Source organism: Somniosus microcephalus, chromosome 7 (assembly GCF_052327205.1).
Source record: "Somniosus microcephalus isolate GS21.2 chromosome 7, FLI_Smic_1.0, whole genome shotgun sequence".
NCBI classification, from domain to species: domain Eukaryota; kingdom Metazoa; phylum Chordata; class Chondrichthyes; order Squaliformes; family Somniosidae; genus Somniosus; species Somniosus microcephalus.
This window is the reverse complement of record NC_140993.1, coordinates 100,219,232-100,363,410: the sequence shown is the minus strand read 5'-3', so window position 1 is coordinate 100,363,410 and position 144,179 is coordinate 100,219,232. Positions and strand designations below refer to the sequence as shown.

The 144,179-nt window shown below is 45.0% G+C and overlaps 2 protein-coding genes across 2 annotated transcripts in view; both read left to right on the top strand.

Moving 5' to 3' along the window:
• smchd1 (structural maintenance of chromosomes flexible hinge domain containing 1) overlaps positions 1-20,839 on the top strand; it is a 256,400-nt gene extending 235,561 nt beyond the window's left edge. The window contains exons 46-48 of the mRNA XM_085992795.1: positions 3,444-3,602; positions 20,059-20,176; positions 20,315-20,839. Coding sequence (XP_085848921.1) covers positions 3,444-3,602; positions 20,059-20,176; positions 20,315-20,420 — 383 coding nt within the window. The 3' untranslated portion in view covers positions 20,421-20,839. The remainder of the gene's footprint in view (positions 1-3,443; positions 3,603-20,058; positions 20,177-20,314) is intronic.
• Positions 20,840-67,792: 46,953 nt separating this feature from the next.
• LOC147114821 (EMILIN-2-like) lies at positions 67,793-141,416 on the top strand. Its single transcript, XM_085992794.1, has 8 exons — positions 67,793-68,319; positions 68,769-68,894; positions 85,531-85,697; positions 94,181-96,124; positions 106,004-106,204; positions 133,803-133,838; positions 134,912-135,043; positions 138,044-141,416. Exons 1-8 carry the CDS (start codon positions 68,150-68,152, stop codon positions 138,373-138,375), a joined length of 3,108 nt encoding a protein of 1,035 aa, XP_085848920.1. The 5' UTR covers positions 67,793-68,149; the 3' UTR covers positions 138,376-141,416.
• Positions 141,417-144,179: the final 2,763 nt, after the last annotated feature.

The following is a 144,179-nucleotide window of genomic DNA, read 5'->3' as shown; positions in this document are numbered from 1 at the left end:
CAAGGGGAACCCTATCGTGGTTCCGGGAGGGAGGGGCAGGGGTGAGGGCAGAGGTGCGGGAGATAGAACTGACACGGTCGAGGGCAGTGTCAACCACGGTAGAGGGGAATCCTCGGTTGCGGAAAAAGGAAGACATGTCTGAAGCACTGGTGTGGAAGGTGGCATCGTCGGAGCAGATACGGCGGAGGCGGAGAAACTGGGAGAATGGAATAGAGTCCTTACAGGAAGCGGGGTGGGAGGAAGTGTAGTCCAGGTAGCTGTGGGAGTCAGTGGGCTTGTAGTAAATATTGGTCGATAACCTATCCCCAGAGATGGAGACGGAGAAGTCGAGGAAGGGAAGGGAAGAGTCAGAGATGGACCATGTGAAGGTGAGGGAAGGGTGGAAATTGGAGGCAAAGTGAATGAAATTGTCAAGTTCGGGGCGAGAGCAGGAAACGGCACCGATACAGTCATCAATGTATCGGAAAAAGAGGTGAGGGAGGGGACCTGAGTAGGACTGGAACAAAGAGTGTTCCACATAGCCCACGAAAAGGCAGGCATAGCTAGGACCCATGCGGGTACCCATGGCAACACCTTTGATTTGGAGGAAATGAGTGGAGTTAAAGGAGAAGTTGTTCAATGTGAGAACAAGTTCAGCCAGGTGGAGGAGGGTCGTGGTGGATGGGGACTGGTCGGGCCTCTGTTCGAGGAAGAAGCGGAGTGCCCTCAGGCCATCCGGGTGGGGGATGGAGGTGTAGAGGGATTGTACGTCCATGGTGAAAAGGAAGCGGTTGGGGCCAGGAAACTGGAAACTGTTAAAGTGGCGGAGGCCGTCCGAAGAGTCGCGGATGTAGGTGGGAAGAGACTGGACAAGGGGAGAAAAGATAGAGTCAAGATAGGAAGAGATAAGTTCCGTAGGGCAAGAACAGGCTGAAACGATGGGTCTACCAGGGCAGTCCTGTTTGTGGATCTTGGGAAGGAGGTAGAAGCGGGCTGTGCGGGGTTGGGGAACTATGAGGTTGGTGGCAGCGGGGGGAAGATCTCCAGAGGAGATGAGGTCAGTGACAGTCTTGGAAACGGTGGTTTGATGTTCGGTAGTGGGGTCATGGTCCAGGTGGAGGTAGGAGCAGGTGTCGGAGAGTTGGCGTTCAGCTTCCGCTAGGTAGAGGTCAGTACGCCAAACAACAACAGCACCACCCTTGTCAGCGGGTTTAATGACAATGTCAGGGTTGGATCTAAGAGAATGGAGTGCTGCAAGTTCAGAGGGAGGTAGGTTGGAGTGAGTGAGGGGAGCAGAGAAATGGAGACGGCCGATGTCACGGCGGCAGTTAGCGATGAAAAGATCTAGAGAGGGTAAGAGGCCAGGGGGAGGGGTCCAGGTAGAATGGGAATTCTGCAAGCGGGAGAAAGGGTCAGTTGTGCGGGGGGAGGACTCCTGGCCAAAGAAGTGGGCACGGAGGCGAAGGCGGCGGAAAAAGAGCTCAGCATCATGCCGAGCTCGAAATTCATTGAGGTGGGGGCGTAAGGGGATGAAGCTCAGGCCTTTGCTGAGGACTGATCGTTCAGGGTCAGAGAGTGGAAGGTCAGAGGGGATAGTGAACACACGGCAAGGGGTGAGATTGGGAGAAGGGGGGTCAGAGGAAAGTGAAGGGGAAGAAGGTTCCGGAGGGGCGTTGGTGTCCAAGAGTTGATGAAGCTTGCGATCCTTGACATCGGAAAGGAAGAAGAAAAGTTTTTTGTTGAAGCGTCGGATGAGTCGAAGGATGAAGTGGAACTGAGGACCCGGACAGCTTTGAGATAGAGTGCGCCGGTGTTGCTGAAGAGAGAAGTCGAGTGTGTTCATGTGGCGCCGCATGGCGTTGAGCGTGGATCTCAGGATGCGGCGAGAGCAGTAGTTGGAGGAACGATGAATATCTTGGAGATATTTGTAATCCTGGGTGGATCCGAAGCACGAAGGGTGGAAGTTTAGTTGGAATCCACGTGGAGTAAGTCGGAACCGGAGACAGTTGCTGAGGAAAATGATGTGGCTGTGAAACCGAGTCTTGGCAGATACCTGATCAAACACGAGAAGGGAAACTGAAAGTAATGAAGATGAACAAGGTTGAAGAGCCAAACGGAGATCCCGTCGCAGAGAAGAGCAGAACTTCTTCAAGGTAGGCATTCCTAGAAGAGGTGTGGCAGTGAACCAAACACTAGTACGATAGCAAAATACTGCAGATGTTGGAAATCCGAAATAACAACAGAAAATGCTGGAAAAACTCAGCAAGTCAGGCAACATCCGTGGAGAGAAATTTGAGTTGACGTTTCGGGTTTGACCCTTCTTCAAAACTGGAGAGAAAAGGAACTAGATCGAAGGCAGGGCTGCGATCGGACAAAAGAATAAAAGAACCAAAAGAAGTAAAAGAGATTAGAAGCTAGACGAGATGGTAATAGGCTGTGATGAGGTGTAAAGTGTACTGGCAGGGCAAAAGATAGCTGCCAGGTGTGAGAGAGAAACAAAAGGAAAGCGGGGGGGGGGGAAAGGAAAGGAATGGAAAAATATAAGTGAAAATGAAATAGGGGCCGAGGTTATGATCTGAAATTGTTGAACTCGATATTGAGACCGGAAGGCTGCAGAGTGCCTAATCGGAAGATGAGGTGCTGTTCCTCGAGTTTACGTTGAGCTTCCGTGGAACAGTACAAGAGGCCAAGGACGGTGAGGTCCGAGTGGGAATGGAGCGGTGAATTGAAATGACAGGCGACCGGAAGCTCGGGGTCACCCTTACGGACTGAACGGAGGTGTTCCGCAAAGCGGTCACCCAATCTGCGTTTGGTCTCCCCAATGTAGAGGAGACCGCATCGTGAGCAGCGAATACAGTATACTAGATTGCGAGAAGTACAAGAAAAACAATAATTGCTTTATAAGCTGCAGTCACTAATATTTAAAATTTATTTCAGTTAACACATTTGAATGAAGTGATTTTTTTTCATGACTTGCAAATTTAAAAAAAACAGAATTTCTTCTTTTCAATAATAGGTGATTTTCACCCCTCGTAAGTCACCCTAAAGGAGATTCACTCCCTGGTTCATTTGTATGCTAATTAACAAAAATTTCTCAGTAGAGAATCGGCAAGCGGCTCGTTTCCAGAGGTTTGCCAGTGGCACACTCTCTGCCTACTAAAAGGTGTGAGAGACTGGCCTGTGTCAACTGGCCCTCTGTTTCGATAATTTCTGTAAGGAAATGCTTTGGTGGTGCCTGATCAGAAACTTGCTGCATGGGAAATTGTGAGTACAAGGCACAAGTGCACTTTGCTGAAATGTATTCTAAAGCTTCAAACTTGAAGCTTAACATCCTTTCACAGTAGTTTGCAGATTGACTTGCTGACCGATTTAACAGAAGAAATGTAACAGTTCTTATTCATATGTTTCTTTGTACAATGTATGTTTCCAGCACGTGTTTTTCAGCTGTTTTGTTTCTCTTGTAGATCTTATCCAGCAATATCGCTCTGCTCTGATCAAGCTTAACAATGTCGATCAGGAACTGGATCTGCAGCTGAAGTACCTTGGTTCACCAGAAATGACCCTAAAACATAAAGAGCTCAATGAACAAGAGAACCAGCTCAAGCAAATAGAGAAGCAACTAGGCAAGTTATCAGTGCCCTAATCACATACTGCGCCAAATCTTCATGGAAAAATAACGGCGAGTTTATGATGCACGCCATTATTAATGTCCAAATGGACCAGCAAGTTCAGAGGAAGAAGAGATGTGCAGTGAGTTGTGAATCTCCAGAACTTTGCTGGCCAATTTACCCCACTCCGCAGTTTGCCTCACGCAAACTGCATCTCATAAGAACATAAGAAGTAGGAGCAGGAGTAGGCCATACGGCCCCTCGGGCCTGCTCCGCCATTCAATAGGATCATGGCTGATCCGAATCTAGACTCGCGTCCACTTCCCTGCCCTCTCCCCGTAGCCCCTTATTCCCTTATCAGCTAGGAAACTGTCTATCTCTGTTTTAAATGTATTTAATGTTGCAGCTTCCACAGCTCTCTCGGGTAGCAAATTCCATAGATTTACTACCCTCTGAGTGAAGAAGTTTCTTCTCATCTCAGTTTTGAAAGGGCAGCCCCTTATTCTAAGATTATGCCCCCTAGTTCTAGTCTCACCCATCAGTGGAAACATCCTCACCGCATCCACCTGATCAAGCCCCCTCACAATAGAGTCATAGAGTTTTACAGCACAGAAAGAGGCCCTTCGGCCCATCGTGTCTGCGCCGCCCATCCATCCCTGTCCAGTCTAATCCCATTTTCCAGCATTTGGTCCATAGCCTTGTATGCAATGGCATTTCAAGTGCTCATCCAAATGCTTCTTGAATGTTGTGAGGGTTCCTGCCTCTACCACCCTTTTAGGCATTGAGTTTCACATTCCAACCACCCTCTGGGTGAAAAAGTTCCTCCTCAAATCCCCTCTAAATCTCCTGCCCCTTACCCTGAATCTATGCCCCCTCGTTATTGACCCCCCTACTAAGGGGAAAAGTTCCTCTTTGTCTACCCTATCTATGCCCCTCATCATTTTGTACACCTCAATCAGGTCCCCCCTCAGCCTTCTTTGCTCCAAGGAAAACAACCCCAGCCTGTTTAGTCTTTCTTCATAGCTGAGGCGCTCCATCCCAGGTAACATCCTGGTGAATCTTCTCTGCACCCTCTCCAAAGCAATCACATCCTTCCTATAGTGAGGCGACCAGAACTGCACACAGTACTCCAGCTGTGGCCTCACCAGCGTTTTGTACAGCTCCATCATAACCTCCCTGCTCTTGCCTTCATTAGCCGAGGCATAGAATATAAGTATCCCATATGCCTTTTTAACCACCTTATCTACCTGTTCCGCTGCCTTCAGGGATCTATGTACATGTACACCAAGGTCCCTCTGACCCTCTGTACTTCCTAGGGTCCTACCACTCATTGTGTATTCCCTTGCCTTATTTGTCCGTCCAAAATGCATCACCTCGCACTTTTCAGGGTTAAATTCCTGATGCGCTATCAATTACTCATAAAAGACTGAGAGTTAAGAGAGTAACTAAAGGCTTTTATTAACAAAAGAATGAAGGTCTGCCTCGAGTGGTCGACCGGTCCAGAAATACAAAGGGCTGGGGAGCAGTCACCTTTATACTAGGACTTGTGGGAGGAGTCAGCCGAGGCATGTCCAGGCATGTACACAGTGGAATACAAACAGTGGTTTACCACAATTCCATTTGCCACTTTTCCGCCCATCTGACCAACCCGTTTATATCGTCCTGTAGCCTGAGGCTTTCCTCCTCGCAATTTACCACCCCACCAATTTTCGTGTCATCTGCGAACTTACTGATCATACCTTTCACATTCTCATCCAAATCATTTATGTAGATCACAAACAACAAGGGACCCAGCACCGATCCCTGAGGTACCCCACTGGACACAGGCTTCCAGTCACAAAAGCAACCTTCGACCATCACCCTCTGCCTCCTGCCACTCAGCCAGTTTAGGATCCAACGCGCCAAGGCACCCTGGATCCCATGGGCTCTTACCTTCTTGACCAGTCTCCTATGCGGGACTTTGTCAAAAGCTTTACTGAAGTCCATGTAAACCACATCCACAGCATTTCCCTCATCCACCCCCCTAGTCACCCCCTCTCAAAATTCAATCAGATTTGTCAGACATGATTTACCCTTGACAAAGCCATGCTGACTATCCCCGATTTAATCCTTGCCTCCTTTTTCCAATAATTTCCCTACCACAGATGTTAGGCTCACTGGCCTGTAATTCCCTGGTTTATCCCTGCTACCCTTCTTGTATAATGGTACTACATTAGCTGTTCTCCAGTCCTCTGGTACATCCCCTGTGGCCAGAGAGGTTCTGAAAATTTGTGTCAGAGCCCCTGCAATCTCCTCCTTTGCCTCCCACAGCAGCCTGGGATACATCTCGTCCGGGCCTGGGGATTTATCCACTTTTTGGCCTGCTAAAACCGCTAGCACCTCCTCCCTCTCGATGCTAATATGTTCAAGTATGTCACAGTCCCCTTGCCCGATTTCTATGTCTGCATCGTCTTTCTCCATAGTGAACACAGATGCAAAAAATTCATTTAAAACCCCGCCTACATCATCTGGTTCTACACACAGATTGCCAATTTGGTCCCTAATGGGCCCTACCCTTTCCCTGGTTATCCTCTTGCCCTTAATATACTTATAAAACATCTTAGGATTTTCCTTTATTTTGCTCGCCAGTGTTATTTCATGGCCCCTCCTCGCCCTCCTAATTTCTTTTTTAAGTATGCCCCTGCACTTTTTATACTCTAGGGCTTCTTCCGTCTTTAGTCTTTTGTAACTGCCAAAAGCCCCCCTTTCATTTCTAATGCATTTTTGTATATCCCTTGTCATCCAAGGTTCCCTTTGCTTGTTGGTCCCACCCTTGACCTTTACAGGAACATGTTGGCGTTGTACTCTCTCTAGTTCCCTTCTGAAAGTCTCCCACTGTTTTGATGTGGATTTTCCTATAAGTAGCTGCTCCCAGTCCACTTTGGCCAGATCCTGCCTTATCATATTAAAATCGGCCTTCCCCCAATTTAGAACCCTTATTTCCGGGCCGTCTTTGTCTTTTTCCATGACCACCTTAAATCTCACCGAATTATGGTCACTGTCGCCAAAATGCTCTCCTACTGATACTTCCACCACTTGCCCGGCTACATTCCCCAGAATTAGGTCCAGTACCGCCCCCTCTCTTGTAGGACTTTCTACATGTTGGCTCAAAAAGCTCTCCTGGATGCACTTTAAGAATTCTGCACCCTCTAAGCCTTTCACACTCTGACTATCCCAATTTATATTGGGGAAGTTGAAATCCCCCACTATTATTACCCTATTATTTTCGCACTTCTCTGAGATTTGCCTACATATCTGTTCCTCTATCTCCCCCTGACTGTTTGGGGGCCTATAGTACACTCCCAGCAAAGTGCTTGCCCCCTTTTTGTTTTTAAGTTTTACCTATATGGCCTCATTAGAGGAACCTGCTAATATATCGTCCCTCCTTACAGCAGTAATTGACTCCTTAATTAATATTGCAACACCCCCTCCCCTTTTACACCCCCCTCTGTCTCGCCTGAAGATTCTATACCCCGGAATATTGAGCTGCAAGTCCTGACCCTCCCTCAACCATGTCTCCGTGATAGCAACAATATCGTACTCCCATGTGTTCAACAACAACTTCAGTTCATCCACCTTATTTGCAAGACTCCTTGCATTAAAATATATGCCTTCCAGCCCTGCCATATTCCCTTTTGCCTTCACATATATTTGCTCTGCCTTCCCAGCTGACTTGTTTTTTCCTCTGTATTTGGCTGTAAATCACCCCCTACTATAGCTCCACTCTGTACCCCATCCCCCTGCCAAGTTAGTTTAAACCCCCCACAACAGTGCTAGCAAACCTCCCCGCAAGGATATTGGTTCCCCTCTGGTTCAGGTGTAAACCGTCCGACTTGTACAAGTCCCACCTTTCCCAGAAGCAGACCCAGTGATCCAGGAAACTAAAGCCCTCCCCCCTGCACCATCCCTTTAGCCACGCATTCATCTGTTCTATCTTCCTATTCCTATACCCACTAGCACGTGGCACCGGGAGTAATCCAGAGATTACAACCTTTGAGGTCCTGCTGTTTAATCCTTCACCTAGCTCCCTAAATTCTTGCTGCAGGACCTCATCCCTCTTTTTACCTATGTCGTTGGTACCAATGTGGACCACGACCTCTGGCTGTTCACCCTCCCCCTCCAGAATGCCCTGCAGCCGCTCAGTGATATCCTTGACCCTGGCACCAGGGAGGCAACAAACCATCCTGGATTCACGTCTACGGCCACAGAAACGCCTATCTGTTCCCCTTATTATAGAATCCCCTACCACTATTGCTCTCCCACTCTTTTTCCCCCCTTCCTGGGCAGCAGGAGCACCCCCAGTGGCAGGAAGTTGGCTGCTGCTGCCTTCCCCTGGTGAGTCATCCCCCTCAACAGTATCCAAAGCGGTATACTTGTTTGAGAGGGGAATGGTCACAGGGGTCTCCTGCACTACCTGCCTGCTTCTATTGCTCCGCCTGGTGGTCACCCATTTCCTATCTTCCTGTGCAGCCCTTCCCTGCGGTGTGACCAACTCACTAAACGTGCTATCCACGACCCCCTCAGCATCGTGAATGCTCAACAACCTATCCACCCGCAGCTCCAGCGCCTCAATGCGGTCTGCTAGTAGCTGCAGATGGATGCATTTCCTGCACACGTGGTCATCAGGGGCAGTGTCCCTGAATTCCCACATAGAGCAAGAGGAGCATATCACGGGGCTGGGCTCTCCTGGCATGACCTTCCCTTTAATTAATTTAAATTAAATTCACTAACACCAATTAAAGATATCTCTAAGGCGCTTGTATAGTCTACCTACAGTCCCTGCTACACCAGAAAAGACCCTAGTAACTATAAACTACAGAGTTAAAGTTTAAAAAAGAGAAATACTCACCAACCAATCACTTACCTGCTCCCTGGTGACGTCACACTCTGATTACTTTTTACCTCTCTCCTCGCTGCTGAGTTGGTGGGCCTCTGCCTTCGCGCCGGTTTTTAAGCCGGGCTCCTCCTCCGCTGCTGCTCTCCCCCGAACTGGTCGGGCCTCTGCCTTCGCGCCGGTTTTTAAGCCGGGCTCCTCCTCCGCTGCTGCTCTCCCCCGAACTGGTCGGGCCTCTGCCTTCGCGCCGGTTTTTAAGCCGGGCTCCTCCTCCGCTGCTGCTCTCCCCCGAACTGGTCGGGCCTCTGCCTTCGCGCCGGTTTTTAAGCCGGGCTCCTCCTCCGCTGCTGCTCTCCCCCGAACTGGTCGGGCCTCTGCCTTCGCGCCGGTTTTTAAGCCGGGCTCCTCCTCCGCTGCTGCTCTCCCCCGAACTGGTTGGGCCTCTGCCTTCGCGCCGGTTTTTAAGCCGGGCTCCTCCTCCGCTGCTGCTCTCCCCCGAACTGGTCGGGCCTCTGCCTTCGCGCCGGTTTTTAAGCCGGGCTCCTCCTCCGCTGCTGCTCTCCCCCGAACTGGATCTTATATGTTTCGATAAGATCGCCTCTCATTCTTCTGAACTCCAATGAGTAGAGTCCCAACCTACTCGACCTTTCCTCATACGTCAACCCCCTCATCTCCGGAATCAACCGAGTGAACCTTCTCTGAACCGCCTCGAGAGCAAGTATATCTTTTCTTAAATATGGAAACCAAAACTGCACGCAGTATTCCAGGTGTGGCCTCACCAATACCCTGTATAACTGAAGCAAGACTTCCCTGTTTTTATACTCCCATCCCCCTTGCAATAAAAGCCAAGATTCCATTGGCCTTCCTGATCACCTGCTGCACCTGCATACTAACTTTTTGTGTTTCATGCACCAGAACCCCCAGATCCCTTTGTACTGTAGCACTTTGCAGTTTCTCTCCATTTAGAAGATAACTTGCTCTTTGATTTTTTCTGCCAAAGTGCATAACCTCACACTTTCCAACATTATATTGCATCTGCCAAATCTCTACCCACTCACTTAGCCTGTCTATGTCCTTTTGCAGGTTTTTTATGTCCTCCTCACTCACTGCTTTCCCTCCCATCTTTGTATCGTCGGCAAACTTGGATATGTTGCACTCGGTCCCTTCCTCCAAATCGTTAATATAGATTGTAAAGAGTTGGGGTCCCAGCACTGACCCCTGCGGAACACCACTGGTTACTGATTGCCAACCCGAGAACGAACCATTTATCCCAACTCTTTGTTTTCTGTTAGATAGCCAATCTTCCACCCACGCCAGTATATTACCCCCAATCCTGTGATTTTTTATCTTGATCAGTAATCTTTTGTGTGGAACCTTGTCAAATGCCTTTTGGAAGTCCAAATACACTACATCCACTGGTTCCCCTTTATCCACCCTGTATGTTACGTCCTCAAAGGATTCGAGCAAATTTGTCAAACATGACTTCCCCCTTCATAAAACCATGCTGACTCTGTCCTATTAAATTATGTTTATCCAAATGCTCTGTTACTGTTTCCTTAATAATGGACTCCAACATTTTGCCAACCACAGATGTTAGGCTAACTGGTCTATAGTTTCCAGCTTTTTGTCTACTTCCCTTCTTAAATAAGGGTGTTACATTAGCAGTTTTCCAATCTGCCGGGACCTTTCCTGAGTCCAGGGAGTTTTGGAAAATAATCACCAATGCATCCACAATCCCTACCGCCACTTCTCTCAAGACTCTCGGATGTAGGCCATCAGGTCCGGGGAATTTATCCGCCTTAAGTCCCATTATTTTACCGAGTACCATCTCCTTAGTGGTTTTAATCGTGTTTAGCTCCTTCCCCCCCCCCCATTGCCCCCTGTTTGTTCAGTGTTGGGATATTTTTAGTGTCCTCTACTGTAAAGACTGATACAAAATATTTGTTCAGCATCTTTGCCATCTCCATGTTCCCCACCACTAGTTTCCCAGTCCCATCCTCTAAGGGACCAACGTTCACTTTAGCCACCCTTTTTCTTTTTATATAGCTGTAGAAACTCTTGCTATCTGTTTTTATATTTTTTGCTAGTTTACTTTCATAATCTATCTTCCCTTTCTTAATTAATCTTTTAGTTATTGTTTGCTGGCTTTTAAATGCTTCCCAATCTTCTATCCTCCCACTAGATTTGGCTACTTTATATGCCCTTGTTTTCAGTCGGATACTATCCTTTATTACTTTACTAAGCCACGGATGGCTGGCTTTTCTTTTACTCCCCTTTTTCCTCAGTGGAATATATTTATCTTGAAAGATGTGAAATATCTCCTTGAATGTAGACCACTGCTCTTGTACCGTCTTACACTTTAATCTGTTTTCCTAGTCCACTTTAGTCAATTCTACTCTCATAACTTCATAGTCTCCTTTATTTAAGCTCAGTACGCTGGTTTGAGATCCAACTCTCTCACCCTCAAACTGAATTTGGAATTCAACCATATTATGGTCACTCATTCCAAGGGGATCCTTTACTAGGACATTTTTTATTAATCCTGTCTCATTACACAGGACCAGATCTAAGATTGCCTGCCCCCTGGTTGGTTCAGTTACATACTGCTCAAGGAACCCATCCCTAATACACTCTATGAACTCTTCCTCAAGGCTGCCATGCCCAATTTGATTAGTCCAGTCAATATGAAAGTTAAAATCCCCCATGATTATAGCTGTTCCCTTATTACAAGCCCCAACTATTTCCTGATTTATACTCTGACCAACAGAGTTGCAACTGTTAGGAGGCCTATAGACTACGCCCACTAGTGACTTTTTCCCCTTATTATTCCTTATCTCCACCCAAACTGTTTCACTATCCTGATCCTTTGACCCACTATCATTTCTGACTATTGCAGTGATTCCATCCTTGATTAACATAGCAACCCCACCTCCCTTTCCTTCCTAATTGTCAAATACCCTTGTATGTTTAGTTCCCAGTCATGATCATCTTACAGCCATGTTTCCGTAATGGCCACCAGATCATACCCATGTGTAGTTATTTGTACCGTCAACTCGTCTATTTTGTTACGAATGCTGCGTGCATTCAGATAAAGAGCTTTCAAATATGTTTTCTGACAATTTATTCCTGCTTTTACCCCCTTTACTACTTTACCATTATACATTCTGTCCCTTCCTGACACGCTCTGGTTTTTAATTCCCCCACTGCTACCTTGCTCTATTGCCTTCTCCGCTGTCATTTTTATTTTTCGCTCTCTTAAAACCTCCCCCCCACTAATTAGTTTAAAGCCCTCTCTACAGCCCTAGTTATTCGATTCGCCAGGACTCTAGTCCCAGCACTGGCCAAGTGAAGTCCGTCCCAACAGAACAGCTCTCTCCTGTCCCAGTACTGATGCCAGTGTCCCAAGAAGCAAAACCCATTTCTCCCACACCAGTCTTTGAGCCACGCATTTAACTCTCTAATTTTATTTACCCTAGCCAAATTTGCACGTGGCTCAGGTAGTAATCCAGAGATTATTACCCTTGTGTTTCTGCTTTTTAATTTGGCCCCTAGCTGCTCAAACTCCCTCAGCAGAACCTCTTTCCTTGTCCTATCTATGTCGTTGGTACCAACATGGACCACGACAACTGGATCCTCCCACTCCAAGTTTCTCTCCAGCCCAGAGGAGATGTCCTTAACCCTGGCACCGGGCAGGCAACACAGCCTTCGGGACTCTCGCTCTCGGCTGCAAAGAACCCTATCTATCCCCCTAACGATACTATCCCCTACCACTACAACATTTCTTTTAACTGCCCCCACTTGAATGGCCCCCCGCTCCATGGTGCTGTGGCCAGGTTGCTCATCCTCCCCGCAGTCCCCGTTCCCATCCTCACAGGGAGTAAGAGCCTCAAACCTGTTGGACAAGAGCAAGGGCTGCGGCTCCTCCAACACTACCTCCTGGATCCCCGTACCTGCCTCACTTCTAGTCACACCATCCTGACCCTGGCCACGGACTACATCTGAATTAATTAATCTAATTGGTGTGACTACCTCCTGAAACACAGAGTCCAGGTAACTCTTCCCCCTCCCTGATGTGTCGCAGTGTTTGAAGCTCGGACTCCAGCTCATCAACACGGAGCCGGAATTCCTCAAGCAGCCAACACTTACTGCAAATGTGATCACCGTGATCATCAATGGTGTCCACCAGCTCCCACATATTGCAGCAGCAACACATCTCCTGATCTCCCATTCTATGTAATTAATTAAATTTATTAATATTATTTTTAAATACCCACTGCCCCGATTCTAGATGATGAATATCGCACCTTAGAAACTATAAACCAGAGTTTAAGCTTAAAAAGAGACAAATACTCACCAACCAATCACTTACCTGCTTTCTGGTGACGTCACCCTTAGTCGTCTTGTTATTTTTAAGTACTTGCTGGATTTGTCCTTAATTGCCCATTAAACTCACCGCAGAAAGTTGGGGCTCATAATTAACCTGTTTAACAGTGTGATCATTGTTAATGCATTGCCAATCAATCTCTCAAACCCAGAAAGGGAACAATGTAAACTTGAGTCTCATTACTGCATGTAGTAAATTCTTTTTTTTTTTAAATTTAATTTTTACCTTTGTCCCTTTTTTCTCTCTTAATCCAATCTTTCTTTCCCTCTCCTCTTTCTGTATCTGATTTGACTCTAATTCACCCTCCTGCTCCGTCATTCCTCTGTTTCTTTCTCAACCCTTAAATTTCATTGGTTAAGGAGATATACTGTTGGTCCCGTCATTCACCAGGGCCCCAAGTGCCCCATTGCCCTCGCTGCACCGTTATCAGCTCACACTTTCAGCAGATTATATTCAAGCTGAAGGTGCCGGAAAAAGTCTGTCTAACGGCGCACGCCATGAGATACCCCACTCCAGCAAGATTGGGCCCAATATTATGTTGCTTGAGGATTGAAATGTTGTTGAAATTTTATCTGGATTTGATTATTCTTTGTGCCTAAAAAGCAAATGTGTACTATATTTTAATCATATGCTTTGAATAACCCCAAGTATATTGTTGCCTTTGCCTTTGGAATTTAATGCTAAATCTGGATATAATCCTAAAGTGCATCATTAAGAAAGAGGCAGAGTAAAAAGTATTATTTAACCCTGAACAAAACTTACTTGTAATATCTAGAGGGTATTATGGATAAGGTTAGAGATTATTGACTTTAGTATATTTTGCATCTGCTTTTTGGTAAAATTAGTGGAGACCGGTATTTCAACCCCAAAGTGATTTAAGGAATATTTTAAGCACTGTCCTTAATAATTTGCTGTCAATGCCTTTTTTACATTGAGTTTTTCCCATTGTATGTTAAAGGTGTATTATCCTTTCCAAACATTATTCTAATCAATTTTGGCTCCTTTTCAACCACCATTACATGATGAACTGCTCCTAAAATTGGCAAATATCAAACATGAAAGGCTTATTTCTTTTATTGCTCTTATTACCATGTTGCGGTCATGCAATTTAATCAAAGCAGGTTTATTATAGATGTGACACTTAAGATAGTGCTATCCACCCGAGGTATTTTGTATTGTAAATGCCAGATTTGTGTTTCCATTAATAGCTATTTTTTGTGTAAATAGGAAATTCAAATAATATTTTTAAAAACATACTGTCCAGTTTGTAATAAAGTTGTCTATTCTTGTGCCTGCAACTAGATGACCTCCAGCATACACAAGAGAGCCTGTAAATAAATGAAACATTATATCGCGCCTTTCACAACCTCCGGATGTCCCAAAGTGCTTTACAACAAATGAAGTACTTTTTACGTGTAATCACTGTTGTAATGTGGGAAATGCAGCAGCCAAATTGCACACAGCAAGGTCCCACGAACAGCAATGTTTAACCAGATAATCTGCTATAGTGATGTTGGTTGAGGGATAAATATTGGCCAGGACAGCGGGGAGAGCTCCCTTGCTGTTCTTCGAAAGAGTGGCATAGGATCTTTTGCATTGACCCAAGAGGGAAGACAGGGCATCGGTTTAATCCAAAAGACAGCACCTCTGACAGTGCAGCACTCCCTCAGTACTGCATTGAGTGTCCGCCTAGATTTTGTGTTCGAGTCTCTGGAGTGGGACTTGAACCCAAAACCTTCTGACTCGAGAGGCAAGAGTGCTACCAACTTGAACCATGGTTGACACAATAATAGTGGAAAAGGTGGGCCTGTGTATTAAGTAGTTATTAATCATAGTTTTTTAAAAATCTTTTTATATCTCTGGCTTTATCAAACTGTAAGCGAGTAACCAGTATTTGTAATGCTTGTGCGTCTGACCAGATTATTAGTAACCATTGAAGGAGCTCACTAAAAATTATGATAGTGATTGTAAAGATTGCAATAGATTGGGAGAAGGGGAAGTGCAAAGAGACCTGGGTGTCCTTGTGCACCAGTCGCTGAAGGTAAGCATGCAGGTGCAGCAGGCAGTTAAGAAGGCAAATGGTATGTTGGCCTTCGTAGCAAGAGGGTTCAAGTACAGGAACAAGGATGTCTTGCTACAGTTGTACAGGGCCTTGGTGAGACCACACCTTGAGTATTGTGTGCAGTTTTGGTCGCCTTATCTGAGGAAGGACGTTCTTGCCATGGAAGGAGTGCAGCGAAGATTCACCAGGTTGATACCTGGGATGGCAGGAATGACGTATGAGGAGAGATTGTGTCGATTGGGCTTATACTCACTGGAGTTTAGAAGATTGAGAGGGGATCCCATCGAAACCTATAAAATTCTGTCGGGCCTGGACAGACTAGATGCAGGAAGGATGTTTCTGATGGCCGGGGACTCCAGAACCAGGGGTCACAGTCTAAGGATAAGGGGTAAGCCATTTAGGACTGAAATGAGGAGGAATTTCTTCACCCAGAGAGTGGTGAACCTGTGGCATTCTCTGCCACAGAGGGCGGTGGAGGCCAGTTCATTAAATATATTCAAGAAAGAGTCGGATATATTTCTTAAGGCTAAAGGGATCAAGGGATATGGGGAGAAGGCAGGGACAGGGTACTGAACTTGGATGATCAGCCATGATCTCATTGAATGGCGGAGCAGGCTCGAAGGGCCGAATGGCCTACTCCTGCTCCTATCTTCTATGTTTCTATGAAAGCTTAATTACATCAGTTTTAAATCATTGTTTGGATGCCCCTCCCCCACAGATATAGATGTAGAATCTAGAAATCAAAGAAATGTAGTTCAAATCTGATTCCTGAGAACCAAGTTTTATAAAAAAAGCAAAGATATGTTTGCATGTAAGCTTCTCTGATGGCTTGGTGAGTTTATCCAGAAAGGGACCGATCCCTGCTGTACCCCACTAGTCACTGCCTGCCACTCGGAAAAAGACCCGTTTATTCCAACTCTTTGCTTTCTGTCAGCCAACCAGCTCTCTATCCAAGTCAATACCTTGCCCCCAATCCCATGTGCCTTAACTTTACACGCTAATCTCTTATGCGGGACCTTATCGAAAGCCTTTTGAAAGTCCAAATACACCACATCCACTTTATCTATTTTACCAGTTACATCCTCAAAAAATTCCAGTAGATTAGTCAAGCACGATTTACCTTTTGTAAATCCATGTTGACTTTGTCCAATCCTGTCACTGTTTTCCAAGTGCTCTGCTTTCGTGTGGTTGAATTTAATTGAACTTTGTCCTTTTAACAAAGGGTTCAAAGCACTTCCAGTCCCAAAGTGCCTGCTTTACATGAATGTTCTCTATTTCAAGAAATTATTTCTCTGCCCCATGTGAATGATTAAAGGAGAATGTAGTTTTGCTCTATCCCTATCAATTAAATCGTGCTTGACTAATCTACTGGAATTTTTTGAGGATGTTACTGGTAAAATAGATAAAGTGGATGTGGTGTATTTGGACTTTCAAAAGGCTTTCGATAAGGTCCCGCATAAGAGATTAGCGTGTAAAGTTAAGGCACATGGGATTGGGGGCAAGGCCATCTTAGACTGGGTATTATGTAACGAGAAAGGATTAATTAGCAATCTTGTTGTAAGAGGCCCCTTGGGTCGGAGCGATCATAATATGATCGAATTCTTCATTAAGATGGAGAATGAAGTAGTTGACTCAGAGACTAGGGTCCTCAATTTAAATAAAGGAAACTATGATGGTCTGAGGAGCGAGTTGGGTAGGATTGATTGGGGAATGGCACTCAAAAGGGTTGACGGTGGATAGGCAATGGCAAACATTCAAAGACTGAATGGATGAACTACAGAATTTGTTCATCCCAGTTTGGCATAAAAATAAAACAAAAAAGGTGACCCAACCGTGGCTAACCAGGGAAATTAGGGATAGCATAAGGTCCAAGGAGAGGGCATATAAATTGGCCAGAAAAAGCAATAACCCTGAGGATTGGGAGCAGTTTAGGATTCAACAAAGGAGGACTAAGGGATTAATTAAGAAAGGGAAAATAGAATATGAGAGTAAGCTTGCAGAGAACATTAAAAACTGACTGTAAAAGCTTTTATAGATATGTGAAGAGAAAAAGATTGGTGAAGTCAAGTGTAGGTCCCTTGCAGTCAGAATCGGGGGAATTTATAATGGGGAACAAAGAAATGGCAGACCAACTAAATACATATTTTGGTTCTGTCTTCACAAAGGAGGACACAAATAACCTCCCAGAGATGCCAGGGAACATAGGGTCTGATGAAAGGGTGGAACTGAAAGAAATCAGTATTTGTAGGGAAATGGTGTTAGGAAAATTGATGGGACTGAAGGCCGATAAATCCCCAGGGCCCGATAATCTACATCCCAGGGTACTTAAGCAAGTGGCCCTAGAAATAGTAGATGCATTGCTGGTCATCTTCCAGAACTCGATAGACTCTGGAACGGTACCCATGGATTGGCGGGTAGCTAATGTTACCCCACTATTCAAAAAAGGTGGTAGAGAAAAGGCGGGGAATTATAGACCGGTAAGCTTGACATCGGTAGTGGGGAAAATGCTAGAGTCCATTATAAAAGATGTAATAGCAGAGCACTTGGAAAGCAGTGGCAGGATCGGACAAAGTCAACATGGATTTACAAAAGGTAAATCATGCTTGACTAATCTACTGGAATTTTTTGAGGATGTAACTGGTAAAATAGATAAGGGAGAACCAGTGGATGTGGTGTATTTGGACTTTCAGAAGGCTTTCGATAAGGTCCCGCAGAAGAGATTAGCGTGCAAAATTAAGGCACATGGGATTGGGGGCAAGGTATTGACTTGGATAGAGAACTGGTTGGCGGACAGAAAGCGAAGAGTTGGAATAAACGGGTTGTTTTCCGAGTGGCAGGCAGTGACTAGTGGGGTACCGCAAGGATCGGTCCTAGGACCCCCAGCTGTTCACAATATAAATGATCTGGACGAGGGAATTGGATGTAATATCTCCAAATTTGCAGACGACACAAAGCTGGGGGGGGAGGGTATGCTGTGAGGAGGATGTCGTGAAACTCCAGCACTATTTGGACAGGTTGGGTGATTGGGCAGAAAAATGGCAAATGCACTATAATGTGGATAAATGTGAGGTTATCCACTTTGGTGGCAAAAACAGGAAGGCAGATTATTATTTGAATGGTAATAGTTTGGGAGAAGGGGAAGTGCAAAGAGACCTGGGTGTTCTTGTGCACCAGTCGCTGAAGGTAAGCATGCAGGTGCAGCAGGCGGTTAAGAAGGCAAATGGTATGTTGGCCTTCGTAGCAAGAGGGTTCGAGTACAAGAACAAGGATGTCTTGCTACAGTTGTACAGGGCCTTGGTGAGACCACACCTTGAGTATTGTGTGCAGTTTTGGTCGCCTTACCTGAGGAAGGACGTTCTTGCCATGGAAGGAGTGCAGCGAAGATTCACCAGGCTAATACCTGGGATGGCAGGAATGACGTATGAGGAGAGATTGGGTCGATTGGGCTTATACTCACTGGAGTTTAGAAGATTGAGAGGGGATCTCATCGAAACCTATAAAATTCTGTCAGGCCTGGATAGACTAGATGCAGGAAGGCTGTTTCTGATGGCCGGGGAGTCCAGAACCAGGGGTCATAGTCTAAGGATAAGGGGTAAGCCATTTAGGACTGAAATGAGGAGGAATTTCTTCACCCAGAGAGTGGTGAACCTGTGGAATTCTCTGCCACGGAGGGCGGTGGAGGCCAGTTCATTAAGTATATTCAAGAAAGAGTTGGATATATTTCTTAAGGCTAAAGGGATCAAGGGATATGGGGAGAAGGCAGGGACCGGGTACTGAATTTGGATGATCAGCCATGATCTCATTGAATGGCGGAGCAGGCTCGAAGGGCCGAATGGCCTACTCCTGCTCCTATCTTCTATGTATCTATGAATCTTGATGCAGTTTCTTGGGAAACTAATTACATATGCTTTGACCAAGGTTTTGATTGTACCAGCACTTCTATAAACTACAGATCTAAAAAAAGCCCATTTCCAGAATTTTCTATCTTTCTAAAATAAACCGTTGTCTGAAATTTGGCAATATTTTAAAGTGTAAGCTATTTTAGGTTATGCAGTTCTAAACATTTTGTTTTAACCAAAAAAATCCTGAGTAGAATATCAGAGATTTGAACCTTGGCACCCTTGTTTCAAACTGTAATAATTTAGGACTCCTAAAATTTTATATAAAAGCATTGCAATGTTTTTCATGTAAGCTTCCCTGATGGCTTGGTGAGTTAATTCAGAGTGCCCTGCAAACAGGTCCGTTTGCCAAGTGAGCACTGAACCAGCCTGTACTCTGCTCCCTCTCCAGAGGATGGCAGTAACTATTTTGATTTTTAATTGTGTGCAATTAAGTATAATGCACTTATGGGAGGGTGCAGATAGGGAAGGAATAATTTTGAAGAGGATGTATAAGGAAGAGGCTCAGAACATCAAGAGATAGAGTAAAAGAAACCAGATAACATCAAGAGAATTCTGGCAGACATTAAAGCAGATTAGTGAATATAGGAAGAGGGTTGAGGATTGGTTGTGTAGGAATTAAGAGTACCTTTTTTTACATAAAGGTATATCTTCATCTAAAAAAATGGTCCAGCACACTTCCCAATCCAACCTCAGCATAATAGGCTGACTATAATGTCCATCTATCATCTGTCCTCTGGACAGTCTAAAATCACTGCAGCTGTGATAATTTGCTAAACCGTAAATACCATTGCTTTCTATAACTAGTTACTAATTATGCGGTTAATTTATTCTAAAGCACCATATTAAAAAATCAGCTTCAGAAGAATGCAAAGTTTTACGGGGTTTTTTGGTATAAGTTATTTTTGTCTATTTGACTGACTGGTTAAACCTGCCAAACAATGAATAATTAAGTTTGAAATGTTTTAGAACACCACCAAAATCACAATGTTTCAATATATTTTAGGTTATGTTTAGCTGCTAACCAACCAGAAAATGTTGGTAGAACATTACGCTTCGATTATTTTTGAAAAAATACAACTGGGAAGGAGCTGCAAATCTGTGGCAATTTTCCTGATGTCCAGTCTGTTTGTGTTCTAGTACAGTACAGTGGACCATGTAATTCTGGATTACACATTGCAACAGTTGGTATTACTCTTAAGGTGCCAAACATATTGTCAATTATGCTGATTACCTTATATCTGTCTATACAGGTATGACTCCAACAGGAGGAACCTCTGCCTGCAGTCCTAAAACAGTGGCTTTAGATTTGTCTGATGGGCAGACTCCAAGCAAAAGAATGAGAAGAGAGAGTGCAAAGAAAACATATAGGTATGTTATCAAAGCCATTTAAAAAAAAAAAAAGTCATCCCATTTACACACATTTATTAGGGTGATTGAATCATTGCTAGAAACTTTCACTTTTATGAAATGGCAGTAGGTAATAACTTTTTTTCCCCTTTAAAACAGTGCAGAAGAATGGGTTTCAACACCTTTGAGGAAATCACAACAGCCACCTTCAGGATCTGGATTAGACACAAATGGAAGTACTTTGTCACGGAAAAGAAAGGCTTAGAACAAATGTAGATGTTTTGGGGGTATATTTTCCTCTGAAAAATTCTGTTATTAAACTCATAAGCAAATATGTTTTACTAAAATTTTCTCAAGCTTCACACAGGGAAATATCTTATTAAATAGATGAGAGTTGGAAGAAATAGAATTACTGTTAAGCAGATATGTATATAGTCTGAAAGAAAAATTGAACAATGTATGAATGTTCTACAGAGAGATTTCTATCCCAACAGTCGCAAATATATAAAAAACGTTTGTTGGTAGATAATATGTTCATTTGTAGTTATTTAAATTGAAAAGCTTAATTTTGTACATTCAACTTTGTATTTTTTATTTTTAAAAGCTTTTTTCAAAAGTTTACTGAACTTTGTTTGTCACGGAGCAAGAAATAAAGCCTCTATAATTAGATGTTATTTTCCTTAAGCATAATGAAATCTTTCTTTTTTTAACCAAATGGCGCACACATTTTATGTAACACCAATTTCCTGAAACATCAACTGCTTAGAACAAGTGTCATTGCTTTCCTAATCTTTTAGGCTGCATTTATTTGCAACACTAGTGGATTGGACCATATTTCTTATGGTCCCCTTGGAGGACAAGACACACCCAACAGTTTGTCTAGAATGTGTAATTTGATCCTGCCTGCTGGAGAATAATTTGAAGGTCTCTACAATGTGCAATTTGATCATGTCATTGTCACAGGCAAGCTCGCCGAGTCAAGTTGCTCCAGTGCGGCCACAACAGATGTACTGCAGCAACTCGCCAAGGCTTCTTCGGCAGCACCTCCCAAACCCGCAACTTCTTCCATCTAGAAGGACAAGGGCAGCAGGCACATGGGAACACCTTCCCCTCCAAGTCACACACCATCCTGACTTAGAAGTATATCGCCGTTCCTTCATCGTCACTGGGTCAAAATCCTGGAACTCCCTCCCTAACAGCACTGTGGGAGTACCTTCACCACATGGTCTGCAGTGGTTCAAGAAGGCGGCTCACCACCACCTTAAGGGCAATTAGGGATGCGCAATAAATGCTGGACTTGCCAGCGATGCCCACATCCCATAAACAAATAAAAATCTCCAAGCTGTTTATTGAGGGAAATTAAGTAATTGTTTGATTACTGTTTTTCAAGTGGTGATGCATCATAAAATTCTGGTTTATGGATGGAGCTTATTTTTAGGCTTATTTCATCAGGGTTCAGCATTTTATTATCCTTAGCTTGTACAGTTTGCACCTCGCTAGCAGTGATTGTGGAACCATATGTTTAGAAGTCTGCAAAGATCCAGCTAGAAGGACAAAAGTGACATGTAAATTTCCAAGGACTTTTTGACAAGACATGGCTACATTCTTTCTACAAGGCCTGTCCTTTAATTTACTAATTACTGAAGTATCAGTTTGATATTTTTTTCTTTCTGCATCCTACGTCAAAGAAACATGCAAGTGCATCTATATTGCACCTGGAAGAGTGGCAGTATGTACAAGTGCGGTACAGTGCTGACTACTTAACGTGTACACGTCTTCTCCAGTGTTGCTGCAGCTGACTTAAAGTAAATGGAATTCAGATTTTCCTTCGCTGAGCTCATTTGGGGGTGGGCGTGGGATGAGATGCATGAAACAACTTGTCAGCGCAGTCGATGAACATAACTAATTATGAGCTATATTTAGCAAATTGAATATTTTATATATTTGGAGGCCAAAAGCTGATTAACAGGTGATTAAATCAGGCAGGGTATGGGGAGGGGCTTGCCCATTAATCCTTAAATGGCATTTGTAGCACAGAGATCTTTTATTCTGATACTTCAAGCTGTACGTTTGAATTCAAGAAGAATGCTACAACAGCCCTTATACATTGGTGCCTTGTGGCCTAGAAAAAGAGGAATGTATTCACAGAGATCTCTCGTGGCAGGTAATTGAATTTTTGAGATTTCTGCCTTAATTAGTACCATGTTTTAACTTAGACTTTATGGTGAATTTCTTTTTAGATCACTGAGAGCTCATTAAATGTGTTATTTTGCCCCCTCATTTAGTAGTACTGTGCTCACAGGAATACATACCTACTCTGCATTTTCTGTAAGGGTTGTTGCAACTAAGGAGCCAATTGGAGGGCACTGGCAATAATGCTGCTGAGTCAATCATTTTCTTCCTAATTTTATTTTGTACAGAAATTTTACACACACTTAGGACATACTTTGAAATAGTATACATGCTACAGTACACATTTCACAATACAGGTAGACTATCCTTTATCCGAAAACCTTGGGACCAGCTGTGTTTCGGTTTTCGGAATTTTTCGGATTTCAGAAGGTTTTCATCTCCGTATCTGGCAACAAACACTGTTGCTTAGCAACAGCTTGTAAACACTCGGGCCCTGCCTTGGAAGCGTCTCTGAAGCTGTTGCTAAGCTACAGAGACTCTTTCCACAGCCTGACTGTTTAAAAAAAAAAATGCTAGGGGGAAGGAAAAAAAAATGCTAGGGGGAAGAAAAACCTAACAAAACAGCTGCTGATTTCTGCCGTTAGATCAAGGTTTCCGGCTCCCCCTGCTCCGTATCTGAATTCCTTGACTTAGCGGGGATCTGGGGCTCGACTGCCGCCGCCAGTTGTGGGAAAGCCGGATATCGGCTGACTCCTACACTAAGCTGGCCTGCAAATCAGGTCGGGGGGGGGGGAAGAAAAGACTATCGGACGGGCCGCTGCAGCTATCGAATGGGACGCTGTATTGTTGGGTTCACTCTCCCGGTACCTCCTTCACACTGCCCGGCTCAGCCTGCAATCTCCTACCCAGGAGGGAACTCTGTGACCCTCTGCCCTGCTCACAGGGAAAGGCTGAGCTCCCGGACCACTCCTGTCATGTTTGGCGCCACTCGGGTCATGTCGTGCGCATGACTTACGCTCCACGAAAAAACTTTCGGTTTTTAGAGGTTTTCGGAAGTGCGGATAAAGGATAGTCTACCTGTACTTGCAGGTAGATGCAAGTGTGAGGAATATTGCTGTGGGAGAGTGTGTTAGAGGCATAGAGATCTTAGTGTAAAAAAGCTCCCATGCTATTTTGTACATGATTAGTATGGAAAGGCTACGTTCCCTGGAAAGAGCCTAATCCAATGTGAAGACTTGTTTTGGATGGTGACACTTGTGCTTTTTGAAGAGAATGAGGCCACCCATTTTTGACTTACCCAATCATCTGAGCTTTGCATGTTCAATGTGTGCAAGATGGGTTTCCTGCAGAAAGGCAGTGTCTGCCCATTCTTTAGTAAGGCAAGCCATGATTTTTTTACCTTTTTGATGGGGTGAGTCAGCCTATGATTTTTAGGGATATTATGTTGATTGTCATATTAGGGTTTCTTTCCATTTGTAGTTGACCCATTTTGCCTACTTGATAGCGTGCTTCTGCAAGTGTAAGAAAATTTTTGTTAATTGCAAGGTAGCACATGTGTGGTTGAGTCCCTTGCCCTTATCTGCACCTTTCTGTAGCACTGGGCCACTGACTGGATGGAATCCCATCTGAGAGTTGGGTAGTACTGAGTCACCAAAGATCAATTTAGTGCTCACTCTCCCTCCTGCCTGCTTTGGTGTTGGTTAATGGGCCAATGTGTACGTGAATACTTCACGATAACTAATGGGGAAAGTTGCCCAGCAACAGCTTATTTTCAGCTGCTATACATCAATTTATACAGAGAGAAATGATGGTCTTACCCAGACTTGGAGCACTACCTGTGGGTTGGTTCTGGTTTAAGTTCAGAAATTTAGGTAAAAGCAGGTTGTAGCTGAGCTGAGGTCACAGTTCCTGTGCCACACATGGAGGGTTCTGGGGAAAGTATTTGGAGTTTTAGGCTTGGCCTGAAGCATTATTGTGGTTGTCCAAGGATGGATGTATTCACCACTTGGGTGCTGTTGCCCTGGTGGGGTATTATGGACTGAAACAGTTGAGTCTTGCATTAGTAGTGTTGCAGTGTGTCTGGGTGGTGGATAGTGCTGGGGGTTACTTTGGCCTACACCAAAGTTATCCTGGTTTCACCTCCGGCATTTGTAGTGTTGCCAATTTCAGGATGGGGTGGGGAGGATGACCTCTGGGAATTAAAGTCCTTGTACCCTTGTGGTTCTGGAAGTATCTGTCGGCCTCAGGTGTTAAGGGTATGAACAATCTTCTGTCAGGGTTTTACATTTGGAAAGGTATAGCATCTTGTATCCAATGCCTTGATTTGGAAAGCTTAATTGCCATCACATGCCTTGCATCTCTGCAGTTGTTTAGGGGAGTGGTTGGCAAAAATTGAAGTTCAGTGTCTGTGAAGGTACAGTTGCCATTTGGCTCTTGGCTGGACCGTGATTAATTTTGTTTGTGGACTAGATCCGCAAACCCCCTGGAGGATTTTGAATATGAAAGTATGGGGATAAATGACCTGTCTGCTCAGTCCAGGGTTAGATTCAGTTGGTTTTCATGGTCCAGTAAAGATTGTAGGTGCCCAGGATGAGGGAAATGTCAACAAATGTGGAGTTGTAATAATGACATCATCCCAAGCCCCCCAACCCCGCCCCCGCAATTGTCTATTTTTGCATTCATCTCCTGATCTCTTCTGTACATACGTCACATGGGTTCTGATTTCTGGAAGATAGTTATGTCCCTCAATCAGGCTGGATTCCAGCATGTCCAAGCAGTGCCCTTTTGGGGTGCTCGCAACATGGAGTTTAGAGACTTCTATGTTGAGAGAGTTTTGTGAACTTTTGTTACCCAGTCTTGGTGAGCTGGGATTGCCTAAGGTCAGTCCCAGTTCCTGTGGTTATATTCCTTGGAACTGTGGCAGAATGGGTGGTCAGGTAATTTTAGAAGGAGGAAGTGTTGGCTATTGTCTTGTTGCCCTTTTTCATTAAACAGCAACTTACACTTTGATGCACTATCAACAACACCAAAGACTACGAGTTGAACTTATACGAAGTAGGCTTTTATTGACTAAGAACTGGAGCATGCCTCTGCTAGTGGATCCATCCTAAGAGCTCCCGGGGGAAGGGTGGTGAGTCACCTTTATACCCGGGCTTAGGGGTGGAGCCAGGGGCGGAGACATGCCCGGACCTGTACAGAGTTAGCAGTGGTTTACCACATTCACCCCTCGTTTAAAAAAAGAGTCCGGCGGGGTGAAGTGTTTCAAAAGTTCGTATACGAAAGTCTCTCCGGGGGTCTTGTCTGCCGTAATGATCTTCGTGGTGCCGGTTGCGGCGGTTCTTTGCCCGCAACCGCTTCTCGCGTGGGACGGAGCACTGGCGTGTCGTCCTCTCGGGGTAGGGATGGCACCGGCATGTCGTCAGTTCGTGGTAGACACCCCGGTGGTGCGTCGTGGGTAGTGGTGGTGGGTGGAGGTAGTGGATGGTGATCGATGGTGTTTCGGGTGGTACCTGAGGGTGCGAGGTCTCGAATTGAGACTGTGTCCTCCTGCCCGTCAGGATACGCCACGTAGGCGTACTGTGGGTTGGCGTGGAGGAGGTGAACCTTTTCAACCAGGGGGTCCGTCTTATGGCTCCTCACGTGTTTCCTGAGTAGGACGGGTCCCGGAGACGTCAGCCATGGCAGTAGTGATGTCCCCGAGGTGGATTTCCTGGGGAAGACGAACATCTTCTCGTGAGGGGTGGCGTTTGTGGCAGTACAGAGCAGTGATCGTATGGAGTGGAGCGCATCGGGGAGGACATCTTGCCAGCGGGAGATTGGGAGGCCCTTGGATTTTAGGGCGAGCATGGCGGTCTTCCACACCGTTGCGTTCTCCCTCTCTACCTGTCCGTTACCCTGGGGGTTGTAGCTGGTAGTCCTGCCCGTGGCTATGCCCTTCTCGAGCAGGCACTGGCGCAGCTCGTCGCTCATGAACGACGAGCCCCTGTTGCTGTGGATGTAATTGGGGAAGCCAAATATGGCGAACAGGTCGTTGAGGCACCTGATGACTGTGGCGCTGGTCATGTCCGGGCAGGGGATGGCGAAGGGGAAACGGGAGTACTCGTCAATAATATTGAGGAAGTACGTGTTGCGGTCAGAGGAGGGAAGGGGCCCCTTGAAATCGACGCTAAGACGTTCGAAGGGGCAGGTGGCTTTAATCAGGTGTGCCCTGTCTGGCCTATAAAAATGCGGTTTGCATTCGGCGCAGACCTGGCAGTTCCTGGTCCTGACCTCGATGGAGTAAGGCAGGTTGCGAGCTTTAATAAAATGGAAGAACCTGGTGACCCCCGGGTGGCAGAGATCATTGTGGAGGGTCCATAGCCTATCGACTTGTGCGTTGGCACATGTCCCACGGGATAGGGCGTCTGGGGGCTCATTAAGTTTCCCGGGCCGGTATAAGATATCGTAGTTGTAGGTGGATAACTCGATCCTCCACCGCAATATCTTATTTTTGATTTTCCCCCTTTGTTGTTAAACATAAATGCTACTGACCGTTGGTCAGTGAGCAGGGTGAAACGTTTACCGGCCAGGTAATGCCTCCAATGCCGTACAGCCTCCACTATCGCCTGGGCCTCCTTCTCGACTGAGGTGTGTCGAATTTCGGGGCCCTGGAGGGTCCGTGAAAAGAAGGCCACGGGTCTCCCCGCCTGGTTAAGGGTTGCGGCTAGGGCGAAGTCGGATGCATCGCTCTCCACTTGGAAAGGGATGGACTCATCCACTGCGTGCATTGTGGCCTTCGCAATGTCCTCTTTTATGAGGGTGAAGGCCGCACGGGCCTCTGCCGTCAGGGGGAAGGAGGTTGACTTGATGAGGGGCCGGGCTTTGTCCGCATAGTTGGGCACCCACTGGGCGTAGTAAGAGAAGAACCCTAGGCATCTCTTCAGGGCTTTTAGGCAGTGGGGGAGGGGTAGTTCCAGGAGGGGGCGCATTCGGTTGGGGTCGGGGCCGATGACTCCGTTTTCCACCACGCAGCCAAGAATAGCGAGGCGCGTGGTGCGGAACATACATTTTTCTCTGTTGTATGTCAGATTCAGCCGTTGGGCCGTACGGAGGAATTTTTCTAGGTTGGCGTCGTGGTCATGCCGGTCATGGCCGCAGATGGTGACGTTGTCTAGATAGGGGAAGGTGGCCTGCAGCGCGTTCTGGTCAACCATCCGGTCCATCTCCCTTTGGAAGACCGAGACCCCGTTGGTGACGCCGAAGGGGACTCGGAGGAAGCGGTAGAGGCGACCGTCGGCCTCGAAGGCCGTGTACTGGCGGTCCTCAGGCCTGATGGGGAGCTGGTGGTATGCCGACTTCAGATCAATCGTCGAGAATACCCGGTATTATGCTATCTGGTTGACCATGTCAGATATGCGGGGAAGTGGGTATGCGTCTAATTGCATGTATCGATTGATCGACTGGCTGTAATCAATAACCAGGCGCTGTTTTTCCCTGGCACTGTACCGCCTGCTTTTAGTAGCGATTGGCTTGCAGTCTTTGGCGAGGTTAGCGAACAACGGGGGGGGGTTTGACCTTCAGGGTGGAAAGGCTGCATACTTTGCGCGGCGCCGTGTTTAAATTCTGCCGGCTGCAGACTGTAAGTGGGGGCAGGGGCCCGCCATATGCCATCGTGACGCTCTCCAGATGGCACTGGAAGTCTAATCCTAGCAGTACGGGAGCGCAGAGCTGTGGCAGGACGAGGAATTTAAAATCTCTGTACTCCACGCCGTTCACTGTCAGAGTCGCTACACAGTAGCCGCCGACGTCCGCCGTATGGGACTTTGAGGCCATAAAGACCTGGTGGCGTGTGGGCATAACCGATAGGGAGTAGCGTCGCACCGTGTCGGGGTGGATGAAGCTCTCCGTGCTTCCGCAGTTGGAAAGGCAATTTGTGGCATGGCCATTTACCTTTACGTTCATCATGGACCTGGCTAGTTGATGGGGCCTAGATTGGCCCAGGGTGATGGAGGCCATCGTCGAGGTCGGTGGGTCGCTGTAGTATTCGCCCGCGACGGGGGCCTGGTCCCGAAATGGTGTCCAAGATGGCGGCTCCCCCGCGGCTGGTGGTGCCCAAAATGGCGGCCCGCACGGCTCACACGTGGTTGGTGGGGTCCAAAATGGCGGCCTGCACGGTTCACACGCGGCGCTGTTGGAATTGGGGGTCGATTTCGCCCTGCGCACTCTCGCGTAGTGGCCTTTCTTGCCGCATTTGGAGCAGGTCGCGTCCTTTGCTGGGCATTGCTGTCTGGGGTGCTTGGCCTGGCCGCAGAAGTAGCATTTCTGGCCTCTGGTCATTGCAGCTGTAGTTGGGCTGCTGGCGGCTTGTGGCCTTACCGGGTCCCAAGATGGCTGCTCCCGTGACATCCACGTGGCCATCCGGTCAGGGGGGTAGGCGTCCATGTTCTGGAGGGCCACGTCTAACGAGTTAGTGAGGGCCACCGTCTTCTGCAGGTCGAGCCCCCTCTGTTCCAGCAGCCTCTGCCGAGTATAGTTGGACCTGATGCCGGCTACGTAGGCGTCTCGGATCAGGTCTTCTGTGCATTCCTTGGCCGTCACCGCTTTGCAATTACAGGCCCGGCCGAGGACTCTCAGTGCCAGTAAATATTCGGCGCCCGATTCCCCGGGGCGCTGTTTTCAGGTAGCCAGGAGGTGTCTGGCGTAGACCTCGTTAACAAGCCTCACGTATTCCTTTAGCGTCGCGATGGCGGCCGCGTAAGTTGTGGCGTCTCGGATGATCGAGTAGACTCGGTGGCTCACCCGTGAGTTCAAGACAAGCCGTTTCGCGTCATCTGTAGTGACGGTAGTGCTGGAGGCCTCCAGGAAGGCTTCAAAACAGCTCAGCCAGTGTTCAAAGTTATTGGCTGCATCTGCTGCTTGAGGATCCAGGTCTAAACGTTCCGGCTTCAAGATTTGCTCCATGTCGAAAATTTAGTCAATAAAATTGATGCACTATCAACAACACCAAAGACTACGAGTTGAACTTATACGAAGTAGGCTTTTATTGACTAAGAACTGGAGCATGCCTCTGCTAGTGGATCCATCCTAAGAGCTCCCGGGGGAAGGGTGGTGAGTCACCTTTATACCCGGGCTTAGGGGTGGAGCCAGGGGCGGAGACATGCCCGGACCTGTACAGAATTAGCAGTGGTTTACCACACATTTATATAGTGCTTTTAACATGGAAAAATGTTCCCATGTTGATCACAGATGCAATCAGAAAAATAGATACCAAACCAAAGGAGATATTGTAAGGGGGTGACCAGAAGCTTAGTCAAAGAGGTACAGTTTAAGGTGAGTCTTAAAGGAGATAAGGGAGGTTTAGGGTGGAAAGCCCAGAGCATGGAGCCAGGTGTCTAAAGGCACAACTGCCTGTGGTGAGACCAAGGAGGTTGGGATGTACAAAAGCCCTGTGCCGGTAGTGGAGAGTTTGGGCTGCAGGAAGTTACTGAGATAGGGTGGGGAAAGGGCATGAAGGGATTTAAATGCAAGGATGAGGATTTAAAATTTAAGGCATTGGGAAACTGGGAACCCATGTAGGACAGTGAGAACTGGGTTCATGGGCAAATCAGACTTGATGTTGGATAAAATACAAGCAGAGAGAGTTTTGGATGAGCTGAAGTTTACAACGAAAGGAGGCCAGGGGACTATTAGAATTGTCGAATCTGGAGGTGATAAAAGTGTGGATAAGGGTTTTAGCGGCAGATGAGCGGAGGTAGCAGGTGGAAGGAGGCGGTCTTTGTAATTGAGAAAATATGGGGTCAAAAGGTCATCTTGGTCAAATAGGAGGCTGAGGTTGCACTCAGTCTAGTTCAGCCTGAAATAGTGATGAGTAAGGAGTGTGTAGTCATTTGCAAGGATATAGAGTTTGTGTGACGGACTGAAGGCGGCAGATTTGATCTTCTGTGTTTAGCTGGAGGAAATTGCAGCCCATCCCAGAAGATAACTGGGTCCTAATCTTGTTGGGCCTATAACACCTATTATCTCCGGGGGGGTGGGGGGTGATGTTTGATGGGCATATTCCATATATTTTACCCTATTATATTCTGCTGCTGGTGCAATTTTTGGTTAAAAGTCTAACAGCCTTAGGAGCTTTCTTAAGCAGCAACACTCATGGTGTGACCAGAAGTCACCCAGTCACTTATTTAAGTGTTAATCATAAATTGATTATTCCAAACCTGCGAAGTTGGCTAATGCTATTTTGTGTGTATGACAGTATCAGCCGTGGTTCACTCTTGCCTCTGAGTCAGAAGGTTGTGGGTTCAAGCCCCACTCCAGTACTTCAGCACCAAATCTCGGCTGATAGTCCAATGAAGTGCTGCATTGTCGGAGATGTCTTTTGGATGAGATGTTAAATCGACGTCTTGTCTACCCTCAGGTGGTTGTAAAAGATCCCATGGCATGATTCAAAGAAGACCAAGAGAGTTCTCCCGGTGCACTGTCCAACATTTATCCTTCAAGTTTACCTCTAACACAGTTTAATTGGTTATTTATCTCATTGCTGTTTATGTGACCTTGCTGTGTACAAATTGGCTGCTGCGTTTCCCTACACTGCACCAGTGGCTGCACTTTGGGGAAAAAAAGTACTTAATTGGATGTAAAGTTGTAAAAGGTGCTGTATAAATGCAAGTTCTTCCTTTAAAATAATTCACAAGATTACCAAATAGTAATGAAGACTGTCATTTGACCGCTCTTAGTTCAGCCAGAAAGACCCTACATTCCTTCAATTACAGTGTCTAATTGTTCCTTAAATGATTCCAGTGTTTTTTCCTCCACTATTCTATCTGGAAGTCCACTGTATATGTTGGATCACTCGAGTGAAGAAGAATCTCCTGTTATCAGTCTTAAATTTACCTAGTTTGAAAGTATGTTCCCTGTACACCCCTAACAATTTAAAGTAATACTCCAGATTTACCTTTTCCATTAACTATCAAGTATACTTCTCTAAGATCACCTTGGGCACCTCAAGTCCAGACTGAAAAGCCCAAATTTGTCCTGCCTTTCCTCATAACTCAGACCTTTTATACTAAGGATCAGCATGGTAGCTCTTGCCTGCGCTGCCTGTAGCTCTTGAATGTCTCCCTTATTTCTTGGTGACCTGGAGGTGCATTCTGACCGGAGTACTGTACAGTTTGATTACGACCTCCTCTGCATTCTGTTCCACTGTTTTAGTCCTGTCGTTCTATTCTCTGTTTTGATTGCTGGAGTGCATTGGCTGAATATGTTGATAGGCTGCAGCATTTTAGCACGCTGAGACAATCATAAATTTATTTTTGAAAGCATGCCTTTCTGTATTTTCCATACAACATGATCACCAACTACAAAATACTTATGTACCAATGCACGGAACATGTCTGTCATTGTTCAAAACTGTCTGGATGAAATCATCTCAAAGAAAGATGTGTTCTCAGAGTGTAAAATGTTGCACCCTCATACACAGGAAATGCACTTAAATACTGATGGATGTCTTGAGCTTAAGTATTAAATCATGATGTTTCTAAAATTATTACTTTTTCATTACTGACAGTGTAAATTAAAGAAGTGCAAGCATTCCAGAACTTGATGCAGCAAAATCCAACTCCTGTGCTTGGTTTAAAGTGAGTCATTTTGACACACCTGTAAATATCCCTGATGCTCAGACACCTTTTTTAGAGCCACAATTTAAATGCCTGTATTGTATCAAAACAATAAATGAAATTAAAACATGCTAATAGGTTGATTGTCATCAGGGCAACCTGGGTTCCTTTACACTACCTTTGCCACTCAAGCATTTGTCTCATGTTCCTGACTACATGCTGGCACAGTCTGGTTCAGGCCACTGTGTATCTTCCCACAGTTTCAATGGCAGCTTTAAAGGCTAAGCTTTAGGATTTTAGGGGGAAATTTTTCAAATTGAACTGAACAAGCAAAAGCACCTCTAACTGGATCAGTGCATAAAAAGTGTTACAGCTGTTTGCTCACAGGAGTAATTTTAGCAGTGTGGGCAAATGTTCATAACTGCTTAAGATTAATACACATTTAACATATGCACTAATTACCACTGGTACCAGTGTAAATTTACTCCCTATTTACATTGGTTTCCCTTCCAGCTAAACTTTGTAAATATGAACTGGCAATTTTATTTTTGCTCAACTGAACATCTTCCACTTGAAGCCATTCAACTGGCACAAATTAATAGGATTATGATCTTAACCATGGATCTAGTTATTCAGGACTAAAGGTTTTTCTAACAGGCTCTCCTTTTAATTAATAGATTCTTATCAGTTCACACTTTTATCCCATAGGTATAATGCTCATTTTATAGCTAGTTAATTTATGGAATTTCTTATTTTAAACTAACAATTTTCCCCAACAAATTCCTATAACATACCAAGAAATCAGGATTTTTTATCAATGTGTAAGAGTGTACACATGTATAGATTCTGTTTTGATACTGAGAATTTAGGTTTCGGGTAAGAGTGGAAACATTTGACACAACCTCTTAAGATTTACAGCTCAAACACCAACTTGCCTTTCAACAGTGCTCATGTGATTGTCCAATTATTTATAACAATAATAACAAGCTGCAAGGCAGAGATTGTGATTTATATTTTACATCCTTGTGTTTCCATTCTTCTAGTTTTGTGAAAAGATTGGCCCAGTAATTTGGGTCCCAACGCGTGAGTACGGACGGGGTACTCGCGCGTGGGCCCGATGGAAGTGCCGGTTTTCAGGATGCACAGCGCATGCGCTGAAAACCGGCATTTCCTGTCCTCTGAAGCAAGGGGTTAAGAGGCGGAACGCGTGCGACGTTTCAGGCAGCGTGCGCGCATTAAATTTCGGCATTTTCATGAATGGTTTGAGTGAGGGTAAGTCCCCACAATTTACACATTAAAAAAAGGATGAGTAAAGCCCCCGAGAAGCTCTGGAGGAAGAACTCTTTCATCAGTGGAACTTCTGAACGGCACATTTTTGGTTGGGAAAGGGAGAAAAGTTATTTTAAGAAAGTCTGAGGTAAGTTTGCAACTTTAATTTTTTTTTTTTTTTTTAAACGGGTTTTGAGTAATGTAGGTATAAGGAGCAATTGTGGCTGTGTGCAAGGCCTAATTGAATTTGATGTGCTTATTAAATGTGAAAATGACTGTTTTAAAATGAATAATGTAACATTTCCAACATTTTTAAGAAAGAAACTTTTCATCAGTAATATATTCTTTTAAGTAATTATGTATGTATGTATTCCTTTATGTATATGTATGTATGTATATATTCCTTTACTTATGTGTATGAATGTATGCATTTAATTATGACTTTCAGAGAAAGTAACTTATTGGAAAATCATCTCGGGCTGTGAAATTGATCAGACGGGTATGATGTATTACCAAGCCGATAACGCATTTCTCCTGCCATAGGCCAGGGTGATTTTCTAGCCAGTCACTTCATTAAAATTACTTTAACAACTCTTTCCATTTCTTCCTTGCAAGGACGTCTGTGAGCGAGAAAAATGCCCTCTAGAAATGCTGCCCTGATGCTGTGTGTGATTTTGCTTCAAAGAATTCGAAACAGCAGGGAACAACATAGAAGACTGAGGAACCATAACCGTCCCCTGATCAGAAGGAACTACTACCCACCCCAGAGACTGTACAGGGAGAGGCGATCATTTCAGATGCTGTCGCAGGATTTGTGTGTGAGGAGGCTGCGCTTCAGTAAAGAGGCAATCGGCCGACTATGTGACATGTTGAAGGAGGACCTTCAACCACACTCGCACAGCCTTGTCAGTGAGGCTCAGGAGAGATACAACCAGGCACACGTGTCCACACGTCAAGTGGTGGAGAGGACAATCGGAGTTCTGAAATCACACTTCCGGTGCCTGGATAGGTCAGGGGGGACCTTGCAGTATTCTCACCAGAAAGTGACAAGGATTGTGATGGACTGTTGTGCTTTGCATAACTTTGCCCTGCACGAAGGACTGACCCTTAACACTGCAGAAGAGCTCCCTGCTGAAATGGAGGACATAAGCGATGCCAATGTGCCTGTGGCCAGGCCTCATGGGGAGGAGCCAAGTGCTGCTGAAAGTAAGGCTGCTTGGGAACTGCTAGTAGCCAACACCTTCACGAGCTAGTGGCGCCTTGTACCTACCCCTCCCCCCGCAAGGCAAAGAAAGGAGCAGACACAATTTAAAGTGAAGCAGTGAACTTTTATTGCATCATAAAACAGTTTTCAGGGTCAGTTTGGATGTAGATAGTTTATAACTTTTAAATGTTAACTAGCTATTTCCTACTTTTCAAACATTTGTAAACATGAATAGTTCAGAAAAAAATGTGTTAACAGTTTAAAGTGACTTTTTCTGCTTTCTTACTGCAATAAAGACATTCAAGGTGGAAACTAGCTATGTTCTCATTTTCAAACAGTTGTAAAAATACTTTGGCTCCAATAAAAGTAGCAAATTTTTTTCAAAGTGACTACAGGCTGCACTGTTTAAAGGAAAAGGTTACATATCCTTTCAGTCACAAATAAACATTTCAATGAAAATAGCAAACACAACATTTTACATGTCAATAAAATGAAAAATTTAACAATTGAACGATTTGCCCCCTCGCATCTGCGGCTGAGGGTCCAAGGAGGTGCATTACGCAAGCGGTCGTCGTCGTATGTGTCCTCACACTGTTCCCTTTGGGGAACTGTATGAAGTGGTGGAAGGATTTCTGGCCACGTTAACGCTCCTTCCGTGACCGTAACCATCTTCATAACAGCCATTAGGGTGGTTAGTCCTATGGCGGGAGGGTTTTACGGGCTCCTACAACCCATACGAGGGGGAGGTGGGGGGTGGCCACCCACACCCACGGACGCAAGTATCCCGCTGGATGTCCACCCAGAATTTATAGTCGGAGCTCCCATTCCACTTGCCGGGACTGTCTGGAGCGGGGTTCGAAACCCTACTCCTTCTGGCCCAGCGGCGGGGATGCTTACTGCTACGCCAAAGGCCCACTCCGCGCAAAAGGTGACACCCATACGTTTCCTGCATCTTTTCCCTCCCCGTGACTGGAGCCCTATGCTGCCACTTGAAAGACCAAGCTATCATTTGTCCTTTTCGCGGTGCCTTGGAGTTCTCATTCCCAATGATGCGCAGGCGCTGCGCCTCCACCTCGTTGAGATTGCTGAGGTCATCGTCAGTTAAATTGTGAGTTCTTTTAATGACATGAATTGTGCTCATTCCAGCCATTTCACGTTGCTAATTAAATAAATTGAATGAAAAAAAATGCTTTCAGGGCTTTTAAAACTCTTTAAATTGCTTTAATTCTGTTTAAAAGTACTTCAGATTCTTCAAAATAATGTAAAAGTATTTAAAAGTTTATAAAAGTTACCAAAAGATTCATAAAAATACAAAGAACCTATTTAAAATGCTGCTCTGCATGTAAAAATGCTTTGCAGCTTGTGAGAAAGATTGGGGGCGTGTCCTATGGTAATTGTAAAGTCTGTGGGTTATATGGTGAATTAATACCCAGACTACAAGAGTAACTTTAACAGGACTTTACTATTCGAAGGTCAGGGCGAATCTGCCCAATAAATCCTTACACAGCACTTATATACCGGTGTGGTCACTCCCGGTATTACAGGATACAGCAGCCAAGATAAAGTAGTGCAACACCTAAAATAGTTCTCTTAAAGGTGGACGGTTACATACACTACAACCCTCTCTTTTTAGCTTACAACATACTTATTCCCCATTAAACATAACCTATATCCAACTTCATGTAAAAACAGTTCACAGATGTAGTCTCTGCGGAAACAGTTCACAGATTCAGTCTCTGCGGGAAACAGTTCACAGATTCAGTCTCTGCGGAAAACAGTTCACAGATTCAGTCTCGGTGTAGTCGGTTCACGTTGCTGGAGTGACTCATCCAATAGTCCTTCACTGGACTTAACAGCTTGAACTTCCGTCACTTCTGAACCAGCATTGTTGACTTTTAAAAGCTTGAGTACCTTGGGAAGTTTTTCTACTTCCAAACTGATTTGGCTCCATACGGAGAGACCACGTGCGTGACCTGGTAGAGGTGATAATGGTTCAGATGGTCATCATCTTCTGCTTCGTCTTTTCCTTTTCTGCTTCTTGGAGACTCTCTGGGCTCCACTGTCAGCTGCCAGCTGCATGCACCGTTCCTCCTTCTCGTCCTCCTTTTTCCGTAGTAGCGCCACCATCTCCCGATGTTCCTTAGACTTTAGGTGATTCTTCATGGTTTCTGCACTTTGGGAGTTTTCATCACAAGCTGGGCAGAGCAGGTCATCGTAATATTCGGTGTCGTCCAACAGGTCATGGTAATATTCGGTGTCGTCCTGAGCTAGGCCAGCGAAAGGGTCTTCTATTTCCTCCATACCCAGCTGGACGTTAGCCAGCTTTTGTTCCAAATCCAGACATCTTTCCTGAAGAGACTTTTTCATGCGTTCAGTTTCATCCAGCTTTTTCTGGGCTTCCTGCAAGTCTTTTACTAATGACCTCATTCGTGATTTCAATACTTCAACTTCATTGGGAGATTGATTGATTGTATTATTCAATCCCTCTACTGGAGCAGCTGTTTCAGCATTCTGTTGTTCAATATTGACGTGAATCAGCGTACTTTTGGCATCCAAGGTTTGCTCTGCTGCCATCTTCTCAGTCTGTGTTGCAACCTCAGCTATTCCAATAACTTTTGGGAGCTCCAAACCCCTCTCCTTTGAAGATTTAGACTCATGTCCAAATTGTTCCCATTTCAGAGTCTTGTCCCTCAGCATATGAAGGAGTTGACTGACTGTTGACTCTTCTGACCTCATCCGTTTCCCAGTAGCTGCAGGGCTGCTTATAACCTTGCCCTGGGGCTCCTTTGCTGTTTCTACTTCGCCATCATCCGCAGCCTCCACCATTCGAATTTCCACAAATGAATCGTCCGGTGATGCTGCACCCAACTTCAGTAGGAGCTCGGAATTCATGGTGACCAACTCAGCCTTTTCTGCCTGCAATCTGCTAACAAGCGCCTTCAGTTGCTGAACATCTTGCTCCACCAGATTAGAGCACGCACCTTCAGAAACCGAATCAGCTTTGATTCGTTTGGCCTCCTTGCGCAGACGGTTTGTGTGCTCCTGCTCCCTTTTCTCCCTCAGCTGTTCCTGTTGTCTTTCCAGATTCTCCCACTCTGTGTCAAAGAACGTTTTCATTGCTTTTTTCTCTTGCTCGAGACAGCAACTCAATTGTTCTAATTGCTGTTGTAATTTGAAATGGAGTTGAGTTCGAGCCCGGTATTCCTCAGACTTGTGCATGTCTGTAAACTGGACAGACTCAGAATTCTCTGCCAAACTATGTTGTTGTTGTTCAGTGGAATTCTGTTCTGAAACTTTGTTCTCCTTTGAAGCATCAGTATTTATGCACTCCTTCGTTTTTCCAACCTTAGTCAGCAAGTCCATTTTAGACTTGTCTTTCGCACCTGGGCTGGTCTTGTCGTCATCTGTTTCAGAGTCGGAGCTGATTGTCTTCACCGAGTTCTCACTCGTTATAGCTTTTAGGTAGTGCCATTCCATGTTTATTTCCCTGATCCACTCCCGTCCCAGAAGTGGTGGACCTCCCTCGGGTAGTACATATAAGTCCATTCCTTGGTGTTCTTTGCCCCCGTCTCTCACCTTGACTTGTATCTTTCCCGTGGGGTATACTTTATGCCCCGTGTATGTCTGCAATACGATCTTGGTATCTCTCAAGGGTATATGTGAGAAAAGCCGGTTGTAATCCCTTCGATTTATGACTGATAGGGCTGATCCTGTGTCCAATTCCATTTTCACTTGGACTCCGGCTACTTTTAGTGTGACCCAGATAGTTTGTAGGTCAGCTTCCTTACTCCCATTGTGAATTCTCAGACTACCCAGTTCCTGGCCGTTCGGGTCTGAATCCGAATTCTGTTCATCTGAACTCTTCTCAGCCACCTTGTGTACCTTGCTGTACTTTTCCTGCGGTGATTTTTTTCTGTTGTTGGTCTTCTTTCCTGACCGGCATACTTTAGCTATGTGACCAAGCTTGCCACATTTTCTACATTCCTGGTTTTTAAACCAGCATTGGTTCTGGTCGTGTGTTGTCTTCCCACAATGATAACATTTTGTTGTACCCGAAGTCATTTGATCCACGCTGAGTACCGCTGCCTTCAGCTGCATTTCCGCAGTGCCTCTCGCGGCTGCTTCGTGTGATGCTGCAATAAGGACAGCCTTGTCAAGTGTAAGATCGTTCTCTTCGAGCAGTCGCTTTTGTGTTCCTTCCTTCGACAACCCGCACACGAACTTGTCTCTCAATGCCTCTGTCAGATTTTCCCCAAACTGGCAGTATTTCGCTAGTCTACGCAGTTCGACCAAGTATTCCGCGTTGCTTTCCTCTTTCCGTTGCGTTCTCGCATAAAATTTGAATCGTTCCGCCAACATCAGCGGTGTGGGGTTCAAATGATCCTTCAGGACAGCAACAATATCAGCGAAAGTCTGATCCGCCGGTTTAGCTGGTGATAGAAGATGCTTCAATAGCCCGTATGTCTTCGCCCCCATTGCGTTTAATAAGTGAGAGCTTTATCATCATCTGCTATTTTATTGGCCTCACAATATATCTCGATGCGTTCTACGTACGTGGCCCAATCTTCCACCTCAGAATCGAAGTTGTTGATGTTACCATGCTTAGGCATCTTCACTATCTTTTTGAGAAACCACAACGAATTTGTTCGTTACTTTTTTTTTTCCAAAAATGGCGGTTTCCCGCGCTTGTCTTCTTCCCCGCCCACTTTCAAAATGGCGGTTTCCCGCTTCTGTCTTCTTCCCCGCCTACTGGCGGCTTCCCGCGTTTCTTCCCCTGGCGGGAGGGGTAAGCTTTCCTTCGGGCGACGACCGCTGGCTTTCGGAGTTCGCAGCCTGCGCGCCGGCTTCAGTGCGTTCCTTGTTCCCTTTTCTCGGCTGGCAACCGGCGCTGGGGACAACCCGTTGGCGGCGAACAGTTCCAGCCGCTGGGCGGAATCTCGCTCGGTCTCCCTCACTCGGTCCCATGCGTTCCTTGTTCCCTTTTCTCGGCCGGCAACCGGCGCTGGGGACAACCCGTTGGTGGCGAACAGTTCCAGCCGCTGGGCGGAATCTCGCTCGGTCTCCCTTGCTCGGTCCCGTTCCCCCTTCACTCGGGCTCTGTCTCTCCCTCAGCGGCTTCCAATCGCGCCTCCCAGCCCTCTCGCAGTCCGGTCCTTTCCTCCCCCGGCTGCGGCTGAGTTCTCCGCGGTTTTATTTATTTTTATATCTTCCCGCGCCTTACGATCCCGGTCGCAGCGCCTCGTGGCCTCGGTAGCTGCCCGGCCTTTTTCGCCGGTCGTGGTCTAGCTGTCTCACGACGCTGTTGCGTCTCCCAGCCCGCTTGTAGCCCGGTCTCTCACACCGGCTGCGTTCCCGCTTGTAGCCCGGTCTCTCACACCGGCTGCGTTCCCGCTTGTACCGCGGCTTCCGTGCCCTACGCTGCCCCAGTCTCAGCGCCTCTGGGCCCAACTTCTGTCCGGCTCCTTTCCCCCGACCGTGGTCGAGTTCACCGCCCTTATCCTCCGTTTCTTTTTATTTTCCCCCTACTCACAGTCAACGTGGCCGACTTGCTTCTCTTGGCTGATCGGCTCACTCACCGCCGTGGCAGAAGGAACAATAACAGCCTGTTGCTGATGGAAGGCTTCGTGTCTGAATCCTTCCTTCTTCCTTGCTCTGCAGACTCGAGTCTTCTCCCAGCAGAACGACGAGGGCGGGTGCCTCTTCTCGACGCTCGTTAACTGCTTCGGGTGTGTCGCTGCCGCAGGGTAAGATCGAACCCGTCGCCACTGTAAAGTCTGTGGGTTATATGGTGAATTAATACCCAGACTACAAGAGTAACTTTAACAGGACTTTACTATTCGAAGGTCAGGGCGAATCTGCCCAATAAATCCTTACACAGCACTTATATACCAGTGTGGTCACTCCCGGTATTACAGTATACAGCAGCCAAGATAAAGTAGTGCAACACCTAAAATAGTTCTCTTAAAGGTGGACGGTTACATACAATAGTTCTCTTAAAGGTAGAACGGTTACATACACTACAGTAATGAGACCTCACGGGGCATGTCTCACTTACACTCCGCGCTGGACGCTTCGCGCTGGCTGCACTCCTGGGCGGCGTGACGTCAGACGCTGCCCAGGAGTCATCATCTGAAAAAAGGAATTCCACGCGTCCCGGGAGCAGAACGGCCGGCGCACCGGGTAAGTGCACATGGGGGGCTTGCACGCGTGGCAAGCCCCCGAACCTAATTTCTGGGCCATTATTTATGTGCTCTCTCTCTCTAAGATATATATATTGTAATACAAAGAATAATCCTACCAGTAAGTGAATGGCCAAACTGTTTCTCTATATATCTATCCTTATCTTGCTGGTAGGATTATCCTTTGACTGTGTAATTGCACTTTTGTGTAATTTTGCCATTGAATGGAAATGTATTTTCCCTGTCCATTACTGCATTCCAATTAGTTCATGCAGAGAATCAGGCAGGTTACAATTTGGGAAGTATCACATATTGGTAAAGTTCACTCTTGCTAATGCTACGTTCAACCTGCTACCTACAAAGTAACTGGATGTAATCTGGGATTACTTGAACACAAATCAGACCAGATTCTAAAGCTAGTCAAGGAGTACTGCCTTGAGTTTGCTTCCATTAATGAACTGTGACTAATAACCACCAGTGGAAAATTGTGTAAGAAAATTGGGTAATAATTCAAAATATGCATAAAACACCCCTTTACTGCTTTATGCAACAAATTCGATTCGCTTCTACTGTGTACGAATATTTCCACTTTACCATGTGAATGCAGCTAACTGAGCTAACTTGAATATAAATTGCCAAAGATATTCTCATTTCTGAAACCCTGGTTTTCTCCACCCATATATCCCAATCCCAACCATGCTTTCTATAAATTCCACTGTATCATTTGTTCGCACAACACACAGGTTACTACTGTAATGGATGCAAGGTATCATCCTGCATCATGTTATATTTGTATATGAAATGCAGCTCAGTCAAGACTCTGAGATCTTTACAATTGAGGCCTTGCCTTCAGTTTCTGATTGGATTTATTTTGCCCTTGAGTGCCTATGGGCGGAGTGTATATATGATCAGAGCAGATGTAAGCTGTTTGCCTACAGCCATTAAAGAAGATAAGAGGCCATGTGTAAAATTACAGTGGTCTTTGTCTTGAGCTTGGTGTAAGAACAACTCATCAAACAAGGGCCCCGAAAATAACTCCAAGGTGCATTGGAAAACCTGGAATTAAGTTCAGCGCGTCTGTCTGCGGCATTTTAATGCAGGCACCTCATCATCATTACTTCTGGGTTTGGCATCGATTGCGTGACAGCGGGTATGGTGCGGACCCACATGATGTGATCTCAACAGTATTTAAAGGGCCAATCCAAAGATGGAATTTGGAGGAGTTGGAAGCAAAAGAGGAAGAACTTTGACAATGGATTCAGGATGGTCAAAGGCTGCGCCCCACTTTAACGAGGCCTCTTTTGATGTACTGCTGGGGGTGGTGAGGAGAGATACTCTTCCCCAGCAATGGGAGGAAGAAACCTGCTGCTGCCACAAAGGTGGTGTGGCTGGAGGTGGCCGAGAAGGTCAGCAGTTGGAGCACTGTGCCATGCTCCTGGATTCAGTGCAGGAAGTGCTTTAATGACCTAAGCAGGTCAGGAAAGGTGATTACAGTTGCACATTCACCTACATCCTGCTCTGCGCATAGCCACCCCCCCACCCCCACCCCAACTCTGCCTTGTCAAGCCTACTTCATCACATCACTCCTCAAACCCACTTATCTTGCAAGCGCACCCATCGTTCTCTTTCTGTGCACTTCCTCACACACTCATCTATTCATCCACCACTGCCACTCACCATCATCCTTATGCAGTTTGTTGCCTCTCCCTGATAGTCACCCTCACCAAATGCACTGCATCTATCGGGTGAACACATGACATTACAGTCACTCATGGGTCTGCTGTTTCCCCCATTGCAGAAGAAGAAAGCGCAAAATACAAAGAAGGAGAGGGCCAGAGGTGGGCCTCCACCGATCTCACAACTGACAACTGCAGAGGAGGAAGCGCTGGAGATCAGTGGCACCTCAGCATCCCCGGCCATCGGAGATGGGGACCTCCCAGCTACCTGTTGACAGAATGAAATATAATGCACACACATGTCATACAACACTCAGTCATGTTGACTTGATTGATTTCAGCAGCGAGTGAAATATGCTCATCTTCATAATACATAAGTTGCAACATTCTTACCTTGCCAGTACTAATTCACATCTTTTCTCTCTGGCAGGCCCTTGACGAGTACAGCAGGAGTCCATGGGCCTCGTGGATGACGAATCCTCAGGAGCTGAATCCTTGAGGGTGCACTGTCACAGGACTCATGCTTACTATGCACCAGCTCAGATACTCGCACTTCGGTGGGACCAGTTAGACAGGTTTTCCCCTGGCAACTCACACTTCACAAGTGAGCAAGAACAGACAGTGGTGGCAGGAACAACTGTCGAGTCCGCTCGGAAGGCACAGCCCTCTCCGAGCACTGCTCAGCTAGACACAAATGTACCCTGGGGGCCGTTGATGAAAAGGATAACCAGTGAGGAGTGCCAGAAAACAAAGTGATATACTGACAGGCCTTCCAAGCACACTATCCACAATTGCAGAGATAATAAGAACATAAGAAATAGGAGCAGGAATAGACCACTTGGCCCCTCGAGCCTGCTCCGCCATTCAATAAGATCATGGCCAATCTTGGGCTCAAAGCCACTTCCCTGCCCGCTCCCCATAACCCTTCACTCCCTTATCTTGCAAAAATCTGTCTATCTCCACCTTAAATGTATTTAATGACCCAGCCTCCACGGCTCTCTGGGGCAGAGAATTCCGACCCTCCGAGAGAAGAAATTCCTCATCTCAGTTCTAAAAGGGCGACCCTTTATTCCAAAACTGTGCCCCAAGTTCTAGATTTCCCCACGAGGGGAAACATTCTCTCTGCATCTGCCTTGTCGAGCTCCCTCAGAATCTTATATATTTCAATAAGATCACCTCTCATTCTTCTAAATTCCAAAGAGCATAGGCCCAGCCTGCTCAACCTTTCCTCATAAGTCAACTCCCTCATCTCTGGAATTAACCTAGTGAATCATCTCTGAACTGCCTCCAATGCAAGTATATCCTTCCTAAATAAGGAGACCAAAACTGTACGCAGTACTCAAGGTGTGGTCTCACCAATACCCTGTACAGTTGTAGCAGGACTTCCCTGCTTTAATACTCCAACCCCCTTGCAATAAAGGCCAACATTCCATTTGTCTTTTTGATTACTTGCTGTACCTGCATGCTAGCTTTTTGTGTTTCATGCACAAGGACCCTCGGGTCCCTCTGAACTGTAGCATTTTGTAATCTCTCTCCATTTAAATAATAATTTGCTTTTTTATTTTTCCTGCCAAAATGTATAACCTCGCACATTCCCACATTATACTCCAACTGCCAAATGTTTGCTCACTCACTTAGCCTGTCTATATCCCTTTGCAGGTTCTTTGAGTCCTCTGCACAACTTGCTTTCCCAGCCATCTTTGTATCATCTGCAAACTTGGCTACATTACACTTGGTCCCTTCATCCAAGTCATTAATGTAGATTGTAAATAGTTGAGGCCCCAGCACCGATCCCTGTGGCACCCCACTAGTTACTGTTTGCCAACCGGAAAATGACCCATTTATCCTGACTCTCTGCTTTCTGTTAGTTAGCCAATTCTCTATCCATGCTAATATATTACCCCCAATTCCATGAGCTCTTATCTTATGCAGGATCTTTTTATGTGGCACCTTATCGAATGCCTTCTGGAAATCCAAATACACCACATCTACTGGTTCGCCTTTGTCCACCCTGCTCGTTACATCCTCAAAGAACTCCAGTAAATTTGTTAAACATGATTTCCCTTTCATAAAACCATGCTGACTCTGCTTGACTGCATTATGATTTTCCAAATGCCCTGCTACTGCTTCCTTAATGAAGAACTCCAGCATTTTCCCAATGACAGATGTTAGGCTAACCGGTCTATAGTTTCCTGCTTTCTGTCTCCCTCCTTTCTTAAATAGGGGTGTTACATTTGCAGTTTTCCAATCTGTTGGGACCTCTCCAGAGTCCAGGGAATTTTGGTATATTGCAAACAACGCATCCACTATCTCTGCAGCCACTTCTTTTAAGACCCTGGGATGCATGCCATCTGGTCCAGGGGACTTGTTGTCTTTTAGTCCCATTATTTTGCCAAGTACTATTTCCCTAGTGATAGTAATTGTCTTTAGTTCACCCCTCCCTGTGGCCCCTTGATTACCCATTTTTGGGATGTTGTTAGTGTCTTCTACCATGAAGACAGATACAAAATATTTGTTCAGAGTCTCTGCCATTTCCCAAAAATGGAGGAGTCTGCCTCAAGAATTAGTGGTTTGATGTCATAAGGCATTGCGACGATGTCTTTTTGCATGGATAGAGTGGCCAACTCCATGGAACATCAAATGTGGCAACTGAGTCTATGCAGCCCTTGAACACGGCCGTGCAGACTCTGGATGCAAACATGTCTGCTGCCTTAATTAGGATGACAGATACCTTAGCCTTGGCCTTACAGCTCATCACTGATCTGCACCAAGCTGCTCTCCAGCAGCGGCGGAGTGGTAGCAGTGAAGTGCGGTTAGCCCATGAGAGGGATGATGGTGAAAGGGGACATGGAAGAGGGAACTCCACTCAAAGCACTTCCACTTCTCACCCATTGCACCCCCGACCCCCCGTGTTAGTACCCGACATGCTGCCTCCTCACACACTCCAAAACACAGAGGTCGTTGGCCAAGAGCATCTCAACAGTCAGAGCAGGGATCTGAGCAGCCTGCCACTACCTCTGCTGAAGCCACAGGGGTTGCACCACGTAGGAGCGGTAGGGAAAGGAAGAGTAAAGCTTTGTATTTCACCAAAGGTATGCACATGGGTGTATGAGAAAATGTTATGTTATAAAGTTTCCTTTCTTTAATAGAATCACATAAAATGTATTACTTTGCACCACTTTCCAGTGTTGCCCATTCTTGGTTGCTGGCTGGCAACTTGCCTTTTAACTTGCTTGATGATGAATGGGAAGACATGAATTGGTGGCGACCAATGGGTGGATGGTTGTTTGCAGGTCTGCTTTGTGTCAGTGAGATTGGGGGGTGGGGGGGAAGAGTGGGCATTGCATGTGGTTCTGACATCGGTCCAATGGTGGTAACTAACTGAACCTTGCATTAATAAAAGCATGACTGGCATCCCAGGCAGCAATGTGAGCAGCTGGTGCTGCATTGGCATTGTCACTTTCCTCCTCCTCCTCCTCAGAATCATCTGCAGACAATGTATGCTCTGCGCCTTATTCCTTGCTCCAAATCTCACTGCTGCGCAATGTTTTGCAGATCGCAGCATACCATTCTGGAGACCCTGGCTGGTGCATACTGGAGGTGCCTCCAGGTCTGTCCAGGCAACTGAAGCACAGCTTGAGCATGCTCAATGACACATTTGGTGGTCATCTGGCTTTCATTGTAGCACTGTTGGGCTTCATTAGTCATGTTTCTCATGGGTGTCATCATCCAAGTTTGAAGGGAGTATCCCTTGTCTCCTCGCAGCCACCCCTTAAGGACATACGAATTAGGAGCAGGAGTAGGCCATACGGCCGTTCGAGCCTGCTTAAGTCTGCTTCCAGGAACAAATACGCCAGGGAGCTTAGACTGCTGCAGGATGAAAGCATCATGGTAGTTCCCCGGGAATCTTGTCTACATAAATATCTTTTTGTGGTTGCACAACAGCTGCGCATTGATGCATTGGAAGCCCTTGAATTGACAAATACTCCTGCTTGAGCTGGGGTTGCATGGATTGCCACGTGTGTGCAGTCGATGACACCCTGCACCCATGGGAAACCAACCAGAGATGCAAACCCAAGCGCCGCTCATTCTGACTAGTATCATCACAGGCGAAGTTCACATAATTGCCAACCCTGGCAAACAAGCCATCAACCTTATACATTTGTGGGCCGCCGACTGGGAGGTGCTGGACATGTCTCCGGCAGAGCCCTGGACAGATCCAGAGGCAAAAAAGTTGAGGGTGGTGGTCACCTTGACAGCCACTGGTAATGCGTGGCCACCAGGTCCAGCAGGGATTAGGTCTTCTAGGAGGCTGCAGATGTCTGTCACCACCTGACATGACGACCTGAGCCTCTGGAAGCACAGCTGTTCAAGGAAGCTCAGCCTCTGTACACCCTGTTTCACGGGTAATACCTTCTCCGATCTGCCCCCCTCTGCTGCTCCTCTCTCTGCTGCTCCCCTCTCTGCTGTCCAGCTACAGGTCTGTTGCTGCTGCTGATGGTCATATTGCTTCTCGTCCAAGGTCAAATCTAAGGCAGCTAAGGAGGCACCCATCCTGCTGTTGTTCAGAAAACCTCCAATGTGTAGAAAGTAAACTCTCAGCAAAAATACTGTGAAAAGAACCTTTTCCACTAGTAGGTCAGAAAGCAGCTGTGAGTACAGTACTGAGTATTTATTGGAGTATTTGCATGATTTTTAATCAGCCCCATCAATTGCCGTTGTTTTCTTGCCTTGGTTTAAATGGCAAATTTCAGGAAGCCTGAGAAACCCATGGAGGCATTGTTGAATTTAAAACTGTGTTGAAATTACTCCAATTGCATGATTAGCATATGTTAATAGGCAACCTGCTTCTCCTGAGGGAACTGCGTGCGTCCAGCCTAAGGCGCCCAAGTTAAACGCGGAAGTTGGGAGGGTTGCTTCCAGATGTGTTCGCATTTTGCTGACTTTAACCACCTCCCCCCACCTGCACCCACGTGCTCCTCCATGTTAAAATTTCCCCCATGTGTTGCCTTCTCCTGACCAACCAACAGGGTGATGGGAATAATTAATATTTATTACTGGCCTATTGAAAACGGACCTGGGACCTCTCTAAAGAAACATGCATAGTAAAGAAAAGACGCTTTTGATCTGCGAAGTGAGAAGCTCTAAATTACTGCAAATTTTTTCTATGCCTTAGGTACAGGTGCTTCAACCAGTTGGGTCCACATCACAGAGGTAGAATGGAATTCCGTAGAACATCTGTCCAAACCTAAGCTAAAACTACCTTCCAACGATTCAATCAACTACATTCAGTCCATGTGCTAAGTTTGAACCATGCTTCATGTGTAGAAAAGTCTCGATGGTGACAAATCTAATAGAAAACAATATAGAGAATAACTACTAACCCCAAATGAATGGTCAGGTCCCCCAAGCATCTGTTTGATGGTATGACTCTTGAAAAGATTTGCTCACAATAAACAGGGTTCCAAAACTAATACAAAAGCAAAATACTGCGGATGCTGGAAATCTGAAATAAAAACAGAAAATGCTGGAAATACTCAGTGGGTCAGGCAGCATCTGTGGAGAGAGAAACAGAGTTAATGTTTCAGTTCGATGACCCTTCGTCAGAACTGGAAAAAGTTGGAGATTTCAAGCAAGTGTAGGGGCAGGGAGAGGAGGGAGGGGAGGAAAGAACAAAAGGAAAGGTCTGTGATAGGATGGAAGGCAGGAGAGATTAAGAGACAAAAAAGGGATGATGGTGCAAGGCAAAAGGAGATGGTAATGGGACAAGTTAAGAAACAAAAGATGAAGTGTAAATGGCAATGGCAGAATAATCGACAGCTGCCATGTGAGAGAGAGAAAAAAAATAGTAAGGAGACCAAAACTGTACACAATACTCCAGGTGTGGTCTCACCAGGGCTCTATCTAATTGCAGTAAGACGTCTTTACTCTTATACTCAAATCCTCTTGTAATAAAGGCCAACATACCATTTGCTTTCCTAATTGCTTGCTGTACCTACTTGAACCTACCAACCTTCATGACACAGAGGTGAGAGTGATACCAACTGAGTCACAGCTGACACTTCAAACTTAGTAAGCATTTAGAAATGTGCTGGTTAATCAAGGACAACTAGCATGAATTTGTTAAAAGCAAGCTGTGCTTGACAAATGTAAGAGATTTTTTTAAACAGTCGACTGGATAAAGGGAATGCAGTAGATACAATGTACATGGATTTTCAGAAGGTGCTTGATAAGGTGTCTTGCAAGAGGCCCGTTAGACAATTTCAGGCGTATGATATAAGAGGAAATGTAACAGATGTAAGGTTGGTTGACAGATGGGAAGCAATAAGTTCAGAAAAATAGCTGTTGCTTAGTTTAGTGAAGACTCAATCTTGGGTCCATTTTTGGTATATATAGATGTTTTGGGCATAGGGAGCACAGTATAGAAATTTGCTGATGACACAAAGTAGATAGTTTGGCAAACAGTGAGGAGGAATGTAAAATACTTCATGAAGACATAGACAGGTTAGTGGATTGGGCAGATAGGTAGCAAATACAATTTATTGTGGATATATGTGAGGTATTATATTTTGGGAGGAAGAACCAGGAATGCAGTCAACGAAAAGATAATGAAGAGGTCTACAGAGCAGCAGTGATACCGGCCCTCCTGTATGCCTCAGAGACATGGACCATGTACAGCAGGCACCTCAAAGCACTGGAGAGGTACCACCAACGCTGCCTCCGCAAGATCCTGCAAATCCATTGGCAGGATAGGCGCACCAATGTCAGTGTTCTTGCTCAGGCCAACAGCCCCAGCATTGAAGCTTTGACCACGCTCAATCAGCTCCGATGTCCGCATGCCCGATACGAGACTCCCAAAACAAGCACTCTACTCGGAGCTCCGGCACAGCAAGAGAGCCCCAGGTGGGCAGAGGAAATGCTTCAAGGACACCCTCAAAGCCTCCTTGAAAAAGTGTAACATCCCCATCCCTGAGAATCCCTGGCCCAAGACCGCACAAAGTGGAGGAGAAGCATCCAGGAAGGCACCGAACACCTCGAGTCTCTTCGCCGGGAGCAAGCGGAAGCCAAGCGCAGGCAGCGCAAGGAGCGCATGTCAACCCAAGCACCCCACCCACCCACCCCTTCAACCACCGTCTGCCCCACCTGTGACAGAGACTATAGGTCCCGCATTGGACTCATCAGTCACCTGCAAACTCATTTTTAATGTGGAAGCAAGTCATCCTCGGTTCCGAGGGACTGCCTAAGAAGAAGAATGAAGAGAGAGAGCTAGGGGTTCAAATACAATGTGGAAATTCAAGTAAATAAAACCATATAAAGGCCAAGAGTATTTTGGATTTCAGAAATGGGGGCATAGAGTACAAGAAGTAATGCTAGATTTATCCAAAACATTGGCTAATCCACATTTAGAGTACATTTGTGTGCAATTTTGGTGCCCTATTATAGAAACAACATCAAAGTCATGTATAGCATGATATAAGGGATGGAAAACTATAGTTATGAGGAGAGACTGGAAATAGTGGTTTATTTCCACTAGAGCATAGAAGGCCAAGAGAAGATTTGATACATGCTTTTTAAAAAAATGAAGGATTTTGAGAGTCATTAGGAAAAGACTATTTTTTCTGGTGGGGGAGCAAGTGATGAGGAGGTTATCAATTTAAAATCCTCGCTTAAAAGATGAGTAATAGAGTTAGGAGAAATTTCTTTACATAGAGTATTTTTGGAGCATGGAATGTGTTGCCACAGGGAATGGTTGAGTCAGAGACCTTTGCATTTTTAAAGAAAAATTGGATAAGTATTTGAAACAGAAAATACAGGATTATGGGAAGGAAGCAAGAATTGGGATTAGTTTTGGATTGCTCTGGCAAAAAGCCAGCTCAGGCACAATGGAATGAATGGCCTCCTTCTGTGCTGTAAACGTCAATGGCTCCAATTCCTCCAGGATGAAGTAATGCTCAAAAACTCAAATGTGAGCCACGCTCCATGGAACTGTACTTCCACTCCCTGACAAATTCCCACAAACCTATCTCCAACCCTCTGTACCATGTTTGCTTTCAAATCAAAACACAACACAGAAAGCCTGGGAGTGAGACCTTGGACATTGTGCTGCTGATGGTAGCTGTGCGTCTATAATTCTCTTCATTCTTCCTTTCCAATGAGAAGGAATGGGGCATAGTGGTTAGCACTGTTGCCTCACAGCGCCAGAGACCCGGGTTCGAATCCGGCCTCGGGTGACTGTCTGTGTGGAGTTTGCACATTCTCCCCGTGTTTGCGTGGGTTTCCTCCGGGTGCTCCGGTTTCCTCCCACAGTCCAAAGATGTGCGGGCTAGGTTGATTGGCTATGATAAATTGACCCTTAGTGTTAGGGGGATTAAATACACGGGGATAGGGTGGGATATGTGTTGATGTAGGGGTTACGGGGATCGGGTGGGATATGTGTCGGTGCAGGCTCGATGGGCCGAAATGGCCTCTATCTGCACTGTGGGGTTTCTGTGATTCTGTGAATTAGGAAAGCACAGTGACCACCCGCAGCAGAACGTACAAGGGCTAGCTCAAGATAACACATTGAACTTACCGTACCCAACATCTGATACACAAAACTGCCACTCCCTGAGGGGCAAATGCTGGAGATGCCATGCCCAGAGCACGACACTGCTGCAGATGCCTGGTTCTGTCCCTTTATTCAGCCAATGGGGCAGCAGTCCAGAAGGCCATGGAGGTGATGGGAGGTCTTGCAATTCCTGCAGATCCGGGCCAATGCTCTTTGGGCCTACCTATAAGAAGCTCATAGTCTTGCAGGCTGACATAACTGTCACTGCTATCTGAAAGACTATGGCCATGATTTTCCCTACCGCAGCGGGTTCGTGGCAGGCAACGTCAGTGGCAGGTCTCGGCCCAGCTGTTGGCTCCATCCCAGCCTCCGACGTGACTTTCCCCTGATTGAGCTTGTTAAGCCCGCCTAGCGAGTTTGCCATCCAATTGAAGGAAGCGGGTCTGGTGACGTCATTTGATGGCGCGTCATCAGTCGGTTTCCTTAAAAGGGACCATGCGCAAATTTAGTTTGACATTTGTGCTGTCAGTGTTCTACAGCATTGAGGTGCTGCAAACACTGACAAGCACTGCACAGAGGTGGACGGCTGCACCCAGGCTCTCCCATGACTCCCTCCATATGCTTATGGAGAGAGTCATAGCACACAGGGAGGTCCTCTTCCCTTCCAACGGGCGGAAGAGACATCCCCAGGAAACCAACGCAGCCTGGTTGCACATTGCACAGGAGAGCACAAGCAGGGATATCGTCAGAAGGACCAGGCTGCAGTGGTGCAAACCTTTCAATGATCTGAGTAGATCACAAAAAGTTACTGCAAAGCCACACTCAACTTCATCCTGCTGTGCCACTCATCACATCTCCATCACTCTGCCTTCCCTACCCTACTCCTGCATATCTTTACTTACACCAACTTACCTTGCACCTCCACCCATCCCTCTCTATCTACATTATCACATCCCCATCTCACTAGCCACCCCTCACACTCACCACCATCCTAGTGCAATCATATCAACCAACAACACACAAGGGTAGGCACTTGTGTGTTTTAGCCAATGTTCATGTGAAGTTTCTGTTAATGTGCTGTCAAACATTGAAATCTTTATTTTCAACTCTGTGTTCTTGGACAGATTTGTGTGCACCTTTGGAAGTGGCTTAGTGAGTTGTGGTTAATGGTGAAACATAATGGTACCCCCCGCAATGCTGATGATTGTGAAAGGAATGGCTTGGGCATTGTAGGGATGTTGGTGTGGGGTGGTGCCAACCTGCTGCATCATGTGGCAGCCAGGGTATGCAGCGTCAAGTGAAGTAAATGTGGCCATGTGAGGTCATCCCGGGCAGCAATGTGGTTGGGTGCTGATGCCATCTGTCCTGTGCAGCATCAGGTGGTTGTGGAGAAAGTTGGTGTGATTGTTGGTGCTGCTGCTGATGTTGGGGCTGATTGTGATCAGATTCTGAGGACCAAGGTGAGAGAGTATAAAGTGCACCCATGCTGATGGAATAGATGGCAGGTGAAGTAGAGATGACAGAAGCGATCTGTCAATGGTGGGAGAGGTAATGAGGTCAGACTGCATGGAGACTCCTACGGGGAGTGTTTGCTAGTGCTCTGGGGGAGGGTTTAAACTAAAATGGCAGGGGGTTAGGAACCTGAGCAGGGAGACAGAGGAAAGGGAAACAAGGATAGAAGCAAAAGACAGGAAGGAGAAAAACAAAGGTGGCAGTCAGAGAAATCAAGGGTTTAAATCAAACATGGCTACAGTAAATAATAATTCTAAAAGGTGTAAGAGTGTTAAAAAAACAAGCCTGAAGGCCTTGTGTCTTAATGCGAGGAGCATTCGTAATAAGGTGGATGAATTAGCTGCGCAAATAAAGGTAAACTGATATGATATGATTGGGATTATGGAAACATGGCTCCAGGGTGACCAAGGCTGGGAACTCAACATCCAGGGGTATTCAATATTCAGGAAAGATAGGCAAAAAGGAAAAGGAGGTAGGGTAGCATTGCTGGTTAAAGAGGGGATTAACACAATTGAAAGGAAGGATATTAGCTCTGATGATGTGGAATCTGTATGGGTAGAACTGAGAAATACCAAGGGGCAGAAAACGTTAGTGGGAGTTGTATACAGACCCCCAAACAGTAATGCGGAGGTTGGGGATGGCATTAAATGGGAAATTAGAGACGCGTGCAATAAGGGCACAGCAGTTATCATGGGTGACTTTAATCTACATATAGATTGGGCTAACCAAATTAGTAACAATACTGTGGAGGAGGAATTCCTGGAGTGTATACGGGATGGTTTCCTGGACCAATATGTCGAGGAACCAACTAGAGATCAGGCCATCTTAGACTGGGTATTATGTAATGAGAAAGGATTAATTAGCAATCTTGTTGTGCGAGGCCCCTTGGGTCGGAGCGGTCATAATATGATCGGATTCTTCATTAAGATGGAGAGTGAAGCAGTTGACTCAGAGACTAGGGTCCTGAATTTAAATAAAGGAGACTATGATGGTATGAGGCGCGAGTTGGGTAGGATTGATTGGGGAATGTTACTCAAAGGGTTGACGGTGGATAGGCAATGGCAAACATTCAAAGATCGCATGGATGAACTACAGAATTTGTTCATCCCTGTTTGGTATAAAAACAAAACAAAAAAGGTGACTCAACCGTGGCTAACAAGGGAAATTAGGGATAGCATAAGATCCAAGGAGAGGACATATAAATTGGCCAGAGAAAGCAGTAAACCTGAAGATTGGGAGCAGTTTATGATTCAGCAAAGGAGGACAAAGGGATTAATTAAGAGGGGGAAAATAGACTATGAGAGTAAGCTTGTAGGGAACATAAAAAACTGACTGTAAAAGCTTTTATAGATATGTGAAGAGAAAAAGATTGGTGAAGTCAAGCGTAGGCCCCTTGCAGTCAGAATCAGGGGAATTTATAATGGGGAACAAAGAAATGGAAGACCAATTAAATACATACTTTGGTTCTGTCTTCACAAAGGAGGATGCAAATAACCTTCCAGAGATGTCGGGGAACATAGGGTCTAATGAGAGAGGAACTGAAAAAAATCAGTATTTGTAGGGAAATGGTGTTAGGGAAATTGACGGGATTGAAGGCCGATAAATCCCCAGGGCCTGATAATCTACATCCTAGGGTACTTAAGCAAGTGGCCCTAGAAATAGTAGATGCATTGCTGGTCATCTTCCAAAATTCGATAGACTCTGGAACAGTTCCCATGGATTGGAGGGTAGCTAATGTTACCCCACTATTCAAAAAAGGTGGTAGAGAGAAAACGGTAAGCCTGACATCGGTAGTGGGGAAAATGCTAGAGTCCATAATAAAAGATGTAATAGCAGAGCACTTGGAAAACAGTGACAGGATCGGACAAAGTCAACATGGATTTACTAAAGGTAAATCGTGCTTGATTAATCTACTGGAATTTTTTGAGGATGTAACTGGTAGAATAGATAAGGGAGAACCAGTGGATGTGGTGTATTTGGACTTTCAGAAGTCTTTCAATAAGGTCCCGCATAAGAGATTAGCGTGTAAAGTTAAGGCACAGTGGATTGGGGGCAAGGTATTGACTTGGATAGAGAACTGGTTGGCAGACAGGAAGCAAAGAGTTGGAATAAAAGGCTCTTTTTCCGAGTGGCAGGCAGTGACGAGTGGGGTACTGCAGGGATTGGTCCTAGGACCCCAGCTATTCACAATATATAAATGATCTAGACGAGGGAACTAGATGTAATATCTCCAAGTTTGCATATGACACAGCTGGGTGGGCGTGTGTGCTGTGAGGAGGATGCCGAGAAACTCCAGTATGATTTGGACAGGTTGGGTGATTGGGCAGAAGCATGGCAGATGCAGTATAATGTGGATAAATGCGAGGTTATCCACTTTGGTGGCAAAAACAGGAAGGCAGATTATTATCTGAACGGCAATAGATTGAGAGAAGGGGAAGTGCAACGAGACCTGGGTGTCCTTGTGCACCAGTCGCTGAAGGTAAGCATGCAGGTGCAGCAGGCGGTTAAGAAGGCAAATGGTATGTTGGCCTTCATAGCGAGAGGGTTTGAGTACAGGAACAAGGATGTCTTGCTGCAGTTGTACAGGGCCTTGGTGAGATCACATCTTCAGTATTGTGTGCAGTTTTGGTCGCCTTATCTGAGGAAGGATGTTCTTGCCACGGAGGGAGTGCAGCGAAGATTCACCGGACTGATACCTGGGATGGCAGGAATGATGTATGAGGAGAGATTGGGTCGATTGGGCTTATACTCACTGGAGTTTAGCAGAATGAGAGGGGATCTCATTGAAACTTATAAAAGTCTAACAGGACTAGACAGACTAGATGCAGGAAGGATGTTCCCGATGGCTGGGGAGTCCAGAACCAGGGGTCACAGTCTAAGGGTAAGGGGTAAGCCATTTAGGACAGAGATGAGGAGGAATTTCTTCACCCAGAGAGTGGTGAACCTGTGGAATTCTCTACCACAGAAGGCAGTGGAGGCCAGTTGACTAAATATATTCAAGAAGGAGTTAGATATATTTCTTAAGGCTAAAGGGATCAAGGGATATGGGGAGAAGGCAGGGGGAGGGTACTGAATTTGGATTATCAGCCATGATCTCATTGAATGGCGGAGCAGGCTCGAGGGGCCAAATGGCCTACTGCTCCTATCTTCAATGTTTCTATGAGACGTGTGTAAAGATTTGCAGCATCCTGAATCTGTAGTGGAAATGCAGTTTAGAAATGCTAGTGTTTAAGGGAAGGTATCTGAATCAGCTGTCAACTCATCAGCTGATTCAATGACCACTGACCTCCCACCTCAGCTTCACTGATGAGGTCTAGGCACAGCGGGAATCCCGTGGGAGATCTTTGAATTGGGTCCCCTGCAGCTGCCTGTCTGCTCTGCTCAGTGCTGTCAGACCCAGCATTGGGAAATGCAGGTCTGAGCATTTTGACAGTGGGTTCCCGACCTGCTGTCAATCATTTTAAATTTCACAGCTGCCTCACCACCAATTGGGTTCGCTGAGCGCCGGCAAAATCGCGGCCCATGCATCCCCCCACAACGAACACATTTGTGGAACATATGCCAGTCAGAAAGGGTGATAAATGCTCACTGCCAGAATGCAGTAAATACCAAGCAATCTGCCTCCAATTTCACTTTGCCTCCAATTTCCACCCTTCCCTCACCTTCACATGGTCCATCTCTGACTCTTCCCTTCCCTTCCTCGACTTCTCCGTCTCCATCTCTGGGGATAGGTTATCGACTAATATTCACTACAAGCCCACTGACTCCCACAGCTACCTGGACTATACTTCCTCCCACCCAGCCTCCTGTAAGGACTCTATTCCATTCTCCCAGTTTCTCCGTCTCCGCCGTATCTGCTCAGACGATGCCACCTTCCACACCAGTGCTTCCAACATGTCTTCCTTTTTCCGCAACCGAGGATTCCCCTCTACCGTGGTTGACACGGCCCTCGACCGTGTCCGTTCTATCTCCCGCACTTCTGCCCTCACCCCTGCCCCTTCCTCCCGGAACCACGATAGGGTTCCCCTTGTCACCTTTCACCCCACCAGCCTCCACATTCAACGGATCATCCTCCGCCATTTCCGTTACCTCCAGCGTGATCCCACCACCAAACGCATCTTCACCTCCCCTCCCCTTTCAGCATTCCGTAGGGACCGCTCCCTCCGAGACATCCTAGTCCACTCCTCTATCACCCCCAACAGCCCTTCCCCTTCGCCTGGCACCTTCCCGTGCAAGCGCAGGAGATGGAACACCTGCCCCTATACCTCCCCCCTTCCCACTGTCCAGGGCCCCAAACACCCCTTCCAGGTGAAACAGCGATTTACTTGTACTTCTTGCAATCTAGTATACTGTATTCGCTGCTCACGATGCGGTCTCCTCTACATTGGGGAGACCAAATGCAGATTGGGTGACCGCTTTGCGGAACACCTCCGTTCAGTCCGTAAGGGTGACCCCGAGCTTCCGGTCACCTGTCATTTTAATTCACCGCTCCATTCCCACTCAGACCTCACCATCCTTGGCCTCTTGCATTGTTCCACGGAAGCTCAATGTAAACTCGAGGAACAGCACCTCATCTTCCGATTAGGCACTCTGCAGCCTTCCGGACTCAATATTGAGTTCAACAATTTCAGATCATAACCTCGGCCCCTATTACTGTTTACTTATATTTTTTTCCACCCCTTTGTTTTGGGTCCTCCTTTCCCCACCCCCCCCCCCCCACCTACCTGGCAGCTGTCTCTAATCCTGCCAGTACACTTCACACCTAATCTCAGCTGTCTTTTGTCTCCACTTGTCCTATTACCATCTCGTCTGGTTTTGAATACCTTTTAATGTCTCTTTTACTTCTTTTGTTCGATCGCAGCCCTGCCTTCGATCTATTTTATTTCCTTTCCAGTTTTGAAAAAGGGTTTCGACCCGAAACGTCAACTCAAATTTCTCTCCACGGATGTTGCCTGACCTGCTGAGTTTTTCCAGCGTTTTCTGTTGTTAATCTGGAATCCATTCCTGGAAACCCACATGATCCACAGAGACCCAGACCACACCCTAAGAAAGTCAGAGGAGGGCTGCAAACAAACATATTCTAGTGCACCAGAAAAGACAATGCCCCAATTCTAAAAAGCCCGTTACTGTATTTGTAAGATTGTTTTTACCACTCAAGCAGTCAAATGCCCAGAACCATCATATTATCCTGACCCTCAAACAACACACTGTGCCCAACGTTTGCACAATGTATTGATTTACCCCAATCTAAGCACTGTGAGGATAATTGTACACTGACTTCATTAAGTATATGTACTTACATTTTTCTTAAGGAATAATAATAAAATAAATTGTTCAGAATTATCCCACGTGCCCTTCGCTGGCCTGAAACAGAAAGATACAGTTTGCCATTATGCGATTGGTTAGCAGTTGGAGTTTCAGTTCTTATTGATTGGAAGCGTTGCTAGCAGCTCACACTGAGATGTCCTGCTCTTGAAGAAGAATTTTGTCACTGGTTGCACTACTGCTGGCTACCAATCAGGAATCCGATCCCAGGGTGCCGACGTCAGTTGTAACCCACCTACTGCTACTCCAAATGAAATCAGTTCACTGAACACAGCCCAAGGACCTTCCTGGTCTGCATGACTGGGTATCACACCACGCAGTGCACTGAAACACCAAGCTACACCCAATGTAATACTGAGCCCATAGATCAGGAAACTAGGCACTGCCCCTTTAAGATGCAAAATCCAACAGATATATCAAACATTCCAGCTTGGATTGAGCTGGCACATTTTATTAAAGTAGAAACATATTCATTTTAACAACATCAGACAAATAGAGAAGCAGCCAAACTGTTTGACAAAATTATAATATTCTATTTGTATTTTTCCCCCACCAGAATTAACTAATCTGGTCTTCAGATGGTTAAGAGGTTCCCTCACCCTAGTAAATTGCTCTGAGCCCGTCCGTTTATATATCCATATATATATATAAAAGGAGTCAGACTGCAGCATCTGGTAGGTGTCCTGATTGGTGCTTTGATTGGTCCAATTTAAAGGGGCCATAATTTAGATGAATGCGCGACTGCACCTAAAAATCAGCCTGCTATAAATTCTGGAAATGCTTAGTAAAAAAAGCGACATCAGATAGATAGAAAGCGGGACTAATGAAGTGAGGGGTTTGCAGTGCTGAATTTGTGTTCATTCCAGCGGATGCTTGTCTCTGAGAATGCAATGTGAAGTCATGGTTTGGTTTCTGACTCATGCTGGCACCGAGATTACAATGTGTGATTCAGAGCTGGAAACATTTATTCACAGGAGTCTGAGGCTGAACACAGCCCAGCTCACAACTTTATTTGGTTTTCATGAAGAAAAAGCAATAAGTTAGTCTTGTACCTTAAGCCAAGTCTGTAAGAACTAATCCCAGGGCATCATTTTTTGTTACATTCATGCAACAGAAAGACTGAGAGTTAAATAATATAATTCAAGTTAATAGTTTTGCCATATATTAAGTCCTGATTTAACCACTGAAGTTTGTAACCAGCTAGTTGGATGACTTTTTTTAACTTTAAACTGATCTTGACCATTTCTGCATTATGGAAGATCAAGTCTTCATATTCTGTACTGCTGTAAAACAATAATAAGTTTATGATGTAATGAAAAGCAATTCACTCATTTCCCGCATTGTGATATCAGAGCTTTAAATGGGAATTAACCAGGGACAACTAAGAAAGGCAATTTTCAATCAGGTTTCTTACATTGAGGTTTCCTGGAGTCTGACAGTTTAGATTTTATACTCGCCATTCCCAGAATCAGTTGGCACAATGCTTGAAACTGATAAGTATTGGTATCAACCTATCACTTTCCAAAATGAAATGTCCCCCAGTTTTGTCTCCTCCTCTCCTGGAGGTTCCAGCTCTTGTTGAAGTAACGTTATACTAGTGGTGACATCCCTTACAGTACCTCGCCAAGTGGCCAATTCTTTGTGTGTGACATTTGACAGTGAGTGCTGGTGGCTTATTCAATCTTGGGGGTCATCACAGTTGAGCCCAAGCCTGTCCTCCCCTGACCTCCACCATAGGTGATGGGGATAACAAGCAGGAGTGAACCTTGGTTGATTTTCTTTCTCTCTTTTCCCCAGCCCAAGGAAGTTGGAACTGATTGTAGTGCGCAATATCACACAAGCTGAGAGCAGCTGACTGGAGCGCAACCTGAGGATCTTTCTAGTTTGCATAGTTCAATACCACACCAGACTATTCACCCACTATGGATTTATTCTCTATTTTGACTAGAAATAGTCTGGTTCTCTCATCTCTTTTAGTTACCCTCAACTTTGTGGAACTGTCATTAAGAATAAGGTTGTTATAATTACATCTCATTAACATAATAACAAGGTACAATCAGATCAATTTTCAAGCATCCTTTGTATATGAAGAAGAGTAAACCACATAATAAAACAGCATACTTGGAATCAAATTTAACCCAAAATATATTTGTGGTTCCAAAAGTTTAGTTCCCATCTTCTGCATTATGTCTCAAAGCCATTTTTTAAACTTGTGCAACCACATGGATTGTGGAAATAAATGATTTCCCCATAGATAAATTTTTCTAAAAAAAACTTGTCTTTAAATAGTGCCATGTTCTTCAGAAATGTCTCAAAGTGTTCCACACACAAGAATTTACTTCAAAGTGCAGTTGCTGTTGTTATGTAGGCAAACATCGCAGTCCTTTGTGCACAGCAAGATCCCACATACAACAACGAATAACCATTAATCTGTTTTTCATAGTGGTGTTTTAAGGGAGGAGTGTTGACCAGGATAGTATGTTTCCATTTACTCTAAAATATACAATACCGTAGTCTTTAAACATAGGAGGATTTTTTTAACAAAGCTAAGAAAATTATTTTATTGGATAATGGCTCTGTCAGCATCTGTAAAGGGAAAAGACAGGGAGTTACTCTCAAAATGTTAATCTGTCTTTTCCCTTTACTGATGCTGTTGCACATGATTGTGTTTTCTACCATTTCTTGTCTTTGGTTCTGATTTTCAGCAGTTCCAGTTTGTTTTCTTTTTATTGTCCCAAGTCACTTCACAGCTAGGCAAACCAGGAAGGGAGAGATTATGAGGAGCTACTGAAAGCTTTATTGAAGAAAAGGGTTTTAAGCAGGTTTTTAAAGGCAGAGAGATTTAAGGAGGCTGTAAACTCTGCCATCACTGCTAGGACAAAGGGAGAGGGATGCACAAAAGGCTGAGGACAAAAGAGTCAGAGGAATGGAGTGTTCAATAGGGGATCTAGGGTTGGAATAAATTGCAGAGAGAGGGTGAAGTGAGTCAATAGAGGGATCTAAAGTTGAGAACAAGCGAGATAATTTTAACTTTTGACAATAGTGTAAATGAGGCAATATCAGATCGGCCACTCAAGAAAGGCAGGAGTTCAAGGCTAGAGTCAGGGAGGCTGAAGGTTAGAGGAAAGTGAAGATACAATGGAGGCAGAAAGTGGAGGCAGCTGCATGATGGTCTCTACCTTGGTGATGAAGAAATACATAATTCCCTCGTACTTGGATGTTTGATGTGACAGTGTAGGGGGCAGAGAGGGATTTAAATATCATTTGACATTGAAAATAAAGAGTCTGAGATTGCCTTGAGATGATCCTGGGTGGTTTTGGCTGAGGCAAGGGAAGCTTGATGATGCTTGGTGTGACCAAACCAGATCTGGCGATAGATAGCTAGGGCCCATGCACTGCCCCAGAAAAGGGGAAGCGAAATTTGTAACAAAATGTTTTTCTAAAAATCTCATTTTGCTTTTTAAGACTTTGTTGATGAACATTCAGGAAAAGATGTGACAGTCTTCCACTTGGGAAATTAGAGTGACCAGATAACTCACCCCCTCAGCTGGAGTTAATTCAATGATGGAATAGTCATGTGCTTTGGCTGAGTATCTGTTTAACTGGATTTTGCTGTAATTGTTTTATTAACATATTCAGTGTTGGTGGGAGAGGGTATTCAAGAGTATGGGATTCACTGGAAATTAAGCAACCCTGTCACCACAAACTACCATCTGGGCTTTTAAATGATTTCCTACACTGCGCTGACTGACACTTGAATCAGCTGACTCTTCAAAAGCCTTAATGATACAAGCAGACGAGATACACAATTTTTAGAACTTGATATTGTGTCTGTCTTATTTCTAATTTCAAACCTCAGAGTTTACATTCACAAATCAGTCTTTCAAAATCTGGAAATGACTACTTCAATGAACTGAATGCATGGATGCACCACTACTTTATTTCCTCACACTTTCCAGAGTGGGATTAATGAGTTGACCATTACATGACTAGTTAAGCCATTTGGGAGGAGTGAAATGAGCATTATTGTAGGCAAATCCTTCTTGACCAGATTTCTGTCAGTGACAACATTGATCAAATAAATGCACACAGCTAAAAACTGAAGTAATTCACTTTTCTAATCTCTTCTGTTCAATTTTTTAAATATAGTGAGATTAACACCCCAGTTTTTAAAAGCAGTAATTATCCACCAAAGTCTTTTAAAATATGATTGCATAACATTGCATTAATAGACAACTCAAATTCTGGTAAGCACAGACATGAAAAAATCAGTAGCAAACTTTTAAAACATTAGACAGACTTCATTGTGGTGGGCGTCACGTTTCATTTAATATTGTAAAGAAGCTTTCATTTCTGATAACATTAGGTTGAACTGCAAAAGCCAGCTAAGGTATCTCTGGAACAGAATATCTAAAAGTGCAGAAGTCATCAGTTTCAGAATCAGTTGCCCCACTATGTTTTCTTTTATTCCCTAGATTGTTGATTTAATTGCTGTACAACATTACAATAATATTAAATTGTGGACCTTTTGTGAAGCTGATAGGTCAGTGATTTCCATCCAAACACTTTGGAAATGGCCTTCCTCATCCATCAGTGCCTTGTGACCATGTGGGTAGATGTTCCTATCTCTAATAAGTGGTGCATAAGGAAAGGAAAAAGCAGGACAACTCTGACTTCACTTTGTGATTGCAAGTGACATTATATAAATCTCTTGTTAGATAGAGGCTCAAAATATTTTGGCATTTCGCCCAAGTCAGTGTGAACAATTTAATCAAAAACAAATGTCACCTTGTGAACGTTCCCTGAGTCAACCCACTGGCATACTTATATAAATTACTGGTTCCTTCTGTCGTCAAAACTAAATGAGAAGTTCCTTGCTTTAATCAAGCAATGATTGTAAAAGATCTACTGAATAAAATCACATTCAAGTCCATTTTGTAATGCATTTATTACCTTGTATCCAAATTTTCTAAAAGACACTAACATTTTATTTTACTGAAGTATGTTAAATGTCATCTGTAATTTATTGTACTTCAGTAACTTGATACTTTGGCTGTCAAACTAGGGGATACTTATCCTCAGTTATGCCACATTTTGAAGGTATCCAGCAAAGGACTACAAATGAAATGTAACTCATAAGCTGGAAGAAAATAAATAAAAGATACTTAGAACTAAGCTTGTATATTGGCGATATAATCATTCTCCCCATAGGTCTTCCAAGTTCAGAATTTAAATATTCCAATAAATAATTTAATTATATTAGTTTCTATAATGGCAGCAAAAGGGGAGGCTCTGCATTAGATAATGTGGCGATCAAGCATTATATCAACTAATGTAGATGTACCGGCTATAGGAAAAGGATTTGAAAATTAATTTTTATATCAACCCAAAGGCAAATAAAGTAATTGTATGATTTATGCAATCCTCTTGTGATGGAAATGGTGCAAGGTCCGTCTGACTCTTTCCTCACCCCACCCCCACCCCTCAAACTAAAGTGTGCCAACTATCTTTCATGAAAACAGTGCCACTTTAAAATAGCAGTCTTCAAAAGAGGATGGTATCCTCTTGGAAATAAATCTAAAGCATCCCTTGCAAACAGTCCCAGCCTATACTAAATATCAAACAATCAGTGGCCTTCTTGCTGATATTAGCCCAGATATGAGCTAAATCATTTTATAAAACATAAAAACAGCTTCTACATTATAAAGTAGATTTATGAATTTGTGCTCCTGGCAGAGATTTGTGTGCTGGGAGAGCATATTGGGAATGTTGGTGTGGAGGTCAGTGTGCTCCCGCAGGATTTTCCATCCATTAAAATTAATTTGATACGCGCTTCAGCTACATGTAGCTCAGTGACAGGACCACAGATTTGCACAATCTATCCTTATACGAATGGCGTAGTTGTACTACATATTTTACATACTTACAAAGCAGTTTCTACTTCACAGAAATGTCAAATGAGCAACTGATTCACTGTCAGTCCACCAGAAGGAAGTGGCCATGCACCAGCTGCAGTATAATTACAAATGGTACAAAAGAATAATTTGGTACTGTTGATCTGCATTTCTGTAGTGGTATCAAATGGTACCTGCACTGTAATTGCAGCATTCCCAAAAGAGTTACTGATAAGCTGATCTTAATTGGAAACACTTTGGATAAAAGTATTCCCGACTATAGAATCTCGTGGCCCTGTTATCATCTTCTTCTTAGGCAGTCCCTCGGAACCGAGGATGACTTGCTTCCACATTAAGAATGAGTTCTCAGGTGACTGATTAGTCCAATGCGGGACCTACACACTCTGTCACAGGTGGGGCAGACGGTGGTTGAAGGGGTGGGTGGGGTGCTTGGGTTGACGTGCGCTCCTTGCGCTGCCTGCGCTTGGCTTCCGGCGAAGAGACTCGATGTGTTCGGCGCCTTCCCGGATGCTTCTCCTCCACTTTGTGCGATCTTGGGCCAGGGATTCCAACGTGTCGGTAGGGATGTTACACTTTTTCAAGGAGGCTTTGAGGGTGTCCTTGAAGCATTTCCTCTGCCCACCTGGGGCTCTCTTGCCGTGCTGGAGCTCCAAGTAAAGCGCTTGTTTTGGGAGTCTCGTATCAGGCATGCAGACAACGTGACCCGTCCATCGGAGCTGATCGAGCATGGTCAAAGCTTCGATGCTGGGGATGTTGGCCTGAGCAAGAACACTGACGTTGGTGCGCCTATCCTGCCAATGGATTTGCAGGATCTTGCGGAGGCAGCATTGGTGGTACCTCTCCAGTGCTTTGAGGTGCCTGCTGTACATGGTCCATGTCTCTGAGGCAATCAGCAGGGTGGGTATCACTGCTGCTCTGTAGACCATGAGCTTAGTGCCGGGTTTGAGGTCCTGGTCTTCAAACACTCTCTTCCTCAGGCGACCGAAGGCTGCACTGGCACACTGAAGGCGGCGTTGGACTTCATCGTCGACGTCTGCCCTTGTTGACAGTAGGCTCCCGAGGTATGGAAAGTGGTCCACGTTGTCCAAGGCCTTGCCATGGATTTTGATAATCGGGGGGCAGTACTGTGTGGCGGGGGCAGGTTGGTAGAGGACCTTTGTCTTACGGATGTTTAGTGTAAGGCCCATGCTCTCGTATGCTTCGGTGAAGGTGTTGACGATGGTTTGGAGTTCGACCTCCGAGTGAGCGCAGATGCAAGCATCGTCTGCATACTGTAATTCGACGACAGAGGATGGGACGACCTTGGATCTGGACTGGAGGCGGCGGAGGTTGAACAGTTTCCCGTTTGTTCTGTAAATTACCTCCACTCCAGTGGGGAGCTTACTGAGGGTGAGATGGAGTATTGCAGCAAGGAAGATCGAGAAGAGCGTTATACTACAAATATTGGTCTCAGACCTTAGTAGTGAAATGTCAGATCAGCAGACTTGAGCTATACAACAACAATTTGCATTTATATAGCATCTTTAACATAGTAAAATGTCCCAAGGTGCTTCACACAGAGCCAAAGGAGGAGACATTAGGACAGGTGGCCAAAGGCTTGGTCAAAGAGGTAGGTTTTAAGGAGCATCTTAAACAACGTGGAGAAGTGGAAACATTTTAGGACAGAATTCCAAAGGTTAGGGGCTAGATGGCTGAAGGCACAGCCAACAATTATGGGGCAAAGAAAGTGGGGTATGCACAAAAGGCCAGAGTTGGAGGAACACAGAGTTCTTGGAGGGTTGTAGGGCTGGAGGTTACGACGATAGGAAGGGTCGAAGTTATGGAGGGATAAATATGAAAATGAGAATTTTAAAATCAGGGCATTTGGGGACCGGGAACCCATGTAGGTTAGTGAGGACTTAGGGGACTTAGTGCGAGTTAGAATACGGGCAGCAGAGTTTTGGATGAGTTTTAGTTTATGGAGGGTGGAAGATGGGAGGCCAACTAGGAGAACGTTGGAATAGTTGAGGCTGGTGTAACAAAAGCATGAATGAGGGTTTCAGCAGCAGTGGCAGAGACGGGCAATATTACAGTGGTGGAGGCAGGCGTTCTTTGTGATGGAGAGGGTATGAGGTCGGAAGCTCAGCTCAGGACGACGAGGTTGCGAACAATCTGGTTCAGCCTGAGACAGTGATGAAATTAGTGGGTAGGGAATGAAGTTTGTGGTTGGGGCTGAAGACAATAGCTTCAGTCTTCCCAATGTTTAATTGGAGAAAATTTTGGCTCATCCAGGAATGGATGTAGGACAAGCAGTCTGACAACCCAGAAGTGGTGGTGATGTAGAGCTGGGGGTCTTCAGTGTACATGTAGAACCTGACACTGTGTTTTCAGATGATGTCGCCGAGGGTTAGCATATAGATGAGAAATAGAAGGGGGGCAAGGGTAGATCTGTAGTGGGGCGAGGGACTCCAGATGTAATGGTGCAGGGGTGGGAAGAGAAGCCATTGCAAAATATGCTCTGGTTATGACTAAATAGGTAAGAATGGAACCAGGCAAGGGAAGTTCAACTCATCTATATGATTGGGTCCTGCACCGCGGTGTCCGGTGATAATATAGTGTTGTAGAAGAGCTCTGCTCACCACCTTTTGAATACCACTTAAAATGTTGAAGTTAGAAGAGGCAATGGGAGTGTCAGCTCTCCACCGTTACTAAAATGATTCAAAATTAATTTTTAAAGTTCCCAGGTGATCTAACTTAAAAAGAAAAATTACTTTGCACTTGGCTCCATTTATACTAAGCTGTTGTGGAGCACAAACCACTTCTGAAAGTTGCCTTAAAAGTTTTTGCACTAATATTTGATTAGTTTAGACAGTGACATCCCATGGGTCCATTGACTCCCCCTCCGGGATAAGGGAGTCAATTTTAGCAATGCAAATGTGAGGAGCCAGCACAAGGATGCCACTCTCCTGTGAACTGAACTAAACAAGCTGCAATTTAAAAGCACCTATAAGTTCAGCTCATAGATTGCCAATGGGACCACTACATCATACATCGCCTTTTGTGTAAACCTGCATCTGAACCTGCTTTACACTGACTGACAGACAAGTGATGGTGGCCCATAATTTCTAATAGGAGGCTTCCTGCGTGCGGATGCCTCCTATCGGAAAAAAAATCTACGCACTTACCTGAGGGCTCCCGAGGTCCGGACACTTCTGCTCCTGGGCCTCTCCACAGTCGAAATGCGGAGGGCCCACATATCCCAGGGGCGCATGCGGTTCGCAAGCATCCCTGGGATCACGTGGGCCAGGCGAGCCAATGAAAGAAGGGAATCCCCCTTCATACTTTTGACAGATCGACCCATCAAAAGTATGAATGGGGATCACCCCAAAAAAACACTAAAACATTAAATAATTTTTTTTTAAACATCACGTTTTTAAAATGAGTTAAAATTACATTAAATTAAATATTTTAAACAAAAATTTTATTTTTGGAAAAAAATAATTAAAGTTTTTTACGGGACTAAAAATAAACTTACCTTTTTTAAAAGTATTTTTACATTATAAATGAGTGAAATTTTTTCTGCGGACGGAGGTTCTGCAGAAAGCGGAACTCTCAACCTGCAGAGGCCCTGCTCCAGGGCAGGCATCCAATCTGTCGAGAGCATTCTTGACAGGTCAGAAATGCCAGTTTTCAGCGAATGCGCTTCGCCTGCCTGAAACTGGCATTTCCGATGTCCCTACGGGTGCGTACACAGTACGTATACACCCGTAGGCTCCGGAAAATACGGGCCAGTATAACTGACAGATCAATGTGTTGAACCACTTCTCATTATATAGATTTCCTGTACTGTTCTTAACACCAGCATGAGCCTGTTTCCTAATTGATTGCTTTTAATGGGAAGCACATTAAATCTCGACAAATGCCTGCTAATGTTAACTTTAGAAGTTACACGTTTGTGTAAAATGTCAAATATTTTGCTTACATTGAATTGAATTTCTGCATAAATGAGCTGTCCTACCAAGATTACAAATTTGCTATTTTTATCTACAGTTTATAGCGAGCTGGATCCAAACTGAATATTTCTTGGCAAACTAGTTCTGGGTTTATGAGAAAGTTACTTTCATGAAAAGGATATGGTTTCGTGGTGTGATCTGAAACAGAGGAGAAGGTGGAATTGGCATCCCAATGACATTCCCTTCACCTGATGTCTTAAGTCGCTCGTGTACTTTCTGTACCTTAGTTCTCTGCTACAGATTTCCAACCCACACAGTCTCTATGTGTATACAGCGAAGTTACCAAACAGCCGCCCATCAAGACATTGGGATGGGGCTTACGCCAAGTTTTTTTTAACGAGAAGCAGAGTTCCTAGTGGTGTGCCTGAAGCCCCAGTGCAGAAAGATTAACGTCATTCCGTAAAAAAAAACTCAGTCCAGAGCAACAGGAAAAGCCCGTGTCCAACGCATTTCTTCTGGGTGGAGGGGTCTCAACATCTCTTCACAAGGCAGGTCCAGCACAAGTTTCAACCCCGGAGCCTGCTTCCTACACTGACCAGAAGCACTTGGACTCTTCTGGAGTTCTGAGGACAAGATTGCGCCCTCGGCTCCGGTTAAAGTGATCGGCAGTACTGTTGAGAAAGTTGGACGCTGAAAAACTATCCCGCTACAATGACCGGAAGAGTGGTTGAGAGCGAGGCGATTTTGCTGAGCTGGTCTATGATTCTGATCAGTATTCTTCTGTCTGATGTGCAAGCAACGCTCTCATCTTCCAGATACAATCTCTATTCCCCCAGATCCACTCCTCAACACGCTGCCAGCAGACTCACAGGACGCAACAAGTAAGTCAACCCTTGTCCAGTCCACTTTTAAAAACTTTACCAGTAAGCGGCGACTACAAAAAGCATTCCTCCACATACCTACACCAACTTCTTCTGCATTGCTAATGTTAGGATGTTTTACCTACGATTAAGTATGGCGAGCAAGATGATTAAAAGTGATAAGTGGGCTATTTTCCTTCTATCTCACCTTGTTCAGCTGATGGCTCCGTTAGTAAGGTTTATCCCATATTCAGTAATATGGAGCCTGATTAAAATCGTGTCTCGATCCTCGTTCTTAACGGCAATCCTGGACTCCCAGCCAGGTAGGTGCCTTGCCCTCGGTGTCAGCAGTTGTTTGGGTGAACTTTTACTGTCGCAGCTGTCGCCTTGCCCGCGGTCTGTGAGTTCTGGCATCTGTGGCCAACTCCCACTCCCTCTGCTGATGTGTGATTTTACCCCCCCCCCTGCAGGAACTGGTGTGCTTATATTGTAAAGAAGAACGTGACTTGCTCGGTGCTGGACGGTGCAGAAAGTTATACCAAGGCAGAATATCAGCAGTGCCCCTGGGGTCAGACGAACTGCCCGCCTGCCGTAGTGTAAGTAAGGATCAACCTCCCCCCGGGGATCTGGCATCTTCAACAGCTCCGGGTGATGGGAATTAAGGGAGTAACAATGGGATTCCGGTCTGCAGTTCGGCACATCACAGGATTCAGGACAAAGTCAGTGTGTCTCTGCTGTGGATCCGAGGTGCCTCCCACCCAGGGACACTCTCGTTTTAGTAAGGTTCTTAATTTACTGAGTTACTAAGAACTACAGAAATCGAACAAGATGATTTAAACACACAGTATCCCCCTACCTGATAAATCATGATATAACTTGATGTGACATGTTTATGGCTAAACATCTGGACTTTTTTTTCTTGGCGACATTGTAGTGTAAACATCGGGTTACAAACTGCAAAACGATTTGTTTCCGAATCTCTTCTATTACAAATCCCCAGGCATCAATATGAAATATCAGGAAAAATGCTACTGTTTAAAATTCAGTATTAATGCGGCTGGTATCATGGAGTGTCCTTGACATTAATACAGTAACACCCAGACCCAGAGCATCTGGTCACGCCATGAATCTGCTTAGAAATTCCGACAAGAGGAGTAATCCATAAATGTTGTCGAATCAAACACATTTCACATGGGCCCAGACGGGGGCGCCTGTCTGCAATCCCATTACCTCAATGCAAACGCCGAGCGGAGTCTGAGACACTCTTTTCTCCTCTAAATCCTCGCATGAGTCGAGATGCCGATTTCAGTTCTCAACTCCCCCTTTCCCTGAGATTCCACTTCCTCCCGATACTGATTTACGATCTCATCTAAAATGAGCACACACTTCTAAAAATACCCACTCTACCCTGCCCCAAAACAGAATGTGCTAAAGCTTATCTTTCTATTCAGCCTTTGGCGCCAGTGTCGAATGGGCCTATAAAGCTACTGATTGGTAGGGAAATGTCACATTACCTTTAAGGTGTGGTCTTCTCTCTTTTCTGCTTTTTAGGTACTTTTACATTAGTTTGGTTCATCAGAGAGCGAGTTCTGCGTGTCATTCTCAGTAATTAGATTGTTATAACTGGCTCCCTTATCCCAGGGGTAGAAGTGTAGACCCACAGAAATGCCACTGGGATAAGGAAGGTTTTAGCAATGTATATTGCTCTCCTGCAATCTGAACTATTGAAGCATTAGGTATAAAACACCTATAAAGACTTAGGTATATTATGGACATCTCAGAGCGTTAAATAGTGACACCTTCCACACGTGGGCAGATTTATGCCTTGCTCCAGTGGTAATACTGTGGTCTTCAGTGCACACTGCATGGAAGTGCACCAAATTACAGGATAAACCAGAATATCCACTGTGGGTGGTTCACTTCACCCAACCACATTCACCAAAGTCTGATTCATGGCATGAGTCTATTCACCCAAGATCAGACTCCCGTCAATAATTAGATGGACCACTTTCTTTGTACACCATGTTATGAGGCCAAAACACAGATTAGTTGCTGTGGAATTCTGTCAACTCTTCATGTTGTCACATGAACCACTGTCAGATGTTTTGGGACTGGCCAGATGGAACTCAATTGTTTCTTTGGGCCAGTATATGCCTATGTTCCAGATCATCAAGAGTGTTTCCAGCATTTTCTGTTGTTATTTAAGACTTTCCATGGTCTGCTCATCACCAGATCTTTCTTGATCAGTATGTTTCTGGCCTGATGAACGAGGAGACATTGCTGGATCTGGTTCTGGGGAATGAGGTAGGTCAAGTGGAGCAAGCGTCAGTAGGTGAACATTTAGGGAACAGTGATCATAGTATGATAAGGTTTAGATTAGCTAGGGAAAAGGACAGGGAGCAATCGAGAGTAAAAATGTTTAACGGGGGAAGGCTAATTTCAGTGGGATGAGAACGGATCTGGACTGGGTAAATTGGAATCAAAGATTGGCAGGCAAAAGTGTAATGGAACAATGGGCTGCCTTTAAAGAGGAAATAGTTCAGGTATAGTTGAGGTACATTCCCACTAAAGGGAAAGGCAGGGCAACTAAAGTCAGGGCTTCCTGGATAACAAAAGAGATAGAGAATATGATGAAGCAGAAAAAAAATGCAAGGTTGCAAATACATCTGAGAATCAGGCTATATATAGAAAGGTCAGAAGAGAAGTGAAAAAGAAAATAAGAGGGGAAAAGAGAGGATATGAGAATAGAATGGCAGCCAACATAAAAGGTAATACAAAAGTCTTCTACAGGCATATAAATAGTAAAAGGGTAGTAAGAGGAGGAGTGGGGCCGATTAGGGACCAAAAAGGAGACCTATGAATGGAGGCAGAGGGCATGGCTGAGGTACTAAATGAGTACTTTGCATCTGTCTTCACCAAGGAAGAGGATGCTACCATAGACATAGTAAAGGAGGAGGTAGTGGAAGTACTTGATAGGATAAAAATTGATAAAGAGGAGGTATTAGAAAGGCTGGCTGTACTTAAAGTAGATCACCAGGACCGGATGGGATGCATCCTAGGATGCTGAGGGTATTGAGGAAGGAAATCGTGGAGGTACTGGCCATAATATTCCAATCCTCCATAGATATGGGGGGGGGGGGGGGGTTGCCAGAGGACTGGAGAATTGCAAATGTTACACCTTTGTTTAAAAAAGGGTGTAAAGATAAACCGAGCAACTACAGGTCAAGTCAGTTTGACCTCGGTAGTGGGGAAGCTTTTAGAAACAGTAATCAGGGACAAAATTAACAGTCACTTGGACAAGTGTGGATCAATTAAGGAAAGCCAGCATGGATTTGTTAAAGGCAAATTGGGTTTAACTAACTTGATTGAGTTCTTTGATGAGGAAACAGAGAGGGTTGATGAAGTTAATGTGGTTGATGTAGTGTACATGGATTTCCAAAAGGCGTTCAACAAAGTGCCACATAATAGGCTCGCCAGCAAAGTTGAAGCCCATGGAATAAAATGGACAGTGGCAGCATGGATACGAAATTGGCTAAGTGACAGGAAACAGAGAGTAGTGGTGAACGGTTGTTTTTCAGACTGGAGAAACGTATACATTGGTGTTCCCCAGGGGCCTGTTCTAGGACCACTGCTTTTCTTGATATATATTAATGACTTGGATGTGGGTGTACAGGGCACAATTTCAAAATTTTTAGAAGACACAAAACTTGGAAGTATAGTGAACAGTGAGGAGGAGAGTGATAGACTTCAGGAAGACATAGACAGGCTGGTGAAATGGGCGGACACGTGGCAGATGCAATTTAATGCAGCAAAATGTGAAGTGATACATTTTGGTAGAAAGAATGAGGAGAGGCAATATAAACTAAAGGGTACAATCCTGAAGGGGGTGCACGAACAGAGAGACCTGGGGGTATGTGTGCACAAACGTTGAAGGTGGCAGGGCAGGTTGCAAAAGCAGTTAAAAAGGCTTACGGGATCCTGGACTTCATAAGTAGAGGTATAGAGTACAAAAGTGTGGAAATTATGATGAACCTGTATAAAACACTGGTTCAGCCCCAACTGGAGTATTGTGTCCAATTCTGGGCACCACACTTTAGGAAGGATGTGAAGGCCTTAGAGAGGGTGCAGAAAAGATTTACAAGAATGATTCCAGGAATGAGGGACTTCAGTTACATTGATAGAATGGAGAAGCTGGGGTTGTTCTCCTTGGAGCAGAGAAGATCAAAGAGGACATTTGATGGAGGTGTTCAAAATCATGAGGGGTCTGGACAGAGTAGATTGAGGGAAACTGTTCCCTTTGGCAGAAGGGTCGAGGACCAGAGGACACAGATTTAAGGTGATTGGCAAAAGAACCAAAGGCGACGTAAGAAAACTTTTGTACGCAGCGAGTGGTTAGGATCTAGAATGCACTGCCTGAAAGGGTGATGGAGGCAGACTCAATCATGGCTTTCAAAAGGGAGTTGGATAAGTATCTGAAGGAAAGAAATTTGCAGTGCTACGGGGAAAGGGCGGGGAGTGGGACTAGCTGAAGTGCTCTTGCAGAGAGCTGGCACGAGCTCAATGGGCCAAATGGCCTTCCTCCGTGCTGTAACCATTCTATGATTCTAGTATAGTAACCCTGATTTTTAATCTGGTGATTTGGGGTGAAAATATGTGTGGATTTGGTGCCAAATTCATAGAACAATAACCTAATAACTTGTCTTAAATGTTTTCTTAAGAATGTTTAAGATTCAGTATTTAAAGCAAAAACATTCCAAAAGCCTTGCGGCTTGAAAGTCGATTGTTCCCGAAAATGGGCAAGGGGATCGTGATGCGGGATCAACCTGTGCCCATTCAAAGTAATGCAGGCAGGATGTAAACTATGTGCTGCCTGCTGATTAACATGATTATGACATGCAGCCTAGTTGATTAACATGATTATGACATGACTGCACACGCAGCAGGGGGCCCAAGTTTGTGCGAGCCTAGCACCAATTAAAGCTAGCCTGCACTTCTTAAAGGCAGTCTGCACCTCTTAAAGGGGAGGTGAATTCTGGCTGCAGCAGGTGATTTAACTGGCTGGGGAATGGTGTATGAGCAGGAAAAAGTACTACCAATGGCACAACAGGGGAAAGCGTGTGCTCCAAGGATACAGCACTGGAGGCCTCGGTGCAGGACGTCAACAGGAGGAGAGAGGTCCTGTTTCCACAGGGGACCAGGAGGCCCTCCAGGCAAATTCCTATAAGGCAATGGGAGCAGATAACTAACCATCGTGGTCACTGCCAGCAGTCTTGCCAAGAGGACCTGGATGCAGTGCAGGAGGAAGTTTAATGACCTCACACGAATGGTCAAGGTTAGTGAATTCACCTTCAAATACCATATCAACTGCACCACTAGCCTCACACGCTGCTCAATGCACCACACCCCCATCTCTCATCTACCAACCATCTCCACCAAACACGACTCATTCCTCACATTCATAGCTTCACCTCACCCTCACACACTTACCACTGCTGTAAGCCTCACACCCACAGCTCACAGATTGCACACACTGTCAGCTATTCAAAACCAATGCACCCAAACACATTACACCACACTCACTGACACACACCTTACCATCCTTTCTCTTGCAGGAAAAGGTGGCTCACAACCGGAGGCAACAGGACCTAACCGGCAGGGGACAGGTGCACCTGCATAACCTTATCCCGATGGAGGAGACGGTGCTGGGCATTATTGGGAGGGCCATCGCTGAGCCCGTGGCCAGCGGCGGGGCTGAAACATTACAAGATGATGGTATCCCGCTACGTAATCCTTCTTCTCACATCCCACTTCCCCCTCATCCCACAATCTTCTTCTGATTTGCAAGCTGCTCATGGTGTAAGCATGCACCTCATGCTTTCCCACTCTCCCCGCACCACAACCTTACCCTTGTGCCTTTCTCCTTTCAGATCACCAAGAACTGCCACCTGGCCAGGCACTGGTGGAGGAGCAGGAAATTGAATAGCAACAAGACACTGATGATGAAAACGCAGCACCATCACTCAATTTCACACTCGCAGCCACCAACTCAGACACTGACATTCTGTGTACTTTAGAGGATATGTTAGAGGTGGGATCTGCACATGGTGAGTCACTGGCACAAGTGGCCTGCAGCCAGGGCAGGGGAAAAGGGTAGCACAAATGCCTGCTCCCTGGAGGGCGAGGTTGCACACGAGTTCTGCTGCAGAAGCCTCAGATGAGGACCTACAGAAGAAGGCTGATGGGTATGCATGAAATGCTTGGTGCATTGGCAGACCTGCCAGAAAGCCTGAGTGCAGTGTCAAGGACCATGGAGGAGTCCGGTACCAACCTTGCACAGGGCTTTGCGCAGAGCTTGGAGCCAATGATTTCCAGCATGGAAGTGATGGGCAACTCCATTAGTGCACTTGTGGACCCAATCATGATGCAGCGTCTGATGGCCAATGTCTCAGCTTCTATTGCAGCACAAGCAGAAGCCATCCAACATCTGAGTGCTGCAGTGGAAGCTCAGACTTCTTTCATGCAAGGTCAGCTTGCTGCCATGCAAGCTCAGATAGCTGCCTCCGTGGCTGCGTTTATCAGTGTGGAAAGGGGTTTGCAGGGTTTCACAGCATTCCGGCAATCTGTCCTCCAACAGATTGCTAGGAATGCTGAGGCGCTGCCCCAGGGGAGTGGCAGTGGCTCCGTGGAGCACAAACTTGCTGTCCTCCCTCAGGGTGACAGCATTCGTCCTCTCATCACTGCCACTCTGCCAGTACCCTTGCCTGTCAGCCAGCCACCCAGACTGCTGCCGCTCATGCCAAGCTGGTGCAGCCTAAAGCCATGCCTTCTAGGTTCAGAGCTGCTCGAGGTTGCCCTGCAAGGCCATCTGCAGTCTCCGCCACTGAAAGTCAGCAGCCTCCCACCAGCCATGCTGCAGCCACTGGGGTAGCACTTCATAGGAGCATTAGGACAGGCAAAGGCACATGGAAGACAGGCACTAAGGGAATGCATAAGGGTGATTAGTTGACTTTGTTATGTAATATTGGCCGGATTTATGTATAAAGTTGGTTTGGAATATTTCTTTTGTGGTGGCTTTTATTTCAGCATTGTGGTCAAGAGGACACTGTGATGGTCCAGAACAGAGGGACGGTAAGGTGTGTGACTGTTGTACAATGGGGATTTGGGGTTGTGTTCAGTGGAACTGTAGTCAAATGAGGCGATCATAAACAGCCCAGCTGGAGATGGGATGTGCTGGTTGCCTCCTCCCTTCCTTCTGCTCCTCCTCTTCCTCCTCCTCCTCCTGCTCTTCCTCCCTCTTTGAGCAGCTTGTCCTCTTCTTCACTGCCTCAGCTCCATCTCCCTGTCATGCTGCAGACCAAGGGGGGATGGCAACTACAGCATCCATGACTTGGAGCGAGTGGTCTGACCAGAACCCTTGAAGTCAGAACCAAGGCTTTCTCCACTTGCAGCACCACTCCCTGTCACCTCACCAACTTTAAACAACTCTGCAAAGCACCAAACACTTCTACAAACTTACACAGAGCCAGTAGTAATTAATCAGCAACTCACCTGAGAGTGGTTGATGATCCCTTTAAATATCGCTGGTAGGGGGTCGTTGTTACTGCTGAACGCATGTTCATCTGTGTGAGATTAACACAGCATTGAGGACGAAAATGGCAGTGCTGGCGTCAAATCAGCATTGCACGCTGATTGACATCACAATCTGCCTACTTACCATACTTCTGGCGCACGCTCTTAATGCCTGCCCTACCACCCCCTCACCAAAATGCTGTCCAGTGCGGCGCATACCAGAAGTGTGCGCGTGCAGCGTGGACTCAATTTTTGACACAAAATGGCACCCATAGCGCCAAAAAAGCAGGTGTTATGGAACCAAATTTCTAGCCCTTTTCTTGGTTCTGGGCATATTAAATTCATAGCTCTTTAAATATGTCTTTGGGATACTGAGACAATTGTTCTTTGTAAAAAGATCATACCCAGGACAGAAATAAGCACCTTCACAGTTGGCCACAGCAACCTTGGGCTAGGGAGGGGAAAATCATTCGGAGTTTCCATTCCTGATTGCTATTCAGTGAGCCCTGTAGGAAAATGCATGTGTGTGGAGATCGAGTGCGAACAGGATCAGGATTGACTGTGATGTCTTCCATTATTAAGTAGTGTGCTAACACTCATTGACCACGCTCACAGATGAAGAATTATCAGTTGAGCCAGGTACTGGAGGACTGCTGGTGTCCATGGAATTGCAGGTCAGTAGAGGCCCGTTCCTTCAGGAGAAGAGGGTAGAAAATTGAAAAGAAAATGTTAACTAAGGTAATTCGGCCTAGAAATTCACTATGGCCCCGCCAGCTGGCTAACGGCCAAAAGTTAGCGCAGGGCGCGGAGCCATGTGCGACCGTCAAATATTCACTTTTTGCGCCCCAAGTCGGAACCGGGCGCTATTCCAAGGTGTGCCCGCCCCCGCTTGGGGCGCTGAAACTGAATATCAGCGCTCTTAAGTGCCGCTGCGCCACCCGATGCGGTGCGGCAGGCTGCGGTACTGCAGGCCTCCTCCTTCTCTTAAGGTGGAGGTGCCTGCAACGGGGAGATCGCCACTGGATTGTGCCAGCAAATGAGCCCGGCACCACGGAGAAGTGCTGGGCTCGCGGAAAGCAGCCGGCAATGCCGCGGGGGGGGGGGGTGGAGGAGGCCGGGGAAGGAGGTGCGGGCAGGCGGCCGCCGAAAAAGCGGCCGGCCGCACCTCCACCTTTATGCGCCCCACTAAGGCTGCAGTAAGGCCCTGGTCTCCAGATGTTAGTAGCGGCCGCCACGGAGGAGGCGGCGGCAACTGAATATGGGCGTCGGGCCGGCATCGGGGCGGAAACGGGGCACTGCGCACACCGATGACGTCATCGGTGCCGGCGCAGCGCTACCGGCTACCGCCGCCATTACCGCCGATCTCAATATCAGCGCAACCTCCTATACTGGCGCAGAAGCCCTCTTTAGGCGGTAACTGGGCGCAAAGCTTGCAGCGCCTTACTGAATTTCTAGGCCTTAGTGTTTAAACCACACCAGTCCTTTGAAGTAACGGTATGAACATTTGTACTGTTACAATACTTCAAAGGATTGGTGTGCTTTAAAAGTAGTTGCCTCCTTTGTAAGATTGCCAGGAAAACTTTATCTGTTTGTCAACACAAAACATGATCATTTCCTTCATGTTGCAAAAACATCATAACAACACTGAAACATTGTTGCGAAATGTGTGCTGAACTCTTCAAGGCTCTTTTGTACCATAAAAATGGCAATGATTTCCCCTTTTAATTAATTCCCCTTTTAATTCCCTACATTTCAACAGTGACTACACTTCAAAAGTACTTCATTGGCTGTGAAGTGCTTTGGAAGGTCCTGAGGTCGTGAAAGGTGCTTTAGAAATGCAATGGTGTGGAGATGCCGGAGTTGGACTGGGGTGGACAAATGTAAGAAGTCACACAACACCAGGTTATAGTCCAACAGCTTTATTTGAAATCACAAGCTTTCGGAGCGCTGCTCCTTCTTCAGGTGAAGTGGAGAAATGCATAAAGACACAGCTTATATAGTCAGAGAATCATGTCAGATGTTTACAGGTAACCTTTCCAACTGCCATTTATCGCACCTCGGCAGAGAGATAATCACAGCAGTCAAAGGTGTGAATGGTGTCCAAACAGGTCAGTCAGGGAAACATTACATCAAAGAACAATGAACAACCAGGAACACTACAGACAGTTACCCGCAGATCCGACCAAAGAACACACCCGCCAACTCAACAGACTGATCAAAACCTTCGATCCAGACCTTCAAAGCATCCTACATGCTCTCATCCCACGTACTCCCCGTGTGGGAGACTTCTACTGCCTCCCAAAGATACACAAAGCCAACACACCTGGACGTCCTATCGCATCAGGCAGCGGAACCCTGTGTGAGAACCTCTCTGGATATGTCGAGGGCATCCTGAAACCCATCGTACAGGGAACCCCCAGCTTCTGTCGCGACACTACAGACTTCTTACAGAAGCTCAGCACCCACGGACCAGTTGAACCAGGAACACTCCTCGCCACGATGGACGTCTCGGCACTCTACACCAGTATCCCCCACGATGACGGCATCGCTGCGACAGCCTCAGTACTCAACACCAACAACAGCCAATCTCCAGATGCCATCCTACAACTCATCCGCTTCATCCTTGACCACAATGTCTTCACCTTCGACAACCAGTTCTTTACCCAAACACACGGAACAGCCATGGGGACCAAATTCGCACCCCAATACGCAAACATCTTCATGCACAAGTTCGAGCAAGACTTCTTCGCTGCACAGGATCTCCAACCAACGCTATACACCAGATACATCGACGACATTTTCTTCCTATGGACCCACGGCGAAGAATCACTGAAAAGACTACACGATAACATCAACAAGTTCCATCCCACCATCAAACTCACCATGGACTACTCCTCAGAATCAGTCTAATTCCTGGACACACGAATCTCCATCAAAGACGGACACCTCAGCACTTCACTCTACCGCAAGCCCACGGACAACCTCACGATGCTTCACTTCTCCAGCTTCCACCCTAACCACGTTAAAGAAGCCATCCCCTATGGACAAGCCCTGCGAATACACAGGATCTGCTCAGACGAGGAGGAACGCGATGGACACCTACAGACGCTGAAAGACGCCCTTGTAAGAATGGGATATGACGCTCGACTCGTCGATCGACAGTTCCGACGGGCCACAGCGAAAAATCGCATAGACCTCCTCAGAAGACAAACACGGGACACAACCAACAGAGTACCCTTCGTCGTCCAGTACTTCCCCGGAGCGGAGAAACTACGCCATGTTCTTCGCAGCCTTCAACATGTCATCGATGACGACAAACACCTCGCTAAGGCCATCCCCACGCCTCCACTACTCGCTTTCAAACAGCCGCCTAACCTCAAACAGACCATCGTTCGCAGCAAATTACCCAGCTTTCAGGAGAACAGCGACCACGACACCACACAACCCTGCCACAGCAACCTCTGCAAGACATGCCAGATCATCAACACAGATACCATCATCACACGTGAGGACACCACCCACCAGGTACATGGTACATACTCATGTGACTCGGCCAACGTTGTCTACCTCATACGTTGCAGGAAAGGATGCCCCGGAGCATGGTACATCGGCGAGACCATGCAGACACTGCGACAACGGATGAACGGACACCGCGCAACAATCACCAGGCAGGAGTGTTCCCTCCCAGTCGGGGAACACTTCAGCAGCCAAGGACATTCAGCCTCCGATCTTCGGGTAAGCATTCTCCAAGGTGGCCTTCGAGACACACGACAACGCAAAATCGTCGAGCAGAAACTGATAGCCAAGTTCCGCACTCATGAGGACGGCCTCAACCGAGATCTTGGGTTCATGTCACACTACATGTAACCCCACCTGATGCAGGGTCATCCAGACTCGAGTCGACATTGGCTTGTTCTCTCTACACAGATGCGGCCGGACCTGCTGTGATTTCCAGCCAAAAAAAATGTTTTTTGTCTGTTTTTTTGTTTTTCATACAGACCCCAGCATCTGCAATATTTGACCCCTTGTGACCCCACCTCATTGTTCTTTGATGTAATGTTTCCCTGACTGACCTGTTTGGACACCATTCACACCTTTGACTGCTGTGATTATCTCTCTGCCGAGGTGCGATAAATGGCAGTTGGAAAGGTTACCTGTAAACATCTGACATGATTCTCTGACTATATAAGCTGTGTCTTTATGCATTTCTCCACTTCACCTGAAGAAGGAGCAGCGCTCCGAAAGCTTGTGATTTCAAATAAAGCTGTTGGACTATAACCTGGTGTTGTGTGACTTCTTACATTTGTCCACCCCAGTCCAACTCCGGCATCTCCACACCATGGCTACTATCGACACCACAAACTGCCGGCTCAAAGTGGAGAGGATCTCCAAGAAGATCACGCATATCGACACAGACATCAAGTTTCTACAGAGATGCAAGAAAGCAGACAAGATCCCGAAAGGACTACAGATCACTAACCCACTCAAGTCGACCTACAACACAGACTACGCTGAGAGACTCTGCCGTCGTACCTCTCGCACACTCCTCAACCATCTCGTACACCAGCTCTACAGCAGACGCCGCAACCTCGAAACCGAGATGGAGTCCATGTTCTCAGCCTGTGCTCAGGACGCAGCAGACCAACTACGAGACACCGCCAAACAAACAAGGCAACGGAACTACGCTACCTACATGCACACCAAGAACAGGAAGCTTGAGAAACTTGGCATCACCAGCAGCAGCAACCAAGCCTCCCCCGGTACCATGGTTGAAACCACAGGGAAATCCATCGTCAACCTGTCCGACCACACCCTTCAACCAGACGAAATTGAAGTTCTCAGCCGAGGGCTCAATTTCTGCCCCATCACCAAAATGGACCCCATCGGTCTCGCGGCAGACACAGAGGAATTCATCAGGAGAATGAGGCTCCAGGAATTCTTCCACAAATCCCAAGATGTCAGCAGCGAACCCAATGAGACAATCAATGATCCGGAACAGCAGACAGAGGGATCCGCAGTGCAGCAACCGAAGAAGAAAGAGTCAAATTGGACCCCTCCGGAGGGTCGCTGCCCTAAGCTTGACATGTATGCTCAAGCTGTCAGGAGATGCATCAACGCCAGATTCATCAGCCGCACTCACAAGACAGTCCAGAATGTCACCCGAGCACAACGCAACGCCATCCACGCTCTCAAGACCAACCGCAACATCGTCATCAAACCAGAAGACAAAGGAGGTGCCATCGTCATACAGAACAGAACGGACTATTGCAAAGAAGTATACCGACAACTGGACAACCAGGAACACTACAGACAGTTACCCGCAGATCCGACCAAAGAACACACCCGCCAACTCAACAGACTGATCAAAACCTTCGATCCAGACCTTCAAAGCATCCTACATGCTCTCATCCCACGTACTCCCCGCGTGGGAGACTTCTACTGCCTCCCAAAGATACACAAAGCCAACACACCTGGACGTCCTATCGCATCAGGCAGCGGAACCCTGTGTGAGAACCTCTCTGGATAAGTCGAGGGCATCCTGAAACCCATCGTACAGGGAACCCCTAGCTTCTGTCGCGACACTACAGACTTCTTACAGAAGCTCAGCACCCACGGACCAGTTGAACCAGGAACACTCCTCGCCACGATGGACGTCTCGGCACTCTACACCAGTATCCCCCACGATGACGGCATCGCTGCGACAGCCTCAGTACTCAACACCAACAACAGCCAATCTCCAGATGCCATCCTACAACTCATCCGCTTCATCCTTGACCACAATGTCTTCACCTTCGACAACCAGTTCTTTACCCAAACACACGGAACAGCCATGGGGACCAAATTCGCACCCCAATACGCAAACATCTTCATGCACAAGTTCGAGCAAGACTTCTTCGCTGCACAGGATCTCCAACCAACGCTATACACCAGATACATCGACGACATTTTCTTCCTATGGACCCACGGCGAAGAATCACTGAAAAGACTACACGATAACATCAACAAGTTCCATCCCACCATCAAACTCACCATGGACTACTCCTCAGAATCAGTCTAATTCCTGGACACACGAATCTCCATCAAAGACGGACACCTCAGCACTTCACTCTACTGCAAGCCCACGGACAACCTCACGATGCTTCACTTCTCCAGCTTCCACCCTAACCACGTTAAAGAAGCCATCCCCTATGGACAAGCCCTGCGAATACACAGGATCTGCTCAGACGAGGAGGAACGCGATGGACACCTACAGACACTGAAAGACGCCCTTGTAAGAATGGGATATGACGCTCGACTCGTCGATCGACAGTTCCGACGGGCCACAGCGAAAAATCGCATAGACCTCCTCAGAAGACAAACACGGGACACAACCAACAGAGTACCCTTCGTCGTCCAGTACTTCCCCGGAGCGGAGAAACTACGCCATGTTCTTCGCAGCCTTCAACATGTCATCGATGACGACAAACACCTCGCTAAGGCCATCCCCACGCCTCCACTACTCGCTTTCAAACAGCCGCCTAACCTCAAACAGACCATCGTTCGCAGCAAATTACCCAGCTTTCAGGAGAACAGCGACCACGACACCACACAACCCTGCCACAGCAACCTCTGCAAGACATGCCAGATCATCAACACAGATACCATCATCACACGTGAGGACACCACCCACCAGGTACATGGTACATACTCATGTGACTCGGCCAACGTTGTCTACCTCATACGTTGCAGGAAAGGATGCCCCGGAGCATGGTACATCGGCGAGACCATGCAGACACTGCGACAACGGATGAACGGACACCGCGCAACAATCACCAGGCAGGAGTGTTCCCTCCCAGTCGGGGAACACTTCAGCAGTCAAGGACATTCAGCCTCCGATCTTCGGGTAAGCATTCTCCAAGGTGGCCTTCGAGACACACGACAACGCAAAATCGTCGAGCAGAAACTGATAGCCAAGTTCCGCACTCATGAGGACGGCCTCAACCGAGATCTTGGGTTCATGTCACGCTACATGTAACCCCACCTGATGCAGGGTCATCCAGACTCGAGTCGACATTGGCTTGTTCTCTCTACACAGATGCGGCCGGACCTGCTGTGATTTCCAGCCAAAAAAAATGTTTTTTGTCTGTTTTTTTGTTTTTCATACAGACCCCAGCATCTGCAATATTTGACCCCTTGTGACCCCACCTCATTGTTCTTTGATGTAATGTTTCCCTGACTGACCTGTTTGGACACCATTCACACCTTTGACTGCTGTGATTATCTCTCTGCCGAGGTGTGATAAATGGCAGTTGGAAAGGTTACCTGTAAACATCTGACATGATTCTCTGACTATATAAGCTGTGTCTTTATGCATTTCTCCACTTCACCTGAAGAAGGAGCAGCGCTCCGAAAGCTTGTGATTTCAAATAAAGCTGTTGGACTATAACCTGGTGTTGTGTGACTTCTTACATTAGAAATGCAAGTTCTTGAGTTATTAGTGTTCACTGTAAGATCTCTAACATTGTGATTCTATTACTAACAAAAATATACAATATATGTGATACCTTAGCAGGGCCTCTGTCTAAAATGTGAACAGGATGAGCTGAGTGCAGCTGTGTGTTTCTGCCCACCTGCATCTGGACCCATTTCCCAGGGTGACAATGACAGATGTGTCAGCCTAGCTATCACATCTCTCACTTCTGGCTAGTCTCCAGGAAAGTGGCACTGGCGCAGTGTAATTATGAATTATTAAAACATTTCACACATAATGAAACATAAAACAATAGAAATTGAAGGATGATAATGATACACTCATTCTAAAAGAGACATATCCTCCTTTAAAATAATTGCCTTCTGCTCGCTAGCCCTTGGAGTTAAAAGTTCCATGTCTGTGTTGAGATAAACTTTGCTGCCTGAGCAGAATAGTTTTGATCAGATAGAGAGACTCTCCAAGGGAAATCCTTTCAAATTCTCCAGAGCATTTCTGTGGTTTAACCCTGTAATTAAAACTGATAAGAAGCCAGTTGGAATGGGCAGCTGAAGGAATTGCTATAAAGTAAAATACCTTTTAATCATTCTGTGGCCCCATACCCTTCAGTTAATTACAAGAAGCGCCAGCTTCAGGGTAAGAATTAAAAATATACATGTATAAATACTTGCAGATTAGACATGGTTAACCACTCGAGTGCTGAAATTTAAGTTAGCTATCTTCCTTTAAAAAGCTCAATTCATAACATAAGATTGCCTACTTTAGTGCTTTAGAAACTTGTGACTCTAGGCAGTAAACTCTTAGATCAATGAGATTAGAGATTCTCAGATGTAAGGAACACTTACACTGCAATGGGTAGGAGGAAGGATAAGCCTCCCACATCCTCAGTGTATAGACCAACATTTTCCAGTGGTTCAGTGGTGTGCACAATGCATGACTTGCATCATAGCATTATTTTGTTTGCGAGTGTACCTTGTATATTCTATACAGTATTACAACAGACAATTGAAGCAAATATGTCAAGAGCATGCAGTGATTGAAAGTGCTGCAAAAATAAACAAGGAATGTAATGAACAGGCTGCAGTTTGTGTCATGTCTTTCCTATTCCTTCATGCTTGCTCAGTGACATGATCTTTTCTGATGCATTGATCCTGCATGCTTTTTCTTCTATGAAACATGGTAAAAGTCTAAGAAAGGTAATTAATACAGGAATTAATGTTTAGATTTTGAGGTTACCTCAATATGTTATCCTGAGTCTGCATTTCCAATTTTCAACAGGTTGAAAGTTAAACTGTGCTTTCTCAATCCTGTTTATATTGGGATCATGACAAAAAAAAAAGTATAATATTTGCTTGTATATCTGTATAAAATACATAGCATTAAAATAAAATATTGCATATAGTTCACAATAAAAATGCAATTTTGGGATAAAATTAGATTGTATTTATCATAGAAAAAGAATGCTTGTTTTAAATTAAATTTAACCCACATACTTGCTCCTTAGGATGTCACAATGTGACCCAATGGAATGTGAATAATGCTTTAAGTATAGCTAGTAATTTAACTGGGACCCTTTTATGTTTTCCATTTGTATTAATGATTTGGATATAGAAACAAGGAATGTTATTAAAGTTTGCTGAAATCAAATTAGGAAGCATGGCGAATTGTGAGGAAGAATGTAGGAGCATATAGACATTAGCTGAATGGGCAGATAGGTGGCAGATACTGTTCAATGCATAGAAACATGAAGTAGTACATTTTTGGACAAAGAACAGCAAAAGGTAATATACTCTAAATAGTAGGATTCATAACAGAGTGAAGGGACAAAGAGATTTAAGGTTGCTGATACTTTAAAGGTAGGAGCAACAGTAGCAAAGTCAAATGTATTCTGGGCTTTATACATGAGCCATTGAACATAAGGGAAGAAAATTATGCTAAATTTGTAAATTACATTGGCTTGACCATTGCTGGATTATTCATGCAATTCTGGAAAAATATTAGAGCCGTGCAAAGGATTCAATGAAGATTCACTAAAATATTATGACGAATAATAGGTTCTAATTCTGAAGAGAGGCCTGAAAAATAGGTGCATTTTCACTGAAACAGAATAGGATAAGGGGGACCTAACAAGCATTCTTAAGATTCTGTATATTTATGTTTCATAAACTATTTTCTTTATGCATTTTTCCAATTAGATATCGCACACATTTTCGTCCTACATATAAAGTTGCATATAAGGTGGTGACTCAACTGGAGTGGAGGTGTTGCCCTGGGTTTAAGGGTGAAGATTGCAAGGGTGGTCAATCAGGACAGACTGCAATTTCTCCTCTGCCATCTCCTGCCCCCAGACAAAGGAATCTCAGTAAGATTATGATTTGTGCCTGATTATTACTTTATGCTATTAGTAAATGAGATCATGCTAAATTAGGAATAGCTTTGCAAAATTATCGATAAATTATTTGAAAATTGCATTTTCTAAAATCCTTCCTCATAGCTTATCTAGATCACCATAATGTATCAAAACCATTATTGTGTAGCAAAGCAGTCAGTTTTTACTGAAATCTGGACTTGGCATGCGCTTTATCTGTTTGTAATCATCTCTTGGTTGCTGTAGTTTAAATTGCATAAAGGACTATAAAGGTTAATAATTAAATGTGAATAAACTACTTTATATAAACAGCTCTACAGTTATGTGTCTACCTCCGTAGTCAGTAACTTGTTTAGTTTATATATTGGTTTTGTTTGATATGGTAACTGTGGCCAATAAACAGGATGCCCATCTTTTTAACTAAAGTCTACAGCAAAAAATCCTCAGAAGACCAAAGCTAACATGAAATCCGGAGCAATTAATGTTTGCTCAGAGGATGCTTTGCAGAGTTATGGAATTTAATTTGTTCCTGATAACCTGCTTTGATAACCTGCCAATATTTTACTGAAGGCTCCACATTTCAACCTCTCCTTTAATTCTTCAGCCCTGGAGACAGTTTTTTGGCTGCATGTGCTTTTTTGATCTGCCGTTTCACTGGCTAGACTTTCTCTGCTTTGTGGCAAAAGTTGTTAACGTGTAAAGTAAGGAATAATACAAGGCAGAACTTGATATTGGAATTGGATCATTTTCTAGAAAGGCAAAATTTTCTTACATGGAAGTTGACTTATATCCTTCTAACTGGCAGCCTACAAGACAGTCTTCTTCCCCCAAATGCTTAGCGAAGTGACATCATGTATTCAGGATTCTGTCTGATTTATAGTTTATTAAATGTCATTTCTAAGTTTAGTAATGACATTTGAAGACCAAAAGATCCTGGGTTTTTGATTTCCTTTGCAGGAACTTTTTTCTTACTCAACCCTATTTTGTGTTGTTTTAACAAATGCACAATGTTCTAATAGTTATTGACTGATTTTCTTTCACGTGAAGTTCATGTTTACAACAAATCAACTCTGTTGTGTACAGATGACTTTAGCATCTTTAATGTTATGAACTGAAGACCATCATTTTGTGATTGTAATCTGAAGGATGTATATAGTAAATGAGTTTGAGATGTGAGGGTATTATACTTGCAGGAGATTGCAGGCATAATTGCAGTATGGAAGAGTTTCCCTTTACTTCATAGGTGCTCTTGTGAAGTGGGGTTTGAAAGTGTAGTGATTGTTAAACATTATTTAATCATTGCAAATTCTATGTGGCTTGATTCACATGGCCAGAATTTTCTCCCCCAAAAATGGGTGGGTTTGGAGTGTCGGGGCAGTTAAAGTGTTAAAAATGGGATTCCTGACCTTATCCCACTTCCAGCCCGCCCACTTCTGGTTTTAACGGGGGCGGGACAGGGGACGGGCGACCAACCCACTCCCATGGGGACATTACCTCAATTTAAATATTGCAATGAGGCTGGAAGCCTCTTTTTTCTCTCCATTTTGTGTTTAACTGCATGGGGATGGGTTTCACGCAATTTGTGAAACCCGGCAGTTAAACCGAGGCGGGGACTGCTGCATCCAGGAGGTAAGTGGCTTTATACCTACCTCCTGGATCCAGGATGCTGACCATAACCACTCCCCCCCAATCAGAGCCCCCCCCACAAGGCCGCCGATCACCTTCCCAGGCCTGCCCCCCCACCCCAAGCCTCCCCCCCCCCACCCCCAATGATGATGATGAGGCCGGCCACGATCCTCTCTCCCCCCACCCTGGTCCCTGGCCAACCGTCCCCCTGCAATCCCCAGGTCCCCCCTCACGATCCCCGACCCTTGCTGATGCTCTCTCCCGCCTCCCAATCCCCAACCTCTGCCGATTGCCGATCCTCCTCCCGCAATCTCTCGCCCAGACCGACCCTCACTTCTGAGGCCTACCCACCCACAGCCAGCCAGCCTCTCAAGCTGGCTGCGGGCAGGAATCTGAGGTCTCACATTCAAATCGGGCCCTGCCGGGTTTCCCGCACGCCTTGGAGACCCCCCCCGCCCCCCAACCCGCTTACCTGCAGAAAATTCCGGCCATAATGTTTTATATAATCATCTGTCAAGGACAGTATTATGCACAGCACCTTGGAACTAGGACTGAGGATTAATCCCTTAGTCCACCATGGTATTTGATAAAGTACCACATAACAGATTTATCTGGAAAATAGAAGTGCATGGTATTAAAGGGACATTGGTAACTTGGGTACCTCATTGACTAAGGGATAGGAGGCAGAGAGTAATGGTGAATGGATGTTTTTCTGACTGGAGCGAAGTATGCAGTGGGGTCCCCCAGACATTGGTATTAGGACCATTGCTTTTCTTGTTATATATAAATGACCTGGGCTTGGGTATAGGGAGTACAATTTTGAAGTTTGCGGATGATACAAAACTGGGCAACATACTAAATAGTGAGTAGCATAGTAGCAAGCCTCCGGAGGACATAGACAGTGTGGTGAAATGGGCAGACACATGGCAGATGCAATTTAATGCAAATAAGTGTGATGTGATGCATTTGGGGAGAAACAACATGGAGCGGCAGTATAATCTAAATGGTAGTATTTTGAAGGGGTGCAAGAGCAGATGGACCTGCGGGTGCATATTCACAAATCTTTGAAGGTGGCAGGGCAAGTTGATAAGGCGGTTAAGAAAGTGTATGGGATATTTGGCTTTGTAAATAGGGACATTGAATACCAAAACAAGGACGCATGCTAAACTTTTACAAATCACTGGTTAGGCCTCAGCTGGAGTATTGTGTACAATTCTGGGCACCACACTTTAGGGAGGCTGTCAAGGCCTTGGCAAGGGTACAAAGAAGGTTTACTAGGATGATACCATGGATGAGGGACTTCAGTTATGAGGAGAGATTGCAGAAGCTGGGATTGTTCTCCTGAGAGCAAAGAAGGTTAAGGGGGGATCTCAAAAAGATATTCAAAATGATGAGGCGTTTTGATAGAGCAGGTAGGGAGAAACTGCTTCCTCTGGCAAGTGGGTCGATAACCAGAGGTCATAGATTTTAAATAATGGCAAAAGAACTAGAGGGGAAATGAGGAGAACTTTTTTTGCACAGAGGTTCGTTAAGATCTGGAACACACTACCTGAAATGGTGGTGGAATTAGATTCCATAGGAACTTTCAAAAGGCAATTGGACATGTACTTGAAGAGGACTAATTTGCAGGGTTATTGAGGAAAAGCTGGGGTGTGGGACTAAATAGGACAGCTCTTTCAAAGAGCCGGCACAGGGACGCCGGACTGAATGGCCTCCTTCTGTGCTGTAAGATGCTATGATTCTATAATGCACTTACTGTGATGTCACTGACTGAATCACCAACTTCTGCAGTATCATGGTAAAGAAATGAGATAGGGTTGCTATATCTACATGGTCCAAATCCACCAAAAGATATAGCTTCTGCCTAATATCCATACTGCACACTTTATGGCAGGGGTCTGGGTAGTGATTAGGAGTTGTCATAAAGCACAGCCTACAGCCTTCACAAACCCAGTGGACAGGTTCCTTCCTTGAGGTACTTTAACATGGCCTATGACAATACAGCCACAATGCTGCGCAGTTTGTCCATTTTTATTTTTTGAGCATAATTTTGATTGTTGCTGAAGTTTCATGATGTTGCAAATTTATTTTCTTTCAGTCCTGATCTAAAGACCCACTCCTCCATTTTAAAAGCAAATATCAGACCAATAAAATAGCCTTCAATATCAAACACTCTTTGTCCCCTCTGAAAGTCTCAGATCAACAGCTTATCTTGTCATGTTTCAGGATTTTGGTCTATTTTACCTGGGAGGGATTCTTGATTTTGCTTGGAAATTGAATCCAAGGTTCTAAGATTTTAGTACGCAAAGTGCCAGCACCTTTTTGTTTTAACAGAGTGACTGCTGCCAACGAACCAGAAGCTACTAGAAGCTGCGCAGAAGAATTCTGCGCATAAATGTTAACGTTAACCAATTCAACCGTTAATTTTTATTTTCTTCAGTTCGGCAGCAGATCACTTTTCCCCGATGCATAACCGTTAACTTTCTCTCTCGGCTCAGTTCAGCAACAGCGATCTCTTTTCCCCACTCCCTCCCCTCCTTTCTCACCAATCTGTGGGAAGTCCAACGAGAACAACCAATAAACCAACGGAACTGCACATGCACAACTACTTTACTTCGTTGGCAGCAGTCACATCCTTTTTTAAAATGGAGTAAAAGATTGGAAATGTTTGAATAACGGGAACCAGTTGTCTCAATAGGTTCTCTTGAATAGAATTGGTCAGCCATCAAAACTGTTATCTTTATCAGATTGCGACAAATAGATAAGACGCATTCAAATGATTCCAGCATGTGTTCTTATGTTGAAGTAAGTGTCCTGTCTGTGAGCTAAGCAGGGATTGTCTTGGAGAAATCGACTTCTGGGAAGGTGGTAGCCAGTTTGATTGCAAGCACTACTGGCCCACCCCTGGACACCAAGGAAGTCTGAGGTCAAAGTCCCAAGTAGGGAACAAAAGAAGAGAGAATCATGTGGCCTGGGTCAGCTCAGCAAGATCTGGGAACGGAACCTGACTTAGCGAGAGAACAGTTTCTTATGCTTAAGCTCAGAGCTGGTCAGATTCAAAGAAATGTCTAATCAAAAAAAAGTTTGGAAAACCCCCTTCCAGAGACAGTGTGATGTGTTTTTTTTTCTATATCATGAGGAGGGTCCGGAATTAGGTGCAGAAGAGTGAGATTTTCTATACCTGTTACCTTCATTTCCTTTCAGTAAAATAAAGCAGCTTGATGATTTGTGTAAGGCCTCATCTCACTAGAGTGTTAATCAATCTACGGAAAATTGGATTAGCACACGTGGAGGCAGGGGTGACATTACGATATCTAGTTCATATTGTAAGGTGGGGAGGTTCCTTGTTATGGTCCAGGTCATGCTATCGTATGATTAGACATTGGGTAATAAAGATAAACTCTTGATTGTAACAGACACAGGATCTACTTATGGGAGAAACCGGTGACTGAACCTGAGAAAATAATTAGACCAGATTCGAAGTTTGTAACTGCCAATATTTATAGGACTTAAAATAATTATGGAATCCTTGTTTTACTAAATTTTAATTTCTATATTGAGTTGATTCTAATTAGTTCTTCATTTAAAATATTTATCATTCTGTACATAGTTACAGCCATCATTTGATAATCGTTATGATTTAAAATCCTTCATTCAATTGCCATATTTATAAATATTTACCAAATTATTATTCTCCTTTATTATATTTAGCATATAGTGAAGCTTACTTTATTAATAAATAAGTTTATATTTGCACACTCAGCATTTATACCAACAGACAGTATTGTTCCTTCCAGTGCTATTTGGTTTGAGAGGGTAAATTGGGAAAGATTATTTCCACTGGATGTCAATTTTGGATTAATACAAAAGCATGAAGGGTTGGGTAAAATATTTTTTTAATGTAAAGGATTATTAGAATATGGAATACATTACCACAAGTGGCTTTGAAGCTGAATCATCACAAAGGAGAAGAATTGCAGGGATTATGGGGAAGGAAAGGGAAATATGATTAAAGTAGACAGCTTTGATATGGACCCAGCACTGGCACAGGCATGGTGTGCCAAATGGCCTCCTTCTGTGTTCAAAATTTCTATAATGCTATTGTTTCTGGTTGTCATTATTGGATTTCATTTAATTGATTTTGATTATATTTAATGTCCCATGTTTTTCAACAACGGTGATATTTTTTCCTTTCTTGTGTTCTAGACTCGGTAACAACACCACATTATTAAAAGGGAACTACCAATTTAAAGCTTGTCGAGGCCCAGTCCTCCACAGAGTTGCTTTTAACAGGTTGCATATCTTCAGATAAATCCAAAACCAATTTGAGACATCAAATAGAAAAAGAGAGTCACTCCTTCATTTCAGAGAGCAACTATTTACCACAGTCTGTATATAAAATTGCTTGAAATGACAAGCATTGACTAATGCACAGTCACGGTCTGAGTCGAGCATTATTTTCCTTGTCTACTCAACAAGTATTACAGGGAAGCAGTGATGGTTGTGGTTTGGAAGCAGGATACAGCACCCATGGGTGAAAGAGTGGTAATATTTAGACTGAAGAGGTATCCTGGAAGATGGATAAAATGGCCCAGAAGACAATTTTAGACTGTTTATGCATACTGTGTGGTAAATGGTCTGAATTAATCTTTTCCTGGCTCTTTCCTGGGTCTCCTCATCCAGTGACTCAGAGACTCTGTCTGCTGTACAATGAATAGGTCATAATAGGAGAAATATCACTCATCAAAGGACGTCTGCTATTCCTCAGATAGGCTGTACTTTTTCTGTGTAGGACTGAGTCCAAACCAAATTAGCAATCAAAAATGACTCACATTGAGCCACCTTAGGTTAATGAGTACATAGCCGGGGAGAGAGTGGCGCTGGGGGGACTATAGATGGGAATAATAAGTTACAAACACAAATAAGAACATCACTATTAACTACACAACATCAAAGCTATATTTATAATAATCCATTAAATGTCACACACTCCTTATTTGGGCATCACTGTTCTGACACACAATTACAACTGCAGCTGCACACTTCCACTACTAGATGGAGTTTGAAACACTCCAGAAGTTGCAGATCCCCATACCTATATCTGCAGCATCAGCAGTGCATTTTGAGCCTTTGTCCGACTTTCCGTGGACAATGTCACGGGAGATCCACTAATATGAATTAATCTTTGAACATATTCTACACAGTCCAAATGATCAGTGAAATTGAGGGACTTGAAAAGCCAGGTCAAACTGGATTAATGTGATACTTGGTACCGCTTCTTACAGGCCACGTGTGTAATCCTGTTTGTTGGAATAGCCTGTGAACAGGAGACTGAGAAACTTACATTTCTTGTAGACATCTTGTCATACATTAGCCCAATTTAGTTTCCACATCGGTGTTAAAAGTTGAATGGAAAATAAAGTTTTGTGGGTGGATGTCAGAATTAAATTTTTAACAATATTCCTTCATCTTTATTAATATTTTTAGGCCTAAAAAGGCTAGATCATAGAGTGGTTACAGCACAGAAGGAGGCCGTTCGGCCCATCGAGCCCATGCCGGCTCTCTGCAAGAGCACTTTAACTAGCTTGCAGAAAAAAGGAGAGTAGTAACCACTTGAACATTGACAGTATTGATCAATGGTATACATGGGAAGTGTAGGTAGTTAAGTGGTTAAGAATCAAATTTAAACACATCTGTTTTCTTAACATTTCCCAATAAATGGGTGTAACCATGATAACCAGAGTACTATAGAAATATAAGCGAAGGGTCTCAGTTGACAAATGTAAACAACAACTTTGCAGCATTGAAATGTAATTGGCCTAGAAATTCAGTGGGCTGCGCCACCCGTTAGTGCCTTAAGAGGGCGCTAAGTGGGTCGGAAGCCACTGGCCACGCCTCCCACTAAATTCAGCAGGACGCTAATGGCGGCGCTAGCCGTTAACGCTGCGCCTCTACCGATGACGTCATCGGTGTGCGCAGCGCCCCGCTGATGCCCCGATCACAATATTTAGATGCGCCCCCTGCTTTAGCACCGGACGCTATGTGCGACCGGTTCAGGGGAGCCTACCTGCGGCGGTAGAGGCGCTAATTAAAGGAGAGGTGCGGGGCGGCCATTTTTTTTGCTGGCCGCCTGCCAGCACCTCTCCGCGCTGCCGTCCCCGGCCTCCTGAGCCCCCCCCCCCCCCCACGGAGTGCCAACTGCGTTCCAAGAGCCCGGCATTTCTCCTCGGTGCCGGGCTCTTTTGCCGGCACTCGCGATCCTCGATCACGCTGCACAAGGCCCCTCCCCTTTAAGAAGGGGAGGAAGGCCTGCAGTACCGCAGCGCGCCGTGCCGCAGCGTGTGGCACTGCGGCACGTTTCGCAGCGATATTCAGTTGCAGCGCCCCAAGAGGGATGCGGGGCGCCTCCCGTAGCGCCGCGCTTCCCTCTGAGGTGCTCAAACTGAATTTCCGGCAGGCAGCCGCGACTGCTTCCGGGGCGCTACTTTTAGCGCCCTGGCGAGGCTGGCACCCCAAACGGGGCTATAGTCAATTTCTAGGCCATTGTGTTTAAAATGAGTGTGTTGATTTTATTTGGAGATTAAGATATTTTAGTAATGTTGTTATAGCAGATTGGATTCCTTTGGTCAGCTGTTCTGTACTACTGTCTGAACAGGTTGCATTGTAACTATTACCCTTCTATAATTGTAATTGGCAGACTAAAGATGTTCTGTGCTAAATACAAGTTTGATTAGGTTTTAAATTTTTAAAAATTCACAGCTATTTTGTTTGACAATTTATGTTCTGTGTTCACATAAGAATACATGTTTTCTATAGATTATCTAATATTGACACTTGTATGTCTTAATCAGTACCCAAATCTACAGACAGCCAAGTTCATAAACTGCCATCTACTGATGCCCAAGGACAGAAAATTCAGCAGTTGGAATATGAGGTACAACGCCTTAACCAAGTCCTGGAAAAAGTGCAGGCCTCAGTAACAGGATTGAGTGACAATCTGAGGCATAATGTCCAGGAAGATACCAGCAAAATGCTTGTAACATTATTAAGCAATCTGAGACTGCCTGGCAGCGCTGTTGGCTTTGAGACTCTCCATGTTCCAGTCACCCAAGAGAATGAAGACACATTTCATCAATCGGGAATGGGTGAAATGATGTCTAAACTCACAGAAGTTAAGGACACATTAAAGAGCAAGAGCGATATGCTGGATGAACTGCATGGAATGGTGACTGGACATGATGGACAGTTGAAGCAGCTAATGGAATCAGTTCAAGGACCTATTTCTACTTATTCTCCATTTTCCAATGGAGACTTTTATCAATCTTACATTGATAGTAAATTTGAAACTCTCAGGGAAGAGATGATGGTAGGCATTGACATGAAATTTGCAGATCTGAAAAATTCCTGTGAGTATAAGTTAATGTCTCTCAAACAGCAATGTAAAGAAAATGGATCACACTATGAGAATGTAGAAGAATTGCTCAATGAAAAAGAGGCTGAACTGAGAAAGGAGATCCATGACCTCAGAAGTCTTCTACAAGAATCACCAGGCCAGTTCAACTGCTGTGCTCCCATAGGCATTTTAAGACAGCAACTGAACAACATGGATCGAAGGGTCTATAGAATTGCAGATGCCAACAGGCTATTGAATGCCAGATTGGATAATGAAATGGAGCGTTTCACTACCCTTAAGCTGGAAGATATTTTTGATGAGAGGTTAGAAGAAATTGAATCTAGAATAAATGTAACAGAGAAAAATGCTGAAGAACATTGCTTTTATATTGAGTATAGTCTGAAAGGACTCATTGAAACTGAAGTTGATGGCGTGAAGGAACTGCTAAAGAGGAGGCTACAATTGTTAGAGGCTAAACATAACAATGATTTGGCACTGATTAGCAACACAACTTCTACTGGTGCAATAGACAGCGAGCTGGAATCATTACTTCAAAGTGATCTGAATTCCAGTAATGATCATCATCATATCAATAATGGGATGGACCATTTGGAGAACAGGTTTCAGAAGTTAGAAAATTTATGCCTGACTGGTTGTACTTCTGTTACAAAGGAGATGAAGGACATCAAAATGGATTTAGAAACCTGCAAAAATGACTACAAGGGCTTATTATTAAAAACTGAACAAAACTTAATCCTCTTTAAATCTCTGAATGGTACAGTTCATGAGGGTCTCAAGAAGATTGAAGAAAATGAAGACTTAGAAGTGATACAAGGAGAAATCGTCTCACTAAAAGTCACCATAAACACTGTAGAGCACTTTGTACGAGCACAGTGGGAAGGTCTGAACAAGAATACTGAAGCACTCTTAACGGTCGAGTCCACTTTAACGAAGAAGCAACAGGAACTCCTGGATAAGATTTACAAACTCCAAGAAACAGACAAAAACCTAGAATCCCAGCTCCAGAAGAATAATAGTCAGTTAATTGAAATGAAGGAACAATTGGAGCAGCTAACAAGTCAGATTACTAAAGACATAACTAAGTGTAAACACAGTAATCAGGGGATCCAGAAGGAAGTCTCCCATGTTGACAGGAGAGTGGCCCACATTGAGAATGTGTGCAGTAAACTGGACAATATTTCTGGCAGCCTACAAAGGATTAAAGATGGTCTGAACAAACATGTCAGTAGTCTTTGGAACTGTGCGCATCAGATAAATGAAACTGTGAAATCGCACTCAAAAGACATTGTTACATTAAAGAGTGCTGTTCGCCGATTCCAAAGCCAGGTTCCTAAAATTGTTCATAAAACTGAAGGTTTACTTCCACTTCAGCCTATTCCAGGTAGGATTCATTGACGTTGATTATATTCTGTTTCTTGCTATGTTGCTTGAAATTCTAAATATTTTGTCCTCTGGTGAAGGATGTGTTAGGCTTTGAATTATATTAGATGTTTATTGACATGCTCATCTACCTAATTAGTAAAATATTTATTATCAGTTCTGTCAGTCAGTACATCTAACATTTTGATATTAATGCACATTTCAAGCACAAAATTTTACACTCCCACCATTTTAGTTTCCTAAAATCCTAGTTCTGACACTACTTTTCATTCAGTATTCATTTACAAAAGTACTCGCCACCACCTTTCCACCATCTGTATTTTGCAGTAATGTCAGGAAGAAATGCATCCTAGCCAACTCTTAATTTTGTTAATGAAAACTATCAAATATATGATCCAGGTCCAGGACTGCAGACAATGGCAAATTTTACCATTTCTGAATGGGGATGTAAACACTTGAGCTTTATTTTCTAGAGGGAGCTTAGGGTATGTCCCTGTGCCACAAATATTAAGGGTGATTATAACCCTGCTGCTTGGCGGAAACTGGGCAGTTAAAATCACCTATAGGACTTATTAGCCAACATTCCACACCAATTCTACAGTCTACGATTTTAACCTCTTATGAGCAGGCGACAGGGACAACTGCAGGAAACTGGTCGGGTCATCCTTCAAATATGCAAATCGTGTTCTGATGTCCTCATCGGGGCCTGACTGCTATTTTAACTGTGGGCCTGAGTGGGAAAGTTGTTGTGGCTTTCCTGCCAGGTTCACCTAAAGGAAGAGGAGGCAGGGTCAGAAGAGGCCCAAAAAGGTAAGCCTTTTTACTTTTTTGACTTTCCTTATGAGGTTATGAGGAGTAGGAGTGCTAATTTGGGCCCCACAAGGAAAGTTTAGGTCTCCCCTGCCCTGGGATTCCTCTCCCCTTCCTCGATTGTGACTTACCTGAGTGCTTGGGACTGTTCCTTTGGTCCCTGCTGTCCAACTTTCTGCCGTTGCCTGCTGGGTAGATGCTGCTTCACGCTGGTATTGGGCAAGAGAATGACCAGGCCTATGCAGATGAGGCCTTAGAGTTAAAATCTCCTGGGCCTCATGCTGCTGATGTCAGGACAGTTTGATGCCTGCCTCAGCTCTTGCCTGCCCGATTACCACCACAAATTAAAATTGGGGTTATTGATTTCTAATGCCTATTTAGTGTATTTCATGTTTGTATAATTTGTTCCCTTGATCATTTAAAAAAAATACTTTCATTTTTCAGTAAGCTGCAGTCTTCAGGAAGCTTTTGTCCAATCCTTTTCAGTGATTTCTAGTTACTTCTGTCAGTAAGCTGGCCCTGATTTCCTGTTATTGTGGAATTCTGGCGTATATTCGGAAGGCTGGGAGTCCCACCGCCAAAAGCACATGCACCTGACATCCTCCCTCTACGATTTTCTAGGGTCGGGTCATTTTCATTTTTTAGGCAGGTTCCCTGGCCTACCATTTTAAGCCTGCCAAGAGGCGACTGAGATTAGTATGTGGCAGGCATCTGAGCCTTAGGGCTGGATTTTATCAATGGGAACGCGTTGGAGACGGGACTGCTGCTTGTCAGGTTTCAGTCCCGCCCCCAATGACATCTGGCCAACCCACGCTATTTTCCCTTGATTGACCTTGTTAAGCCCGCCCAGCGGGCTTAGCTGTCCAATTAAGAGAAAGCCAGTGACAGAGAACGTCAGCGTATGAGATTTCATCTGTCAAAAATGAATTGTCATCGTTTGACAGCTTTGAGAAGCAGTCAAACACTGACAATCTCTGTTCAAAGGTAAGCCCTTGGACTGAAGACTTACCAAACCTCTCTCCTTAGCAGAAATCAGATGACTCCTGCATCGGAGAATGCAGCAGCCATTCTGTCATTTCTGCCGTGGAGATGAGGCACCTCCGGATCCCCAAGGGTTGAAGCCTACAGAAAGAAACAAAGGTAAGGAAACTTTTTCTAACACTTTGCACTCACCTCTCATACTTACCTCTCCACACTTGCACCCATCACTCACCTCCTCAGCGCACTTTTCGACCCCTCTCACCCCCGCAGACCCACTGGCGAGGTTCTCAGCCTTCGGGAAGCCCCCACTTGTGTGGGTAAAATGGGGATAAGCCTCATACCTGCCTGTTAACTACCTGTTAATAGGCAGTTAAGTAGTTGTAATCCCCTTCCCGCCTCGAGGCGATGGGTCCCTGCTCGAGTCGGGGACCAGTCTCCTTGGAAGATGACACAGAGGCGAGTTGGGAGCGGGGTTGGTACCCGCTCCAGGTTTCTGCCATTTTCCTGGCAGTCCTGCCTCCAACCTGCCTCCCCAGGGCTGGGAAAATTCCCCCCTTAGTGTGCCCGGTGAACTCTTTGCTAATGGAAATGTTATTTTAAGATGTAGAAAAGGATTGGCACAGCCTGTGCAATCGATCAGCCTATAATCAGCTGCATAGGCTTTATGGCCCGTTCTACAAGCAGGAGTCCCCTATGCCCAATGTTGCTATGGAGCAGTTGACAGAAAATACATATTTCCATCATTTGCATACTATTGCGGTGTGGTCACTAATTGCGTTGGTCGATGTATTATACTTCCCCTGTCTCTTCCAGTGGGAAATCCTGGAAGTTGAGGGGGAGTTCCGGTGGGCAGGTGGCATGGCTCTCAAAGAATTTTCTGCTCGAGGTGGTTGAACATGTTGCCTCCCACCTTCATGCTCACCTCTTCCATAACTATATGTTTGAATCCCTTCCATCTGGCTTCTGCCCCTCCCACAGCACCGAACGGCTATACTCAGAGTTATGAATGACATTCTCTGTGACTCTAGTGTATTATTCCACCTCACCCTCTCTGCAGCCTTCAACACGGTCGGCCATATCATCCTCTTCCAGTGCCTCTCCTCCATTGTCCAGCTCAGTGTGATTCCCCTCGCTTGGTTCCAGTCTTACCTACCCAATTGTAGTCAAAGCATCTCTAGCAATGGCTTCACTTCCCACCCACGCACCATCTGCAGTCTTCCAAGAATTCGCCTTTGTCCCCTCCTCCTCTTCATCTACCTGCTGCATCTTGGGGTCTGGTTTCACATGTATGCTGATGACAACCAGCTCTGCCTCTCCTCCAAACCCTCCACTGGCTCTCTGCTGTCAGTCTGCTTGTCTGACATACATTATTGGGTGAGTAGTAACTTCTTCCAGCTAAGCATTGGAAAGATCAAAGCCATCATCTTTGTTCTTTCCCACAAATTCAGTTCCCTCGCCACTGACTCCATCCCCTTCCCTGTCACTATTCTAGGCTGAATCAGACAGTCTGCAGTCTTCCAAGATAGGTTTCTGATCCCATATCCTTTCCATCACAAATACCACCTAATCTACTTCTGTAACAATGCCCACCTCTACCCTGACCTCAACCCATTTGCTGCTGAAACCCTCATATATGCCTTGTTCAACACCAGACTTGATTGCTCTAACACTGTCCTTGTTAGCCTCCCATAAACAATGCTCCATAGGCTCCAATTTGCCCAAACCTCTGCTGCCTATATCCTATCCCCTACCAAGGCTCATTTGCCCATCACCTCATCCTTGCTGGCCCACTTTGGTTCCCGGGCCCCCAAAGCCTCAAACTTAAAATTATTGATCTTATAGCCTCATTCCTTCCTATCTCTGTAATCTCCTCCAGCCCTACAACTACCTCCAGACTCTAACTTTGGCCTCTTGTGCATCCTCCCTCCTAACTTCCTGCCATTGGCAGCCATGGATTCAGCCTAGGTCCCACTCTAACCTTCTGACCTCTACTGGTGTAGTAGAGCAAATATTGTAGTAATAGTGATACAATACACCTGCCCATATATGGGTTTACACATTATACTCTACTTCCTTTGTCACTTATGGCTTCCGAAGAACTTTGTGCTCAAGTTACACCCGAGAGCCAGCATTCCTCAAGTGGGCTATCTAGGCTGCTTTATTTAGTGAAAGCTTCAAAGTCTGTTTTTCACATTCAGTCCTCTCAAAACCTGTTAATGCTTCCACACCCTCTTTGGGCTCTGTAACATCCATAATTTTCTGTTTAGGTTTTAGCTTTTTTGAACTTTTTCTAAGTCCCCTCCTTAATAGCCTTCTCATCTAAACTTTTCATCCAATTTACTGGTAGCCTATGTTTCTAAAGTTTTGGATTTGTTCTGTAACTTGGCATTCTTGGAACCTTGTTATTTCCTTGTTTAAGAATTCAGACACTCTACCATCATTCAATCAAGTATTCTTAATTTTCATGTAGTGACCCCTGCTGAAATTGCATGTGTACAGATGTTGAGGGAGGACAGAAATGGACTTCATTGTGTTGCCCCTCTGCACTCCCTCACACCCTTCAGTAACTGAAGAGCCTACCGGCACCTGTTGACCAGGCTCAATCCTGAGACCTGAGACATACAAATCTGTAAGATCTCTGGCTCAGTTCTTGGTCTGCGTTGAATGAAATCACTCTATGACAGGGGACACTACAAGTTTCCCCAGTGCTCTGAGTGAGGGTATATTAATTAGGGTTCTTGTCTTTGATCACTGTCCAATGACACCTGCTGGAAACAGCGTGAGTTTGGATGCCAACTGAGCACGGGATTGTAGTAAGCCTCGGTGCCTCCCACAGTGGAATATTCTGAGGACACTCACTTGTTCTGGAGGAAAGCTGGCATCCATGGTGAGTCTTTGTCTTCAGGAGAGAAGAGGAGGAAATTGGAGGAAACATCTGGGAGGAGATCCATCTTCAAAGTTGCTAAAACATCATTATATTACTGATTGTACATAAAAATTAAATTGCACTAAAGTTGTGAATGTATAAAACAGCCCATCTGTTCACTAAACAGGAATTCCTTACCCCTTTGTCCTTTTTTATTTGTTTGAAAGCTACTTTGGTTCTCACTTTCAAAAACTGAAATGATGATACTCAGTCGCTGTTGGTATCGAGATGTTTTTGTGCCTGGCGTAGTCCAGAAACATGACTACTAGGTAATAATTATCACAGTATGATTGTTAGACATGGTTTGAATGGTTGTGACATTATATAGTCAAATTGACACAAAAGTCAGTAAGAAAAATATTTTTCTGGTGGTTGGTAGTTTACTGTCACAAATAAGTGAAATTTATCACCTACTGAAAATTGTTGTTTGCTTGCAGAATTTTAATTTAACTGCTATCACATAAATTGCACCAGTTAACAAACTGTCATAAATCACTCTATAACCAGGCAATCCATTCTGCTTCATCCTGAACTCAGTTAACGCCTGTGAGGCTGTAGTTTCTTTTGAAAACAGGGTCAGCAGATTATGCTGACGCCTGGCAGCTCAATATTTTTTTTGGTGCTAGCTTCCCCCTTGAAGTACCAAATATGGCAGCATCATAGAATTATAGAACAGTACAGCACAGAAGGAGACCATTCATCCCATCGAGTCTGCACCAGCTCTTTCGAAGAGCAATCCAGTTAGTCCCACTCCCCCGCTCTTTCCCCATATCCCTGCAAGTTTTTCTCCTTCAGGTATTTATCCAATTTCCTTTTGAAGGCTACTATTGAATCTGTATCCATCACCCTATCAGGCAGTGCATTCCAAATCCTAACCACTCGTTGCGTAAAAAAGTTTTCCCTCATGTCGCCCCTGGTTCTTGTAACATTTTTAAATAAACTTAAAAATACAGAGCAATGAGTGTCAATGTAATCATCTTGTGACAAAATATACTCATAAGGTCAGAACAATGCATCAGTGCAAAAATCTAGAAGGAAATTGATAGCAGGTGCTGTCGTAAAACTAGGCAAAGTGGGAACGTTGGGAGTGGTGAGATATAAAATCAATGGGCTTGCAGTGCATGGGATTCATTAATTACATCATCCAAACATCTGCTGAAATGAATAAATCTTGACCATTTTGTAGCCTAGACAGTAGAATGCCAGCTTCCCATCCAGATGGTTGTGGTTTAGAGTCTCAAGGGTGCTTGTCTCTTGAATCACGTGGAGCATGTTTTTTTTTCCAGGTTTTGTTAGGCTACGAGGTGGAACACCCCATGATGCAAAGGCTATGAGGTGGAACATCCCATGATGCAAAGGCTACATTTAGCCATTAATATAATTATCTCATCCACCATGAGCACATTGCTTTCCCCAATCACATGCTTTAAGGAGTGATTTATGCCCCATCTCACTGAGAGGGAGGGAAAAAGAGGGAAAAAGAAAAGGGATAGATCATGAAAATCCAAAAAATATTGTATCAATTTTATTAGCAAATACATAAGAGCTCCTTTCATAGTCCTTCAAACAATCTAGTTAAGGCTACAGTTGTTTGGATAAGATTCAACTCCAATATTGACAGCAGTGCTTTGCGTTTTTTGAAATGTGCCTGTATCTTACTTGTGATACCATCACCCTAGGGCAAGTTGCTGCTGACAAGCATCTGATCGCAATTATCTCAGAATCCCTAGTTATACTTCTTATTAGAAGTCTAGTTCAGCTGTTCTTTTAATAAAATCTGAGCCACAGCTGTCTATACAGCACTCACAGCAGAGAAAGGGGATGTTAACTGAAAACACTACAAATCACAGACCTCTGTTGTATGACATACATATGTTATGACAAGCCACACCTAATTTGCAGCAGCTGATAAGATATTAATACTGGGTTCATGATGTTTGAATCTCTAGGCCAATATTTACATTGTCATACAAGGAAGGTTCATATCAAAACTGTCAGATCAGCAGCTTCAATATTGCCATGTAAAATCCAAAGTACTGCAGATGCTGAAAATCTGAAACAGAAACAGAAAATTGTAGGAAACACACAACAGGTAAATCAGGATCTGTGGAGAGAACGGACAAGTTAGCATTTCAGGTGTCGACCCTTCTGAAAAATAAGAGGTCAAGAACCATATTGGAATACAATCAGATAAAGGCAAGGGGGAAAATAATAATATGCCCGTCTGCCTCTTATTTTTCAGTTTTGAAGAGGGGTCCGCGCCCAAAACTTTAATTTTTTCTTCTTTCGACAGATGCTGACTGACCTTCTGCATGTTTTCAGCATTATCTGTTTTGTTTCAGTATTTGAGTCTGAGTTTAGTACTTGAATTCACCTGTGGCTTATGTGGAGCTGGGCTGTTCCCAGTAGATGGGGTGTGGACGTGGGCAAAAGGAGCAATTCACAGGCGCAGTATAAACATTTGTACACGTGCATACTAGATAGGTACATAGATCTGAATTTGCATGTGTACATTTATCAGGCTGCACCATGTGCACATTACATCAGATACAGTGCATGTATATGTCACACTGTGCATACACTGTACACTACATGTATGCTTATGACATATACTGCATATACTATGGACATGTGTATGTCAAGCATTGACCATGTGTACAGTGTGCAGGTCTAAATCACAATGGATATGTATATGCCGATGTTTGTTAGATATTGGTCATACGTACACTGTACATTATGTACATCTACATCAGACATTGCATGTGTAGACACTGTACACTACATGCATGTGTAGATCACCTTGGGTAAGCCTGCACTGTACACTATATATGTGTGTGCCAGATATTGGCCATGTATACAATGTGCATGTACACATCATATTAGATGTTCATACACTGTACACTATCAGAACAAATTGACAAATTATTTTTTCTCATCTGGCAGATGCAGCTGGTAACCCACTGACCATTTGTTCTCCACTGCCTCTGAATTGATTCCATTGTGAAACTTAGAGCTGGATGTCGTTGAATTTGAGATAGATTTGGGATGTAGAATTTCATCATAATTTTGGGTGCAATGCACTTTCTGACTGCCAGTATAATGATTCAGGAATTTCTCATTGTAACAAGTAAAATAATGGAACTTGGTTAAATGTAGCATTCAGGACTATTTATTGTATATTGTTGGAATATAAACAACTAATCATTACAAAACCAATTGTTTAAATAGTCTTAACATTTTTCTTAACTAATCCCCAAATTACACTTGAACTTGTCTTTTTAGAGTTTAGAAAGTCCATCTGGCAACACTTAACCTGGAATATTACCTTGCACCAGCAGTGTTATTTGAAGATTTAATATTCTAGCCAGTTTTTGGTTGTTCATTAGGAAATCTCTATTCATAGTAAGACTACTGCATCTGAAGAAGAAGCCAGTGTGGAAATCTGTGTTAAATTGAGGTGAAAGGGCAAAGTCTGTCTGCAGATTCTGGCTCCAGGAGCTTTGCACAGCTAGCTGGCTTCTAAACTTAACTACAGTATTAAGTATATGGTTTCCTTGAAGTAATTTACTCACTGGGAGATAACAATACATTTGGTAATGCAGCTGTGGTTGTTGATATAGGCTGGATTATGACCAGCTTGATCCAACAACTATGTTTATTAGTTTTTGAGCCTAGGCTAGGCACTTCAAATTACTCCCAATTGTTTTTGGTTGCCCCCTCCCCCATTGTATCTAATAGTTTGGAGTTGATGACTTTCCCACGCTTGGAATCTTATATGATGTTGTATTGAGTCTCCTGAAATAGCAAACATCATCCTCCCTCACCATTTTCTCTCAGTTGTACTTCCCAGGTGGCTCACCATTATGGCCTCCTTCTCAAATTATGTAACTGTCTAATTCACTGCAGCTTCTAATGCAGTACTTCTTTAGCGCTGCTTGTGAATCAGTTAGTGTGAGGAGTACATGTATCCTCGAGGGTCAGGTATCTAAATCTTCCCCGCAAATAAGACGCTTCACCTGCTCATCCAGCCAAGAACTCTGGGAATTCATACGCAATTCCATAAAATAGGGCTGGAGTTGTGGCACCAACAGCAGCCACAACTTCAATGGCAGTGCTGGAATTTAATTGAGACAGAGGTACAATGACCACCTCCCAGGGTAATATTTACCTGCTCCTCTGGAGGCAGCAGTGACAACAGCAACAAATATAACTGAGTGCAATTGCGAGCACATGCTGCCATTTGGTTCTGTTGGAAGGCAGACTATATCAACTTATTATCCAAGATTCACTCACGGCATTAGGTAAAATCATGGAACAAATGTTAAATGAAGTACTTTGGAGTGTTTTAGTCATTGTAGTGAATCACTTCATTGTAAGTGTTTCATGTTCCTTTCACTTCCTAGCCTGCTGATAAGATGTGCTGAATTTGTGTGAAATATGATATTTTGTTGGGAATTAGCCAACGCATAGGAAATTCCCACCATCAACTTTCTTCTGGTGGGATTACTATCCTCAGTGGGATTTATTGAGTACTAAACTGTTCTAGCCAATTGAGCTTAATAGTATAATTCTTAATGAACTAAGCTGCAGGTTCTCAATGTATGGGACTGATTGATTTAAAGCAACCTAGTCTAGATGTGTGAATGTTACAGTTTCAGATAAAGTCCCTCTTTGTGAAGCCAAAGCCATTTTTTAATGTTATTTTCCCTCCATTGGTCTCTTCTTTTTCTCCTGATGGTACTGATTCATGCTGTTGTACAAACTATTTGTGTTGGCTGCTGTCTGGTACCTCACATGAGTAGCAATTCTTCACTTATGAAGCTTGGAGACTCTGAGAGCAGGCTCTTTGGCCATGGGGGACATCATAGCTAATCCCATTCCTGATTTTTCAACAGACTATTTGACTGTAAAGGTCATCATAGCCAATCTGTTGTCATCTAACATCCACACACATGCACTTTTCAGCCCTGGATGAGATCAGCTGTCTCGGAACAGACCAGGGATTGAACCTGGAACCTTCCAATCTGTATGACTCATTTTCACATTATGCAGTGAATTTTCCCAGTGGGGAAGTAAATATATTTCTAATGCAAGCAGTGAAAGTCATCATTTTACCACAATGGGGCATCTAAAATGACTGGAGTTTCTGATTCTTTTAATTAGTGGAAAGAGGCCAAGCAGGACCTCCAGGACCACCCAAACTACCAAGACTTCCAACCCTCACAGGAACACGCCATGGTGTCTTTAAGGAGGTAGGTTATGCAGGTCCACCGGGATCAATGGATACATCAGATGTTAATAGCCCTCATGGAACAAAAGAACAACAAAGTCCACCATCTCTGAATGGAGGCACTGGAGTACCTGGTGAGTAAAGTTATTATAATATACTTCAATATGCTCTCAGCGCATAAATACAGCGTTGTAATTTTGAAGGATAATCTTTCTTCATTGCCATACTAGTTCACTATAAGATATGCTGCTATTCTTAAAGTTTTGAACAAAATAAACTGTTTGCTGAACAGTTGAACTCTTTAAATTTTGTGCATTATAATTGTGCCTTTATAGTACAGAATTGTCACTGGGAGCAGTCCTGACTTCAGCGTCATACAGAAATCAGATGATGCTAGTGACTCTAATGGTGCAGAGTGTCAATTCAAGAAAGGCTTAATCAAAGATACTGCACCAGTGGCTACTGACCTTCCCACAACATCTGGAAATGGTTGTAACCAGAAACTTAAAGTAGTGATCTTCACTTTTAAGGTGTGGAGATGCCGGTGTTGGACTGGGGTGGACAAGAGCTGTTTTTGTGTTCCTGCTGATGCTCTGCAACCCATTTCACAATATAAATGAACAAACTCCACTAGTGCTGGGAACAAGATAGATGAATTGACGGCACAAATAGAAGTAAATGGGTATGATCTGATAGCCATTACAGAGACGTGGTTGCAAGGTGACCAAGGCTGGGAACTGAATATTCAGGGGGATTTGACATTTCGGAAGGATAGGCAGAAAGGAAAAGGAGGTGGGGTAACTCTGTTAATAAAGGATCAGATCAGTACAGTAGTGAGAAATGATCTTGGCTCGGAAGATCAAGATGTAGGGCTGGATTTTCATTGGGCTGTGGAGTCAGGATTGGAGGCGTGTGGGGGTTTAAAATCCCAAAATCGGGGGTCCTGACCCCATCCCACCCCCAACCCGCCTCCATGCCAGTTTCAAAGGAGGCGGGTACCCGCCCCGCACTGGGACCCACCTCCCCGAGTAACAGGTAACAGGTAGTTAACAGGCAGTTTTTAGCCTAATCCCTATTTTCATTGTTGAAATGTGGGATTCCCGACGGCTCCAAACCACGCCAAGTTAGCGAGGTGGGCCGTCGGGATGAAGGGCTTGGAGGGGTCAAGATGTCCGGTGTTCAGGTGAGTGATGGGTGCATGAGTGGTAAGTGTGTTTGGTCTGTGTAAAGTGTTTAAAGAAGTTCTACTAACCTTTACTTACCTTTACAGCCTTCCTTCCTTCAGGTCTCGGGAGTCCCTCATCTCACCGGCACAGAAAGCAGAATGGCCGCCAGCTGTCAAAATCTGCAGCCTCTGCTTTCTGTTCCGGGGAGATCTCTAAATCATCCTGAGAGGAAGGAATTAACCTGAAGTACAGATTGTCAGTGTTTGACAGCTTCAAACAGCTGTGAATCGTTGATATTTCATCTGTCAAAAGGTCTTGACAGATGAAATTTCAATCTGTGACGTCACCTGTTGCTGGGTGGCCCTTAATTGGCCTGCTGAGCCTGCTGGGTGGGCTCAACAAGGTCAATCAAGTCAAAATCACGTGGGTTGGCTAGAACTCGATGGAGGCAGGACTACAACCCCAAAAGTTGTAGTCCCGACTTCTCAATGAGAATCCAGTCCGTAGAATCAGTTTGGGTGGAGATAAGAACTAGAAAGGGAAAGAAGTCACTGGTGGAAGTAGTCTATAGGCCCCCTAACAGTAGCTACACTGTAGGACAAAGTATAAATCAAGAATGTTGTGTTTGTACCGCTATACACAACTACATAAAATAATAAAGCAGCAGAGACTGAGAGTAACTTCAAGTGATCTTTACTGGTTAACTGGAACTTCGGCACTGACTATACAAATCAATACGCATCTGTTATATACGCTCGCAACTAAGGATGTACATCCGCAAAACAAAGTAGTCCCTTCAATGTTGTATACATTACACTTCCTCCCCCTTTAGTTTAATAGTATATTAATGCAAAATTTCTATAATTAACATACAGAGCCTGTCTTTACAGTAACATTTTTGTTTTCTTAAAAGTAACAAAATTCAAATTCCAACATAACATTTTATTTTGTCAACAGCCCTTTTACAAGTCAAGTCTCTGGGGAGGCCTTCTCTGCCTCTCTGGGTAATGTCTCTCCAGACTCTTTTGCTTTGGGGAATGAGACTGTACAGGTACAGGTGCGTCAGATGAGCTATCAGCACAGGTAGAGCTCTCAGCTGTGGATGAGGCTGGTGCTGATGCTGATGAATCAGGAGTGTCTGTTTCCATGTCAGGTGAGTCTGGGCGAGGTATAGGGGTGTTTTTCACCTGAACATCCAGAATTTGGTCCACATGATGTCTCAAAACGTTCTCTCCCACATCCACTGTATACATCAGTGGTCCCTCTCTTGTGGATATTGTCCTTGGTTGCCACTTTTCCATCCGGAAATCACGAGCAAGAACTGACTGTCCCACATTGAAGCTTCTTGTTGGCTTAGCATTCAAATGTTTGAACTGTTTGTTCTCTACATCACGACGTACACTCGGTTTAAGAAGGTCCATGCGAGATCTCAGGTTCCTGTTCAGAAACATCATCGCTGGAGTCTGATTAGTGGCTGCGTGTACTGCGTTCCGATAAGCAAAGAGGAAATTGTCTATCTTGTGTTGCAGTGGTAGATTCTCGCTATACATTGCTTTGATGGCCTTCTTGAAAGTCTGTACGAATCTTTCTGCCAAGCCATTTGTAGCTGGGTGGTACGGGGCAGATGTGTAGTGCTTGATCCCATTTTTCCTCATGAAACCTTGGACTTCGTCAGAGACAAATTGTCGTCCATTGTCTGTGCAGATTTGTTCTGGTAGACCATTTCTAGCGAACATGGTCCTCAGAACTGAAATGGTCTTTTCAGATGTGGTTAATTTCATTTTAATGACCTCGGGCCATTTGGAATGTGCATCGACTGCAATCAAGAACATGGAGTCCATGAACGGTCCAGCAAAGTCGATGTGCACACATTGCCATGGTGATGAGGGCCATTCCCATGGATGGAGAGGGGCTTGTGGTGGTGCGTTCTGGACCTTTTGACATCCTGAGCAGCTCTTTGTCAGGTCCTTGATCTGTTTGTCAATTCCTGGCCACCACACGTAACCACGTGCTAGGCTTTTCATCTTTACCGTACCTAAGTGTCCTTCATGCAGTTCATCTAGCACTCGGTTACGAAGCTTGGGAGGAATCACAACTCGTGAGCCGCACATCAGTGTTTCCCAACACACTGATAACTGCTCCCTCCTAGCTGAGAATGCTGGAAACAATGAGTCACCATGCGCTGGCCATCCCTTCACAGTAATGTCATAAACTTTTGACAATGTAGGGTCATTGCGTGTTTCTCTTTCAATGAGGGAGTTTGTCACTGGTAGCTGCTCAACTATTGTTGTGTGAAATACCTCTGCTGAGTCAACTGTTGTAGTTCTCTCTGAGGTCGGCAGTGGTAAACGTGACAAACCATCGGCATTGCCATGTTGCTTAGTCCCCTTGTATTCAATGTCATACAGGTGACCCCCTAGGAAGAGTGACCATCGCTGTAGCCATTGTGCCATCATCACTGGAATGCCCTTCCTTGGGTTGAAGATTGAAACGAGAGGCTGGTGGTCAGTTAACAGTGTAAACTGTTGACCATACAAGTAGTGGTTGAATTTCTTGACTCCCCACACAAGGCTGAGGGCTTCTCAGTCAATCTGTGCATAATTGCGTTCAGCTGTAGTCAATGATCTTGAGGCAAAGGCTATTGGTCTTTCTGAGCCGTCTGGGAACTTATGTGACAACACGGCACCAATGCCATGGGGTAAAGCATCACATGCCAGTTGAATAGGTAAGGATGGGTCAAAGTGAGCTAGCACCTCTTCTGAAGTAATGAGTCTTTTACCCTCTTGAAAAGCTTGTTCACAGCTGTCACTCCACTTCCATTGTGACCCTGTCTGTAGCAGTGCATTTAGTGGATGTAACACTGTGGATAGGTTGGGCAAGAACTTGTGATAGTAGTTCACCAGTCCAAGATATGATCACAACTGAGACACATTTTCAGGTGTTGGTGCATTAATCACAGCTTCAATCTTGTCTGGAGACTTGTGTAAACCGTCCTTGTCAATCACATGTCCACAGTATGAGATTTCCTTTTTGAAAAACTCACACTTGTCTCGGTTCGCTCAGAGCCCATACTCCCGTAACCTGATGAGCACCTGTTCGAGGTTGGAAAGGTGGTCGTTGTCATTCTTGCCAGTAATGATGATGTCATCAAGATAACACTGAGTACCTGGGATCCCCTGCAGGACTTGGTCCATTGCCCTTTGCCAGATTGCAGGAGCTAATGCTATTCCGAATACCAGCCGATTGTACTGGTAAAGGCCTTTGTGCGTATTTATTGTCAGGTACTTCTTTGATGCATCATCAATTTCCATTTGGAGATAGGCCTGGGCCAAGTCAATCTTTGTGAAGCGTTCCCCTCTTGACAGGGAAGCAAAGATGTCCTCAATGCGAGGCAATGGGTACTGTACTGTGTGGAGGACTGGGTTAACAGTCACTTTAAAGTCTCCGCAGATGCGCACTTTTCTTGGCTTTCCTGGTTTTGTGCTGGAGGTTTTCTTCATCACTGGAACTATAGGTGTGGCCCATTCACTCCAATCCACCTTGGACAGGACCCCTAATTGCTCCAAGTTCTCCAGCTCTGCTTCTACTGAAGGGCGAATTGCATAAGGCACTGGTCTGGCCTTGTGAAACTTTGGATTTGCGTTCTCCTCAATCTTAATTTTTGCTTTCATGCCCTTAAGTGTTCCTATTCCCTTCTTGAACACTTCCTGAGAGTCAGAGAGTATTTGTGACAGTCTCTCAGGAGTGGCGTTGCTGTCCTCCTTTGCTGACACAAACAGTGCTTGGATGGTGTGCCAATCCAACTGTATTTTCCTGAGCCATTTGCGTCCCAGCAATGGTGGTCCTCCATTTTCCACTACATAGAGGTTCAATTGCGGTATTTTTTTTCTTTGTATGTCACTGTCACTTTTATTTTACCTTTGGGGCACACTCTTTGTCCTGTGTATGTCTTTAACAGTACTTTAGTTGGCCTTAGCGGTATGTGTGAAAACAGTCGTTTGTAGTCATGTACAGAGATCACTGTTAAAGCTGAGCCTGTGTCCAACTCCATTTTCAGCCTAACTCCTGCCACTTCTGGAGTAATCCATATTATTCTGTGATCCCCTGTCTCTTTCACACTGTGTAGTTTTAGACAAGCCAGATCCTCTTCCTCTGAGTCTGTGTCACTTTTTCCTTTATCTGAACTGTCTCCAGACACGTGGTGTACCTTCTTGTATCTATCTTTGAAAGGTTTCTTGTTTTCAGTCACTTGATGTACCTTTTTGTTAGTCTGTATTGTATCAGTTTTCGGCTTCTTATTTGCTTTGCAGACTCTTTCAATGTGCCCTTGTCTGCCACATTGCCTGCAGTCTTTGGCCTAGAAATTCAGTATAGCCACTTTTGGGGCGGTAAAGTCGGGCGGGCGCTAAAGTTTGCGCCCGCCGGAAAGTGGAGGCCACTTCGCCGATATTCAGTAGCTTTGGCCAAGGAGTTTGCTCGAGCGCTAAAACTGGCATTGCACCCCTATCTTTAGGCGCTAAGCCGGCGGTGCAGACTGATACCGCCGAGGCTGGGTGCAGCGCAGGTGCGGTCATGTTTTGATTGACAGCAGACACCCTGGCGCCGGCCAGCTCTTAAAGGGGGAAGGGTCGACTTGGTCTGCTGCCACGCCCTGGATACTGTAGCCCTCCAGCTAGGCCTAAACACTGCTGCTGGAGAGAAATAGCGCCAGCAACGATGCAGAGGGCCCGTGAGTGAGCGCAGCGCTTCTCTGCCCATGATTTGAAGGTGCTGCTTAGGGGTTTGGAGAAGAGAAGAGATATCTTGTGCCCGGACAGTGGCAAGAAGGCTCCCAAGAGGCTGTACAGGAGAGCCTGGAGGGAAATCGCCAGAGGGTCACAGCCAACAGCGATGTCCCCAGGACTGGTGACCAATGCCGGAAAAAGTTTAACGACCTCACTCGGTTGGTCAGGGTGAGTACCCTTTCCATTGTCCTCCTCATCCTTGCATGTGCACCTCACATTATGGGCAAAGGGACCTCAAAGGCCTAATGGCCAGCCCTCCTCCAGCAGCTATGGCACTGGCATGAACATCAATAGCACTTTCTGCACTTTACACACTGGCCAAGCTATTCGACCATGGGAGGCAGTGCACACAACAACAGGGCACCACACTGTACTTAGAGGCCGTCCTTTCTCTTGCAGGCCAAGCTGGCCCAGAACCTGAAGAGCCGGACTGTCACCGGGGGAGGCCGTGCCCAGTTCCAGGAGCTCAGTGACCTGGAGGAGCACGTGGGTCGACTCATGGGTGCCCGGGTGATTGGCTCCGTTGCAATTGGAGATGCCGACCCTGTGCTGGGCCCCAATGGTAAGGACATGAGCGTTTGGACCTCTCTCGTTCCCCTTGCGCTTCAGATCTACATCCTTTGCCACTGTCCGACCAATGCGCATAATGCCACCACTCATGCCTCCCTCGCTGACGCCCTGTCCTCACTCTAAAGCTACTCTTGTGCCTTCCTGCTTTCAGCTGGTGAGGAGGAGGTCCCTGAGGCTGCGAGTGTCAGTCCCTCGGAAGAGGAGGACGACGAGGAGCAAGAGGAAGGCGGCACATCGGGGGAACCCTCATCCGCGCCAGGGGATGGCAATGGAGGGGACACGTCTTGCCTGGAGGAGAGCCAGGGGGAAGTGTTGCAGGGGGGTGTAGCTCCTGTGCCCAGTGGCGTCCAGCCACGCGGGAAGGGTCGGGCAGCACGGCTGCCTTCTCCCCAGAGGGGGGAAGTGTTGCAGGGGAGTGTAGCTCCTGTGCCCAGAGGCATCCTGCCACGCGGGAAGGGTCGGCCAGCTCGGCGGCCTTCTCCCCAGAGGGGGGAAGTGTTGCAGGGGAGTGCAGTTGCTGGGCCCAGTGGCGTCCAGCCACGCGGGAAGGGTCGGGCAGCTCGGCGGCCTTCTCCCCAGAGGGAGAGTCCGGCCTCCAGTCCGGAGACGGTCCTCACCCAGGAGGTGCGCCTCCTTGATCAAATGTCCGCGGACTCGGATCGTCGGCACACCGAGTTCATGGGGGTTGTGGGACGGTTGCCTGAGGCCATTGAGTCCCTGGCTCATAGTGTGGCCGATTTCGGGGCCTCACAGGCCAGGGGTTTAGAAGAACTCGCGGCAGCACAGGCCAGGGGTCACGAACAATTCGGGGCAGCACAGGCCAGGGGTCACGAAGAATTCAGGGCATCACAGGACGCGAGTCGGGCCAATTTCAGGGCAGCACAGGCAGCGAGTGCAGAGTTGATGAGTGGTGCCGTGCAGTCACTGGCTGGTCTGATGCGGGCACAGACCAGGGCAGTACGGGCACTCACTGCTGCCACACTCGCTGTGTCACGCACGCATCGCCAGGGCACCCGCCGCGCTGCTGCAGCACAGCGGTCTGGGCTTCACCAGATTGCTGCGCTTGCTGCAGTGCCAGCCCGGCCGACTGCCAGTGTCTCTGGCGACCAGCGAGCGCCTGGCATCAGCCAGCTTGCCCCCATTGCTGCAGCCGCCACTGCCACTCCCCCAGCAAAGCTGCGACGAGCTGCTGGAGAGACTGATGCTGCCCAGCCACAGCTGCAGCAGTCAGCAGCCGGCCCCTCCAGGGCCGGAGCTCGTCTAGGCCGACCCCCAAGGGCATCTGCTGTCACGCATTGTGCCCCTCAGGAGCCTTCCCCCAGCCTTGCAACACCCACAGGGCCCAGGTTGAGGCGGAGCAGCAGGTCGGCCAGGGGCCGGAAAAGCCTGGACAAGGACTCGCCCTCTCGGCACACAAAGTAGAGTGTGTTGCCAAATGTTTTTTTATATGGGGGTGTTTGTGTTCTCTATGGGGGGGGTTTATTTTGGTAAGGCCGAAGATGAAGGCAAATGTTTTTTTATATGGGGGTGTTTGTGTTCTCTATGGGGGGGTTTGTCTTGGTAAGGCCGAGGATGAAGGCCATTTGGATGGACAAGTTTTGTTATTCCTCCCCAGGTTGTGGGAGTGAGATATGTTTTTGACTGTTTTTTGGGGGTCTTGTCTGTTTTTGGGTTTCATGTGGGAAGGGCCCTGAGTTTGTTCAATAAAGCTTTTTATTTATTCAGCTTGTCCATGTGTGATGTTTCAAGTGGTTGTTGCATTAACCGGCTGAGGGCTTGCGGAGCGGCTGCATTCAGGTGCGTTCATTGCCACAAGCCATTCCCTGACAGGGGGCCTAGAAGTGTCGTTCAATAAGCCGCCGACGGACGGCCCTTGGACCTTGTGGCTCCCTCCTGGGCTGGTACTCCTCCTCCTCCTCCTCCTCATGGTCCTCCTGCTCGTCCTCCTGAGGTGGTGGTCCAACGTGAGGTGGCAGTGCCTGAGTCCTGCGGATAGCCAGGTTGTGCAGCATGCAGCAAACGACGACGAACTGGGAGACTCTATCCGGCGAATACTGTAGAGATCCGCCGGAACGATCCAGGCAGCGGAACCGTTGCTTGAGGACGCCAATCGTTTGCTCTATGATGTTCCTTGTGGCTTGATGGCTTTCGTTGTATGCCTCCTCAGCAGGGGTCCTGGGCGCGCGGAGCGGGGTCATGAGCCATGTACACAAAGGATAGCCTTTGTCCCCGATAAGCCATCCTCTTGGGGGAGGCTGTGCCTGGAACATGTCAGCCACAGTAGTCTGGCGCAGGATAAATGCATCGTGGCTGCTTCCTGGAAAGCGGGCATTGACAGCTAGGATGCGCTGCCTGTGGTCACACACCAGCTGTACATTGAGGGAATGGTAGCCCTTCCGGTTGCGGTAATCCTCGGCATTGTCGATAGGTGCCCGCATAGCCACATGCGTGCAGTCAATGGCGCCCTGCACCATGGGGAAGTCGGCGATCCTCGCAAATCCGACTGCATGCTGCTCCTGCCTCTCTAGGGTCATGGGGAAGGAGATGAATTGGTGTCTCCTTGCGAAAAGGGCATCGGTGACCTGCCGGATGCAGCAATGCACGGCGAACTGGGAGATGTTCGCTATGTCCCCAGCAGCGGCTTGGAAGGAGCCGCTTGCATAAAAGTTCAGAGCCACCGTGACCTTCACTTCCACCGACAGACGTCCTGCACATCAGCTGTGGACGCAGATCTCTGTGAAGCAGCTGGCAGATCTCTGCAACCACCTCCCTTCTGAAGCGCAGCCTCTTAACACACTGCGCGGCAGTCATGGTGAGATAGGACACCTGCTGGCGGTATTCCCTGAGTGGGTAAGGCCTACGTTGCCGACGCCTGATGGCCCCTCTGCATCTAGGCATGGCTGCCCCTCTCACACAGCGTCTGCGAGCCCTTCGCACATAATGCTGGAACTGAGGGTTGGAACCCCATGCAGCCCCCATAATATACTTGCAAACAGTGAAATCACAATGAGACAAATTTGCAAGCTCTGGCCAGAAGCCAAAAATACCTCTCCTATGTTGGCCCAATTCAGTAAGGTCTCTTCCTTGGTCTCTGTCCAGAAATCCGTAGCACTAAAGTCATTGCAGCAAAATGGCTGGCCTTTATAGTTCAGTCTAAGTGCCCTTTAATTAGTGCTCCCCGAGGCCCGCAGGGCCTCTGCTGCGTTCCACTTCACAGTTCTTAACAGCGCCACGCCCACATTGGGCGGGCGCCACTGAAGTTCTGGTTTGGGGCGCACAAACGGCGTTGCACGATGAAATGACGTCATAAGCTGCGCGCGCAGCTGAGCGCGTGCAAACACTTTGCGCCGGCGCTAAATGTCAGCTGAAGTTGGGCGTAGGCGCAGATCGGTCTGCGCCCGGACGCTAAGTGCCTAGCGCTCGAAATCTACCCCTCTTATGGCGCTAACGGCTGGCGAACGCAACTGAATTTCTAGGCCTTTATCTTTAAACCAACAGTCATTGTGGTCATGTGACATTTTGCCACAGTGATAACACTTCTTTTCTTGTTTCAGTGAAATTTTATTAGTTGAATATTCCAGGGATTTTTGTTGAATTTCTAAAGCGCCATGTGCTGCTGCTTCCATTGATATTGTAATACTCAGAGCCTTCTCCAATGTGAGGTCTTTTTCAGACAGGAGCTTCTTTTGTGTGCTTTCATTTTGCATGCCACACACAAATCTGTCCCTCAATGCGTCTGATAAGCCCACTCCAAATTGGCAATGTCCTGATAATTTGCACAACTTTGCCAAATATTCAGAAATGCTTTCATTTTTGCTCTGGTTCCGTTTATGGAATTTAAATCTTTCGGCTATGAGCAGTGGTTTGGGGCTTAAATGGTCTTGGAGTGTGTCCACTATTTGTTTGAATGTTTTGTTTGCTGGCTTTTCAGGGGTTAATAAACTACATAGCAGCCCGTATGTCTTTGCACCCATAACACTCAGCAAAACAACAGCTTTCTTTTCTACCTCCACTCCGTTAGCCTCACAGTACAACTCCACTCTTTCAATGTAAGTTGCCCAGTCTTCAATGCTGCTATCAAATGCTGCAATCGTGCCAATCATCGCCATTTTTTTCCCAAACCCGTTTTTCTTTCTTTACTAGTTAGCTAGCGTCATGCAAGTCCTGTGCATTTTTCACTTGACTTATATATCCCCGGCCTAGCTTAGCAAGCGTGCTCCGTTTTCTCTACCTTCTCGCTCCTTTCTTCCAAGTTTCGGTGTCCTCTGGATGCGATGCCAGAATAGGAAGACGTAGGTTCATAATTCTCAGCGCCAATTTGTTGTGTTTATACCGCTATACACAACTACATAAAATAATAAAGCAGCAGAGACTGAGAGTAACTTCAAGTGATCTTTACTGGTTAACTGGAACTTCGGCACTGACTATACAAATCGAAACGAGTCTGTTATATACGCTCGCAACTAAGGATGTACATCCGCAAAACAAAGTAGTCCCTTCAATGTTGTATACATTACAAAGAAATAATGGGGGCTTGTAAGAAAGCTACTGCAATAATCATGGGTGATTTTAATCTTCATATCGTTTGGACAAATCAAATTGGCAATGGTAGCCTTGAGGATGAGTTCATAGAGTGTATTCGGGATGGTTTCTTAGAACAATAAGTTGTGGAACCGACCAGGGAACCAGCTATTTTAGATCTGGTAATGTGTAATGAGACAGGGTTAATTAATGGTCTCATAGTAAAGGATCCTCTAGGGAAGAGTGATCATAACATGATAGAATTTCACATTCAGTTTGAGAGTGAGAAACTTGGGTCTGAAACTAGTGTCTGCAACTTAAATAAAAGCAATTACAAAGGTATGAAGACAGAGTTGGCTAAAGTGGACTGGGAAAATAGATTAAATGGTAAGACAGTAGATAAGCAGTGGCAGACATTTAAGGAGATATTTCATAACTATCAACAAAGATATATTCCAGTAAGAAAGAAAGACTCTATGAGAATGATGAACCATCCGTGGCTAACTAAGGAAGTTAAGGATGGTATCAACTTGAAAGAAAAGGCATACAATGTTGTGAAGATTAGTGGTAGGCCAGAAGAAACCAGCAAAGGATGACTAAAAAAATTATAAAGAGGGAGAAAATAGATTATGAGAGTAAACTAGCAAGAAGTGTAAAAACAAACAGTAAGAGCTGTTATAAAAAGGAACAGAGTAGCTAAAGTAACTGTTGGTCCCTTAGAGGATGAGACTGGGGAATTAATAATGGGAAACAAGGAAATGGCCGAGACTTTGAACAAATATTTTATATCTGTCTTCACAGTAGAAGACATTAAAGCATCCCAATAATAGTAGATAATCAAAGGGCAAAAGGGAGGGAGGAACTTAAAACAATCACTATCACTAGAGAAAATGTACTAGGCAAACTAATGGGACTAAAGGCTGACAAGTCCCTTGGACCTGATGGCCTGCATCCTAGGGTCTTAAAAGAGGTGGCTGCAGAGATAGTGGATGCATTGGTTGTGATCTTCCAAAATTCTCTAGATTCTGGAAAGGTCCCAGCAGATTGGAAAACTGCAAATGTAATGGCCCTATTCAAGAAAGGAGGGAGACAGAAAGCAGGAAACTATAGGCCGGTTAGCCTAACATCTGTCATTGGGAAAATGCTGGAATCCATTATTAAGGGAGTAGTAGCAGGACATTTAGAAAATCATAATACACTCAAGCAGAGTCAACATGGTTTTACAAAAGGGAAATCGTGCTTGAGAAATTTATTAGAGTTCTTAGAGGATGTAATGAGCAGGGTGGATCAAGGGGAACAGTAGATGTAGTGTATTTGGATTTCCAAAAGGCATTCAATAAGGTGCCACATAAAAGGTTACTGCACAAGATAAGAGTTCATGGTGTTGGGGGTAATATATTAGCATGGATAGAGGATTGGCTAACTAACAGAAAACAGAGAGTCGGGATAAATGGGTCATTTTTAGGTTGGCAAACTATAACTAGCGGGGTGCCACAGGGATCAGTGCTGGGGCCTCAACTATTTACAATCTATATTAATGACTTGGATGAAGGAAGCGAGTGTATTTGTGGATGATACAAAGATAGGTGGGAAAGCAAGTTGTGAAGAGGACACAAAGGCTGCGATTTTGCCAGTGCTCAAGGGGTAGGTTTGGAGGCGAGTCAGGTGGCAAAATAGCAAAACATGACGGCATGTTCCGATCCCGCCGTCATCCCGCCTCTGTGCAACTTTGCCAAAGGCAGGCTCCCAGACTCCTGTTTGGTCCCACCACCAAGCAGCGGGATAGACACTTAAGGCAGTTAACTGCTTGTTAACTGCCTGGATAATGCCATTTTGACAGCCGTTTTATATTTTACCACTTTTGCTGCGTTTTCCATGCCTTTCCCCAACCACGCCAGCTAATTGTGTCGGGTTCACAAGTGGCTGCCTTCTTGACAGCTGCAGCTCCAGCATAAAAATGGAGCTCTCAACAAGGATCAGTTGCAGGTGGCAGAACTTTCATTTTTCAGGTCTTGGAAAACTTTTTGCAGGTCTACTGATCTTGCAAGTGGTGAAGCTGAGATCCATCTCCACTGTGATCTCCTGGGAAAATCCTCTCCCCACATTGACTGAGCGCTTCTTCAGCAGAGATATCTACCAGCAGCATGGGAACCATTTATTTCCTTTCATCCTGGTCCTCAGATTCGGAGGAAGAGCAGCCGCGGCAGCAGCAGAACCAGCACCAACAGCAGGAATACCAACAGCAGGAACGCCAACCTCCTGCTCACCCACCTGATGGTGCACAGGGCAGAAGGAGTCAGCGCAGGGATGCACGTCGCTGCAGGAGATACCCCCAAGACAGGGTTTACAGGCCGAGGATGAGCTTCCTCAACATGACTGAGCAGCAGTGCCAAAGGAGGCTGAGACTTTCGCAAGAGGTAGTCGGTGACATCTGCGCAATGCTGCACCAACACCTGGAGCCCAGAGGAGCGGGTGGACACACCTTACCAGTGGCTGTCAAAGTCACCACCGCCCTCAACTTTTTTGATTCAGGGTCCTTCCAGGGATCATCAGCAGACATCAGCGGTATCTCCCAGTTGGCCATACACACTTGCAACACGCAGGTAACCGATGCCCTCTTTGCCAAGGTGCACTATTACATACACTTCTCGATGGATCAAGCAAGTGTAACTGCGCGTGTGGTTGGCTTTGCAAATATGGCAGGTTTGCCAAGGGTGCAGGGCGTCGTAGACTGCACACATGTGGCCCTTAGGGCTCCCCATCACAACCCAGCTGTTTTTGTCAACCACAAGGGCTTCCACTCCCTCAATGTGTAGCTGGTGTGTAACCACAGGAAGGACATGTTGCATGTTTGCGCTAAGTACCCTGGCAGTTGCCATGATTCGTTCATCCTGCAGCAGTCTAGTGTGCCTCCGCTGTTCAATCCGCCAAACCAACTTTCCGGATGGCTACTTGGAGACAAGGGCTATCCCCTGAAGACATGGCTGATGACGCCGTTGAGGAGGCCATTGAATGAAGCTGAGGAGCGCTACAATGCCAGCCACATTTTGACCAGATCCATCATCGAGCACACCATTAGCTTGCTGAAGATGCTATTCAGATGCCTTGACAGATCAGGTGGAGCCCTACAGTATTCAGCAGCCAGGGTCTCCTGAATCGTGGTGGTCTGCTGTGCACTGCACAACATCGCACAGCATCGTGGCTTGCAGCTGCCTGAGGAACAAGTGGCTCAGCGCATAGACTCCTCAGATGGGGAGGAGGAGGAAGAGGAGGAGGAGGACGAAGACCTTGCGGAGGCGCATGAGTAAGCTGCAGCAGCACACGAGCACATAGCTGCCCGGGATGCACCAATATTTGCCAGATTCGCTTAGGTAGATGAATCACACACATGTGGTTGGCACCTTCTTATTACACCATAGACAATGGGCAAGAATCTGTGGGTTCCTATCACCCTGAGCACAATCATTACAAATGCAAGTCGCCCTGAGCCCTCAACGTGGAATTTCCAGTTCTGAGATCACATAGGCCAGAACTTCAACTGTTTGCCATCACTTCTGTTTAATCCATTCACAAAAGGATGACTATGTCAAAAATTATATACAACAGCACAGAATAGAACACCCAAGTGACTATCCTTGTGACTAATTGTGCTTTATGTTCCTCTTACACATGCTTCTACATGGTGCTTCCCCTGTGGCTTCAGCAGATGTGGAGGCACCTTGCTCATTTCATGCTGCTCCTGCTTCGACACCTTTGGCGGGCATCCTCTGGGTTTGCGAGCCTGGGAGGGCTCGGCAACAGTCTGCTTCTCCTGTGTCTGTGCAGGGGCTGAGACGCCCATCTCAGTTGGTTGAGGACTCTGGTGGGGCTCTGACCGAGTGCTACTCAGTGGTATGGGAGTGTGAGCGCTTGGAGAGGAGCCCCCACTTCCTTCTTGTCTGCCATCAACATCCCTCTCATAGGTCAGTCCCACTTCAGTGCTAGCAAGTGGCTTGACAGCACCTTGCTGCACATCAGGAGACCCAATTCATATATGGACCAGGGTCAAGCAAGGCTGTGTCATCGCCCCAACGTTCTTCTCAATCTTCCTGGCTGCAATGCTCCATCTCACCCTCAGTAAGCTCCCCGCTGGAGTGGAACTAATCTACAGAACAAACGGGAAACTGTTCAACCTACGTCACCTCCAGTCCAGATCCAAGGTCGTCCCATCCCCTGTCATCGAATTACAGTATGCAGACAATGCTTGCGTCTGCGCACACTCAGAGGTCGAATTCCAAACCATCGTCAACACCTTAACTGAAGTGTACAAGAGCATGGGCCTTACACTAAACATCCGTAAGATAAAGGTCCTCAACCAACTTGCCCCCACCACACAGTACTGATCCCTGATTATCAAAATCCACGACGAGGCCTTGGACAACATGGACCACTTTCCATGCCTCGGGAGCCTACTGGCAACAAGGGCAGACATCGATGACAACGTCCAACACTGCCTTCAGTGTGCCAGTGCAGCCTTCAGTCGCCTGAGGAAGAGAGCGTTTGAAGACCAGGACATCAAACCCATCACCAAGCTCATGGTATACAGAGCAGCAGTGATACCCGCCCTCCTGTATGCTTCAGAGACATGGAACCATGTACAGCAGGCACCTCAAAGCACTGGAGAGGTACCACCAATGCTGCCTCCACAAGATCCTGCAAATCCATTGGCGGGATAGGCGCACCAACGTCAGTGTTCTCGCTCAGGCCAACATCCCCAGCATCAAAGCTTTGACCATGCTCGATCAGCTCCGATGGATGGGCCTCATCGTCCGCATGCCCGATACGAGACTCCCAAAACAAGCGCTCTACTCGGAGCTCTGACACGGCTCGAGAACCCCAGGTGGGCAGAGGAAACACTTCAAGGACACCCTCAAAGCCTCCTTGAAAAAGTGCAACATCCCCACCAACACCTGGGAATCCCTGGCCCAAGACCGCACAAAGTGGAGGAGAAGCATCCGGGAAGGCACCGAACACCTCGAGTCTCTTCGCCGGGAGCAAGCAGAAGCCAAGAGCAAACAGCGGAAGGAACGCATGTCAACCCAAGCACCCCACCCACCCGCCCCTTCAACCACCGTCTGCCCCACCTGTGACAGAGACTGTAGGTCCCACATTGGTCACATCAGCACCTGAGAACTCATTTTTAGCATGGAAGCAAGTCATCCTCGGTTCCGAGGGACTGCCTAAGAGAGAGAGAGAGAGAAGAGCACATCAGGGGGGCCATGAGGACCCGTCACTGCACTGGCAGTCCTACTCAAAAGGACTTCCATGAAACTCTGGTTTCTCTGCTCAATAGCTGCCCATTGCTCCTCCAGAGATGTCAGTCTATTATGAACAGTCACCATGTTTTCCAGACTCTGGTGACTTATTTCCTCCATGGCCGTAGCCATCCTCTCCTCTACCGTAGCCATTTTTTCCAGAGAGGTAGCCATGCTTTCCAGGTTGAGCAGGTTGGGCCTATATTCACTGGAGTTTAGAAGAATGAGAGGTGATCTTATTGAAACATATAAGATTCTGAGGGGGCTTGACAGTGTAGATGCTGAGAGGATGTTTCCCTCGTAGGGGAATCTAGATCTAGAGGGCATAGTTTCAGGATAAGGGGTCGCCCATTTAAGACGGAGATGAGGAGGAATTTCTTCTCTCAGAGGGTCATGAATCTTTGGAATTCTCTTCCCCAGAGAACTGTGTTGACTGAGTCAGTGAATATATTCAAGGCTGAGATAGACAGATATTTGAACTACAGGGGTGTCAAGGGTTATGGGGAACAAGCAGGAAAGTGGAGTTGAGGCCAAGATCAGATCAGCCATGATCTTATTGAATGACGGAGCACGCTCGAGGGGCCGAATGGCCTACTCCTGTTCCTATTTCTTATGTTCTTATGTTCTGACACATACACACACATCACTATTTGAAATGGTTCTGTACAACATAAACTATCCATAACCGAACATGCAGAATGGACTTTCCTGATAGTGAAGGCAAAAATTCTGGAATTGTTTGAGAAATGGTTAAATGTTTTGATGGGGTTGTCACGTTTTGTAATTTCAGTCACAATAATGTAAAAATGATGTGCACTCTATGCTATCCCACTGCAGTGGGTTTCCACTTGACCTAAAGCTTATTTGCTAAGTCCTCTTTTCTGTATTCTGTATTCCATTCTTCTCCCAGCCCACCACTAGTTTTCATAGCACTCTCTGATCCTTTTTAAAGCTTGACTCTAATGTCAACTTTTAGTTAAACAGAGTCTCTTCCCCCACCCCCGAGCAGAATCCACCAATCTGATTTAACACTGACCTCTGCTGAGTTTGACTGAACAGAGTTGTTGCAACAGCACTTAGTGTAAAAGATCAATGGAACGTCAAACTATCTTTCTTTGTCTCCAGCATGCTGGTTCAAATGCCCCATCTGAAATCTAATTTAAACGTGTTAGCTTTGTTGTCTTGTGCATTTAACTCATTAACTCAGTAGTAACATTTGTAACATATATTTCACAAGGCTCTCCCATGGTGGAATTATAAGAAAACCCATAAAAATGATAGGGAATTACATGGTTTTCTGTCTCATTGAACTGGGAAGAGCCAAAAGGCCTTTCTTATCTATAATTTATGTTGCAATGATGTCAACCATGGCTCAGTGGTAGTACTTGCCTCTGAGTTAAGAGGTCCTGGGATCAAGCCCCACTCCAGAGACTTAAGTACAAAATGTAGACTGGCTCTTCAGTGCAGTACTGGTGGAGAAGTGACAGATCTCTTCTGTACACTCACCTGCAGCTGCCATCTGTTTCATCCTAAGGAGAGAGTCATTGGACAGCCTGGGTGCAAGGGCTCACCTTTGTATAGTGATTGTCAGTGTTTGACAGCACCTCATCTGTCAAAAATTTATGGTTCATGTGCCTTTAAGAAAACCGGCTGATGAAGCATCATCAACTGATGTCATCTGACACCTACTTTCCCTTAATTGGCCAGCAAGCCTGCAGGGCGGGCTTAACAAGGCCAATCAGGGGAAAATAGCATCTGTGCGTCAGACATCGCTGGGGGCGGGACTAGAACCCGGAAGACAGCAGTCCCGCCCCCAACTCGTCTCAGTGAGTAAAATCCAGCCCTTTGTGTCCTCCTCACAGCTTACTTTCCAACTTAGCTTTGTATCGTCAGCAAACTTGGATACATTGCACTCTGTCCCTTCAGCTAAGTCATTAATATAGATTGTAAATAGTTGAGGCCCAAGCACTGATCCTTACAGCAACACACTTATTGCAGCCTGCCAACCGGAAAATGACCTGTTTATCCCTACTCTCTCTTTTCTATCTGTTAACCAATCCTCTATCCATGCTAATATATTACCCCCAACCCCATGAGCCCTTATCTGGTGTAGCAACTTTTTATGTGGCACCTTATCGCATGCCTTTTGGAAATCCAAATATACTACATCCACCATTTCCCCTTTATCTATCCTGTGAGTTACATCCTCAAAAAACTCTCATAAATTTGTTAAACACAATTTCCCTTTCATAAAACCATATTGACTCTGCCTAATCATATTGGCCCAGAAATTCGGGTCAGGGGCTTCCCGCGGGTGCAAGCCCCCGATCTGCACTTACCTTGCGCGCCGGCCGTTGAGCTGTGGGCCCCGTGGAATTCCGATCCGGGGTCTGGTCCAGCTGCCGGTGCGCAGTGCTTGCGTATCCCAGGGGCGCAGTTAGTTCGATGCGTCCCCTGGGATCACGTGGGCCATGGGGAGCCAATCGGAGCAGGGAATGCTCCATTCATAAGTCTGACAGGAAGTGCTGTCAAGACTTATAAATACTACGGCCCCAAAACAGCACTAAATCTTCAAATAAATGTTTTAAAAACCATCACATTTTTAAAATAAACTATAAATTACATGAAATAACTATTTTAAACAATAATTTAAATTTTTGAAAAAAATAATTTTATATTCTAACGGGGCTAAAAATAAACTTGTTTTAAAGTATTTAAAAATAATAAACCTGTGGAAAAAATGTTTTAATTTTAATTAATTCACCATTTACCTTGTAAAAAGTAGGCCTTACGCCTGCTTTTTACATGTGTAACTTCTGGAGACTTACCCTCTCGGGAAAACCTGTAAAAAAAAATGAAGTTCGATGCGCACGCGCAGCCTCTCCTGCGCACGCGTTCGACTTCTGAACCCCTTCGTTCGGGGGAACGGAAGTGCCGGTTTCCCGCGCATGCGCAGTGCATGCAGGAAACCGGCACTTCCATTTGGCCTACGGGTGAGTACCCCGTGCGTACTCACCCGTGGAGACCCAAATTTCTAGGCCATTTTGATTTTCTAACTGCTCTGTTACCACTTCCTTAATAATGGATTCCAGCATTTTCCCAATGACTGATGTCTAGTTTTCTCTCTCCCTCCTTTCTTGAATAGCAGGGTTACATTTGCTACCTTCTAATCCGCTGGGACCATTCTAGAATTTAGGGAATTTTGGAAGATCACAACCAATGCATCCACTATCTCTGCAGTCACCTCATTTAGAGCCCTAGGATGTATGCCATCAGGTCCAGGGGATTTGTTGGCTTTTAGTCCAATTAGTTTCTCAACTTTTTCTCTACTGATATTAATTACTTTAAGTTCCCCACTCTTATTAGCTCCTTAGCTCCCCATTATTTTTGATATGCGTTTTGTGTCTTCTGCTGTGAAGACAGATACAAAATATTTGTTTAAATTCTCTGCCATTTCCTTATTCCCCATTATAATTTCACCTGCCTCAGCCTCTAGGGGACCAACACTTACTTTTGCTAATCTCTTCCTTTTTATATGCTTGTAGAAGCTCTTACAGTCTGTTTTTATATTTCTTGCTAGTTTACTCTCTTTCTATTTTCTCCCTTTTTATCAATTTTTTGTTCATCCTTTGCTGGTTTCTAAAGCTCTCCCAATCCTCAGGCTTACTACTATTCTTCGCAAGATTATAAGCCTCGTCTTTTAATCTAATACTATCCTTAACTTCTTTTGTTAGCCACAGATGGATCACTTTTCCCGTGGAGTTTTTATTTCTCAATGGAATATATATTCGTTGAGAATTTTGGAATATTTCTTTAAATGTTTGCCACTGCTTATCTACCATCATACCTTTTAATCTAATATCCCAATCTATCTTAGGTAACTCACCCCTCATACCTATGTAATTGGCTTTATTTAAGTTTAAGACTCTAGTTTCTGACTGAAGTATTTTATTCTCAAACTCAATGTGGAATTTTATCATATTATGATCACTCTTCCCCGAGGATCCTTTACTATGCGATTACTAATTAACCCTGTCTCATTACACATTACAAGATCTAAAATTACCTGTTCCCTGGTTGGTTCCACAATGTATTGTTCTAGGAAACTGTCTCGAATGCATTCCATGAACTCGTCCTCCAAACTATCTTTGCCAATTTGATTTGCCCAGTCTATATGAAAATTAAAGTCCCCCACAATTATTTTATTACCTTTGTTACACGCTCCTATTATTTGTTGACTTATACTCTGTCCAACGGTATCGCTACTGTTTGGGGGCCTATAAACTACTCCCAGCAGTGTTTTCTGCCCCTTGTTATTTCTCATCTCCACCCATACTGATTCTACTTCCTGATCTTTCGAGCCAAGATCTGTTCCCAAGAAAGTGATAAGAGCTGTAAAAAGGGAATAATGGAAACAGCTTGCGAGGGATATCAAGGACAACACTGAAGGATTTTACAAATAAATTAAGATAAAGAGGGTGGCTAAGAGTAATATGGGCCCCTTAATGGGGCTTTTCAATTTAAAAGCCAGCTCACTGGCTGCGCGGGACCCCTTGGAGTACTATGCGGCCTCGCAGCTGAAAGGGAACTTTGGATCAGAGTATTTTCTGAATGGTGAGGAGCTAGGAACTGTGGATGAACAATTAGATTTAGGGATCCAAGTAGAGAAATCACTAAAAGCTAATGCACAAGTGCAAAAAATAAATAAAAAGGCTAATGGAATGTTGGCCTTTATCTCAAGAGGGCTGGAATACAAAGGGTGGAAGTTACAGCCGTACAGAGCTCTGGTTAGACCTCGTCTGGAGTACTGCGTTCAGTACTGGGCATTGCACCTCAGGAAGGATATATTGACCCTGGAGAGGGTGCAGTGCAGATTCACCAAAATGATACTGGGGCTAAAAGGGTTAAATTATGAGGACAGGTTGCATAGATGAGGTTTGTATTCCCTTAAGTATAGAAGATTAAGAGGTGATCTAATTGAGGTGTTTAAGATGATTAAAGGATTTGACAGGGTAGATAGAGTGGAATGATTTCCACTGGTGGGAGAATCCAGAACAAGGGCAGGGGGCACACCTTAAAATTAGAGCTAGGTCGTTCAGGCATGATGTCATAAAACACTTCTTCACACAAAAGGTAATGGAAAACTCCCCCAAAAAGCAGTCGAGGCTAGGTCAATTGAAAATTTCAAAACTGAGATTGTTAGATTTTTGTTAGGCAAGGGTATTGAGGGTTACAGAACCAAGGTGGGTAGATGGAGTTGAGATACAGATCAGCTGTGATCTAATTGAACCAAGGTGGGTAGATGGAGTTGAGATACAGATCAGCTGTGATCTAATTGAATGGCAGAACAGGGTCGAGGGGCTGAATGGCCTCCTCCTGCTTTTATCTTCCTTACACAATGTAAACCGATATTTACAACAAATATTTGTCAAACATAATTGAGACCATAAAATATTTACTATTACAATTATAATTCATCTATTAACACATCAAAAGAAGCTTCACATGGAACTTGGCTTGCTGCAGCAGACATGCCAGAATTCATTGCATCGCACCTGATTTGTCTTGGTGATGTCAACTAAATTTGCTGCCCGTTGACTATGAGTCAGTGGAAAAATTTGCCCAATGTGGAATATGCAGTACAGTTAAAAACAACATGTACTCAATATCTGGGTAGAAGGTGATTCTCTATATATGAAAATTTTATTGCTTTAATTCTCACTGTAATCTTTTGACTGATCCTCCAACCCACATAGCCCAGTCTATGTCTCATAATAATTTAAATTTGCAAATGCATCAAAAGACCGTGAGCTAGGTAGGTTTTCTTAAATCTGTCTTTAGGCCATTATATACCCAATTATATTGTGGGAGCAACTTTAGCCCTGCCTGCCTGGTGGAAACCAGGTGAATGGGTAGTGAAAATTGCCCAGGTAACTTGCCCATGCGCGAGCCCCCTGGAGTTGACCGGTAGCAATGGACTAGTTTTCCTGAGCAGGCAGCAAGGACACCCGCCCAAAGTAAGGATGTCATCGGGACCCGACTGCAACTTTAACGGGTTGGCCTGAGTGGGAAGCAGCAGTGAGTTTCCCACTAGGCTAACCCAGCGGTGTAGCGGATCGGGACAGGAAGAGACCCAAAAAGTTAAGTGTTTACATTTTTTTTACTTCTCTTGTGCAGCCAGGAGGAGGAGGATTGCTCCACTGGGCCCCACAATGAAAGCTAAGGCCTCCCTTGACGTGAACTTGCCTGCTACCCCCTGATCGCGAGACCGTTACAGGATGACTGCGTGAGCTGATCCCACCACTGTCTCTGGGCCATGCAGTTTTCCGCCGCGTACCGCCGACTTCTTGCCCAGAACAAATGGGAAGCCGTCCGGCAGAATGTAAATGAGGTCCAGGAGTTAAAATACACTGGGCTTCATTTCTCGAGCATGGGGGAGAGTTTCTAATTCACACTGCTGCCCACCCACTGAAAACTGGTCCAGAGTTAAATCGTATTTATTCACATTGACTCATTTTCACACAGGCAGATCATCATTCTCACTCACACGCCGGCTTCCTCTCGTACACACTTCTTCTCGTGTACACAGGCTCACCTGCACTCTTGCAGACACAAAATCATTCAATCATGCGCAGTATGTCTGACTGGCTCTGGCAGCAAGTATTTAATATAAAAACACCATTGCATTTGCTGTCAGAGGTAACAAGCACTACCAGAGTTCCTCGCTTCCACTTGTGCCACTGGTAGCCCAGCCTCTGCTTACAGCATAAACACGAGCAATGCTGCAAGTACAGGCCGACATGGTAAAGCGATATGGCTCAGAATGATGGTATTTACCTTCTTTGCCTTAAAACTCCTCAAGATCTATTAATCATTACCATTAACTGTGAAGGAAATGTATTTTTCCAGTAATTTCTGCAAAAGTTCAACATTTGCTTTGTTACAAACACAAGACTGGTGATTTAGTTGTAGTATTTAGAATCTATAAAGAAAAAGAAAAGAAAGAACTTGCATTTATGTAGTACCTTCTAACCTAGGGCCTGGTTCACTTGTGAGATCACAAAATATAGAATGCATACAAGTCACTCTGGCCACAGCATTAAAATATAGGGTCCAGTTTTATGATAGGCTATTGGGAATAGTAAAATGAAAACTTCACAGCCAGAAACCAAGACTGGGGAAAGGGGTTTGTAAGGCTGGAGAATATCACAGAGATAGGGAGTGGCGGGAGGACAGGACTTAAACATAAGGAAGGGAATTTTAAATTTGAGGCACTGGGAGCCCAGGAGCCAATGTAGGTCAGTGAGCACAGAGTCGATAGAAAAGGGGATTTGATGTGCAATAGGATATGAGGAGCAGAGTTTTGGATGAGCTGAAGTTTGTGGAAAATGGGAAGCCGGCCAGGAGAGCATTGGAATAATAGTCTGGGGGTACCAAAGTCATGAATGTCAGTTTTAGCGGCAGATGGGCTGAAATACTCAGATACATCTCTGGGCATTTATTCTAAGTTAAAATAAATTATCTGTATAGATCTATGATGAGGCTACTTTTGGAATATTATTTACAGTTTTAGGCATCTTTCCTTCAAAAGAACATTAATGCAGCAGAGAAGAGTGATGAAAGTTAGGACTCAAATGTTATGAGGATAGACTTACAGAGCCAAACTAGTTTTTATTGGAGAAAAGAAGGTTGATAGGGAATGTTTTGGGATTTAAATTATGTTCAAGGCAAAACGGCAGTTTCCATAAACAGACTGATTCTGTGAATCAAACTCTGCACCTTTTTTGCATTGGTTTAGCAGATCATGGGACTAGTAATTACTCCTTAACTATGATATTGTAGCGGTTCGTGTAGATCGCCACTAAATAAGAGAGTTTGACTTCGACGAACTATTAACAAGTTGTTTATTTACAGGAACAGACTAATTACATCAGGTAAGATGGTGTAGGTCTTGTCCCAGCGGGGACGCCACGAGGACTGAGTTCGCAGTCCTGTGGAGAGCGTGATGACGTCATCACGCTCGGTCGCGTTTCCCGCGCTTGGGGCGTCACGTGACCGTGTCGTTGCGTCAGCGCATCTCCCGGTACGGAGGCTGGCCGTTGAGGCCGAGGTTGCGAGGCCGGGCTGTGCCGATGCTTGCCGCGGGGGCGGAAGATCGCGTCGCTCCCATCGGCTGGCCGATGCGGCCGAAGTCGCGGTAGGCTGGGCTGTGCCAGCGGCCGTCTTGGAAGACCGAGTCGGGCCGGCGGCCGGCGCGCGTGCGTCACGTGATGCGTGACGTCAGCGCGTTAGGTCACCTCTTAAAGGGGCAACGGCCCAACAGGTAAGTTAAAGGGGCAACGGCCCCAACAGGTAAGTTATACATACATAAGTAAGTTAAGTACATACAGTTAGGTAAGTTAAAGGGAATTATGTATATATCTATATGTAAGGGACAACCGGTAGTACCGCCACAATATATTGTATCAGAAACCACATAGGATGTGCCCAAGTTCTCCTGCCTATTCCAAATAGGTGGCAAATGTTATACAATCAGACCTTTACATTCAGGCTTAAACTAATAGTCTCATTTATTTACAAGCAAAATAATACACAGAAACAGTGAGACATGGCAAATTACTGGTGGTGCAAATACTTACAAAAAACAATAAATATAGGATCAGTTCACATGAGATTCAAATATCCCTTGTGGAATATCTTTTATGCACAGTCCTATCTCTAAGAGGATTGGGGGCTGGGGGGGGGAATGGTAAAGATGGTCTAATGTTGCCTCTAGATTGCAACAGGCTGGGGTTGAACAGTGGAAACATTGGTATAAATAGGGGATAATTTTACAAAATGGTGCTCCCGGTGGGGAGCTCCATGCCTGGGATTGCACATCAGGTATTCAGGTGCATGTTCCCTGCAACAACAACAAAAAATCAATGGGTGGAAAATTGTGCAGAGGGCATGCACAAGTTCCTGAGCTGTACACTCGACGGGGAAGGATCTATACCTGGAGCAGGAGTTTGTAAAGTTACCCCTCTATTTTGGAAGTTTGTTTCATTAGCTTTGAGATGGAAGGAGTGTTTATGCTGGGAGATGAATTGGGTGAGGTAGAATAGAGTTTGTGATAGGGCTGTGCAAAGAGCTTGCTTGAAGACTGAATGGCCTTTTCTTGTTGAATGCTATACGATCTTAAAATAGATGTGCTCTATCATCTATTTGAATTCTGCATTTGTTAATGTTTCCTGATTAAAAATATATAGATTTCTCCTTTGAATCCAACTGTTGTGCCTCACTGTTATGCTTCCTCCTTCAGCCTAGAGCATAGAATTTTCTTGATAGTTGAGATGGGTTAGGTGTTGTAGTTCAACACTTTTCATAGAGGGTAGGTTAAAATACTGACAAGTGGTGATCATGGCCGTGATCATGGCCTTCATCTTCTCTCCCTCATGGTCCTGCTGATATTCATCCCCACAATTTTGAAGGCACAATGGCTTGAGTTGTAGACTTCACAGCTGTGTTCAGTGCTGCTCTGAAATTTTTGGACAGGATGTCAGCTTTACTGGAAAGGGTTGGTATCGCTCATTTTTCTTGTCCATGAGGTGAACTGCTTTCTTGTGCTAAAGTGCTCCCCCTAGTGGCCGGGCTAAGAACTAGCAAAATTTACTGAATGTGTGCTGGTGAGTCTGAGTAAATGCTGAGGCTGATATTTGTTGTCTGGTTGGAGAACTAGCACTGGAGTCCTCTAATCAGCTTTTTTTTTAAATTGCGTAGATTCGCTTTCAATAATATATAAATTGTTTATCTTGCTGAACACATATTGGGGAGGTAAATATTTGTCTTCCGCATTCCCAGCCAGAGCCTCACATGGCAGAAGAGCAAATTGGGAATTTGGATGTGCAACCCCACATTATTCTGTCCATAAAAAATCCTGGTCTGGTACCTGAAGCTACTGTTGGCAAGCGTTGAAGATGAACATTTATTCCATTGTAATTTAGTAAATTTAGAATTTGTAAAGCTAAAACTAACTGAAATCCGATAAAAAAGGACGGGAAATAACCAAGTAATAGTTTTAGAATGGAAACATCCAGTCAAACAGGTGGTGGCAAGATTTAATTTAAAAGAATGTTTACGTTGGTCTGAAGGAAACTAAACTCCACAGTGCTTGAAGCCATTATAAATGAGATTTTAAAAAGTGATAAAGGTACAGCACACCTGTGGATGTTCTTTGGATCAATAGCCAGTACAATTTAAGATTCTGCTGACTCAGGCTCTGATATTTACCAAAAGCAAAATACTGCGGATGCTGGAAATCTGAAATGAAAACAGAAAAAGCTGGAAATACTCAGCAGGTCAGGCAGCATCTGTGGAGAGAGAAACAGAGTTAACGTTTCAGATCTGTGACCTTTCGTCAGAACTGGAAAAAGTTAGAGATGTAACAGAGTTCACACAAGTGCAGGGGCAGGTGGAGGGTGAGGGGAGGAAAGAACAAAAGGGAAGGTCTGTGATAGGATGGAAGGCAGGAGAGATTAAAAGACAAAAGGGATGATGATGCAAGGCAAAAGGAGATGGTAATGGGACAAGTAAAGATGAGTCTAGAAGAGATGTAAATGGGAATGGCTGAATCATCAACAGCTGCTATCTGAAAAGATTGGGGCAGAGGTTATGGTCTGAAATTGTTGAACTCGATGTTGAGTCCAGAAGGCTGTAAAGTACCTCATCAGAAGATCAGGTGCTGTTCCTCGAGCTTACGTTCAGCTTTGTTGGAACAGTGTAAGAGGCCGAGGACAGTGAGGTCAGAATGAGAGTGGAACAGAGAATTAAAGTGATATTTACCAGCTAGTTTACAAGTCACTAGGGTGTTCTGAACAAACATTAAGGGTGCAGTTACATTAAAAGAATAGTGTTTGTACAAAGTACAAGCTTTGTACAAAGCTTCACACCAATGCAGTTGTCATAAGGGCCAATTGCACACTTCCAACAGGGAGTACTGCTCACAGGCAAAACATACCGAGAAATTGTGGGTGCAAAGCTCATGATTTTCTGTCTATTAATAGACAAGTGGGCTGCTGGAGGTACTTTAAACCTCTTTCTGGGGGGAGGCAGCATGACATCCCACCCCACACCGGGCACCCATAGAAGTACAGGCATCTGACTTGAGTGCAAAACAGGGAGCCTCCCCACTGACCCTGGAAAGTCTGTTGGGGTCAACACCGAAGGTTCCCAGTGGGCAGAATTGCTGGAATCGTCGGCCCATGGATTATCTGGGTCCTTGTAACTACATTGCACATCAATTCCACTATTACTTCAGTATGTTACTGGCTATTTTGCAAAAAGGGCAACTATGTAAACACAAACATTTAAAATAATTATTTTTTCTCTCCCCTCTCTCTCCCCCCCCCCCCCACACAGGGCAGTCCATGAATTTTGGAGCTCCAGGAATCGCAGGTATGCCTCGGTCATAGACACTTAATTAATTATACAACTTTTGGTCTTCAAGATCAGAGATTCACCCGAAAACATATTTATCTTCAATATTTTATACTACGTGTTCACTGAGAAGCTCATTGGTGATGATTTATTTCTCCATTACTGTCTCTGACTTATTTACTGTTACTTTTAAATGTATTTGACTTTAATGTCATATTAGGGTTCCACGTAAGGTGCTTCTACATTGGTGTTTCCTTAGTTCAGATCATGAGAGAGCATCGAGTCTGCATTAGCTCTCTGTATTAGCATTGCTAAAACTGGGTTCCTGCAGCAGAATCATAGACCCAGTTTTTCATAGCTCTATAATTCTACCACTGGGCTTTGATTGACAGTTTCAGCAGTGTAAATGTAGAGATCCAGCTCATAGACACTGGGGTCCTGCAATGTAAACTAAACAAGTATTCACGTAGAATGCCTAAATGTACTGAGTGTGCAGGTAAAAGAGTCTGCATTCTTAATAGCTTCAAAGAAACCCCATATAAGTTTATAAAGTGTTCGAAAGCTTTATAAATCTTACACTGCACTGGAAAGATGCTCCAACTCCACTCTGATCTGGAGTCAAGGTCAGGCCTTGACTGGAGTTATACATTACTATGACACAGAAATGACTTTTCAGCGATGTGGTATAAAAGCATCATTGGGTTACAGGACATCTTCCACTTGCTGCTTCTGTAATAGTCTAATTGCTTATGTTGTGGGCTCCAGCACATTTACACGAAGAAGTGGAAAACACAGCGGCAAAGAGCCATTTGTTCATAAGAACATAAGAAATAAGAGCAGGAGTGGGCCATTTGGCCCTTCGAGCCTGCTCCGCCATTCAATAAGATCATGGCTGATCCTCTACCTCACCTCCACTTTCCTGAACTACCCCCATATCCCTTGATTCCCTTAATATTCAAAAATCTATCGATCTTTGTCTTGAATATACTCAATTTTCATAAAATAAAAACAGAAAATGCTGGAAATACTCAGCAGGTCAGGCAGCATCTGTGGAGAGCGAAGCAGAGTTAACATTCTCTGTTCCTTTTCAGAAAGTACAGCTGTTCGAAAGTACGTTTCCTTTTCTGTGGGTCTGACCGAAAAACCTTTCGTTGGTAATGCAGGGATAATCAGATTCAATAAAGTTTTAGTTAATGATGGACACCACTACAATACAAATACAGGTAACAATTCTATACAGATTTTTTTTTGTGTGTTTGTGTCCTTGTAGTCACTAAGTGCTGCGACGGGCCATTTTCCACTTTGCACACTGTAGTATCAGTCATTTTCGGAAGACTAGCATGGGTCAGATGTTTTGCAGGACTTTCTTGCATTGTCCCGAAGCCACAACCTCAGCAAAGTGCCCCATTTTTGTTCTCCACACACTTCTGAACGCTGCAAACAAGGTACGAGACAAAACGTGCTAGAATTCATTTCACTTGTTCGTCTCAACGATTTGAAGAGTTTTCTGAAGGTTGCTTCACCTCACATCCGAAGAGGATAATCCACTGTCTCAACAGCTCTAAAGATTTAATAGAACTGCAAGGAAAAACTCATGGAAAGATTTCATATAGGAGGCAGCAACATACTAGAATCTTGAAAATAATCTTTGAACTACAGGGGTTTTGAGCAATGGCTTACTAACCACAGGTGCCCTGATAAGTAGGGCAAATGATTTGCTATTGCCCAGAAACACTCAGAAATCAGGATTTTCACTGCCTGTGGGTTTTTTTTAATGCAAAATTGTAGCACTTCGGCTTCACATGGTAAATGTAGAAATTCACCATATTTATCACTTGCTGTGACATATAAAAAGGATATAGAGGCACTGGAGAGGGTGCAGAGAAGATTTACAGGGATGATACCAGAAATGCGAGGAAAGGATGAACAGGCTGGGTCTCTTTTCTCTTGAAAAAAGATTGAGGGGTGACCTAATAGAGGTCTTTAAAATTATGTAAGGTTTTGATAGAGTGGATACAGAGAGAGTGTTTCCACTTGTGAGGAAGAGCATAACTAGAGACCATCAATATAAGATAGTCACCAAGAAATCCAATAGGGAATTCAGAAGAAACTTCTTTACCCAAAGAGTGGTGAGAATGTGGAACTCGCTACCACAGGGAGTGGTTGAAGCGAATAGTATTGATGCATTTAAGGGGAGGCTGGACAAACATATGAGGGAGAAGGGAATAGGGGGTTATGCCGATAGAGTTAGATGAGGAAAGACGGGAGGAGGCTCGAGTGGAGCATAAACGCCGGCATGGACTGGTTGGGCCGAAAGGCCTGTTTCTGTGCCATATATCCTATGTAATCTTATGTAACCACAACAAATCACATCCCCGAGTGATAAGACTTACAAGGGTATAAATTGGGCCTTGTTGTGCAAACACATGAAGAATGACAGCACCTGTGGAACTGGGAGAAAACTGTGTTGGGGTGGCAAGCAAAGTAACGTATATTACAATGCAATGACCAATGTATTGAAAAAATACATATTGGGGCAGTAATTCCTCCCCAAACGCGTGAGTACGGAAGGGATACTCACGCGCCTGGCCGGAGGAAATGCCGGTTTTCAGCATGCACAGCGCATGCGCTGAAAACCGGCATTTCCTCTCCTCTAACCCAAGAGTTGAAGAGGCTAGCGCGTGCGCTGTAGGGGGCAGCGCGTGCGTCTTGGGTTTCCTCTGTTTTGGGGGATTTGCGCATGTCTAAAGGCCTCCGGTCTTTACGCTTGTAAAAAGCACATGTAAGTATTTATTTTTACAGGTAAGTGGTGTTTTAGTGTAATTTAGAATTTTTTTTCCACAGGTTTATTATTTTAAAGAATCTACAATAAGGTAAGTTTAGTTTTAGACCCTTTTTATTAAAAATTTATTTTTTTCAAAAAAAAAATTATTGTTTAAATTTTTTTTTTTTTACTTATTTATACTTAATTTAATGATTGGGATGCTTTTTAAATTTTTATTTAAAGTTTAAATAGTGTTTTTGGCCCCCGTAGTTTTCATGAGTTTGACAGTTCTTACTCTCAAACTCATGAATGAACCTTCCCCTCCCCTGATTGGTTGTACAGTGCTCACCTGATCCCAGCCGGCACATCGCACTAACTACGCCGCTGGATCAGGTAAGCACTGCGCGCTGACATCTGAACCGGGCCTGTGACAGGAAATGCAAGCAGGCCCGGGCTTCAGATGTCAGTGCGCAGGGTGAGTGCAGATCGGGGGCTTGCACGCGCGGCAAGCCCCCAACACCAAGTTCTGGGCCAATCAGTTCAATGATGCACCAACAAAACCACAGTATATGGTTTCGAGCTGGTTTAGATGGAGATTACATTGGGGTAGATTTTGACTTTGTGAGATAGTGTAAAACAGATATAAAAACAGAAAATGCTGGAAAGACTCAGGTCAGGCAGCATTTGTGGAGGGCTGCTGACTCGTCAGGGCCGGCCTTAGGGAAACGGTGCCCTGGACGAACTTGTATTTTGACGCCCTTTTTTAGTATTAGGGAAAGTTTCAGAAATAAAGCTGTAATTTCAAAAGTATTTTATAATTTAAATAATAAACGATAAATCATAAAAATAACATAGCTAAGTAAACTAAACATTAAATTAAACACTACACTAATAAATAACAGTAACAAATAAAAAACTTAGTTCACCAGATATTTTGAGCCACATCATTCTTGATAGACAGGATGGCCAGCAAAGATAGCCTGTCGTCTCCCATGGTCAATCACAAATATGTTTTTATGAGTTTCAACTTCAAAAATCTCCCTTTGCTGCTCGCCACCAATACGGGCATGGGTAACAGAATCTTGAGTATGTGTTTGGGAACTTGCTCTTGAAACTTGAAGTTTGCTCTACAGTCCATTGGAAGCAGACTTGAGATAGCCAAGTTCTTTGCAGAGGTCGACGCCGTAATGTCAGATCCTCTTGACCACTGCATCCTGGGTCAGTAACCCACCCTTAAGGCCGACCCTGTGACTTGCCATTTTACACTATTGCATAAAGTCAAGATGTACCCCATTGTATTTATCCCAACCAATCACTTCAGTTTTAACAAGTTTTGCCACAGGGGTGCACTATTTTAATACCATGGATTCTTAAAAAAATGTGGACTCCTGCAATATGAACCAGTTCCTGATCATGGATTGTCCTCTATAATTACCTTTCTTTGTTGGCTTTATTCCAGGTATATTTACAGCTCCTTTTGAGGGACAGTATCTCATCTCTGCGGTCCTTGCTCCTCAGAGGAATGAGCATATTGAAGCTATCCTCTCTGTCTCTAATCAAAGTGTCATGCAGATGGACACTTCTGGCTATCGAATAGAACTGCTGGAATCTCAAAGACCCTTTTTGGGAAGGCAGACTTGTGGAGGTGTTGGGACTTTCAATCTGATTCTGAACCTGAAAGTTGAAGATGAAGTGAGTGTCATAGTGATCGATGGTAAACTGGTCGACACAGATGAGATGTACTCAACTTTCAGTGGGACTCTGCTGTATGAAACATCCTCTCAGAGCTAGCCAATTAGAAGGAAGTTGGGCAGATAGGAGTTTAATATACACTGATTTAGAGGATGTGAAGGGGATGTAGATTTTCCTGAATTTCTGGCATTCACTGTCAAAGAAAACACTTCTCTATTTTATAAAATACCAAATCAATTTAACTTTGTGAAAGACAAATTCCACCAAGTTAGAATTATGGATAAGCCTCAATCTGGCAGGATATTAGTGTTTTGGGTCTAATTATATTGTTCCGTTAAAGAGACATATTTGATAAGAGGAATGAAACTAATCTTTCTGTAGCGAGTGTGGCCATGAAGTCCTATTAACTCCTATCACTGGAAACACTTTAAAGTAAAACTTTATCAGTTAGTTATAAATGTTTAAATATTGCTTTTCCACTTATTTTTTGACAGTTTACCCATAGATTGTCAGTGCAGTACATTTCAGTGGTATACAGGAAGACAATCTCACTGTCAACTGAAGAAAGGTTAATGTGTAATACCATAGTTTTAATAAAGATGAGGCAAACTACATGCATGATCATGACCAACAGAAGTGGCAACAGTTTTTTTTAAATTATTAATCTGGATGGTTCTTTTCGTATTTTCACTCATATGATGGGCAAATGTCTGGTCTTTATTTAGCAAACAGGACTTATTTTCACATTCATCGCTGTGCACAAAATTCAAAATGTGTCCCCATTTGAATCACTAATGGAAAATGTGTTCTGTAAAGATTAGCCATGTTACACACTCATCCTTTTAGGAAAGCCTGCCCTTGAATTGTAATCTAAATTGTGATGTTCGCTCTGATATTTGTTCTACAATACCACTGATCCACTGATGAGGATTTTATAAGTAGGAACTTTCTTAGCACTAAATAAATCAGAAGGGCAGCAATTAAAAAATAAATAAAACTGCCCAGAGTGTAAGCAGCCACTTTAGTCTGTTCTGCTTGCAATGAGCCAGTCAAGCTGGGACAATTTCCTCTGTGCACTGTATGCAACAATATCAACACCACAAAATCATGAATATTATTTACAATTTTGTGATACATATCACAGGGAAAATTTTCCCTCGTGGCCTCTTACTGACATCATTACATAGTACTGTGTGGGCCACAGAGCACAGCTGTGAGAGAGCAATAGAATTTATACATTTTGCCAAAAAGTTAATGCAGCAAGCACAGGGGGGTTGGGGGAGGGGATTTGTTTTCCATCCAATATTGTTATTCTTTTAAAAGCACAGATGTAGAAAATATTAAGTATGAAATGTATACAATGTGGAAGTGAACCACTAAATAGCATATGTTGAATACAACAGCAGGTAGGGTTACCATAGTCTTATGAAAAAAACAATTTTTTTGTTTTTGATTTTTTAAAAAGTGGAGCTAGTAAAATGAATTTTGCAATGCTTTTGTGAAATAAACCAAATCTATGATGGGAGATTGTGAAAGATGGAAAATAATCCATGATTAACTGATCACACCACAACCCATTCTGGATTTTGGGTCATCATGGGTTTATTTTCTGTATTCCGCAACCACCCTCAAGTGAAATACTTTTAAATGAATGTACAAGTACTACTACATATTGTTCTTTTATGTTTTTTGTTAGCAATTTACAATAATGATGCAACTCGTGAGATTACAGAGGTTCTGTAAAGAGAAAGTGAACATAGATCAACGACCTGAAACAGTTTCCATCCCTCTCCCACACTCAAATAAATTAGATATCTAGCTTAACCTACTTTAAGAAAATTGGTTACAAAAAAAAACTAAGTCAGTCAGTGTCTCAATACAAGTCATCAGGGAAGATCTCAAGTTAACAAAAAAAATGAGTACTATTTCAAATGTCATATTTTGAGTGAAGACAATAAATATTTATTATAGCTCAATGCTACTATTTCCCTGCAGTTGAAGTGGATGATGATATGCTCATCTACACTGTTGTTAGATAAATACAAATAAAAAGACATTCTAATTTCAGACAATGGTGACGTTAGAATTTTTTTTTGTTTAGTTCTTTATTTACTTCTAGCTTCATTACTTCCTTCTCACATCTCAAGACTAACCATCATACCAAATTCAAAGAGGGCTCGTTTTTAAAGGAGAGAACCATTGAATTAAACGTTCAGGTGCAGACTCTCGTCGGGGCTACAACTGAAACGTCAACTCATCTGTTCTCTCCACAGATGCTGACTGACCAGCATCTTGTTTCAGATTTCCAACATCAGAAGTGATTTGTTTATTGTTTAATCTTGAATGGAATGAGGATGGATCATTTGAACACGAGATAACACTGTAAACTATGAATGTTTGACTTTAAGCGAATTGGAACACCAATTCTTTTGTTTTAACAGATTGGTTTTGAGTCTTGTATACCTGTAATCATAATGGAAACATCCAATTCACAGTTTTTGCAGTGATGTAACACTAGGCCCATGGAAAGCTACAAAAAGTAACGTGTAGCCCTATGAGCAAACCTATAGTGAAATTCTTACTATTTAAGGAACACATCAAATTTTATTAACTTTATTAATATATATATATAAACCTATGTAGTATTGAGTCAATTGTGCATTGGCGATCAATAATGCAGATTTTATAAAGTAAAAGTATAAAAAGTTATACATTCTTTTTAACTGAATAAATGTCCACAAAAGTATTTAATAGTATTTTGAATCCCACCACCAATCTTAGAATATATATGTACATGAAAATAATTGTACTTAGTGAAGCTGAATTTATTTTTGATGACTGTCTTATATCAAAAGACTCTGGTCTGGTCTCCTCAGAGATGAACCCAAGGAAAGTATCTTTGTTACCATTAAGGATAGATTACTGAGCCACTTCAACACAATCTCAAATGAGAAATCTTACCTGGGTTATTAATCAGGTAAATACCTGTTCAGCTATGACAGACAAGTGGTCAAACCTAAAATTTATGTTGTATACACACACATAACCATTATTTGTATTGTTCTCATGTTACTGAATTCCTGCTTACCTTATATATGCTGTATTTCATTGACATTAATAAAATAATTGAAATAATTGAATCATTACAGTTTGTATCAATACACTTGTAACTGCAGATGCAGATCTCATGGTCTTGAATAATATTTCTATGCAAATGACAAACCAGTACAAAAAATGTCAGTTGAACAAAGTAGTGCTGCTGGGTAGGTCATTCAGTGCATGATTCTAATAAAATTTAACTCTTGTAGCATATAAAACTTTACAACATTCACAATTTTTGGTCATATTTTTCTGCTCATTAATATGAGGAATGTCAGTGTTGGAAAATGCCTGAAAAGCATGTTAGGTGCAAACCTAGCATGAGAGAACCAACACGAGGGAAAAACCTACATGACATATAATTAAATTGAATACACATTAAATGGTAGGACACTGAGAAATGTAGAGGAGCAAAGGGACCTGGGAGTGCAGGGTACAGATTTCTGAAGGTAGCAGGCCAAGTAGATAAGGTGGTTAGGAAGGCATATGGAATACTTGTATTCTATGCCTCGGCTAATAAAGGCAAGAGCAGGAAGGTTATGCTTGAACTGTATAAAACACTAGTTAGGCCACAGCTAGAGTACTGCGTGCAGTTCTGGTCACCACATTACAGGACAGATGTGATTGCACTAGAGAGGGTACAGAGGAGATTTACGAGGTTGTTGCCTAGACTGGAGAATTTTAGCTGTGAGGAAAGATTGGATAGGCTGGGTCTGTTTTCTTTGGAACAGAGGAGGCTGAGGGGAGACCTTATTGAGGTGTATAAAATTATGAGGGGCCTAGATAGAGTGGATAGGATGGATCTATTTCCCTTATCAGAGGGGTCAACAAACAGGGGGCATAGATTTAAAGTAATTGGTAGGAGGTTTAGAGGAAATTTGAGGGGAAATTTCTTCACCCAGAGGATGGTTGGGGTCTGGAACTCACTGCCTGAAAGGGTGTAGAGGCAGAAACCCTCATCGCATTTTAAAAGTGCTTGGAGGTACACTTGAAGTGCTGTAACCTACAGGGCTAGGGACCAAGAGCTGGAAAGTGGGATAGGGCTGGATAGCTCTCTGTCGGCCGGCGCGGACATGATGGGCCAAAATGGCCTCCTTCTGTGCTGTAAATTTCTATGATTCTATGATTGACCTCGTCCTCACCAATCTACCTGTCGCAGATACATCCGTCCATGACAGCATGGGTAGCAGTGACCATCGCACAGTCCTTGTGGAGACGAAGACTCGTCTTCACACTGAGGACACCATCGTGTTGTGTGGCACTATCACCATGCTAAATGGGATAGATTCAGAACAGATCTAGCAGCTCAAAACTGGGCATCCATGAGGCACTGTGGGCCATCAGCAGCAGCAGAATTGTACTCCACCACAACCTGTAATCTCATGGCCCGGCATATCCCTCTCTCCATTACCATCAAGCCAGGGGATCAACCTTGGTTCAATGAGTGCAGAAGAGCATACCAGGAGCAGCACCAGGTGTACCTAAAAATGAGGTGCCAACCTGGGGAACCTGCAACACAGGACTACATGCATGCTAAACAGCGAAAGCAGCATGCTAGAGACAGAGCTAAACGATCCCACAATCAATGGATCAGATCAAAGCTCTGCAGTCCTGCCACATCCAGTCATGAATGATGGACAATTAAACAACTAATGGGAGGAGGAGGCTCCATGAATATCCCCATCCTCAATGATGGTGGAGCCCAACACGTGAGTGCAAAAGACAAGGCAGAAGCGGTTGCAACCATCTTCAGCCAGAAGTGCCGAGTGGATGATGCATATCGGCCTCCTCCTGAGGTCCCCACCATCACAGAAGCCAGTCTTCAGCCAATTCGATTCACTCCACGTGATATCAAGAAACAGCTGAGCGCACTGGATACAGCAAAGGCTATGGGCCCCGACAGCATCCCGGCTGTTGTGCCGAAGACTCGTGCTCCAGAACTAGCCACGCCACTAGCCAAGCTGTTCCAGTACAACTACAACACTGGCATCTACCAAACAATGGAAAACTGCCCAGGTATGTCCTGTCCACAAAAAGCAGGACAAATCCAATCCAGACAATTACCGCCCCATCAGTCTACTCTCAATCATCAGCAAAGTGAAGGAAGGTGTTGTTGACAGTACTATCAAGCGGCACTTACTCACCAATAACCTGCTCACTGATACTCAGTTTGGGTTCCGCCAAGACCACTCGGCTCCAGACCTCATGCAGCCTTGGTCCAAACATGCACAAAAGAGCTGAATTCCAGAGGTGAGGTGAGAGTGACTGCCCTTGACATCAAGGCAGCATTTGGCGGAATGTGTCATCAAGGAGCCCTAGTAAAACTGAAGTCAGTGGGAATCTAGAAAAAACTCTCCACTGGCTGGAGTCACACCTAGCACAAAGGAAGATGGTTGTGGTTGTTGGAAGTCAATCATCTCAGCCCCAGGACATCACTGCAGGAGTTGCTCAGGGCAGTGTCCTAGGCCCAACATTCTTCATCTGCTTCATCAATGACCTTCCTTCCACCATAAAGGAAGAAGTGGGGATATTCACCGATGATTGCAGAGTTCAGTTCCATTTGCAACTCCCCAGATAATGAAGCAGTCAATGCCCGCATGCAACGAGACCTGGACAACATTCAAGCTTGGGCTGATACGTGGCAAATAACATTTGCGCCACACAAGTGCCAGGCAATGACTATCTCCAACAAGAGAAAGTCTAACCACTGCCCCATAACATTCAACTGCATTACCATCGCCAAATTCCCCCACCATCAACATCCTGGGGGGTCACCATTTACCAGAAACTTAACTGGACCAGCC

What these genes read in the sequence shown, in the direction of transcription:
- LOC147114821 (XM_085992794.1), top strand. Translation starts at nt 68,150, where the DNA reads ATGACCGGAAGAGTGGTTGAGAGCGAGGCGATTTTGCTGAGCTGGTCT. An exon ending in AGACTCACAGGACGCAACAA is followed by an intron (nt 68,320 to 68,768) that starts GTAAGTCAACCC and finishes CCCCCCCTGCAG; the next exon opens with GAACTGGTGTGCTTATATTG. An exon ending in CCCCAGACAAAGGAATCTCA is followed by an intron (nt 85,698 to 94,180) that starts GTAAGATTATGA and finishes TGTCTTAATCAG; the next exon opens with TACCCAAATCTACAGACAGC.